We start from the raw sequence: 121993 nt of genomic DNA on the forward strand, positions 1-121993 counted from the left end.
GGGGAGTTGAACACCCGGTCAGCCTATCCCTTGGACAATAAGTTAATGCGCACTTGTTATCGGTGTGCGACTCAAGTCTCCATTTGTCACGAGTCTTAACTTTATCACAAACTCTTAGCTTAGTGCAGTACACCTTCTTGAGGTCCTTGACTCTGCAAGTGACTCGAAATATTAAGAAAAAAAATAAAATAAAACTTTCAGTGATACTTCATCTGCTTGAGCAATAACTGAACTCTTAATTGATCAGAGCTTTTGCTTCTGCAAATCTCAACTTAAGGCTGATTGCGAGTACTACTCGGAATCTGTGCAGGACTGACGAATGTGAAGTTTGTACATGGTACCTGTTATGTAGGAATTTCTACCTTGCTTCATTAATTCTCTTAGATGCATCAAAAGCTCAAAGCTCCTGCCACTTTCACGCCTCCTGAGGATTCATGGGGCCAGCCTTGGGTCATCTTTGCTTCTGGCTCCACGGACCTCCTGGCGTTTAATGTCATCAACCCCCCCCCCCCCCCCCGCTAGTATTCTCCCTCCGGAGGTCGTCCCAAAAAACTTGTGTAGATACAGGGCCACTGAATTGCCCCTTGGAATGTTTTTCAACTCATTAGAGCGAGCCCCCGGATGTGGTGTGTTTGTGTATGATGTCACAAAGCAGTCCTTATAAGGGCCTCAATGCACGTTGGTGTATGACGTCACAAAGCAGTCCTTACAAGGGCCTCAATGCACGTTGGTGTATGACGTCACAAAGCAGTCCTTACAAGGGCCTCAATGCACGTTGGTGTATGACGTCACAAAGCAGTCCTTACAAGGGCCTCAATGCACGTTGGTGTATGACGTCACAAAGCAGTCCTTACAAGGGCCTCAATGCACGTTGGTGTATGACGTCACAAAGCAGTCCTTACAAGGGCCTCAATGCACGTTGGTGTATGACATCACAAAGCAGTCACGAGGCCATCCCCCGGCGCAACAAACGAGGTTTCCTCCTCCTCCACCCCCCACCGAAATCTTTGGCCTTTTCGCGGTGAGAGCGTGGAGCGGTTTGCAATTTTTGCAAAATTTGGGCACAAAGCGGCGGTAATACGACAAATCTGCAAACGTCACCCACCGACGTGGGGGTTGGCCATGTTGCGCACGCACGCAGTTTTGTTGGGGTCCGTGGCTATCCCCGGACTCGCTGACGACGCGCCCCAAGTAGCGAACCGATGTCTGCAGGAGGTGACACTTGACTGTGGTTTAAACGTAAGATTGGCCGCCCGAACTTTGAACAAACACCGATCGCGGCCGCTGCAGCTGCTCCTGGAACGTGCGTCCGAAGACAATCACGTCGTCCAAATAAACGAGGCGCGAGTCCCATTGGAGGCCTGCTAGGACCAGCTGCGTGAGTCGCTGGAACGTGACAGGAGCCGAGTGGAGTCCCATCGGGAGACAATTAAACTGGAACAGAGCCCGAGGTGTTCTTAGCTCTTTCGGAAAAGTCACCACGTTGAAGGGAAACAATAAAATAATAAAATATATATAAAACAATAAAAATTCTCACGGCGTTTCGACCATAACACAAACTGATGATGACCGTTTGCGTTATGGTCGAAACGTCGTGAGAATTTTAATTTTTTATATATATTTTATTTTTTTTTTGTTTCCCTTCAACGTGACTTTACCGAAAGAGCTAAGAATATGAATCACTGCAGTCACAAAAGCTTTAAATCAAAATTTAGAGCCCGAGGTGTTCAGAACACAGGATTTGGTTTAGAGCTCTCATCAAGAGGCAATTGCCAACACCCCGACGACAAGTCAAGTGTGGTAGAAAACCCACACGGCCGACAGGGCATCCAATGAATCGTCCATCCGTGGGAGCGGGTGTGCATCTGCCACGGAGACCTTGTTCAATTGGTGGAAATCCGCGCGAAGCCGCAGACTCCCATCGTGTTTCTTAACGGGAACAACGAGAGCTCCCCTCGTCGACCGCAGTGGCGAACGTGGTCCTCCTCCTGACGACTGAGCCCGTGTGAATTCTGGCGTACGGAAGCGGCGTTGCCGGTGTCAATGCGGTGCTGCCATCAGGGACGTACGGCAAAAGTGTCATATTTACCCTGACTGAAAATGTTTTGAAAATTCGCCCCGCCGCTCGCCGGATAAAATCGGAATTCTTGCAGCGCAGCGCGCCCATCCATGATTCGTCCGGCTCGCTCCTCCGCTTCACTGTGGCCACGAGACATCTGTGGTCGCCTCGCCGGCCTCCCCACGACACGCGGCCACTGCGTGGGCCAGAACGGTGCCCGCCTGGACGACCGCAGCACCCAGGCCGACGTTGAACACTCTGAATGGCTACGTATGCATAGTCATACCGTTAGTGTCAGTAGCATAACTCTCAACCACTTATCAGTGCCCTACCTTATTACAGACCAACTCAGACCTTACTGATCACCCCGTGCCCCTTATAAATCTCAACGTTCATCCTATACATTATACTACACTATACACTAAACAGCTGTCAACCCCTTATCGGCGCTCTGCCTTATTACAGACCAATTCAGACCTTGTCAATCACCCCGTGCCCCTTATAAATCTCAACGTTCATCCTATACATTATACTACACTATACACTACACAGCTGTCAACCTCTTATCAGTGCCCTACCTTATTACAGACCAATTCAGACCTTACTGATCACCCCGTGCCCCTTATAAATCTCAACGTTAATCCTACAAAGTCCCATCACAAGGAAGAAACACAAACAAATCCACACGGATTTGTATTGTTGTTTGCCCGTATTGAAACGGCTGTACGCCCGTATGGACCTGAGAACTCAATTTGCCTGCGCAAAGACCACGACGGGGTAAAACCGTGATGGGCTTCTACAGCTCCGCAATAGTCGAGTGTGAATAGTCGCCTAATAGTCGCTATTGGTTATCAGAGGTTCTCCCCAACAACCAAACAACGTGTGGGCGGTCATCTTGGGTAGGGGGGGTGTGGTGGCTTCTCCCTTACCAAGATGGCAACCCCCCCCCCCCCGCACGAGTCACGTGGTGTTGATATTTTGTGGGTGTTTTTTAATTGGTCAGCTCCATTGTACGCGCGACATTGAACTTTATTTCATAGCCCGGATTAAGGCCCATGGTAAATAGCATAGACTAGATAAGGCGCTGCTGCGTTTCAGACTATACCAAGCATAGCCCGGAGAGGGGGAGGGGGATGAAAAGCATCAAAACTCAAGACGCGCTGAATAAATGTAGCGAATTTGTTTGATGTTTAATTATTTCATCCATAGCGACCAGAAGCAAGAGGGGCTCGCTGGCGTTAGTGAACGGTGGCGTTTGCTGTGTACCCCCCTAAATTAAAATAATTTAAGTTCGCCAGTTACATTCACCCCTTCCTCGCCCGCTGCTCGCGTTGGTTTCGCCCACACGACCCTCTCCCTCCACCACCAAAGTGTCGCGTTTTGGCGGGAGAAGGCGGCTGTGTGTTCTGAGGAGACTAACAACCACCACCATCACAACATCTATAATCATAAGTATAACTACTACTATAATAACAACAACATCTACAATCATAACTATAACACTAATAATAACATCAACAACTTACAACAGCAATAATATAAACAATAATACCATCAACAACTTACAACAGCAATAATATAAACAATTACACTAGTAATAAAAACATGAACTGCTATAATAACTAAAACTGTAATAACAACAACTACTACGACTATAATAAAACAAAAACGTGAACGAGAGCGAGCGACACAACAAGGAGGGCGGTGAGTGAGAGAGTGGAGCTGACCTCTCGCCCTCACAGCCTGAGGCCCACAAAGACGCGCGGGCTCTGTCAGCCTCACGCAGCCCGTCAGGGAGACTACACGGGGAGACATTTGTGTTGTGTCTGTGTGTGTCTCTGTGTGTGTGTCTCTGTCTGTGTGTGTCTCTGTGTGTGTATCTGTGTGTGTATCTGTGTGTGTATCTGTGTGAGTCTCTGTGTGTGTGTCTGTGTGTGTGTAAGCCTCAGGCAGCCCGTCAGGGAGACTACACGGGGAGACATTTGTGTTGTGTCTCTGTGTGTGTGTCTGTCTCTGTGTGTCTGTGTGTGTCTCTGTGTGTGTCTCTGTGTGTGTGTCTCTGTGTGTGTGTCTCTGCGTTGTGTGTGTGTCTGTGTGTGTGTCTCTGTGTGTATCTGTGTGTGTGTATCTGTGTGTGTGTCTCTGTGTGTGTCTCTGTGTGTGTGTCTGTCTGTGTGTGTGTGTCTCTGTGTGTGTGTCTCTGTGTGCGTCTGTGTGTAAGCCTCACGCAGCCCGTCAGGGAGACTACACGGGGTGACATTTGTGTTGTGTGTGTGTGTCTGTGTGTGTGTGTCTGTGTGTCTCTCTGTGTGTGTGTCTCTGTGTGTGTCTGTGTGTGTCTCTGTGTGTGTGTCTCTGTGTGTGTCTGTGTCGCTGTGTGTGTGTCTCTGTGTGTGTGTCTCTGTGTGTCTCTGTGTATGTCTGTGTGTGTGTCTGTGTGTGTCTCTGTGTGTGTGTCTCTGTGTGTGTGTCTGTGTGTGTCTCTGTGTGTGTCTCTGTGTGTGTCTGTGTCTCTGTGTGTGTGTCTCTGTGTGTCTCTGTGTATGTCTGTGTGTGTGTCTGTGTGTGTGTCTCTGTGTGTGTGTCTCTGTGTGTGTCTCTGTGTGTGTCTGTGTGTGTGTGTCTTTGTGTGTGTCTCTGTGTGTATGTCTGTCTCTGTGTGTGTGTCTGTCTCTGTGTGTGTGTGTCTCTGTCAGCCTCACGCAGCCCGTCAGGGAGACTACACGGGGAGACATTTGTGTTGTGTCTCTGTGTGTGTGTCTCTGTGTGTGTGTCTCTGTGTGTGTGTCTCTGTGTGTCTCTGTGTATGTCTGTGTGTGTCTCTGTGTGTGTCTCTGTGTGTGTGTCTCTGTGTGTGTGTCTCTGTGTGTGTGTCTCTGTGTGTCTCTGTGTGTCTCTGTGTGTGTCTCTGTGTGTGTGTCTCTGTGTGTGTGTCTCTGTGTGTCTCTGTAAGCCTCACGCAGCCCGTCAGGGAGACTACATGGGGAGATATTTGTGTTGTGTCTGTGTGTGTATGTCTCTGTGTCTGTGTGTGTGTCTGTGTGTATCTGTGTGAGTCTCTGTGTGTGTGTGTCTCTGTGTGTGTGTGTCTCTGTGTGTGTGTCTCTGTGTGTGTGTCTCTGTGTGTGGGTGTGTCTCTGTGTGTGTCTCTGTGTGTGTGTCTCTGTGTGTGTAAGCCTCACGCAGCCCGTCAGGGAGACTACACGGGGAGACATTTGTGTTGTGTCTGTCTGTGTGTGTCTGTGTGTGTGTCTGTGTGTATCTGTGTGAGTCTCTGTGTGTGTGTGTCTCTGTGTGTGTGTGTCTCTGTGTGTGTCTCTGTGTGTGTGTCTCTGTGTGTGTAAGCCTCACGCAGCCCGTCAGGGAGACTACACGGGGAGACATTTGTGTTGTGTCTGTCTGTGTGTGTGTCTGTGTGTTGTGTCTGTGTGTGTGTCTCTGTGTGTGTGTGTCTGTGTGTGTGTGTCTGTAAGCCTCGCGCAGCCCGTCAGGGAGACTACACGGGGAGACATTTGTGTTGTGTCTGTCTCTGTGTGCGTGTCTCAGTGTGTGTGTGTCTGTGTGTGTTGTGTGTCTCTGTGTGTGTCTCTGTGTGTGTCTCTGTGTGTGTTGTGTCTGTTGTGTCTGTGACTTTAATGCCCGAGTTGGTCATGATACTGGCACCTGGTCTGGAGTGATTGGAGGGCATGGGCCAGATCAGCTCAATAACAACGGTAGGAGGCTGCTAGATTTTTGTGCAGCCCATGGGCTTGTAATTACCAACACGCTGTTCCGGCATCGGCGCATCCACACAACATCATGGATGCATGCCAGGTCCAAGCAAGAACATCTGCTGGACTACATAGTGACGGACCAGCGGATGCGAGCCCATGTCCTTGACACCAGGACCTACCGTGGAGCTGATCTGCCCTCTGACCATCGACTAGTCATCTGTAAGATGCGCCTGCCATTCTTCCACTCCGGTGGTGGGTGTACACCCAGGACCCCATTCCGACCTGAAGTGGCCTGGTCTCAGTTATCTGATGAAAGTTGCAAGCGAGAATTTCATCATCGCTTGCGGCTGGGATTGGCATCGTCCCCGACTCCTCCTGATGTCGAGGGTAAATGGGCGAGGTTTAGGACTGTGACTCATGCAGCTGTAATGGCTGCTTTGGGTACGCGGTCCAGACCTCCCCAGAGACCCTGGCTGACAGAGGAGGTGTTCAGGATGGTTGAGAAAAAGCGACAGGCCCACTGCCATCGGCTACAGAATCCCACGTCAGAGAATGAGGAGGCTTACCGCAGCCTTCGCTCGGAGGTTCGGAGAGCCGTGAGGCGCTGCAAGGATGGGTGGTGGTCGCGGGTTGCTGAGGAGATAGAGTCTGCCTCAGTGGCCCGTGATCACAAATCTCTATTTAACTCCATCAAAAAAGTAACCTGCAGCGCCACACCTATTACCATCATTAGGGGAAAAAACGGTGATCCAATCTCCGACCCCCAGGAACAGGTTTGCAGATTTGCTGAGCATTTCTGTGAGGTCCTGGGGGAGGGAAAATCCCTCAGCCAGGAAAACATCGTGGCACAAAGTGAGGATGACCCTGCTGAGGCTGCGGTGCCTCATATTGGAAGAAGTCACCCCCTGTGAGTGGCTGGCTGAGGTGCCATCTGTTGAGGAAGTACTGAAGGCGATCCGGAGTCTGAGACCAGGAAAGGCAGCGGGCAGAGATGATCTCCCAAGCGAAATGCTGAGGGAGGGTGGCGTTTGTGCACAGACTGCCCTATATGACATCATAACAACAGTCTGGACCACTGGACGGGTTCCGCAGGATTGGAAGGATGCCCTGGTGGTCCCCCTTTTTAAGAAGGGGGACCGCAGAGACTGTAACAACTACAGGGGCATCTCAATCCTCAGTGTGCCGGGAAAGGTCCTGGCAAGGATTATTCAGCATCGCCTTGCCAGGCACGCTGAGGAGAGGCTTGCGGAGCCCCAATGCGGTTTCAGGAAAGGGCGGTCCTGCACAGATGGCATATTTTCTGTCCGTCTGCTACAGCAGAGGTGTAGGGAATTCCAACAAGACCTACATCTCTGCTTTATTGACCTGGTCAAGGCCTATGATACCATCAGTACGCCTGGGCTCTGGGTCGTTCTTCTTGCTTTTGGAGTACCTGACCCTCTGCTCACGATCATTAAGGACCTTCATGATGGTGAGCGGGCCCGGGTAAAACTACGTGGCCGGGAGTCAGAGCCATTCCCTGTACACCTTGGGGTGCGACAGGGATGTCCTCTGGCTCCCACATTATTTAACATCTATTTTGACCATGTAGTTTGTGAAGCCTTCAATAGCTGTACCGGGGGAATCTCCATATGGTACAGATATATTGGGAGGCTGATCGATGCCCGGGTGCGGTCAAGGGATGGCTCCCTATTGCTCAACTACGTTATGTATGCTGATGATTTGGTAATAGCTGCTCAGTCAGAGGAGGAGTTGGAGACGCTGCTGCTGAGACTGGAGCGTGCCACTAAGAGGTGGGGCCTTACCATCAGCCCCACCAAAACTAAGCACCTGCCTGGGTATTTTGTACCATCGGACACTCGACCCCCATAACTCCCAATTGGTGATAGGGCAGTTGTGGAGAGAGTGGAGAGTTTCCCATACTTTGGCAGTGTGCTCATGACCGGTTCTGGTTTAACAGCAGAGGTCTCACTCCGAATCAGTCGAGCGGCAATATCTTTTCATCGGTTGCGTAACGCTGTGTGGAAGCTACCTGGTCTGTCGCTCCGCACTAAGCTTCAGGTCTTCTCGGCCACGGTCATTCCCTCCCTTCTCTACGCTTGCGAAACGTGGACCCTCTTAATGAAGCATCTTCGCCGGTTAGAAACATTTAGGCTGGCCTGCCTACGATCCATCCTGGGTTTAACCAGACTGGATTGTGTGAGGAGCTCACAAATCCTTGAAAGATCTGGGCAGGGTCCCATCGGTGAGCTCCTCCGGCGGGCAAGGCTGCGATGGCTGGGTCATGTAGCCCGCATGCCCAGCCACCGCATGCCGAAACAGCTTTTGTTCGGCCGGATTGAGGGGGCTAAGCGGGCGCGGCACGGGCTAGAGAAGAGATGGAGTGATGTGGTACAGGAGGACGTGGAGCTGAGTGGACTTGCCGATGACTGGTACAAGCGGTGTCAAGATCTGCCTCTGTGGAGGAGGCTCGTGAAGGACGCTATTGGGCAGTTGGAGGTAGTCGCCCTCCAACAACAACGGAGGGCGGAGGAGCGACGCTCAGAACAACGAGCGGAGCGCCGGGTGGCTAAAGCACAGCAGGTTGGCACAGTAGGGGGCACAGGTGGTGCATCAGCCAGTCATCTCAGTCAGTCGACCCGTGGCACCTGGGTCTGCCCCGTGACCTCCTGCCAGCGGGCGTTCGACACTTCACGTGGCCTCAGGGTGCACATAGCCTGGCACAAGCGTCATGGTGACGTCACCGCCACTTAGTGGCGAATGGCGGTTGTTGTGTGCGTGCGTGTGTACTGTGCGTGTGTGTGTACTGTGTGTGCACTGTGCGTGTGTGTGTGTACTGTGCGTGTGTGTGTGTAACGTGTGTGGCGGTAGTCTAGCGGTTAGTGCGCTGCTCTACGAACATAACGACCCGAGTTTGATTCCCGCCCACAGCCAACACCCAGTGACGATTATTTGAACCGGTTCTGGGCCTCCCCTAGGTCGACTCAGCCTCAAGTGAGTACCCGGTGCGGTGTGCAAGCATCGCTACTGGGGAGACAAAGGCGGTCGGGCACGGTGCTGGCCACCCATTCCCTTCGCGTGCCGCGCCGGCCTTCATAGGTGGAGCTGATACTTGCTAACAGCACTTGCCCCAACAGTCTGTTAAGGCTACACGGGGGATCTTTGTCTTTGTATCACCACCCAGGAGTCACGGAGCTTTTGAGGCTCCGAGCCACGTGGGGATCCACAACAGCGTGAGGCGGTGCCACTCACAGGTGAGACTCGGGGATATGTGATTTCTAATCGATAGCCATCCGTCGGTTAACCCATCGCAACTGCTGAGTCTGTCACGCGACTTCCTCCTTCCAGCGAGCCTTTGATGCTTCACGTGGCCTCAAAGTGTACACAGTGTGTACGTATACACAATAATGTCCACGTTGTTGTTGCTGAGTTCACGCACTCATGGGAGGGGGCAATGGAAAATGAATCTGAATCAACTTAAACTCCATCCCCATGACCTCATGAAGTGCCAGCGGGAGGTGTACCTCGCTAGTGACGCCATGTCACCAAGGTATTCACACTCCCCCAACCCCCGTCCACTGCGCCCTTGAGCGTGACGTCACCTCCGCTTGGGTCACTGCCGATATCAATCCAGTGCCAATCCTTATTTGGGCAAAGCTACGCCCAGTGACTGGCGGTACATTAACATAATGTATTCGTTTAAACCGTCGAGAGTTTATTGCGACGGGTTCAGCAGCCACGCCCCATCCCTCGACATATGGGCCGGACTCATTAACATAATTTATTCAGTTACAGCCGCTCATTGTGGGAGGGGCGTGTTTCTTAACCCGGAAGTGACGTCATGTCACCAGCTTACCCACGTGACGTCGCGAGGTAACAGGAGGCTGCTGATCCGCGCTTGCACTGAAATCCGAGGTGAGAAATTCTCATGGTTGTGGTGGTTGTTGTTGTTGTTTACCAAGGTAGAGCCTCTCTCTCTCTTGTAGGGATGTCAGTTGAGTAGCAGCGAGCATGGGAATCGATGTCCAGGTTGGAACTTTACAACGCGGGGCCTAGCCACGCGGGGCCTTGCCTCCTGCCCTCGCCTGATTGCGTTTACTTTAATTATCTCGCTTAAGTTTAATTTGTCTTCACCCGGCTCGCCACTTTGTAACTTTGTTTTATTGTAAATATTCACGCAGTTTTTATTTTCGTTCTTTTGTTAGCAGGCCAAGCCCGCTTAAGCTGCTATACCGCTCTTGTCATCAGAAGCAACCTGCCCACAACAACACAAGGTGAGGCTTTGTCAACGTGTGTGAATGTTTTTACTTAAAACTTTGGTGACTGCAGGAATTCATATTCTTGGTTCTTTCGGTAAAGTCACGTAGATAGAAAATTAAATAAAAATAACAATGAAAATGAATGTAAATAAAGCAAAAAAACTCACGTCGTTTTGATCGCAACACAAGTGGTCTTTATTTAATGTAATTGTATTATCAATTATTGTTATTTTCTATCTACGTAACTTTACTGAAAAAAACAAGAATACGTGTGTCAATGTCTATCGGTCAAAGACGCTAAACGGAGAGACGCGCAAACTCCAAATATACAGCAGGCGTCAGGGTCGGGATTGAACCCACGACTTCCTGTGTACCAGGTGAGGTAGTTAACATCTCGCCACGGAGAGAGACACGCAAACTCCAGTTAGCCTCGGCTATGTTCGTTGATCCTCGATTAATTACTTGGTGGAGTGAGAAAGCATTCATGCCGAGCAGATGAAGGTGGCCAGGCGTGATTCTAGACACGCCACCGCCTGTTTACCCATTGACAGTGTACAGTTTGTGTTTGCAGTAACGTCTATTAACTCTGTTGAACACGGAGGTTATATCACAACAGTAGTTTAATTTTGTTTTCGTCTGGAACTATTTATAAGAATGGAAACAGGAAGTTAACATAGCACACACATGCAGCTGAAGTCGGAGCTGTTCATCCCAGCGTTTAAGGACATCTGAGCCTGGATTCACACCTCTAAGTTGCGATTGAACATTAATTTATGCATAACACAAATGGTATTGTTTTCAACACCCTTTGCTATGTCAGCTGAATTTAGCTCTCATAAATATTCCTTTTGTAGCCAGACAGCCGATATTGTGTGCTCGGAGTTTTGAGTTAACATTCATTTTGAAGATGCAAGGGCTTCCAAGCATATTTATAACCATTTGCCCTCTCATTGTGTGCCATAACAGCCCTGTGATGAATTTGGGAAACTTTTTCACTACTTCATGAATATATTAATAAGTATAGACGTGTAAGTCACATGTGACTGTATATATGCATTCCTCTGTGCCTCGATACTGACGTGTAGATGGTGTGGATATTCTTATTTTCTGTCTGCAGCTGACGCTGGTCTGATGGAGCAAAGGCAGTCAGCACAGCAGCTCGGTACGACAAGTCAACATTGCGACCAGCGTGCATACAGCACGGATCGGACTGGAAATTTGACACAGCACCAGATAACTCGCACAGGAGAGAAACCCTTCAAGTGCAGTGTGTGTGTGAAGACATTTTCAAATTCATCTGCTCTTAAAACACACCAGAGAACACACACGGGAGAGAAACCCTTCAAATGCAGTGTGTGTGGGAAGGCATTTTCAGATTCATCGACTCTTAAAAAACACCAGAGAACACACACGGGAGAGAAACCCTTCGAGTACAGTGTGTGGGGGAAGGCATTTTCAGATTCATTTGTTCTTAAAACACAACAGAGAATACACACGGGAGAGAAACCTTTCAAGTGCACTGTGTGTGACAAGGCATTTTCATGGCCATCAGTTCTTGAGGCCCACCAGAGAACACACACAGGAGAGAAACCCTTCAAGTGCACTGTGTGTGGGAAGGCATTTTCACAGTCATCTGCTCTTAAAATACACCAGAGAACACACACGGGAGAGAAACCCTTCAAGTGCAGTGTGTGTGTGAAGGCATTTTCACAGTCATCTACTCTTGTAGCACACCAGAGAACTCACACGGGAGAGAAACCCTTCAAGTGCAGTGTGTGTGGGAAGGCATTTGCAGGGTCATCTGCTCTTGTAGAACACCAGAGAACACACACGGGAGAGAAACCCTTCAAGTGCAGTGTGTGTGGGAAGGCATTTGCGCAGTCATCTGCTCTTGTAGCACACCAGAGAACTCACACGGGAGAGAAACCCTTCAAGTGCAGTGTGTGTGTGAAGGCATTTTCACAGTCGGTTGCTCTTGTAACACACCAGAGAACACACACGGGAGAGAAACCCTTCAAGTGTACTCTGTGCAGGCAGATGTTTGCAAATTCATCAAACCTTCAAGTACACCAGAGAACACAGAAGCATCAGAAGATCCACAAGGAGTGGAGTCTGAAATCAGCTTGTGAAAGTCAAAGTGCCGCAATGAGCCCATCCCTCATGAAACAAGAACCGGAGGAAAATCCCAGCTTGGACAGTTTTAAAGGTATCTAGGTGAAATGTGAAGAAGTGATGGTGAAGAGCGAAGAAGTGAAGGTGAAATGTGAAGATGAAGATTCAACTCCAAAATGGGACCTTCACATCGATGGAGGCAACGTGAAGCAGGAGGAGAATTCTGACTGTGAGGCAGAGCGAGGCAACTCCCAGCAGTTTGTGGAAGTGGAGGTGTGGGTGGACTTACTAGACAATACAAAGTTAAATGGAGACCCGGTAGATGTGTAAGCATGAGACAATGTTGTTACAATAGATGCACCTTTGTCACCGGCCTTTAACGAAAAGAATGCGACGTTGAACACTCAGGTCCTAGGTTCAACCTGCAGAGTAAGAGCGAGCGGCTAGTCTTTGTGGACCTGTGGGTTGGGGAGATCTCTGACCAGGAGCAAGAGACAATAAGCTCCCAAGCATTCACGATGTTCTCATGATAATTGCTTTTACACGGTGCTTGCTTAATCGCCTCGGCAACTCCGAGTTTTGTATCGTACCTCATCTGAAACACTCGAAGAGCATCCCCAAGTAGCAGTTGCCCCTGTGTGGCACAGGGTGGTGGCCCTGCACCGGCCTGCATTTATTATTTTTTTCCGCCTGAGGACGACCGCTTGTGTTACGATCGAAACGTCGTGATATATTATTATTTGTTCTACCTACGTGACTTTACTGAAAGAACCAAAGAGTATGTGAACAAGAGGCTGTCAGTAGGGGGCGATGGTTGATGTTTCATCTCAGTTATGTAATTTGTCGCTAATGTTTAGAATTCGCCAGCATGCAATGGCCTACTCGTTTTGAATGACACAATAGTATGTTTTACATCCACTGTTAAGCAGACGGTGCATATTCTTTTTTTTTCAATAGCTTCTTAATCAGATGTTATCTGATGCAGTATATTTCACTGCAGTAATTAAAGTTTGTTAAAATTCCTGTTAATTTCGATTGAACGCTTATCTGATTTTGTGTGTACATGCAACATTTTATTTATAAGGGTCAAACATTGAATAAGTGATGTTAGGACAAAGTGTGTGTGTGTGTTTTGGAAGCAACCTGTACAGATAACTCAGGTGAGACCCGTTGTTCTTGTGATACAGGTCAAACGGTACTTTTGTGTTTAATGAAGTATCTGGAGCAACTCATTGTCTTTACATAGGAAGCACACTCGGATCATTCATCAGTCACAAGACATACCACCTTAAAGTTACACGTAGAGGAGATACATTCTCTGCAACACGAATTATAATTTTGTCTTACGTGTTGACGTAGATTTTGTCGAACTCGGACTATAAATGCTCCTAGCTGATTAACGTCTGGATGTTCTCAACCATGGCTTGAAGCAAGCCCCACTGCTGTTGAGACATTGTCCACCAAAACCGGTCCACAGTTGGCTTGCACACACAGTGTACACACACACAGTGTACACACACAGTGTACACACAGTGTACACACACAGTACACACACAATGTACACACAGTACACACACAGTGTACACACACAGTGTACACATACAGTGTACACACAGACATAGTGTACACACACAGTGTACACACACACATAGTGTACACACACAGTGTACACACACACACAGTATACACAGTGTACACACAGACACGCAGTGTATACACAATAATGTCCACGTTGTTGTAGCTGAGCCCACGCACCCAAGGGAGGGAGCAATGAAAAAAAATCTAAATCAACTTAAACTCCAACCCCGCTCTGTGACGTCACCACTCAGCATTGCTTCATCGGCGTGATACGCCAGGGGAGGTGTACCTCGCTAGTGACGTCATGTCACCAAGGTATTCACCCCTCCGCTGTCCACCGCGCTCTTGAACATGGCGTCACTTCCGCTTGGGTCTGCCGATATCGTTCAAGTACAATCCTTATTTGGGCAAAGCTACGCCCAGTGACTGGTGGCTCATTAACATAATGTTTCCGTTAAAGCCGTGGCGAGTTTATTACGACGGGTTCAGCACTCACGACATATGGGCGCAACATTAACATAATTTATTCATTCGATAATTTAGTTACGGAGCTGCTCATTGTGGGAGGAGTGTGTCTCGTACCCCGGATGTGACGTAATGTCACCTGCTGCCGCGTGACGTCACGAGGTAACAGGAAGCTATCGCTTCCTGCACTGAAATCCGAGGTGAGATTCGCATTGTGGTGGTGGTGGTGGTTGTTGTTGTTGTTTACCAAGGTAGAGCCTCTCTCTCTCGTAGGGATGTCAGTTGAGTAGCAGCGAGCATGGGAATCGATGTCCAGGTTGGAACTTTACAACGCCGGGCCTAGCCACGCGGGGCCTTGCCTCCTGCCCTCGCCTGATTGCGTTCACTTTAATTATCTCGCTTAAGTTTAATTTGTCTTCACCCGGCTCGCCACTTTGTAACTTTGTTTTATTGTCAATATTCACGCAGTTTTTTTATTGTCGTTATTTTGTTAGCAGGCCAAGCCCGCTTGAGCTGCTATACCGCTCTTGTTATCAGAAGCGACCTGCCCACAACAACACAAGGTGAGGCTTTGTCAACGTGTGTGAATGTTTTGACTTAAAACTTTGGTGACTGCAGGAATTAATATTCTTGGTTCTTTCGGTAAAGTCACGTAGATAGAAAATAAAATAAAAATAACAATAATTTTTCTTTTTTTACAATGAAGCAAAAACCCCACAACGTTGCGATGGCAACATTAATGTTGAAGATGCGAGGGCTTACAGGAATGTTTATGACATTTGCCCTCTCATTGCGTGCCATGACAGTGCTGTTTGCACAGTCACACATAGTCACTGTAAGATGATTTTCCTGGTCGTGTTTTTTTTGTTGCTTGTTGTGGTTGCACCCGATTCAAGAGCCGAATGGCTCACGGGACTATAACCAAAATAAATAAAACTGAAAATCAAAAAACTGAAACCGCGTGATGAATTTTGGGAAAGTTTTTCACTGCATCTCCAAATATATATAAAAGGCAAAGTTGTGATTGTGTGTTGTCTGTTCAAAATGTTTAGCGTACTTCCCGACATGCAACAAACTGGAAATTTGCCATGTGGGTACTTTCCAGACTGTACACCGTGCAAACATTATACAAATACACTTTTGTGTTTTTGTTGGGGGGGGGCAGGGGAGCTCAATAATGTATAGATTTTTTGGACGGCAAGTGAGCTGTGACGTCAAATCTGTCACGTGACCCTCGCATGTGGAAGCGTCACGCATTGTAGTGTAGCGGTTAGCGTTGTCTGTGTATGTGTGTGTGTGTCTGTGTGTGTGTGTCTGTGTGTGTGTGTCTGTGTGTGTGTCTCTGTGTGTATCTGTGTGTGTGTCTGTGTGGGGAAGCGTAACTCATTGTAGTGTAGCGGTTAGCGCTACACCACGCTACGAACCCGGCGACCCGAGTTCGATTCCCGCTCACGGCCACCACCGGTGACGATTATTTGAACTGCTTCTGGGCCTCCCCTAGGTCGACTCAGCCTCAAACGAGTAACTGCTGTGGTGGTGTGAACATCGCCACTGGGGAGACAAAGGCGGCCGGACGTGGTGGATCCAAGTCCCGGGCGAAGCCGGGTAGTACAGCTAGTCATGAATACATGAATGAATATAGACGTGTCAGTCATGTGTGACTGTATATATGCATTCCTCCATGGCTCGATACTGACGTGTAGATGGTGTGGATATTCTTATTTTCTGTCTGCAGCTGACGCTGGTCTGATGGAGCAAAGGCCCTCAGCACACCAGCGCGGTACGACAATTCAACAATGCGACCAGCGTGCATACAGCACGGATCGGACTGGAAATTTGACACAGCACCAGAGAACTCGCACAGGAGAGAAACCCTTCAAGTGCACTGTGTGTGACAAGGCATTTGCATGGCCATCAGTTCTTGAGGCCCACCAGAGAACACACACAGGAGAGAAACCCTTCAAGTGCACTGTGTGTGGGAAGGCATTTTCACAGTCATCTACTCTTAAAAAACACCAGAGAACACACACGGGAGAGAAACCCTTCAAGTGCAGTGTGTGTGGGACGGCATTTTCATGGTCATCTGCTCTTAAAACACACCAGAGAACACACACGGGAGAGAAACCCTTCAAGTGCACTGTGTGTGGGAAGAAATGTTCAGATTTATCTACTCTTAAAACACACCAGAGAACACACACGGGAGAGAAACCCTTCAAGTGCAGTGTGTGTGTGAAGGAATTTTCACAGTCATCTGCTCTTAAAACACACCAGAGAACACACACAGGAGAGAAACCCTTCAGGTGCTGTGTGTGTGGGAAGACATTTTCACAGTCATCTTCTCTTAAAAAACACCAGAGAACACACACGGGAGAGAAACCCTTCAAGTGCACTGTGTGTGGGAAGGCATTTCCAGATTCATCTAATCTTCAAGGACACCAGAGAACACACACGGGAGAGAAACCCTTCAGGTGCACTGTGTGTGTGAAGGCATTTTCACGGTCATCTGGTCTTAAATCAGACCAGAGAACACACGGGAGAGAAACCCTTCAAGTGCAGTGTATGCGGGAAGGCATTTGCAGTCATCAAATCTTCAAGTACACCAGAGAACACAGAAGCATCAGAAGATCCACAAGGAGTGCAGTCTGAAATCAGCTTGTGAAAGTCAAAGTGCCGCAATGAGTCCATCCCTCATGAAACACGAACCGGAAGAAAATCCCAGCTTGGACACTTTTAAAGGTATCGAGGTGAAATGTGAAAAAGTGATGGTGAAGAGTGAAGAAGTGATGATGAAGAGTGAAGAAGTGAAGGTGAAATGTGAAGATGATGCAACTCCAAAATGGGACCACATCAATGGAGGCAACGTGAAGCAGGAGGAGATTTCTGACTGAGGCAGAGTGAGGCAACTCCCAGCAGTTTGTGCAAGTGGAGGTGTGGGTGGACTTGCTCCTTGACAATACAAAGTCAAGTGGAGACCCGGTAGATGTGTAAGCCAGAGACGATGTCGCTACAATAGATGCACCTTTGTCACAGGCCTTTAATGACTAGAATGTGAAGTTGGACACTCAATTCCTAGGTTTAACCTGCAGAGTAAGAGCGGCCAGTCTTTGTGGGCCCATGGGTTGGGTAGATCTTTAACCAGGAGCGAGAGACAATAAGCCCCCAAGCATTCACTATGTTATAATAATAATTACATTTACACGGTGCTTGCTTAACCGCCTCAGCAACTCGGAGTTTTGTATCTCGTCTGACGCACTCGAAGAGCATCCCCAAGTAGCAGCTGCCCCTGTGTGGCACAAGGTGGTGGCCCTGCACCGGCCTGCATGTGGACAAGAGCCTGTCAGTAGGGGGCGATGATTGATGCGTCATCTCAGTTGTGTAGTTTGTTGGCAATCTTGATTCCAAGCTTTCGTGACTGCAGGAATCCACACTCTTGAGTTCTTTCGGTAAAGTTACCACGTGGGTAGAAACATAACAGATCACGGCGTTTAGATCACAACACAAGCAATCGTCATCAGGTGGGACAACCACAGCAAGAGAAACTGCTGAAGTAGTAGGCGCCTACTCCAGCAGTTTTTTCTTCTTGCTGCTTGCTTGTCCCACCTGATGACGATTGCTTGTGTTGCCATAGAAACGCCGTGATCTATTTGTAGCGTAATGGTTTAAATTTGCTACATTTTGACCCAGACGCCAGCATGCAACGGCCTACTCGTTTTGAATGACGCAACAATAGTACGGTGTACATACACTGTTAAGCAGATGGTGCGTATTTGTAAAATAACTTCTTGTTAATACGATGTAACGTGATGCAGTCAATTTCGCTGCAGTAATTCAATGTTGATATGCCCGTCAATATGCCCGTCAATAATTTAGAATTGATACTTGTCTGATTGTGCGCATACATGTAACATTTTGTCTGAGGGTCAAACATTGAATAAGTGATGTTAGATTTCGATTTAAAGCTTTCGTGACTGCAATGATTCATCTTCTTTGGTTCTTTCGGTAGTCACGTAGAATGAGAATAAAATAATAAATTGATAAAATAAAATAACACAATAATATTCTCACGACGTTTTGGCCACAACACAAGCGGCCTTCAGGTGAAGGGACGAGACTGTCTGGTAGGACAGCGCTGGAGTGAAAGAGCCACGTTCAGATCACGGCCTTTAAGCTGTGTGAGAGGAATAAAGCGCCTTGACAAAGGAATTAGCATATAATTTAGCATTAAAATGGCTGAATGATTAGCTTGTGACTGGTCACAGAAATAGCTATGTTAAAAGCTAAAGCATACACATCTGCAGAGGCACCCCTTGATAAAGGAATTAGCATAGAATTTAGCATTGAAATAGCTAAGTTAAAGCATACACATCCGCAGAGGCACCCCTTGACAAAGGAATTAGCATAGAATTTAGCATTGAAATAGCTGAGTGAATAGCTTGTAACTGGTCACAGAAATAGCTACGTTAAAGTCAGAGCATACACATTCACCGAGGCACTTAGTACAAATCAAACAGGAGAATTTAGCATTGAAATAACTAGGCGAATTTAGCATTGAAATAACTGAGTGATTAGCTAGTGACTGGTCACAGAAATGACTATGTTGAAGTCAAGGCCTACACATCTGAGCTATTCACAGTACTATATATTCACAGTACTATAAAGTGATCCAATAAAAAAACTTAAATATAAATTACCTTAATGTTATCAATAAACTCTATATTCTCCAATCAGCTAAGCTACCAACAATAAGTCGTTATATATCACAATGCTATACGTGACTTCACCGAAAGAACGAAAGAAGAAGTGATGTTAGGACAAAGTGCGTGTGTGTTTTGGAAGTAACCTGTACAGAGAACTCGGGTGAGATCCGTTGTTCTTGTGATACAGGTCAAAGGGTACTTTTGTGTTTCACGAAGCGTCTGCCTCTGGAGCAACTCATTGTCTTTGAAATAGGGAGCACGCTCGGATCATTCATCAGTTACAAGGCATACCACTTGAAATTTACACGTATAGGAGGAGGTACATTCTCTACAACACGAATTGTAGTTTTGTCTTACGTGTTGACGTAGATTTTGTCTAACTAGGACTAGAAATGCTCCTTGCTGATTAACGTCTGGATGTTCGTTACCTATCGGTTGAAGCAAACCCCACTGCTGTTGTTGAGACGCTGTGCACCATTTAATGGTCCAACACATTGACGGCCTTCAGGCCAGGAAAGTCACATTTGCACACGAAGGACGCATTCACGCAAGTACCCCGTGCTCCGTTTTGAAGTTTTAAAATGAAACATCTTTGAATTGTGTTGTGCTTTTAATTAGATTATTTTATTTCCTCATTAAAAGCTTGTATCAATTTACATCTGGAAGACTTCATTGAAAAGTAAATTTCGTGTGAATTTTCTCTCGTCATTAAGTAGATGGCCTTGCCGGGGGTTCGGTTCAATGCGGACACAAACAGTGTACACACACAGTGTACACACACACACTGTACACACACACAGTGTACACACACAGTATACACACAGTGCACACACACACAGTGTACACACAGTGACACAGTGACGCACACACACAGTGACAGTGTACACACACAGTGACACACACAGTGACACAACAACAACTGCCATTTGCTACTAAGTGGCGGTGACGTCACCACGACGCTTGTGCCAAGCACAGTGACACACACAGTGACACACAGCGACACACAGTGTATACACACAGTGTATACACACAGTGTACACACACAATGTACACACAGTGTACACACAGTGTACACATACACAGTGTACACATACACAGTGTATACACAGTGTACACACACAGTGTACACACACACAGGGTATACACAGTATACACACACAGTGTACACACAGTGTACATACAGTGTACACAGGGTACACACTGTATATATACACACACACAGTGTACACACAGTGACACACAGGGTATACACAGTGTACACACACAGTGTATACAGTGTACACACACACAGTGTACACACACAGTGTACACACACAATGTACACACACAATGTACACACACACAGTGTACACACACACAGTGTACACATACGCAGTGTACACACAGTGTACACACACTGTACACACACAGTGTACACATACGCAGTGTACACACACACAGTGTATACACATAGTGTACACACACACAGCGTACACACGGTGTACACACACAGTGTATACACATAGTGTACACACACAGTGTACACACACAGTGTATACACAACGTACACAATGTACACAAACAGTGTGCACACACAGTGTACACACACACAGTGTACACACACAATTTATACACACAGTGTACACATACGCAGTGTACACACATAGTGTACACACACACAGCGTACACACATAGGGTACACACACAGTGTACACACACAGTGTACACACACACAGGGTATACACAGTGTACACACGGTGTACATACAGTGTATACACCCAGTGTACACAGGGTACACACTGTATATATACACACAGTGTACACACAGTGACACACAGGGTATACACAGTGTACACACACAGTGTATACAGTGTACACACACAGTGTACACACACAGTGTACACACACAATGTACACACACAATGTACACACACACAGTGTACACACACACAGTGTACACATACGCAGTGTACATACACACAGTGTACACACACTGTACACACACAGTGTACACATACGCAGTGTACACACACAGTGTATACACATAGTGTACACACACACAGCGTACACACGGTGTACACACACACAGTGTATACACATAGTGTACACACACAGTGTATACACAATGTACACAATGTACACACACAGTGTGCACACACAGTGTACACACACACAGTGTACGCACACAATTTATGCACACAGTGTACACATACGCAGTGTACACACACACAGTGTATACACATAGTGTACACACACACAGCGTACACACAGTGTACACACACAGTCTACACACAGTGACACACACACAGTGTATACACACAGTGTACACAAACAGTGTACACACACACAGTGTACACATAGACACCTGGGAGCCAGAAATCTTTCTGATGGGTCAAATACTCATTTCACTCATTAAAAAGCAAATCAATTTATAACATTTTTGACATGCGTTTCTCTGGATTTTTGTTGTTATTCTGTCTCTCACTGTTCAAATAAATCTACCATTAAAATTATAGACTGATCATTTCTTTGTCAGTGGGCAAACGTACAAAATCAGCAGGGGATCAAAATATGTTTTATTTTTTATTTTATTGTTTCCATTCTACGTGGTGACTTTACTGAAATAACCAAGAAGATGAATCCCTGCAGTCACGAAAGCTTTAAATAGAAATTTGAATTGCAAGTGCTTTGAGTGTGTGCACGTGCCGTGTGGAAACAAATTGTACGATACGCTTATGTTGGATATGATTAGGTAATATCGTAGTGTCGCCATATCGCGATAACTTTCGGAGTTAAATGTTGTACAATTCTGCAAGAGCGTTCCGAACTTTGATCGCGTTGTGTGAACGTCATCATTTGGAACGAACCAACTTACCGCTTTAAATAGGGGGGGGGGGTCGCAGACGCGGTAATATTTTTTAAAATATATACATCTTCAACAGCAATACAATGACGGAGCGACCGTGACCATCATAGTAGATCATTCAGCATATATTGTTCGAGTAAATACGATTCAAATTATGTGATGGAAGTGAAAGTATAAGATTGATAGTTTGAGCGTCAACCCTTGGCTGGGAGTGGTAGCTCCCAAGTGCCAATGGCTGACGCCTCAAGCGCGGCTCCCAGGACGCTTCTAAACTGTTCGGAACATAACGACTCCCCACCCCCACCCCACCCCTAAACTCTAAACTTGCACGAACAATTCCTCTCGCCCCTTAAAACTCTGAGCAGGATTGAACTCACGCGAACCGGTAAGTGGGTGTTTTGGTTTTAACATTTTTACGAAAAAAAAAATCCGGTGTTGTGTGACCCCCGTTGCGGCGGTGACACCGCAGGGTGTGGTTGCTCCCCGCCGGGGAAGGCGTCTCCTTCTCGGTAGGCAATCCAGGCCATTCAGGCCCTCCCTGGCGTCTCGGGCCTAGTCTGTCACAAAGAAAATAAAGAATTAGACATGCTTTGTGGAACTGTTTTCACAGTAAGATACACAGGCAGCAGTCGTAAGAAGAAAGGCTGAAATACAATCGTCAGTAACAGAGGCGTTATGAAAAAGGGCCATTGCCCGATTATGCACCACAGAATTTACACTTAAGGACAGTGTTATTGGTAAATATGTAGGGGTTTTTTTCTCTCGTGATATACCCGTCTTTGTATTTGTCCTCATGCTTTGGGTTTCGGGCTGTTCCACGCGAGTTTGAAGCCTTTGGTTAAACGAGGTAACACAACCACGGGTCAAGTTATCTTTTGATGCATCACAGCTGTCATAACCCGTACGGTTTACCCCGTATTCTTGTACAGAGACATTGAGTTTTCACGCCCATACGGGGTACAGCCGTTTCAATACGGACAAAAAAACATGCTTTGGTAACAATATTGTCTATTTGTGTTTCTACATTGTGATGGGACTTCGTAGGACGAACGTTGATATTTATAAAGACACTTGGTGGCCGATACGGTCTGAATTGATCTGTAATAAGGTAGGGGCACTGATAGAGGTTGACAGCTACGTGGTGGTGAGTGTACTCGAAGTGAATTTCTATTTGTGTGTTTCTCCCTTGTGATGGGACTTTGTTGTTGTTGTTTTAGGCGGCTGCGGGACTGTGCAACGTTGGTGAGTGGCATAGGAGCGGTGGGGGCAACATCCATTGTAGAGTACAATGTCACTACGCTCCCACGTCTGCGCTACCCTCCTCCACCAAGCCGCCACACGACGAGCGTGGTGAAGTATGGTTAAATCACGACCCGGGGCGGTGTGGGGAGATCCTCGTCCGGCAATGGATTAACAAATTGGCTCCTACTGTTTACCTCCATATATATAAAAATATGCAAAGTTGTGATTGTGTGTGTTGTCCAAAATGTTTAGCGTACTTCCCGACATGCAACAAACTGGAAATTTGCCATGTGGGTACTTTCCAGACTGTACACCGTGCAAACATTATACAAATACACTTTTGTGTTTTTGGGGGGGAGAGCTCAATAATGTATAGATTTTTTGCACGGCAAGAGAGCTGTGACGTCAAATCTGTCACGTGACCCTCGCACGTGGAAGCGTAACGCGTTGTAGTGTAGTGGTTAGCGTTGTCTGTGTGTGTGTCTTTGTGTGTGTCTGTGTGTGTGTCTGTGTGTGTCTGTGTGTGTGCCTGTGTGTGTCTGTCTGTGTGTGTGTGTCTGTGTGTTTTTTTTGTGTGTTGTGGGGAGCGATAGTGTAGCGGTTAGCGCGCTGCGCTATGAACCCGGCGACACGGGTTCGATTCCCGCTCATGGCCAACACCAGTGACGATTATTTGAACTGGTCCCGGGCCTCCCCTAGGTCGACTCAGCTTCAAATGAGTATCTGGTGCGGTGTGTAAACGTCGCCACTAGGGAGACAAAGGCGGTCGGGCGTGGTGCTGGCCACCCACCCCCTCGTGTACCGTTCCGGCCTTCATAGGTGCTCGCTAACAGCACTTGCCCCTACAGTCTGTTAAGGCTACATGGGGGATCTTTGTTTTATCTTTTGTGTGTCTGTGTGTGTGTCTGTGTGTGTGTGTCTGTGTGTCTGTGTGTGCGTGTAAGCGTAACGCATTGTAGTGTAGTGGTCAGCGCTACGCCGCGCTACGAACCCGGTGACCCCAGTTCGATTCCCGCTCACGGCCACCACCGGCGACGATTATTTGAACCGCTTCTGGGCCTCTCCTAGGTCGACTCAGCCTCAAACGAGTAACTGTTGTGGTGTGAACATTGCCACTGGGGAGACAAAGGCGGCCGGACGTGGTGGATCCAAGTCCCGGGCAAAACCGGGTAGTACAGCTAGTCATGAATATATGAATGAATATAGACGCGTAAGGCACGTGTGACTGTATATATTCATTCCTCCATGGCTTGTTACTGACGTGTAGATGGTGTGGATATTCTTATTTTCTGTCTGCAGCTGACGCTAGTCTGATGGAGCAAAGGCAGTCAGCGCAGCAGCTCGGTACGACAAGTCAACAATGTGACCAGCGTGCATACAGCATGGATCGGACTGGAAATTTGACACAGCACCAGAGAACTTGCAGAGAAGAGAAATCCTTCAAGTGCACTGTGTGTGACAAGGCATTTGCAAGGTCATCAGTTCTTGAGACCCACCAGAGAACACACACAGAAGAGAAATGCTTTAAGTGCAGTGTGTGTGGGAAGACATTTTCACAGTCATCTGCTCTTAAAACACACCAGAGAACACACACGGGAGAGAAACCCTTCAGGTGCAGTGTGTGTGGGAAGACATTTTCACAGTCATCTGATCTTGTAAAACACCAGAGAACACACACGGGAGAGAAACCCTTCAGGTGCAGTGTGTGTGGGAAGACATTTTCACAGTCATCTACTCTTAAAACACACCAGAGAACACACACGGGAGAGAAACCCTTCAGGTGCAGTGTGTGTAGGAAGACATTTTCCGATTCATCTACTCTTAAAACACACCAGAGAACACACACGGGAGAGAAACCCTTCAGGTGCACTCTATGCGGGAAGGCGTTTGCAGTTTCATCAAATCTTCAAGTACACCAGAGAACACAGAAGTATCAGAAGATCCACAAGGAGTGCAGTCTGAAATCAGCTTGTAAAAGTCCAAGTGCCGCAATGAGCCCATCCCTCATTAAACACGAACCGGAAGAAAATCCAAGCTTGGACACTTTTAAAGGTATCGAGGTGAAATGTGAAGAGGTGAAGGTGAAATGTGAAGAGGTGATGGTGAAGAGCGAAGAAGTGAAGGTAAAATGTGAAGATGAAGATTCAACTCCAAAATGGGACCTTCACATCGTGAAGCAGGAGGAGAATTCTGACTGTGAGGCAGAGCGAGGCAACTCCCAGCAGTTTGTGGAAGTGGAGGTGTGGGTGGACTTCCTAGACAATACAAAGTCAAGTGGAGACCCGGTAGATGTGTAAGCCAGAGACGATGTCGCTCCAATAGATAAACCTTTGTGACAGGCCTTTAATGACAAGAATGTGAAGTTGGACACTCCTTCCTAGGTTCATCCTGCAGAGTAAGGGCGGCCAGTCTTTGTGGACCTGTGGGTTGGGTAGATCTTTAACCAGGAGCGAGAGACAATAAGCTCCCAAGCATTCACTATTTTATTATAATTGCATTTACACGGTGCTTGCTTAACTGCCTCAGCAACTCGGAGTTTTGTGTCTCGTCTGAAGCACTCGAAGAGCATCCCCAAGTAGCAGCTGCCCCTGTGTGGCACAAGGTGGTGGCCCTGCACCGGCCTGCATGTGGACAAGAGCCTGTCAGTAGGGGGCGATGATTGATGCGTCATCTCAGTTGTGTAGTTTGTAGGCAATCTTGATTCGAAGCTTTCGTGTCTGCAGGAATCCACACTGTTGAGTTCTTTTGGTAAAGTCACCACGTGGGTAGAAACATAACAGATCACGGCGTTTAGATCACAACACAAGCAATCGTCATCAGGTGGGACAACCACAGCAAGAGAAACTGCTGAAGTAGTAGGCGCCTACTCCAGCAGTTTCTTATTGCTGCTGTGCTTGTCCCACCTGATGATGATTGCTTGTGTTGCCATTCGAAACGCCGTGATCTATTATTTGTAGCGTAATGTTTAGAATTTGCTACATTTTGACCCAGACGCCAGCATGCAACGGCCTACTCGTTTTGAATGACGCAACAATAGTTTGTTGTACATACACTGTTAAGCAGACGGTGCATATTTGTAAAATAGCTTCTTGTTAATACGATGTAACGTGATGCAGTCAATTTCGCTGCAGTAATTCAATGTTAATATGCCCGTCAATGATTTAGAATGAATACTTGTCTGTGCGCGTACATGTATCATTTTGTCTGAGGTCACACATTGAATAAGTGATGTTAGGACAAAGTGTGTGTGTGTGTTTTGGAAGTAACCTGTACAGGGAAGTCAGGTGAGACCCGTTGTTCTTGTGATACAGGTCAAAGGGTACTTTTGTGTTTCACGAAGCGTTTGCCTCTGGAGCAACTCATTTTCCTTGAAATAGGGAGCACGCTTGGATCATTCATCAGTTACAAGGCATACCACTTGAAGGTTACACGTATAGGAGGAGGTACATTCTCTACAACACAAATTGTAGTTTTGTCTTACGTGTTGACGTTGATTTTGTCTAACTGGGACTAGATATGGTCCTTGCTGATTCACGTCTGGATGTTCGTAACCATCGGTTGAAGCAAACCCCACTGCTGTTGTTGAGACGCTGTGCACCAATAAAGGTCCAACACGTTGACGGCCTTCAGGCCAGGAAAGTCACAACATTTGCACACGAAGGACACATTCAACATTTGCACACGAAGGACGCATTCACGCAAGTACCCCATGCTCCGTTTTGAAGTTTTAGAATGAAACATCTTTGAATTGTGTTGTGTTTTGAGTTAGATGATTTTATTTCTTCAATAAAAGCTTGTATCAATTTACATCTGGAAGACTTCATTGCAAAGGACATTTCGTGTGAATTTTCTCTCGTCATTAAGTAGATGGCCTTGCCGGGGGTTCGGTTCAATGCGGACACACACTGTGTACACACACACAGTATACACAGTGTACACACACACAGTGTACACACAAACAGTGACACACAGTGTACACACACACAGTGTACACACACAGTGTATACACAATAATGTCCACGTTGTTGTTGCTGAGCTCACACACCCAAGGGAGGGAGCAGTAGAAAATGAATCTAAATCAACTTAAACTCCAACTCTGTGACGTCACCACTCTGCCATACCTCATCGGCGTGAAACGCAAGGGGGAGGTGTAACTTGCTAGTGACGTCATGTCACCAAGGTATTCACCCCTCCCCCGTCCACCGAGCTCTTGAGCGTGACGTCACCTCCGCCTGGGTCACTGCCGATATCGGTCCAGTGGCAATCCTTATTTGGGCAAAGCTACGCCCAGTGACTGGCGGCTCATTAACATAATGTATCCGTTAAAGCCGTCGCGAATTTATTGCGACGGGTTCAGCGCCAACGCCCCCATCCCTCGACGTATGGTCTGGTCTCATTAACATAATTTATTCACTTAGAGAGCCGCTCGTGGGAGGGAAGTGACGTCATACTACTTCCTGCTGTCGCGAGGCAACAGGAAGCTGCCGTGTGCGCGCTTGCACTGAAATCCGAGGTGAGAAATTCTCATCGTTGTGGTGGTGGTGGTCGCGGTGGTGGTTGTTGTTGTTGTTTACCAAGGTAGAGCCTCTCTCTCTCGTAGGGATGTCAGTTGAGTAGCAGCGAGCATGGGAATCGATGTCCAGGTTGGAACTTTACAACGCGGGGCCTAGCCACGCGGGGCCTTGCCTCCTGCCCTCGCCTGATTGCGTTCACTTTAATTATCTCGCTTAAGTTTAATTTGTCTTCACCCGGCTCGCCACTTTGTAACTTTGTTTTATTGTAAATATTCACGCAGTTTTTATTTTCTTTTGTTACCAGGCCAAGCCCGCTTGAGCTGCTATACCGCTCTTGTTATCAGAAGCGACCTGCCCACAACAACACAAGGTGAGGCTTTGTCAACGTGTGTGAATGTTTTGACTTAAAACTTTGGTGACTGCAGGAATTAATATTCTTGGTTCTTTCGGTAAAGTCACGTAGATAGAAAATAAAATGAAAATAAATGAAAAAAATGTAGATAAAGCAAAAAACTCACGTCCTTTCGATCGCAACACAAGTGGTCTTTATTTAATGTAATTGTATTATCTGTTGTTGTTATTTTCTATCTACGTAACTTTACCGAAATCAACAAGAATACGTGTGTCAATGTCTATCGGTCAAAGACGCTAAACGGAGAGACGCAAACTCCAAATATACAGCAGGCATCAGGGTCGGGATCGAACCCACGACTTCCTGTATACCAGGTGAGGTAGTTAACATCTCACCACGGAGAGAGACACGCAAACTCCAGTTAGCCTTGGCTATGTTCGTTGATCCTCAATTAATTACTTGGTGGAGTGAGGAAGCATTCATGCCAAGCAGATGAAGGTGGCCAGGCGTGATTCTAGACACGCCACCGCCTGTTTACCCAGTGACAGTGTACAGTTTGTGTTTGCAGTAACGTCTATTAACTCTGTTGAACACGGAGGTTATATCATAACAGTAGTTTCGTTTTGTTTTCCTCTGCAACTCTTTATAAGAATGGAGTCAGGAAGTTAACACAGCACACACGTGCAGCTGAAGTCGGATCTGTTCATCCCAGCATTCAAGGACTTCTGTGCCTGGCTTCACATCTCTTAAGTTGCGATTGAACATTAATTTATGCATTTCTGCCGAACACAAATAGTATTTTTTAAACACCCTTTGCTATGTCAGCTGAATTTAGCTTTCATAAATATTCATTTTTTTCGTTATTTTATTTTCACCTACGTGACTTTACCCAATAGAACCAAAGAGTATGGATCCTAGCAGTCACGAAAGCTTTAAATCTATAATTATTCATTTTGAAGCCAGACAGCTGAAATTGTGTGCTCGGAGTTTTGGGTGAACATTCATTTTGAAGATACGAATGCTTCCAGGCATGTTTATAACCATTTGCCCTCTCATTGTGTGCCATAACAGCCTGTGTGATGAATTTGGGACACTTTTCACTATATCATGAATATATGAATAAGTATAGATGTGTAAGTCACGTGTTACTGTGTATATATGCTTTCCTCTGTGCATCGATACTGACGTGTAGATGGTGTGGATATTATTTTTTTCTGTCTGCAGCTGACGCTTCCTCTGATGCTTCCTCTGCAGAATTGGTCTGATGGAGCAAAGGCGCTCGGCGCAGCTCGGTATGACGAGTCAACAATGCGACCGGTGTGCATACAGCACGGATTGTACTGGAGATTTCACACGGCACCAGAGAACTCACACAAGAGAGAAACCCTTCAAGTGCAGTGTGTGTGGGAAGGCGTTTGCACATTCATCTGCTCTTGTAGCACACCAGAGAACACACACGGGAGAGAAACCCTTCAGGTGCAGTGTGTGTGGGAAGGCGTTTGCACGTTCATCAAATCTTGAAGTACATCACAGAACGCACACGGGAGAGAAACCCTTCAAGTGCAGTGTGTGTGGAAAGGCATTTGCACAGTCATCTGCTCTTGTAATACACCAGAGGACACACACAGGAGAGAAACCCTTCAAGTGCAGTGTTTGCGTGAAGGCGTTTGCACATTCATCTGATCTTGTAAAACACCAGAGAACACACACGGGAGAGAAACCCTTCTGGTGCACTCCGTGCGGGAAGGCGTTTTCACAGCAACAACATCTTCAAGTACACCAAAGAACACAGAAGCATCAGAAGATCCACAAGGAGTGGAGTCTGAAATCGGCTTGTGAAAGTCAAAGTGCCACAATGAGCCCATCCCTCATGAAACAAGCACCGGAAGAAAATCCCAGCTTGGACACTTTTAAAGGTATCGAGGTGAAATGTGAAGAGGTGATGGTGAAGAGGGAAGAGGTGAAGGTGAAATGTGAAGAAGTGATGGTGAAGAGCGAAGAAGTGAAGGTGAAATGTGAAGATGTTTTCCTCTGCAACTCTTTGTAAGAATGGAGTCAGGAAGTTAACACAGCACACACGTGCAGCTGAAGTCGGATCTGTTCATTCCAGCATTCAAGGACTTCTGTGCCTGGCTTCACATCTCTTAAGTTGCGATTGAACATTAATTTATGCATTTCTGCCGAACACAAATAGTATTGTTTTAAACACCCTTTGCTATGTCAGCTGAATTTAGCTTTCATAAATATTCATTTTTTTTGTTATTTTATTTTCACCTACGTGACTTTACTCAATAGAACCAAAGAGTATGAATCCTAGCAGTCACGAAAGCTTTAAATCTATAATTATTCATTTTGAAGCCAGACAGCTGAAATTGTGTGCTCGGAGTTTTGGGTGAACATTCATTTTGAAGATACGAATGCTTCCAGGCATGTTTATAACCATTTGCCCTCTCATTGTGTGCCATAACAGCCTGTGTGATGAATTTGGGACACTTTTCACTATATCATGAATATATAAATAAGTATAGATGTGTAAGTCACGTGTTACTGTGTATATATGCTTTCCTCTGTGCATCGATACTGACGTGTAGATGGTGTGGATATTATTTTTTTCTGTCTGCAGCTGACGCTTCCTCTGATGCTTCCTCTGCAGAATTGGTCTGATGGAGCAAAGGCGCTCGGCGCAGCTCGGTATGACGAGTCAACAATGCGACCGGTGTGCATACAGCACGGATCGTACTGGAGATTTCACACGGCACCAGAGAACTCACACGGGAGAGAACCCCTTCAAGTGCAGTGTGTGTGGGAAGGCGTTTGCACATTCATCTGCTCTTGTAGCACACCAGAGAACACACACGGGAGAGAAACCCTTCAGGTGCAGTGTGTGTGGGAAGGCGTTTGCACGTTCATCAAATCTTGAAGTACACCACAGAACGCACACGGGAGAGAAACCCTTCAAGTGCAGTGTGTGTGGAAAGGCATTTGCACAGTCATCTGCTCTTGTAATACACCAGAGGACACACACAGGAGAGAAACCCTTCAAGTGCAGTGTTTGCGTGAAGGCGTTTGCACATTCATCTGATCTTGTAAAACACCAGAGAATACACACGGGAGAGAAACCCTTCTGGTGCACTCCGTGCGGGAAGGCGTTTTCACAGCAACAACATCTTCAAGTACACCAAAGAACACAGAAGCATCAGAAGATCCACAAGGAGTGGAGTCTGAAATCGGCTTGTGAAAGTCAAAGTGCCACAATGAGCCCATCCCTCATGAAACAAGAACCGGAAGAAAATCCCAGCTTGGACACTTTTAAAGGTATCGAGGTGAAATGTGAAGAAGTGATGGTGAAGAGGGAAGAGGTGAAGGTGAAATGTGAAGAAGTGATGGTGAAGAGCGAAGAAGTGAAGGTGAAATGTGAAGATGGATATTCAACTCCAAAATGGGCAAACCTTCACATTGATGGAGGCAACGTGAAGCAGGAGGAGAATTCTGACTGTGAGGCAGAGCGAGGCAACTCCCAGCAGTTTGTGGAAGTGGAGGTGTGGGTGGACTTCCTCCGAGACAATACAAAGTCAAATGGAGACCCGGTAGATGTGTAAACTTCGCGTTTTAATAATTGTGTTATTTTATTTTGGGCACCTTTATAATATATGCCACAGGACCCGCACGAGCTTAATCCGGCACTGTCCGGGATACCGTTCCAGTGCCCAACCAGGCTGTTGAAAACACCGTGAGTGGATATTCTTAGCTCTTTCGGTAAAGTCACGTTGAAGGGAAACAATAAAATAATAAAATATATATAAAACAATAAAAATTCTCACGACGTTTCGACCATAACACAAACGGTCGTCATCAGGTGTGTCGAAACGTCGTGAGAATTTTTATTGTTTTATATATATTTTATTGTTTCCCTTCAACGTGACTTTACCGAAAGAGCTGCAGTCACAAAAGTTTTAAATCAAAATTTAACCGCGAGTGGAATTGAGGGTGACGGTGGAGGGCGCGAAGGGGGCGAGTGATGCCGATGGGCGGCGAGGGGGTCATCCGAGAGGATGCCCAGTGGGGAGATTAAGCAATGAAATCGCTCCACGTGTTAGGCGCTGGGTGGATCACCGCACAGCGGCATCGTGGGAGGTGGCGACGGCTCAGGGAGGTCTCTACCCGCCAGTGGATTGACGGTGGCTGATGGTGACGACGACGACGATGGATGTTGCTCACTCAACTCTGCGACGTACGAAACGCCGGAGACGCACGGCGATGTGCGGGGTGTCCAGCGGCACGGTAGAGCCGATGGCCTCCTTGCTGCCGCTGTACAGCTGACGCACGACGTGGAGCAGGGCAGGGAGCACGCTGTCCACTATGTCCTGGCAGCCACTGCACAGCTGACCCATAGCCTGCGGTAGGGCAGGGAGCACGCTGTCCACTATGTCCTCACTGTGGCTACTGCACAGCTGACCCATAGCCTGCACTAGGGCAGGGAGCACGCTGTCCACTATGTCCTCACTGTGGCTACTGCACAGCTGACCCATAGCCTGCACTAGGGCAGGGAGCACGCTGTCCACTATGTCCTCACTGTGGCTACTGCACAGCTGACCCATAGCCTGCAGTAGGGCAGGGAGCTAGCTGTCCACAATGTCCTCACTGTGGCTACTGCACAGCTGACCCATAGCCTGCACTAGGGCAGGGAGCACGCTGTCCACTATGTCCTCACTGTGGCTACTGCACAGCTGACCCGCAGGCTGCAGGAGAGGAGTCGGCGCGCTGTCCATGAGCCAGGACATCCCAGGGGGCCAGGCTGGGCCGTCCCTCTCCTGTCCGTCTGCGTGGCCGCTGGTGAACATCGGTCCCCAGGTGGCGACCGCTGCCGGTGGAGAGACGTTCTTCACGAGTCCCGAGTAGTTGTTGATCGTGGTGGTGGTGGTGATGGCGTTGGAGCCGTTGATGTTCGAACCCCCACGCCGAGATCCTCCGAGGAGTTCCACCATCGGCTGCGTGAGCAGCAGAACCACAGTGAGCACAGCCGTGAAGATCGCCACGCTGGTGGTGGTGGTGGCGAAGTTCTCCGCAGACCTCGAAGTGGAGGAGCGGCGTGGGGCGAGGTGGTTGCCTCTCCCGGAGCCGACTCCACTCTGGTCGCTCCAATGGATACACCTTAGTCACAGGCCTTTAATGACAAGAATGTGAAGTTGAACACTCAGTTCCTAGGTTAAACCTGCATGGTGAGAGTGGCCAGTCTTTGTGGACCTGTGGGTTGGGTAGATCTCTAACCAGGAGCGAGAGCCAATAAGCTCCCAAGCATTCACTCGGTTTTAATAATTCCATTCTAGATTTGAAGCTTTCGTGACTGCAAGGATCCATACTCTTTGGTTCTATTCGGTAAAGTCACGTAGGTAAAAAGATAAAATAACAAAAATCACGACGTTTCAGCCACAACACAAGTGGCCTTCATCATGACAGCACGGTCCCTTCACCTGATGAAGGCCACTTGTGTTGTGGCCGAAACGTCGTGATTTTTGTTATTTAATTATTCCACTTATATGGTGCTTGCTTAATCGCCTCTGGCAATTCGGACTTTTGTATCTCGTCTCAGACACACGAAGAGCATCCCCAAGTAGCAGCTGCCCCTGTGTGGCACAAGGTGGTGGCCCTGCACCGGCCTGCATGTGGACAAGAGCCTGTCAGTAGGGGGCGATGGTTGATGTGGCATCTTAGCTGTGGAGTTTGTAGGCAATGTTTAGAATTTGATAAATTTTGACCCACACGCCAGCATGCAATGGCCTACTCGTTTTGAATGACACTACAATAGTTTGTTGTACATACACTGTTAAGCAGACGGTGCATATTTTTAAAAATAGCTTTTTGTTAATACGATGTAACCTGATGCAGTCTATTTCACTGCAGTAATTCAATTTTGTTAAAATGCCTGTCAATAATTTAGAATGAATACTTGTCTGATTGTGCGTGTGCATGTAACATTTTGTCTGAGGGTCAAACATTGAATAAGTGATGTTAGGACAAAGTGTGTGTGTGTTTGGAAGTAACCTGTACAGAGAACTCGGGTGAGACCCGTTGTTCTTGTGATACAGGTCAAAGGGTACTTTTGTGTTTCACGAAGCGTCTGCCTCTGGAGCAACTCATCGTCTTTGAAATAGGGAGCACGCTCGGATCATTCATCAGTTACAAGGCATACCACTTGAAAGTTACACGTATAGGAGGAGGTACATTCTCTACAACACGAATTGTAGTTTTGTCTTACATGTTGACGTAGATTTTGTCTAACTGGGACTAGAAATGGTCCTTGCTGATTGACGTGTGGATGTTCGTACCTATCGGTTGAAGCAAACCCCACTGCTGTTGTTGAGACGCTGTGCACCAATAATAGTCCAACACATTGACGGCCTTCAGGCCAGGAAAGTCACAACATTTGCACACGAAGGACGCATTCACGCAAGCACCCGGTGCTCCGTTTTGAAGTTTTAAAATGAAACATCTTTGAATCGTGTTGTGTTTTGAATTAGATGATTGTTATTTCTTCATTAAAAGCTTATTTCATTTTACATCCGGAAGGCTTCATTGAAAAGGACATTTCGTGTGAATTTTCTCTCGTCGTTAAGTAGACGGCCTTGCCGGGGGTTCGGTTCGATGCGGACTTTCACCTGGTAGGGGATCGCGGGATCGAGATGAGGCGACACGGAGCGGCTGGCCGTCTGCAGATCGATTCCAACGTAATCGAGCGTCTGTCCCTGCGCCTCCGTAGTTGGTACAGGGGGTGCTGGATAATGTTTGGAATTACCCCAATTTTGACCGTGACACCAACATGCGTTGTGAATGACGCAACGTTATGTTTTACATCCGCCGTTTAGCAGACTGCGCATATTGTGGTGAATGTTACTGGGGTAGCCAGGTGTGCCTGTCCGTCGTTCGCATGTAGGGGGTGCGTGTAGGTTTACAGCGCCCCCTGCGTGAAAACGACGGAAAGGGCAGCGTTCATCACGGATAAAGTTGTGCGCTTTTATTTTAAATGTTATTCTTTTATAAGGTGATGTTGATATCGAAAACTGACACATAGCTGGCATGCCATAAATTGGAAATTAACTCTGCTTATTCGAATCAATGTATTCATATATGTTGATGAACTGTTTTCAAGCAGGTTTTGTGTCTTTAACGGCGACTACAGGGACCACGTGATTGTTTAAAAATATCTTTGATTATAACTATAATTGCCTACAATTCGTCATGTGTAGCTTATTTAGACTATAATGTATTCACTACCCAAAATGTATTTACTTGAAAACATAGAGCTGATATTTATTCTTGGTTCTTTCGGTAAAGTCACGTAGAAGGGAAACAATAAAATAACACAAATATAAAACAATTACATTCTCACGACATTCCGACTGCAACACAAGCAATCATCATCAGGTGTCACACAGGCACACACACAGAGACTCAGGCACACACAGAGATACAGACACACACAGTGTGTACACACACACAGTGTACACACACAGTGTACATACATAGTGTACACACACACAGTGTAGACACTGTATACACACACAGTGTACACACAGTGTACACACACACAGTGTATACACAGTGTACACACACACAGTGTGTACACACAGAAACAGTGTGTACACACAGTAATGTCCACGTTGTAGTTGCTGAGCTCACGCATCCAAGGGGTCTCTGTTCAAGAGATGGAGCAATGGAAAATGAATCTAAATCAACTTAAAATCCATTCCCGCTCTGTGACGTCACTACTCAGCATGACCTCATCGGTGTGAAACGCCAGGGGGAGGTGTGCCTCGCTAGTGACGTTATGTCACCAAGGTATTCACCCCACCCCCGTCCACCGCTCTCTTGAGCGTGACGTCACCTCTGCTTGGTCACTACCGATATCTGTTCCGGTACAATCCTTATTTGGGCAAAGCTACGCCCAGTGACTGGTGGCTCATTAACATAATGTGTCCGTTAAAGCCGTCGCGAGTTTATTGCGACGGGTTCAGCGCCCACGCCCCCATCCCTCCACATATGGGCCGGCCTCATTAACATAATTTATTCAGTTACAGAGCCGCTCGGGGGAGGGAAGTGACGTTTTACTACTTCCTGCTGTCGCTAGGTAACAGGAAGCTGCCGTGTGCGCGCTTGCACTGAAATCCGAGGTGAGAAATTCTCATCGTTGTGGTGGTGGTGGTCGTGGTGGTGGTTGTTGTTGTTGTTGTGGTGGTTGTTGTTGTTTACCAAGGTAGAGCCTCGCTCTCTCTCGTGGGGATGTCAGTTGAGTAGCAGCGAGCATGGGAATCGATGTCCAGGTTGGAACTTTACAACGCGGGGCCTAGCCACGCGGGGCCTTGCCTCCTGCCCTCACCTGATTGCATTCACTTTAATAATCTCGCTTAAGTTTAATTTGTCTTCACCCGGCTCGCCACTTTGTAACTTTGTTTTATTGTAAATATTCACACAGTTTTTATTTTATTTTGTTACCAGGCCAAGCCCGCTTGAGCTGCTATACCGCTCTTGTTATCAGAAGCGACCTGCCCACAACAACGCAAGGTGAGGCTTTGTCAACGTGTGTGAATGTTTTGACTTAAAACTTTGGTGACTGCAGGAATTAATATTCTTGGTTCTTTCGGTAAAGTCACGTAGATAGAAAATAAAATAAAAATAACAATAAAATTAAATGAAAAATTGAAAATAAAGCAAAAAACCCACGAGGTTTCGATCGGAACACAAGTGGTCTTTATCTTATTAAATGTAATCTGTTATTTTTATTTTCTATCTACGTGACTTTACTGAAAGAACCAACAATACGTGTGTCAATGTATCTATCGGTCAAAGACGCTAAGCGCGTGCCGCTGTTGACTCTGAATGTGTGGAGGGGAACACCTTCACCACGGGGAGAGAGAGACAGACACACGGATAGCCTCGGCTATGTTGATTGATCCTCGATTCATTACTTGGTGGAGTGAGGAAGAATTAATGTTGAGCAGATGAAGGTGGCCAGGCATGGTGCTGGTCACACCGCCACCTGTTTACTCATGGCAGTGTGTGACAGTGTCAAGTTTGTGTTTGCAGTAAAGTCTATTAACTCTATTGAACACGGAGGTTATATCAAAACAATAGTTTATTTTTGTTTTCCGCTGGAACTCTTTATAAGAATGGAAACAGGAGGTGAATACAGCACACACATGCAGCTGAAGTCGGAACTGTTCATCCCCAGCATTCAAGGACATATGAGCCTGAATTCACACCTGAGTTGCAATTGAACGTTAATTAATGCATTTCTGCACAACAGAAATAGTATTTTTTTCAACACCCTTTGCTATGTCAGCCGAATTTAGCTTTCATAAATATTCCTTTGTAGTCAGACAGCCGAAATTGTGTGCTCGGAGTTTTGGGTTAACATTCATTTTGCAGATATGAGGACTTCCAGGCATATTAATGACATTTGCCCTCTCATTGTGTGCCATAGCAGCCCGTGGAGAGAAACCCTTCAGGTGCACTCTGTGCGTGAAGGCGTTTGCAGATTCATCAAATCTGATGAATTTGGGAAACTTTTTCACTACATCATGAATATATTAATAAGTATAGACGTGTAAGTCACGTGTGCATTCCTCTGTGCCTGACGTGTAGATGGTGTGGATATTCTTTTTTTCTGTCTGCAGCTGACGCTTCTTCTGCAGAATTGGTCTGATGGAGCAAAGGCACTCAGCGCAGCTCGGTACGACAAGTCAACAATGCGACCAGCGTGCATACAGCACGGACCGGACTGGAAATTTGACACGGCACCAGAGAACTCGCACAGGAGAGAAACCCTTCAAATGTACTGTGTGTAACAAGGCATTTGCATGGCCATCAGTTTTTAAGAACCACCAGAGAACACACACGGGAGAGAAACCCTTCAAGTGCAGTGTTTGTGGGAAGGCATTTTCAGATTTATCTACTCTTAGAAAACACCAGAGAATACACACGGGAGAGAAACCCTTCAAGTGCAGTGTGTGCGGGATGGCGGTTACACGGTCATTTGCTCTTAAAAAACACCAGAGAACACACACAGGAGAGAAACCCTTCAAGTGCAGTGTGTGCGTGAAGGCATTTGCACAGTCATCTGATCTTGTAAAACACCAGAGAACACACACGGGAGAGAAACCCTTCAGGTGCACGATGTGCGGGATGGCGTTTACACAGTCATATAATCTCGTATTACACCAGAGAACACACACGGGAGAGAAACCCTTCAAGTGCAGTGTTTGTGGGAAGGCATTTTCACGGTCATCTGCTCTTAAAAAACACCAGAGAACACACACAGAAGAGAAACCCTTCAAGTGCAGTGTGTGTGGGAAGACAGTTTCAGATTCATCTGCTTTTAAAACACCAGAGAACACATACAGAAGAGAAACCCTTCAAGTGCAGTGTGTGTGGGAAGGCATTTGCACGTTCATCAAATCTTCAAGTACACCAGAGAACACAGAAGCATCAGAAGATCCACAAGGAGTGGAGTCTGAAATCAGCTTGTGAAAGTCAAAGTGCCGCAATGAACCCATCCCTCGTGAATCACGAACCGGACGAATATCCCAGCTTGGACACTTTTAAAGGTATCGAGGTGAAATATGAAGAGGTGAAGGTGAAATGTGAAGAAGTGATGGTGAAGAGGGAAGAAGTGATGAGCGAAGAAGTGAAGGTAAAATGTGAAGATGAAGATTCAACTCCAAAATGGGACCTTCACATCGTAAAGCAGGAGGAGAATTCTGACTGAGGCAGAGCGAGGCAAGTCCCAGCAGTTTGTGGAAGTGGAGGTGTGGGTGGACTTCCTAGACAATACAAAGTCAAGTGGAGACCCGGTAGATGTGTAAGCCAGAGACGATGTCGCTACAATAGATGCACCTTTGTCACAGGCCTTTAATGACAAGAACGTGAAGTTGGACACTCAGTTCCTAGGTTCAACCTGCAGAGTAAGAGCGGCCAGTCTTTGTGGGCCCGTGGGTTGGGTAGATCTCTAACCAGGAGCGAGAGACAATAAGCCCCCAAGCATTCACTATGTTATAATAATTGCAGTTACACGGTGCTTGCTTAACCGCCTCAGCAACTCGGAGTTTTGTATCTCGTCTGAAGCACTCGAAGAGCATCCCCAAGTAGCAGCTGCACCTGTGTGGCACAAGGTGGTGGTCCTACACCAGCCTGCATGTGGACAAGAGCCTGTCAGGGGGCGATGATTGATGCGTAATTTCAGTTGTGTAGTTTGTAGGTAATCTTGATTCATAGCTTTCGTGACTGCAGGAATCCACACTCTTGAGTTATTTCGGTAAAGTCACCACGTGGGTAGAAACATAACAGATGACGGCGTTTAGATCACAACACAAGCAATCGTCATCAGGTGGGACAACCACAGCAAGAGAAACTGCTGAAGTAGTAGGCGCCTACTCCAGCAGTTTGTTATTGCTGCTGTGCTTGTCCCACCTGATGATGATTGCTTGTGTTGCCATTCGAAACGCCGTGATCTATTATTTGTAGCGTAATGTTTAGAATTTGCTACATTTTGACCCAGACGCCAGCATGCAACGGCCTACTCGTTTTGAATGACGCAACAATAGTTTGTTGTACATACACTGTTAAGCAGACGGTGCATATTTGTAAAATAGCTTCTTGTAACGTGATGCAGTCAATTTCGCTGCAGTAATTCAATGTTGTTAATATGCCCGTCAATGATTTATAATGAATACTTGTCTGTGCGCGTACATGTATCATTTTGTCTGAGGTCACACATTGAATAAGTGATGTTAGGACAAAGTGTGTGTGTGTGTTTTGGAAGTAACCTGTACAGGGAAGTCAGGTGAGACCCGTTGTTCTTGTGATACAGGTCAAAGGGTACTTTTGTGTTTCACGAAGCGTTTGCCTCTGGAGCAACTCATTTTCCTTGAAATAGGGAGCACGCTTGGATCATTCATCAGTTACAAGGCATACCACTTGAAGGTTACACGTATAGGAGGAGGTACATTCTCTACAACACAAATTGTAGTTTTGTCTTACGTGTTGACGTTGATTTTGTCTAACTGGGACTAGATATGGTCCTTGCTGATTCACGTCTGGATGTTCGTAACCATCGGTTGAAGCAAACCCCACTGCTGTTGTTGAGACGCTGTGCACCAATAAAGGTCCAACACGTTGACGGCCTTCAGGCCAGGAAAGTCACAACATTTGCACACGAAGGACGCATTCACGCAAGTACCCCATGCTCCGTTTTGAAGTTTTAGAATGAAACATCTTTGAATTGTGTTGTGTTTTGAGTTAGATGATTTTATTTCTTCAATAAAAGCTTGTATCAATTTACATCTGGAAGACTTCATTGCAAAGGACATTTCGTGTGAATTTTCTCTCGTCATTAAGTAGATGGCCTTGCCGGGGGTTCGGTTCAATGCGGACACACACTGTGTACACACACAGTATACACAGTGTACACACACACAGTGTACACACACAGTGTACACACAAACAGTGACACACAGTGTACACACACACAGTGTACACACACAGTGTATACACAATAATGTCCACGTTGTTGTTGCTGAGCTCACACACCCAAGGGAGGGAGCAGTAGAAAATGAATCTAAATCAACTTAAACTCCAACTCTGTGACGTCACCACTCTGCCATACCTCATCGGCGTGAAACGCAAGGGGGAGGTGTAACTTGCTAGTGACGTCATGTCACCAAGGTATTCACCCCTCCCCCGTCCACCGAGCTCTTGAGCGTGACGTCACCTCCGCCTGGGTCACTGCCGATATCGGTCCAGTGGCAATCCTTATTTGGGCAAAGCTACGCCCAGTGACTGGCGGCTCATTAACATAATGTATCCGTTAAAGCCGTCGCGAATTTATTGCGACGGGTTCAGCGCCAACGCCCCCATCCCTCGACGTATGGTCTGGTCTCATTAACATAATTTATTCACTTAGAGAGCCGCTCGTGGGAGGGAAGTGACGTCATACTACTTCCTGCTGTCGCGAGGCAACAGGAAGCTGCCGTGTGCGCGCTTGCACTGAAATCCGAGGTGAGAAATTCTCATCGTTGTGGTGGTGGTGGTCGCGGTGGTGGTTGTTGTTGTTGTTTACCAAGGTAGAGCCTCTCTCTCTCGTAGGGATGTCAGTTGAGTAGCAGCGAGCATGGGAATCGATGTCCAGGTTGGAACTTTACAACGCGGGGCCTAGCCACGCGGGGCCTTGCCTCCTGCCCTCGCCTGATTGCGTTCACTTTAATTATCTCGCTTAAGTTTAATTTGTCTTCACCCGGCTCGCCACTTTGTAACTTTGTTTTATTGTAAATATTCACGCAGTTTTTATTTTCTTTTGTTACCAGGCCAAGCCCGCTTGAGCTGCTATACCGCTCTTGTTATCAGAAGCGACCTGCCCACAACAACACAAGGTGAGGCTTTGTCAACGTGTGTGAATGTTTTGACTTAAAACTTTGGTGACTGCAGGAATTAATATTCTTGGTTCTTTCGGTAAAGTCACGTAGATGGAAAATAAAATTAAAATAACAGATAATAATTTTTCTTTCTTTAAATGAAGCAAAACACCCCACAACGTTTCTATGGCAACATTAATGTTGAAGATGCGAGGGCTTACAGGAATATTTATGACATTTGCCCTCTCATTGCGTGCCATGACAGTGCTGTTTGCACAGTCACACATAGTCACTGTAAGATGTTTTTCTTGGTCGTGTTTTTGTTTTTTTGCTTGTTGTGGTTGCACCCGATTCAAGAGCCGAATGGCTCACGGGACTATTCCAAAATAAATAAAACTGAAAATCTAACAACTGAAACCGCGTGATGAATTTGGGAAAGCTTTTTCACTGCATCTCCAAATATATATAAAAGGCAAAGTTGTGATTGTGTCTCTTCAAAATGTTTAGCGTACTTCCCGACATGCAACAAACTGGAAATTTGCCATGTGGGTACTTTGCAGACTGTACACTGTGCAAACATTATACAAATACACTTTTGTGTTTTTTTAAGGGGGGAGAGGAGCTCAATAAATGTATAGATTTTTTGCACGGCAAGTGAGCTGTGACGTCAAATCTGTCACGTGACCCTCGCATGTGGAAGGATCACGCATTGTAGTGTAGCGGTTAGCGTTGTCTGTCTGTGTCTGTGTGTGTCTGTGTGTGTGTGTCTGTGTGTGTCTGTGTGTGTGTGTCTGTGTGTGTCTGTGTATTTGTGTGTGTGTCTGTGTGTGTGTGTCTGTATGTGTGTCTGTGTGTGTGTGTCTCTGTGTGTGTGTCTGTGTGTGTCTGTGTGTGTGTCTGTGTGTCTGTGTGTGTGGAAGCGTAACGCATTGTAGTGTAGCGGTTAGCGCTACGCTACGCTACAAACCCGGCGACCCGAGTTCGATTCCCACTCATGGCCACCACCGGCGACGATTATTTGAACCGCTTCTGGGCCTCCCCTAGGTCGACTCAGCCTCAAACGATTAACTGCTGTGGTGTGAACATCGCCACTGGGGAGACAAAGGCGACCCGACGTGGTGGATCCAAGTCCCGGCCGAAGCCGGGTAGTACAGCTAGTCGTGAATATATGAATGAATATAGACGTGTAAGTCACGTGTGACTGTATATATTCATTCCTCCATGGCTCGATACTGACGTGTAGATGGTGTGGATATTCTTATTTTCTGTCTGCAGCTGACGCTGGTCTGATGGAGCAAAGGCAGTCAGCACAGCAGCTCGGTACGACAAGTCAACAATGCGACCAGCGTGCATACAGCACGGATCGGACTGGAAATTTGACACAGCACCAGAGAACTCGCACAGGAGAGAAACCCTTCAAGTGCAGTGTGTGTGGGAAGGCATTTTCACGGTCATCTGCTCTTACAATACACCAGAGAACACACACAGGAGAGAAACCCTTCAAGTGCACTGTGTGTAGGAAGGCATTTTCACGGTCATCTGCTCTTAAAACACACCAGAGAACACACACGGGAGAGAAACCCTTCTTGTGCAGTGTGTGTGGGAAGACATTTTCTGATTCATCTGCTCTTAAACCACACCAGAGAACACACACGGGAGAGAAACCCTTCGGGTGCAGTGTGTGTGGGAAGACATTTTCAGATTCATCTACTCTTAAAAAACACCAGAGAACACACACGGGAGAGAAACCCTTCAGGTGCAGTGTGTGTGGGAAGGCATTTTCACAGTCATCAAATCTTCAAGTACACCAGAGAACACAAAAGCATCAGAAGATCCACAAGGAGCGGAGTCAGAGTCTGAAATCAGCTTGTGAAAGTCAAAGTGCCGCAATGAGCCCATCCCTCATGAAACACGAACCGGAAGAAAATCCCAGCTTGGACACTTTTAAAGGTATCGAGGTGAAATGTGAAGAGGTGATGGTGAAATGTGAAGAAGTGATGGTGAAGAGGGAAGAAGTGATGGTGAAGAGCGAAGAAGTGATGGTGAAGAGCGAAGAAGTGAAGGTAAAATGTGAAGATGAAGATTCAACTCCAAAATGGGACCTTCACATCGATGGAGGCAACGTAAAGCAGGAGGAGAATTCTGACTGTGAGGCAGAGCGAGGCAACTCCCAGCAGTTTGTGGAAGTGGAGGTGTGGGTGGACTTCCTCCGAGACAATACAAAGTCAAGTGGAGACCCGGTAGATGTGTAAGCCAGAGACGATGTCGCTACAATAGATACACCTTTGTCACAGGCCTTTAATGACAAGAACGTGAAGTTGAACACTCAGCTCCTAGGTTCAACCTGCAGAGTAAGGGTGGCCAGTCTTTGTGGACCTGTGGGTTGGGTAGATCTCTAACCAGGAGCGAGAGACAAGCCCCCAAGCATTCACTATGTTATAATAATTGCTTTTACATGGTGCTTGCTCTATCGCCTCGGCAACTCGGAGTTTTGTGTCGTACCTCGTCTGAAACACTCGAAGAGCATCCCCAAGTAGCAGCTGCCCCTGTGTGGCACAAGGTGGTGGCCCTGCACCGGCCTGCATGTGGACAAGAGCCTGTCAGTAGGGGGCGAAGATTGATCCGTCATCTCAGTTGTGTAGTTTGTAGGCAATCTTGATTCGAAGCTTTCGTGACTGCAGGAATCCACACTCTTGAGTTCTTTCGGTAAAGTCACCAAGTGGGTAGAAACATAACAGATCACGGCATTTAGATCACAACACAAGCAATCGTCATCAGGTGGGACAACCACAGCAAGAGAAACTGCTGAAGTAGTAGGCGCCTACTCCAGCAGTTTCTTCTTCTTGCTGCTGTGCTTGTCCCACCTGATGACGATTGCTTGTGTTGCCATCGAAACGCCGTGATCTATTATTTGTAGCGTAATGTTTGGAATTTGCTTCATTTTGACCCAGACGCCAGCATGCAACGGCCTACTCGTTTTGAATGACGCAACAATTGTACGTTGTACATACACTGTTAAGCAGACGGTGCGTATTTGTAAAATAACTTCTAGTTAATACGATGTAACGTGATGCCGTCAATTTCGCTGCAGTAATTCAATTTTGTTAATATGCCCGTCAATAACTTAGAATGAATACTTGTCTGACTGTGCGCGTACATGTAACATTTTGTCTGAGGGTCACACATTGAATATGTGATGTTAGGACAAAGTGTGTGTGTGTGTTTTGGAAGTAACCTGTACATTTCGTGTGAATTTTCTCTCGTCATTAAGTAGATGGCCTTGCCGGGGGTTCGGTTCAATGCGGACACAAACAGTGTACGCACACAGTGTACACACACAGTGTACATACACAGTGTACACACACACAGTACACACACACAGTGTACACACACAGTGTACAGATACACAGTGTATACACAGTGTACACACACACCGTGTACACACAATGTACACACAATGTACACACATTGTACACACACACACAGTGTACACACACAGTGTACACACACAGTTTATACACAGTGTACACACAGTGTACACACACATTGTGTGTATACACACAGTGTATACACACAGTGTACACACGCACAGTGTACACACACCGTTTATACACAGTGTACACACAATGTACACACACAGTGTACACACACTGTACACACACAGTGTACACACACAGTGTACACACACAGTGTACACACACACTATACACATAGTGTACACACACGCAGTGTACACACACAGTGTGTGTACACACACTGTACACACACAGTGTACACACACAGTGTACACACACAGTGTACACACACACTATACACATAGTGTACACACACGCAGTGTACACACACAGTGTGTGTACACACAGTGTACACACACACACACACAGTGTACACACACACAGTGTACACACACAGTGTACACAGTGTACACACACACTATACACGTAGTGTACACACACACACAGTGTACACACATAGTGTACACACACAGTGTACACACATACAGTGTACACACAGTGTACACACACAATGTACACACACAGTGTACACACACAGTTTACACACATAGTGTGCACGCGCAGTGTACGCACAGTAACACAGTAACACACACACACAGTGACACACACAGTGTACACACACAGTGTACACACACAGTTTACACACATAGTGTGCACGCGCAGTGTACGCACAGTAACACAGTGACACACACACAGTGACACACACACACAGTGACACACATAGTGTACACACACAGTGTACACACACAGTGATACAGTGTACACACACTGTACACACACTGTACACACATACTGTATACACAGTGAATACACAGTGTACACACACGGTGTACACACACACAGTGTACACACACAGTGTACAAACACAGTGAATACACAGTGTACACACACAGGGTATACACACAGTGTACACACACAGTGTACACACTTACAGTGTACATACAGTGTACACAGTGTACACACAGTGACACACACAGTGAAACACACAGTGACCCACACAGCGACACACAGTGACATACAGTGTATACACACACAGTGACACACACACAGTGACATACAGTGTATACACAGTATACACATAGTGTATACACACAAACAGTGTACACACAGTGTACACACACAGTATACACACACACAGTGTACACACAGTGTATATACAGTGTACACACACAATGTACACACACAGTGTACACACACAGTGTACACACACATTGTATACACATAGTGTACACAAACAGTGTACACACAGGGTATACACAGTGTACACACACACATTGTACACACAGTGTACATACAGAATATATACACTGTACAACAACAACAACCGCCATTCGCCACTAAGTGGCGGTGACGTCACCACGACGCTTGTGCCAGGCTATGTACACCCTGAGGCCACGTGAAGTGTCGAACGCCCGCTGGCAGGAGGTCACGGGGCAGACCCAGGTGCCACGGGTCGACTGGCTGATGCACCACCTGTGCCCCCTACTGTGCCAACCCGCTGTGCTTCAGCCACCCGGCGCTCCGCTCGTTGTTCTGAGCGTCGCTCCTCTGCCCTCCGTTGTTGTTGGAGGGCGACTACCTCCAACTGGCCAGTAGCGTCCTTCACGAGCCTCCTCCACAGAGGCCGATCTTGACACCGCTGGTACCAGTCATCGGCAAGTCCACTCAGCTCCACGTCCTCCTGTACCACATCACTCCATCTCTTCTCTAGCCCGTGCCGCGCCCGCTTAGCCCCCTCAATCCGGCCGAACAAAAGCTGTTTCGGCATGCGGTGGCTGGGCATGCGGGCTACATGACCCAGCCATCGCAGCCTTCCCCGCCGGAGGAGCTCACCGATGGGACCTTGCCCAGATCTTTCAAGGATTTGTGAGCTCCTCACACAATCGAGTCTGGTTAAACCCAGGATGGATCGTAGGCAGGCCAGCCTAAATGTTTCTAACCGGCGAAGATGTTCCATTAGGGGGGTCCACGTTTCGCAAGCGTAGAAAAGGGAGGGAATGACCGTGGCCGAGAAGACCTGAAGCTTAGTGCGGAGCGACAGACCAGGTAGCTTCCAGATAGCGTTACGCAACCGATGAAAAGATATTGCCGCTCGACTGATTCGGAGTGAGACCTCTGCAGTTAAACTGGAGCCGGTGATAAGCACACTGCCCAGGTATGGGAAACTCTCCACTCTCTCCACAACTGCCCCATCACCGATTGGGAGTTGTGGAGGTGGAGTGTCCGATGGTACAAAATACCCAGGCAGGTGCTTAGTTTTGGTGGGGCTGATGGTAAGGCCCCACCTCTTAGTGGCACGCTCCAGTCTCAGCAGCAGCGTCTCCAACTCCTCCTCTGAATGAGCAGCTATTACCAAATCATTAGCATATATAACGTGGTTGAGCAATAGGGAGCCATCCCTTGACTGCACCCGGGCATCGATCAGCCTCCCATTATATCTGTACCATATGGAGATTCCCCCGGTACAGCTATTGAAGGCTTCACAAACTACGTCGTCAAAATAGATGTTAAATAATGTGGGAGCTAGAGGACATCCCTGTCGCACCCCAAGGTGTACAGGGAATGTCTCTGACTCCCGGCCACATAGTTTTACCCGGGCCCACTCACCATCATGAAGGTCCTTAATGATCGTGAGCAGAGGGTCAGGTAGTCCAAAAGCACGAAGAACAACCTAGAGCCCATGCCTACTGATGGTATCATAGGCCTTGACCTGGTCAATAAAGCAGAGATGTAGGTCTTGTTGGAATTCCCTACACCTCTGCTGTAGCAGACGGACAGAAAACATGGCATCTGTGCAGGACCGCCCTTTCCTGAAACCGCATTGGGGCTCCGCAAGCCTCTCCTCAGCGTGCCTGGCAAGGCGATGCTGAATAATCCTTGCCAGGACCTTTCCCGGCACACTGGGGAGTGAGATGCCCCTGTAGTTGTTACAGTGTGTGCCAGGGCATCCTTCCAATTCTGCGGAACCCGTCCAGTGGTCCAGACTGTTGTTATGATGTCATATAGGGCAGTCTGTGCACAAACGCCGCCCTCCCTCAGCATTTTGCTTGGGAGATCATCTCTGCCCGCTGCCTTTCCTGGTCTCAGACTCCGGATCGCCTTCAGTACTTCCTCAACAGATGGCACCTCAGCCAGCCACCACAGGGGGTGACTTCTTCCAATATTTGAGGCACCGCAGCCTCAGCAGGGTCATCCCCACTTTGTGCCACGTTGTTTTCCTGGCTTAAACGGTTCTTGTTTTGGGGGGGCATTCAGGGAGGATATCTGGGCTCGTATAATCCAGAGTTGAAACGTGTTTGTGTTTTGAATGCCCATGCTGACATCTCTTAGCATGTTAATTAGACATCGCCCATTCCCTTTATAACGTCCTCGTCGTCGTTATAAAGCGACCCTCGGCAACAACGGCGTGAGATAGAGGAGCCGTCGTATCCGTGGGCGGCAGGGGTTGGTGGGTGAGGAAAGGAGGCGTGGGAGGGGCGAGTTGAGAGCAGGGGCCAGGGAAAGGTCTCAGGAGGTGCGGGGAGAGAGAGCGGAGGAGTTGGTGGTGGTGGTGGAGGAGGGGGTGCGGGGAGAGAGAGAGTAGGAGGTGGTGGTGGTGGAGGAGGAGGTGCGCCTCTCTCATTTGACTCGTCGCCCCGCACGCGTCCTTGTTCGCTCCTTCTCACTGGACCACGCGCCGCTACCTCGCTCGCTACGCACGTCTCACCAAATGACTCTCCACGTTACGTCTCGTGACTGTGCCGGCCCTTCTTGGCCACGATTCCGGCTGGCAGTGTGACGACGACGGAGAGAGATGTCGGCGAACGGCGACACGCCAGGACCCGGGACCCCACACACGAGCCCCGAGCTCCGGGTCTGCTCCCCCTTATATCCCCCCAGGCGTGGCTAGGCCTCGCCTCCGGCCACGCCCTCTCGTGGAACCTTGGAGCAGATTACACGAGAGGGCGTAGCCAGAGGCGTGGCTAGGCCCCGCCTCCGGCCATGCCCTCTCGTGGAACCTTCCAGCAGGTTACACGAGAGGGCGTGGCCGGAGGCGTGGCTAGGCCCCGCCTCCGGCCACGCCCTCTCGTGGAACCTTTCGAGCAGGTGACCGGAGTAGCTCGGCTAGCCCCACCTGTTTCCTTTGCCCCAGATGCGCCTCCTTCCCTGATTGGTTGTTACCTCTGTGGCCGTACCCGTGAAGCCCTTCCCAGGCCAGCGGGTGTCACCCTGTCATGTCAGCAGGTGTCACCCTGTGATGTCAGCAGGTGTCACCCTGTGATGTCACCAGGTGTCACCCTGTCATGCAGCAGGTGTCACCCTGTCATGTCAGCAGGTGTCACCCTGTCATGTCAGCAGGTGTCACCCTGTGATGTCAGCAGTTGTCACCCTGTGATGTCAGCAGGTGTCACCCTGTGATGTCAGCAGGTGTCACCCTGTCAGCAGGTGTCACCCTGTGATGTCAGCAGGTGTCACCCTGTCATTGCACTTTAATGAAAACCGACAACAGAATCCTTGAAGAAAAAACGAATTCAGGTGTTTGACATGTCAACGCCATTTCGTTTTGAAAATGTAGCAGAGAAAAATATATTTTGTTCACATCGCATTCTGTTTTGTCAATAATCTCTGTAACGTGCGCCTGCTCCGCAAGCCATGCATTAACCCCTTTCTGTCTCAATTTTATTCCCAGCATGCAATTCTCCAAGCCTCAGATTTTATAACATATTTCGCACAACTTTAATCCTGGTAAATATATTATTTTCTTTGAAAACACGAGCATTATATTTAGTCTATTGCATGGCTAAAGTATTCTAAGTAAAAATATAAATTGTATTAAACCAATATTAGATCATCGCTATGATAAATATATTTCTACCCTACAATATACAAATCTACATTGTGCTAACGTTTCAATGCTACTTTGATTAACTTACAAATATAGTGTCTAGGACACATTTTCAAAGAAATATTTTCACGTACCCAGACAATATTTGCACGTCCCCACGTAAAAAAAACTTGCAGACTGCATACGTAGCTACGACAACAGAATCCTTGAAGAAAAAACGAATTCAGGTGTTTGACATGTCAACGCCATTTCGTTTTGAAAATGTAGGGGAGAAAAATATATTTTGTGCCAGTTAAAAGGGTAAAACCTATTCTCATATCTTGTTTCTGGCAAAGGAGGTCTCATAATGTTAATGCTCACCCCGAGCCCTCAATACTCTGATAGTGCGCTGTTTTTGAGTTGTACGCCTTTTGGCGTCTTCTGGTCCAACACCAATGGAGACTAGGCTCTAAGAAAAGCTGTCTCGGGTGTGGACCAATCAAATTCAAGGACAGTGCATATTATTATCAGAGTTGTCTTTTTTGTTTGCATTTTGACTGCTTGTGTTGTGGTTATTGCAAACATGATGCCTTGAATAAAGGTGTCAGTTTTGTGCCAGTTAAAAGGGTAAAACCTATTCTCATATCTTGTTTCTGGCAAAGGAGGTCTCATAATGTTAATGCTCACCCCGAGCCCTCAATACTCTGATAGTGCGCTGTTTTTGAGTTGTACGCCTTTTGGCGTCTTCTGGTCCAACACCAATGGAGACTAGGCTCTAAGAAAAGCTGTCTCGGGTGTGGACCAATCAAATTCAAGGACAGTGCATATTATTATCAGAGTTGTCTTTTTTGTTTGCATTTTGACTGCTTGTGTTGTGGTTATTGCAAACATGATGCCTTGAATAAAGGTGTCAGTTTTGTGCCAGTTAAAAGGGTAAAACCTATTCTCATATCTTGTTTCTGGCAAAGGAGGTCTCATAATGTTAATGCTCACCCCGAGCCCTCAATACTCTGATAGTGCGCTGTTTTTGAGTTGTACGCCTTTTGGCGTCTTCTGGTCCAACACCAATGGAGACTAGGCTCTAAGAAAAGCTGTCTCGGGTGTGGACCAATCAAATTCAAGGACAGTGCATATTATTATCAGAGTTGTCTTTTTTGTTTACATTTTGACTGCTTGTGTTGTGGTTATTGCAAACATGATGCCTTGAATAAAGGTGTCAGTTTTGTGCCAGTTAAAAGGGTAAAACCTATTCTCACGAGAAAAATATATTTTGTTCACATCGCATTCTGATGTCAAAACATTTGATTCTTTATAAAATTTAAAAACCCTTGAATAACTTTCCTGGTGCCATTTGTATTTCATGCACATACCGCTGTTAAGAGTTTGATGTTTTATTGATTTTCAATTTAGGTGTTTTTTTCCTGGAATGTTTTTTTGTAAATTTTTTAGTGGAAATAAAGTCCTGAAAAGTCTCTTCCTCTCTCTCTCCACTTTCTCGGCCGAGTCTCTGCCACTTTTGGTTCTGAGTGTCGCATGCTTGGGATCCTTCTTTCCCTCCTCTGTGGATTAAATTTGATTTGCTGATTTACACGTCAACATATTTCAGACTTTTTCCTGATCATTACCAACGTTCCCATGGCCAGGCACTTTAAAGTAACTTATTACCTTTTACCACAGCATCATAATATAATTTTCCTGGATCATCGCCTTCATTGCATTGATCAATCACCAATGGTATACTGGTTCGTTTTTGTATTTACTTACGCCACCGTCTTTCCCCGTGGGACCATGTGGCGTGAAGTTGTGTCGCACATAAACAGAATCGGTGCACATCACGATTTTCCGTACTCGACTGTAAGTTGCCATCCCCGGGGCAATATGCACATTCGTCGACTCGGCGAATCGACGTTATTTCGGGTCCCGATGCGTCGCCCCTTTTGTGCTTTTGCGTGAGCCGGATTTCAACGCAATTCCCGATCCGTTGTGGTGCCACGGTCTCGGACCAACTCTGCCATCGCCTCGACTCCCCCCGTGGCCCCCCACACCGAGCACGCACCTGCAGCGCGCACACGTAGCGTCCTGGCGGGGGATTGCCCGTCACGACGGGTTTTCATCCGAAGGGTCTCTGGGATGAAAGTCCCACGGTTTCCCGGCGCCAGGAGAATGGCCGACCCTCGCGGAGCGAGTCACATTGCGGCGCCCCTGAGTTGGCTTCAAATTGTTTTGGCGCGCGAAGTTTCGCCGGGTCGGCGGCGACGAGTCGCACGCGACGCTCCCCGCCGTCTCGAGCCGCTCGCGGAATCCGTGCGACGCCGGCGAGCGCCGCTACGAGGCGGCGATAGGCAAAGTTCCCTTTCGTCTTCGTCCCTCCGACTCTCACGGCGTCCGCGCGACGCCGTGAGCACGGCCGCGAGGTACGTGATGGGGCGTGCGAGCATTTGCGGACTTGGGTAGCGGTAGGCCTAGGGTCGGCTCGTAGAATATTCCCTCCGGGCGGTGCGGGGTTTGCGCCACGAATAAAAGTTAGCAGAGAGCATCGGTGTGGTGCGCGTGTGATTCCCGTGCGGAGCGGCTCCGTGGGCGGATGCGCGGCGAGCGCGAGGGCGGAGCCGCGGCCGGAGCTCGCACGTTGAGATCATCGCCCGTCGGCGTGGACGCGAGTGGGCCGCCGCGTGCTGCGTCAGCCTCAGCCGTAGTGGGCGCGCGGCGTGCACGGACGCGCGTTGAGATAATCGCCCGCAGGTGCGAGACCGTTCGGGCCCCGTGTTAACGACGGCTGCGGTGCGCGCGGATGCTCGTGGAGGTAATCGCTCGCCGGTGCAGGCGCTAGCGTGCCGCTGTCTGCTGCGTTAGCGATAGCCGCGGTGCGCGCGGGGGTGCGTGGGTTTACTCCGTGCGGTCGTGAGCCAGCAGCACGAGTCTGTCCCTCGGAGAGGGCGCTAGCGCGGGGGGCCCCGATCGCTCGGTCGGCGGGGGCCCGGCGGGAGCCGACCGACGCGGTGGAGGAGGCGGCGGAAGGGGCGGACGTCGCGCCCCACCTGCCCAGCGAGGGCGGTGGGGTGGACGTCGGCCCCCACACCGCCATGGCCCTGTACACGTTAAAGTATTGAGCACAAACTCAAGGAGCAGGGAAAATGGTAATGTTGCTTGGATTTAATTTTAATATCATTGCAACTGTATAGTTTTGATATGTTTTGTTGAAAAAACATTCACGTGCATTGGCATGTCCCTCTGTCTCAAACATTAATAATGTATCATCTGCAAATGTCCTTTAGCAATGTAAATGTTTGTTCAACATTGGTATGCAGCTTAAAGAATGACGGAGTCTTATAACTGAAGACACTTCGGATTTTCAATCAAAATTTACAAATAATCCACTCTACCATAAACATGCTACATTCCAGCTAAAGTATAGTAGTATATTACTGTAAAGTAGTATGGTGTATAGCACAGATATTTTGTACAAACCCAGTGAGATGGGAGTGCTGCTTTGATGCATTACGCTTGGATCAGATCTCATGGGTTCAATTCAGGCTAACCCCTAAGGGTACAATTTTATTTTTACAGTTTCAAACGGACCAAGTACCTGGGGAGGTTTATTCCAAGTCAACATGGCTTAAAATCTGCCATGCTGAAATAAAATAGCTGGACGTTATTGCATCTGACGTGAGTGCAGGACTCGCTATCCATGCCAAGGTGCGGAGGCTCATTTGGGGGACCAAAGGAATTCCGAATGCATGTTACAATCACGTTAATTTCAGATGACTGGATTCATTGGTAGAGTGCTCCAACTTGGGCAGAGATATCTGGCTGGAAAGTGATGTGGTTAAAACGTTTGTCTCGCAGTTTTAAAGGTTGCAATTTCAAAATACAGTTTGGGCATCAGAGCTCAATAAATTGAGTACTACTCTGTGTGAGGTTAACAGGAGTCATCCAATGGAGAGACTGGGCTACGCCACGTGACGTCACCTTGCGCTTGGGTCACTGCCGATTGCGTTCCAGTGCCAATCCTTATTTGGGCAAAGCTACGCCCAGTCACTGGCGGCTCATTAACATAATGTACTCGTTAAAGCCCTCGCGAGTTTATTGCGACGAGTTCATTGCCCACGACACATGGGACGAGTAACATTAACATAATTTATTCATTCTCTAATTTAGTTACGGAGCCGCTCATTGTGGGAGGAGCGTATCTCGTACTCCGGACGTGACGTCACGTCACCTGCTACCGCGTGACGTCACGATCTAAACAGGAAGCTATCGCTTCCTGCACTGAAATCCGAGGTGAGAAATTCTCATTGTGGTTGTTGTGGTGGTGGTTGTTGTTGTTTACCAAAGTAGAGCCTCTCTCTCGTAGGGATGTCAGTTGAGTAGCAGCGAGCATGGGAATCGATGTCCAGGTTGGAACTTTACAACGTGGGGCCTAGCCACGCGGGGCCTTGCCTCCTGCCCTCGCCTGATTGCATTCACTTTAATTATCTCGCTTAAGTTTAATTTGTCTTCACCCGGCTCGCCACTTTGTAGCTTTGTTTTATTGTAAATATTCACGCAGTTTTTATTTTTTTCACAAGGCCAAGCCCGCTTGAGCTGCTATACCGCTCTTGTTATCAGAAGCGACCTGCCCACAACAACACAAGGTGAGGCTTTGTCAACGTGTGTGAATGTTTTGACTTAAAACTTTGGTGACTGCAGGAATTAATATTCTTGGTTCTTTCGGTAAAGTCACATAGATAGAAAATGTAATGAAAATAACAGATAATAAAAATAATTAAAAAATTGTAAATAAAGCTAAAAAAACTGACGTCGTTTTGATCGCAACACAAGTGGTCTTTATTTAATGTAATTGTATTATCTGTTATTGTTATTTTCTGTCTACGTAACTTTGCTGAAAGAAACAAGAATACGTGTGTCAATGTCTATCGGTCAAAGACGCTATACGGAGAGACGTGCAAACTCCAAATATACAGCAGGCGTCACGGTAGGGATCAAACCCACGACTTCCTGTACACCAGGTGAGGTAGTTAACATCTCACCACGGAGAGAGACACGCAAACTCCAGTTAGCCTCGGCTATGTTCGTTGATCCTCGATTAATTACTTGGTGTAGTGAGGAAGCATTAATGCTGAGCAGATGAAGGTGGCCAGGCATGATTCTGGACACGCCACCGCCAGTGTGTGACAGTGTCAAGTTTGTGTTTGCAGTAAAGTCTATCAACTCTATTGAACACGGAGGTTATATCAAAACAATAGTTTACTTTTGTTTTCCTCTGGAACTCTTTGTAAGAATGGAAACAGGAGGTGAACACAGCACGCACATGCAGCTGAAGTCGGAACTGTTCATCCCAGCATTCAAGGACATCTGAGCCTGGATTCACACCTCTAAGTTGTGATTGAACATTAATTTATGAATTTCTGCCTAGCACAAATAGTATTGTTTTCAACACCCTTTGCTATGTCAGCTGAATTTAGCTCTCATAAATATTCCTTTTGTAGCCAGACAGCTGAAATTGTGTGCTCGGAGTTTTTGGTGAACATTCATTTTGAAGATTCGAGGGCTTCCAGGCATGTTTATAACCATTTGCCCTCTCATTGTGTGCCATAACAGCCCGTGTGATGAATTTGGGACACTTTTCCACTATATCATGAATATATGAATAAGTATAGACACACGTGTTACTGTGTATGTATGCTTTCCTCTGTGCATCGATACTGACGTGTAGATGGTGTGGATATTATTTTTTTCTGTCTGCAGCTGACGCTTCCTCTGACGCTTCCTCTGCAGAATTGGTCTGATGGAGCAAATGCACTCAGCGCAGCTCGGTACGACAAGGCAACAATGCGACCGGTGTGCATACAGCACGGATCGGACTGGAGATTTGACACGGCACGAGAGAACTCACACAGGAGAGAAACCCTTCAAGTGCAGTGTGTGTGGGAAGGCGTTTGCAGATTCATCTACTCTTGTAGCACACCAGAGAACACACACGGGAGAGAAACCCTTCAAGTGCAGTGTGTGTGGGAAGGCATTTTCACGGTCATCTGCTCTTGTAACACACCAGAGAACACACACGGGAGAGAAACCCTTCAAGTGCAGTGTGTGTATGAAGGCGTTTGCACATTCATGTACTCTTGTAGCACACCAGAGAACACACACAGGAGAGAAACCCTTCAAGTGCAGTGTGTGTGGAAAGGTGTTTGCATATTCATCTGCTCTTGTAATACACCAGAGGACACACACAGGAGAGAAACCCTTCAAGTGCAGTGTGTGCTTGAAGGCGTTTCCACGTTCATTTCTTCTTGTAGAACACCAGAGAACACACACGGGAGAGAAACCCTTCAAGTGCAGTGTGTGTATGAAGGCGTTTGCACATTCATGTACTCTTGTAGCACACCAGAGAACACACACAGGAGAGAAACCCTTCAAGTGCAGTGTGTGTGGAAAGGCGTTTGCATATTCATCTGCTCTTGTAATACACCAGAGGACACACACAGGAGAGAAACCCTTCAAGTGCAGTGTGTGCTTGAAGGCGTTTCCACGTTCATCTCTTCTTGTAGAACACCAGAGAACACACACAGGAGAGAAACCCTTCAAGTGCAGTGTGTGCGTGAAGGCATTTGCACGTTCATCTCTTCTTGTAGTACACCAGAGAACACACACGGCAGAGAAACCCTTCAAGTGCAGTGTGTGTGGGAAGGCGTTTGCAGATTCATCAAATCTTCAAGTACACCAGAGAACACAGAAGCATCAGAAGATCTGCAAGGAGTGGAGTCTGAAATCCACTTGTGAAAGTCAAAGTGCCACCATGAGCCCATCCCTCATTAAACAAGAACCGGAAGAAAATCCCAGATTGGACACTTTTAAAGGTATCGAGGTGAAATATGAAGAGGTGATGGTGAAGAGGGAAGAAGTGATGGTGAAGAGCGAAGAAGTGAAGGTGAAATGTGAAGAAGTGATGGTGAAATGTGAAAAAGTGAAGGTGAAATGTGAAGATGAAGATTCAACTCCAAAATGGGACCTTCACATCGATGGAGGCAACGTGAAGCAGGAGGAGAATTCTGACTGTGAGGCAGAGCGAGGCAACTCTCAGCAGTTTGTGGAAGTGGAGGTGTGGGTGGACTTCCTAGACAATACAAAGTCAAGTGGAGACCCGGTAGATGTGTAAGCCAGAGACGATGTCGCTACAATAGATGCACCTTTGTCACAGGCCTTTAATGACAAGAATGTGAAGTTGAACACTCAATTCTGAGGTTTAACCTGCAGAGTAAGAGCGAGCGGCCAGTCTTTGTGGACCTGTGGGTTGGGTCAATCTCTGACCAGGAGCGAGAGCCAATACGCTCCCAAGCATTCACGATGTTCTAATGATAATTGCTTTTACATGGTGCTTGCTTAATCGCCTCGGCAACTCGGAGTTTCGTATCTCGTCTGAGATGCTCGAAGAGCATGCCCAGGTAGCAGCTGCCCCTGTGTGGCACAAGGTGGTGGCCCTGCACCGGCCTGCATGTGGACAAGAGCCTGTCAGTAGGGGGCGATGATTCATGCATCATCTCAGTTGCGTAGTTTGTCGGCAATCTTGATTAGAAGCTTTTGTGACTGCAGGAATCCACACTCTCTAGTTATTTCGGTAAAGTCACCACGTGGGTAGAAACATAACAGATCACGGCGTTTATTTCACAACACAAGCAATCGTCATCAGGTGGGACAACCACAGCAAGAAGAAGACGCTGAAGTAGGCGCCTACTTCAGCAGTTTTGTCTTCTTGCTGCTGTGGTTGTCCCACCTGATGACGATTGTTTGTGTTGCGATCTAAACTCCGTGATCTATTATTTGTTGGCAATGTTTAGAATTTGCTACATTTTGACCCAGATGCAAGCATGCAATGGCCTCCTCGTTTTGAATGACACTACAATAGTTTGTTGTACATACACTGTTAAGCAGGCGGTGCGTATTTTTAAAATAGCTTCTTGTTAATACGATGTAACCTGATGCAGTATATTTCACTGCAGTAATTCAATTTTGTTAATATGCCTGTCAATAATTACGAATGAATACTTGTCTGTGCGTATTTTAAATGTTATTCTTTTATAAGGTGATGTTGATATCGAAAACTGACACATAACTGGCATGCCATAAATAGGAAATTAACTCTGCTTATTCGAATCAATGTATTCGTATATATGTTGATAAACTGTTTCAAGCAGATTGTCTCTAACGGCGACTACAGGGACCACGTGATTGTTTAAAAATGTCTTTGATTATAACTATAATTGCCTACAATTCGTCATGTGTAGCTTATTTAGACTATAATTTATTCACTACCCAAAATGTATTTACTTGAAAACATAGAGCTGATATTTGTAAGCAATGTCTTTGTTATTTTTACGTTTGAAAACAAATATTTGCACAAATTTAACTTGTTCAGATACAAGGTGAATTCACAAGGCTTGGTAAAAAATCCAATATTTCAGAATTTTGCCTTAACGAAGAATATTTTTTTTAAATGTTGGTAAAAATAAAGATTCAGAAGTATATATTGTGCCGTGTCTACAATTTTACTGTAAAGTGGAATTGGTAAAAAAATGATGGTTCAATGAGCCACTCTGTCTACGGGAAAGCTACCCATACGGATGCTTACCTGAAACCGGATTCCCACCACCATCCATCCCAGAAGAATTCCCTCATCAAGACTCTGCACCATAGAGCCCAATGCATATCCGACCAGGAACACATAGCCAGTGAACTCAAGCACGTACACCAAGCTCTTAAGGCTAATGGTTACTCCGACTACACAATCCGCAAAGCTATCACTCCAACCATGAAGAAGGACCCTCTTGAGGAGACTTTCAAAACCATCACTTTACCCTACATTGCGGGGATCACAAAAGAGATCTCCAAAATCTTGACTAAAGACAAGATCCAGGTCCGTTTCAACACATTACATAAAATCCGTGATCTGGTTCCGTCTGTAAAAGATGTGATTCCGGACATACAGTACCCTGGCGTCTACAAACTAAGTTGCCTCTGTGGTAGTAGTTACATTGGAGAAACTAAATGACATGTCTCGGACCTCATTCGTGAACAGAATGCAGACCTAAAAAACGGTAGGACCAACACCTCGGCCGTGGCAGATCACTGTTATAATTCAGTAGGCTCACATGACATTGACTTCTCCAAGACGGAGGTTCTTTGCAATCCATCTGGCTACCATGAGAGATTCGTTCATGAGGCTATCCACATATACACAGAGACAATTTCAACCGAGAGGAAGGAATTCTGGCTTAGCAATCATTGGAAGGATTTGATAAACCATTTCGGGTCTTAAATGATTGTTCACACTTATGGTGGCTTTCAGACCGCATCCATTATTTTCGTCTCCCCCCTCCTCTATCCCGAACATAGATAGGCTCGTCCATCTGAATGACTGTCAAATCGCTCTCCGTGGTGCTAACGTTAAAAAAACGCCACTTTTTTCAAATTTTCTTGCTGTGGTTTTCACACCTGATGATGATTGCTTGTGTTGCAGTCGAAACGTGAGAATTTTTATTTTATATTTTTATTATTTTTCTTGTGGTTTTCACACCTGACGACGATTGCTTGTGTTGCAGTTGAAACGTCGTGAGAATTGTATTGTTTTATATTTTTATTATTTTATTGTTTCCCTTCTACGTGGTGACTTTACCGAAAGAACCAAGAACATGAATTCCTAGCAGTCACGAAAGCTTAAAATAAAAATTTATTTGTACTTCGTTAACACCTTTCACGTTCGCACGCCGCTAATTTTTTGCGACAAGAGGTTTCATTACCACAGGTTACACGTGCAGTGGGTCCAAGATGAGGCGAGACGGTTCGCTGGAGGCAACACGTTTATTCAACAAGGGAACCACAACACAGAGGGGTGACGACCCCTCACAGCCGATAACCTCAGGAGGTAGTCCCTCCACACTAAGGTGCCCTTACTCTGGTTCTAGCGCTAACCCTACACTGGTTATGTCTGAACCCGACCCTAGCCAGGGTCACTGGGCTCTTCGCTTCAGGGTCTTCAGGGTAGCGCTCAGAGTCTTCTTCAGAGCTTCAGGTGGACGAGGACCGCCAAACCCGTTCAGGGGTCCGGCTTTTATCCCCGTTCCAGGGTCTCTCCGCCCCTGGCCAAGCCTTCTGGGACTCTCTAGGGGGCCCTGGAACATCCCCCAGCCCCCCCCCCCCTCTTGGGGTCTGGGGGCCCTGTTCGTCCCACCTGGTCTGTACACCACCCCCTGTTGACGCATGTCCGCTATTACAGGTCAGCTCCCGTGGTAATACGCATACAGCCCAACAATGGCGCTACATCATCCCCCCCCCCCTTGTAACATCTAGGCGTCTGCTACGTTCACAGGAAGCCCTAGACGCATGCACGAATATGCTCAAGGTGCCATGTCATACGTTTGAGCGTATGGATGTCCCCGACTTATTTATTACCTTTACATGTAATCCAACTTGGCCTGAGATAAAACTAAAATAATAAAAACTTTCATTCGGCCAGACACCCAGCCGTCGATACGACTTCACAGCCAGGGTGTTCAGACAAAAGCAAGTTAAATTCATCAAGAGCATTCACTGAGAGTCGTGTTTTTTGGAGAATCAAGATGCTGCATGTACTCAACTGAGTGGCAGAAACGAGGACTTCCACATCATAGGGGCTTCCCCTTTTTGTCTGGCAACAAAACTGAAACCTTTTGGCGTCCTCTGCTCGAGGACCAATTGAGTCGAGGCTCTAAAGAAAGCCGTCCCTTGGTGTGGACCAATCGGTTTCAAGGACAATGCATCATATATTATCATAGTGCGTGTGTTTTGTTTGCATTTTGACTGCAGGTATTGTGGTTAATGCAGCGACATGAATCCTTGTAAAAAGGTTTCAGTTTTGTTGCCAGAAAAATGGGGAAAAACCCCTATTATTATATTTTGGTACCGGCAAAGGAGGTCTAATGATGTAGATGACTTCCCCACACTCATATTTTAATCTGGCTGAAAGAAAAAAAATCATCCAATCCAAATCGATGTTATATCTGCCGAGTTTCCAAATCCAGAGGAAGACCCAAAATCGTTTTGCAGTAGTGACCGCAAAAATGATTCATGGGCCATGCGGAAACCTTAATGTCAATGCAGCAGCATGTATGAAGGACATAGAGGGCAGCAAGAAATATCCGAGACAATTTATTAAAGACACACAAACTGGAAATGATTGATATCCTCGCTATAGAAGGTGAGCTCCAGCAGACGGTGGATACACAGCAAGACTGAAGATTAGAGGCAACGCGGAAATCGAAATGGACAACAGGTGGGTTGTTCCGTATTCTCCGCTTCTTTCTAAAATGTTTCAGGCGTAGATGTGTTGACCACGCTCCACCTCCTCCAGTTAGTGTATGTATCATGGTGTGTGTCAGTGTGTGTGTCAGTGTGTGTAGGTGCTCGCTAACAGCACTTGCCCCTACAGTCTGCTAAGGCTATATGGGGGATCTTTGTTTTTTGCTTTGTCAGTGTGTGTGTGTGTCAGTGTCTGTCTGAGTGTGTGTGTGTCAGTGTCCGGCAAAACAACCCCCTACCTCCTCGCGGTGCCGGACGGGCAACTCTGTCGTGGACAGTGCTGTGGGGGGAGATCCAATTTTGATTGGCTCCTCCCCTCATGGCATATGTGTCCATCACAGGGGCTAAACGGGGGCTCTGGACGGGTGAGAGGGGCTGGTAACCCCTCCACCTTCAATTAATTACCACGAAACCACGAGTTAAACTGAAATATGTAACTAATAAGCTTGTGCCGGAGGCCCCGGGGGGCCAGACGTCTATGACGTCTCCTGGCCAAACCCCAATTGGCGGAGCCAGGAGATTGAATACCTACCCTCGGGGCAACTCCAGAAACAACGAAAAGCCACTACGAGTGGCCACGTGGAATGTTCGAACGCTCACTGCGGAGGAGAGGCTGCCACTCCTCTGTCGGGAGCTGGACCGGTACAGCCTGGATCTATGCGGCATTCAGGAGGTCCGGTGGACCGGCTCTGGCTCCTGCCACCATGAGGGGTGGACAGTCCTCTACTCGGGGCAGCAGACTGCCAAACAACAGGGAGTGGCTCTTCTTTTGAACAAAAGAATGAAGGGGGCGTGGGAGCGTGGCGGTGAGGTGTGGGAAGCTGTAAGCCCCAGGCTACTTTGGGCTCGCCTTCCCATCAACCGGAGGCGAGGAATGGTGGTCGTGGTTACTTATGCCCCCACCGAAGATGAACATCCGTGGAGGGATGCAGGCAAAGCCGATGAGTCAGATGCCTTCTATGACCTCCTGTCACAGGTGCTGGCTGAAGTGGCCCCTCGGGATAGAGTCATCATGTTGGGTGACTTCAATGCCCGAGTTGGTCATGATACTGGCACCTGGTCTGGAGTGATTGGAGGGCATGGGCCAGATCAGCTCAATAACAACGGTAGGAGGCTGCTAGATTTTTGTGCAGCCCATGGGCTTGTAATTACCAACATGCTGTTCCGGCATCGGCGCATCCACACAACATCATGGATGCATGCCAGGTCCAAGCAAGAACATCTGCCGGACTACATAGTGACAGACCAGCGGATGCGAGCCCATGTCCTTGACACCAGGACCTACCGTGGAGCTGATCTGCCCTCTGACCATCGACTAGTCATCTGTAAGATGCGCCTGCCATTCTTCCACTCCGGTGGTGGGTGTATGCCCAGGACCCCATTCCGACCTAAAGTGGCCTGGTCTCAGTTATCTGATGAAAGTTGCAAGCGAGAATTTCATCATCGCTTGCGGCTGAGATTGGCATCGTCCCCGACTCCTCCTGATGTCGAGGGTAAATGGGCGAGGTTTAGGACTGTGACTCATGCAGCTGCAATGGCTGCTTTGGGTACACGGCAGGCCCACTGCCATCGGCTACAGAATCCCACGTCAGAGAATGAGGAGGCTTACCGCAGCCTTCGCTCGGAGGTTCGGAGAGCCGTGAGGCGCTGCAAGGATGGGTGGTGGTCGCGGGTTGCTGAGGAGATGGAGTCTGCCTCAGTGGCCCGTGATCACAAATCTCTATTTAACTCCATCAAAAAAGTAACCTGCAGCGCCACACCTATTACCATCATTAGGGGAAAAAACGGTGATCCAATCTCCGACCCCAGGAACAGGTTTGCAGATTTGCTGAGCATTTCTGTGAGGTCCTGGGGGAGGGAAAATCCCACAGCCAGGAAAACATCGTGGCACAAAGTGAGGATGACCCTGCTGAGGCTGCGGTGCCTCAAATATTGGAAGAAGTCACCCCCTGTGAGTGGCTGGCTGAGGTGCCATCTGTTGAGGAAGTACTGAAGGCGATCCGGAGTCTGAGACCAGGAAAGGCAGCGGGCAGAGATTATCTCCCAAGCGAAATGCTGAGGGAGGGTGGCGTTTGTGCACAGACTGCCCTATATGACATCATAACAACAGTCTGGACCACTGGACGGGTTCCACAGGATTGGAAGGATGCCCTGGTGGTCCCCCTTTTTAAGAAGGGGGACTGCACAGACTGTAACAACTACAGGGGCATCTCACTCCTCAGTGTGCCGGGAAAGGTCCTGGCAAGGATTATTCAGCATCGCCTTGCCAGGCACGCTGAGGAGAGGCTTGCGGAGCCCCAATGCGGTTTCAGGATAGGGCGGTCCTGCACAGATGCCATATTTTCTGCCCGTCTGCTACAGCAGAGATGTAGGGAATTCCAACAAGACCTACATCTCTGCTTTATTGACCTGGTCAAGGCCTATGATACCATCAGTAGGCCTGGGCTCTGGGTCGTTCTTCGTGCTTTTGGAGTACCTTACCCTCTGCTCACGATCATTAAGGACCTTCATGATGGTGAGCGGGCCCGGGTAAAACTACGTGGCCGGGAGTCAGAACCATTCCCTGTACACCTTGGGGTGCGACAGGGATGTCCTCTGGCTCCCACATTATTTAACATCTATTTTGACCACGTAGTTCGTGAAGCCTTCAATAGCTGTACCGGGGGAATCTCCATATGGTACAGATATAATGGGAGGCTGATCGATGCCCGGGTGCGGTCAAGGGATGGCTCCCTATTGCTCAACCACGTTATGTATGCTGATGATTTGGTAATAGCTGCTCAGTCAGAGGAGGAGTTGGAGACGCTGCTGCTGAGACTGTAGCGTGCCACTAAGAGGTGGGGCCTTATCATCAGCCCCACCAAAACTAAGCACCTGCCTGGGTATTTTGTACCATCGGACACTCCACCCCCACAACTCCCGATCGGTGATGGGGCAGTTGTGGAGAGATGGAGAGTTTCCCATACCTGGGCAGTGTGCTTATGACTGGCTCCAGTTTAACAGCAGAGGTCTCACTCCGAATCAGTCGAGCGGCAATATCTTTTCATCGGTTGCGTAACGCTGTGTGGAAGCTACCTGGTCTGTCGCTCCGCACTAAGCTTCAGGTCTTCTCGGCCACGGTCATTCCCTCCCTTCTCTACGCTTGCGAAACGTGGACCCCCCTAATGGAACATCTTCGCCGGTTAGAAACATTTAGGCTGGCCTGCCTACGATCCATCCTGGGTTTAACCAGACTGGATTGTGTGAGGAGCTCACAAATCCTTGAAAGATCTGGGCAGGGTCCCATCGGTGAGCTCCTCCGGCAGGCAAGGCTGCGATGGCTGGGTCATGTAGCCCGCATGCCCAGCCACCGCATGCCGAAACAGCTTTTGTTTGGCCGGATTGAGGGGGCTAAGCGGGCGCGGCACGGGCTAGAGAAGAGATGGAGTGATGTGGTACAGGAGGACGTGGAGCTGAGTGGACTTGCCGATGACTGGTACCAGCGGTGTCAAGATCGGCCTCTGTGGAGGAGGCTCGTGAAGGATGCTACTGGGCAGTTGGAGGCAGGCGCCCTCCAACAACAACGGAGGGCGGAGGAGTGACGCTCACAACAACGAGCGGAGCGCCGGGTGGCTAAAGCACAGCAGGTTGGCACAGTAGGGGGCACAGGTGGTGCATCAGCCAGTCATCTCAGTCAGTCGACCCGTGGCACCTGGGTCTGCCCAGTGACCTCCTGCCAGCGGGCGTTCGACACTTCACGTGGCCTCACGGTGCACATAGCCTGGCACAAGCGTCGTGGTGACGTCACCGCCACTTAGTGGCGAATGGCGGTTGTTGTTGTGTCTGTATGTGTGATGTGTGTGTGTCTCTGTGTGTCTCTCTGTGTGTGATGTGTGTGTCTCTGTGTGTGATGTGTGTTGTGTCTCTGTGTGTGTGTCTCTGTGTGTCTCTGTGTGTGTGTCTGTGTGTGATGTGTGTCTCTGTGTGTGATGTGTGTGTGTCTGTGTGTGTATGTGGGGAGCGGTAGTGTAGTGGTTAGCGCTACGCCGTGCTACGAACCGGGCGGTCTGAGTTCTATTCCCTCCCACAGCCACCGCCGGCGACGATTCTCTGAACCGGTCCTGGGCCTCCCCTAGGTCGACTCAGCCTCAAATGAGTACCTGGTGTAGTGGTGTGTAGTAAACATCACCACTGGGGGAGACAAAGGCGGTCGGGCGTGGTGTTGGCCACCCACCCCCTCGTGTGCCGTGCCGGCCCTTATAGGTGCTGCTACTCGCTAACAGCACTCGCCCCTACAGTCTGTACGGGGGGTCGTTGTGTGTGTGTGATGTCTGTGTGTGTCTTGTGTGTGTGTGATGTCTGTGTGTGTGTCATGTGTGTGTGATGTCTGTGTGTGATGTCTGTGTGTGTGTCATGTGTGTGTGTGTGATGTCTGTGTGTGTGTCTTGTGTGTGTGATGTGTGTGATGTCTGTGTGTGTGTCATGTGTGTGTGTGTGATGTCTGTGTGTGTCTTGTGTTTGTGTGTGATGTCTGTGTGTGCTGTCTTGTGTGTGTGTGTGATGTCTGTGTGTGTGTGTGTGATGTCTGTGTGTGTGTCTTGTGTGTGTGTGATGTGTGTGTGTGTGATGTCTGTGTGTGTGTGATGTCTGTGTGTGTCTTGTGTGTGGTGTCTTGTGTGTGTGTGATGTCTGTGTGTGTGTGATGTCTGTGTGTGTGTCTTGTGTGTGGTGTCTTGTGTGTGTGTGATGTCTGTGTGTGTGTGTGATGTCTGTGTGTGTGTGTGATGTCTGTGTGTGTGTCTTGTGTGTGTGTGATGTCTGTGTGTGTGTCTTGTGTGTGGTGTCTTGTGTGTGTGATGTCTGTGTGTGTGTGTGTGATGTCTGTGTGTGTCTTGTGTGTGTGTGATGTCTGTGTGTGTCTTGTGTGTGTGTGATGTCTGTGTGTGTGTGATGTCTGTGTGTGATGTCTGTGTGTGTCTTGTGTGGTGTGTGATGTCTGTGTGTGTGATGTCTGTGTGTGATGTCTGTGTGTCTTGTGTGTGTGTGTGATGTCTGTGTGTATCTTGTGTGTGTGTGTGATGTCTGCGTGTGTCTTGTGTGTGTGTGATGTCTGTGTGTGTCTTGTGTGTGATGTCTGTGTGTGATGTCTGTGTGTGATGTCTGTGTGTCTTGTGTGTGTGTGATGTCTGTGTGTGATGTCTGTGTGTGATGTCTGTGTGTGTCTTGTGTGTGTGTCTTGTGTGTGTGTGTTCTTTGCAATCCATCTGGCTACCATGAGAGATTCGTTCATGAGGCTATCCACATATACACAGAGACAATTTCAACCGAGAGGAAGGAATTCTGGCTTAGCAATCATTGGAAGGATTTGATAAACCATTTCGGGTCTTAAATGATTGTTCACACTTATGGTGGCTTTCAGACCGCATCCATTATTTTCGTCTCCCCCCTCCTCTATCCCGAACATAGATAGGCTCGTCCATCTGAATGACTGTCAAATCGCTCTCCGTGGTGCTAACGTTAAAAAAACGCCACTTTTTTCAAATTTTCTTGCTGTGGTTTTCACACCTGATGATGATTGCTTGTGTTGCAGTCGAAACGTGAGAATTTTTATTTTATATTTTTATTATTTTTCTTGTTGTGGTTTTCACACCTGACGACGATTGCTTGTGTTGCAGTTGAAACATCGTGAGAATTGTATTGTTTTATATTTTTATTATTTATTGTTTCCCTTCTACGTGGTGACTTTACCGAAAGAACCAAGAACATGAATTCCTAGCAGTCACGAAAGCTTAAAATCAAAATTTATTTGTACTTCGTTAACACCTTTCACGTTCGCACGCCGCTAATTTTTTGCGACAAGAGGTTTCATTACCACAGGTTACACGTGCAGTGGGTCCAAGATGAGGCGAGACGGTTCGCTGGAGGCAACACGTTTATTCAACAAGGGAACCACAACACAGAGGGGTGACGACCCCTCACAGCCGATAACCTCAGGAGGTAGTCCCTCCACACTAAGGTGCCCTTACTCTGGTTCTAGCGCTAACCCTACACTGGTTATGTCTGAACCCGACCCTAGCCAGGGTCACTGGGCTCTTCGCTTCAGGGTCTTCAGGGTAGCGCTCAGAGTCTTCTTCAGAGCTTCAGGTGGACGAGGACCGCCAAACCCGTTCAGGGGTCCGGCTTTTATCCCCGTTCCAGGGTCTCTCCGCCCCTGGCCAAGCCTTCTGGGACTCTCTAGGGGGCCCTGGAACATCCCCCAGCCCCCCCCCCCCCCCCTCTTGGGGTCTGGGGGCCCTGTTCGTCCCACCTGGTCTGTACACCACCCCCTGTTGACGCATGTCCGCTATTACAGGTCAGCTCCCGTGGTAATACGCATACAGCCCAACAATGGCGCTACATCATCCCCCCCCCTTGTAACATCTAGGCGTCTGCTACGTTCACAGGAAGCCCTAGACCAGTGGTTCTTAACCTGGGTTCGATCGAACCCCAGGGGTTCGGTGAGTCGATCTCAGGGGTTCGGCAGAGCCCCCGCCACGGAGGTCCGGACACACTTGAATTATTGTGTAAATTTGTGATGACACACACGGCCCGCTTGGCCATCACTGGCTGCAGATGATCATGCTACACTGCTTGGCCAATCAGCGCTGCGGGGAATTTAGTGCGTACTCAGTAGTCAACGTGTGACTGTTGTCGTACGTCGTGTGATTTTATCCATACTAACTATCCATACTAACACAACACTTGCTGAATTCAGGGTGAAGAGAGCCAGATTCGATGAAAGGGCCACTCTGCCTGCTCTTGGATTTGTACCTGTTAACAAACCGATCCTGACAGCATCGTACGAAGTTGCTTACCTGATCGCAAAGCAGGGCAAGCCACACACCATTGGTGAAACACTTGTGAAACCAGCTGCATTAAAGATGGCGAATCTGATACTCGGAACAGCGGCCGAAGGTAAATTATCCCAAATTCCCCTTTCAAATGACACCGTCAGTGACAGAATAGAAGACATGAGTAAAGACATCTTGGCTCAAGTAGTCGCGGATCTGATTTCAAGCCCGGCAAAATTCAGCCTTCAACTCGACGAAACCACAGACGTTTCTGATCTAAGCCAGCTTGCTGTTTTTGTACGCTATGTGAAAGACGACATGATAAAAGAAGAGTTTTTATTTTGTAAGTCTCTTACAACAACAACGAAGGCAGCCGATGTGAAGAAGCTTGTGGATGACTTCTTCAGAGACAACAATCTTTCATGGGATATGGTTTCTGCAGTTTGTACGGACGGAGCTCCAGTCATGCTGGGAAGAAAGTCTGGTTTTGGTGCGCTAGTAAAGGCCGATGCACCACACATCATTGTGACGCATTGTATTCTGCACAGGCATGCGTTGGCAACAAAAACCTTACCTCCAAAAATGGCAGAAGTATTAAAAACTGTGGTGGAATGTGTGAACTATGTGCGAAAAAGTGCTCTGAGGCACCGCATCTTCAGTGAGCTGTGTAAAGAAATGGGCTCTGAATTTGAGGTACTTCTGCTCCATTCTAATATTCGGTGGTTATCCCGGGGACAGGTGCTGAATCGTGTTTTTGCCATGCGTGTGGAATTAGCCCTGTTTTTGCAAGAGCACCAACACTGCCATACAGATTGCTTCAAAAACCCTGAGTTCATTCTCATTTTAGCGTACATGGCTGATATATTCGCAGCTCTCAATCATCTCAATCAGCAGATGCAGGGTGGTGGAGTCAATATCATGGAAGCGGAAGAACACCTGAAGGCTTTTCAAAAAAAGCTACCGTTATGGAAACGACGAACAGAGAACAATAACTTCGCAAACTTCCCGCTTCTGGACGACTGTGCAAGTAAGATCGAAGATGTGTCTGGAATCGGAGATATTTCTGTATCCACGGAACTGAAGCAAACAATTGCCACGCACTTAGATGAGCTTGCAAAGTCTCTCGACAGATATTTCCCTACAAGAGAGTCATATCCAGCATGGGTGAGACAGCCGTTCACGTTTGCTGTTGAAACAGCAGATGTCAATGATGAATTCCTCGACGAAATCATTGAAATTCAGCAGAGCCAGGTTCAACAGCAACTCTTCAGAACAACAACGCTCTCAACGTTTTGGTGTCGACAAATGAACAAGTATCCAGTTATTGCTAAGAAAGCCCTGGATTTTTGTTATACCATTTGTTACAACATATCTTTGTGAGCAATCCTTTTCGAGGATGCTGGACATAAAAACGAAGAAAAGGAACAGACTTTGCTGTGAAAATGACATGAGAGTGGCACTTGCCAAGGTGAAGCCACGCATATCTGAACTGATCTCTCAAAGGCAACAGCAGAAGTCACATTGATTTCCAGGTATGTAATTTGTTGTGAGTTTATGCATTGTGTTGGTTTTATTCTTTGAACAAGGTAATGTTCATGCACGGCTCATTTTGTGTACCAGTAAAAAACATATCTATGTCTTGAATTTGAAAAAAATCACATTTTATTTTTCACTAAAGAGGGGTTCGGTGAATGCGCATATGAAACTGGTGGGGTTCGGTACCTCCAACAAGGTTAAGAACCACTGCCCTAGACGCATGCACGAATATGCTCAAGGTGCCATGTCATACGTTTGAGCGTATGGATGTCCCCGACTTATTTATTACCTTTACATGTAATCCAACTTGGCCTGAGATAAAACAAAAATAATAAAAACTTTCATTCGGCCAGACACCCAGCCGTCGATACGACTTCACAGCCAGGGTGTTCAGACAAAAGCAAGTTAAATTCATCGAGAGCATTCACTGAGAGTCGTGTTTTTTGGAGAATCAAGATGCTGGATGTACTCAACTGAGTGGCAGAAACGAGGACTTCCACATCATAGGGGCTTCCCCTTTTTGTCTGGCAACAAAACTGAAACCTTTTGGCGTCCTCTGCTCGAGGACCAATTGAGTCGAGGCTCTAAAGAAAGCCGTCCCTTGGTGTGGACCAATCGGTTTCAAGGACAATGCATCATATATTATCATAGTGCGTGTGTTTTGTTTGCATTTTGACTGCAGGTATTGTGGTTAATGCAGCGACATGAATCCTTGTAAAAAGGTTTCAGTTTTGTTGCCAGAAAAAAGGGGAAAAACCCCTATTATTATATTTTGGTACCGGCAAAGGAGGTCTAATGATGTAGATGACTTCCCCACGCTCATATTTTAATCTGGCTGAAAGAAAAAAATATCATCCAATCCAAATCGATGTTATATCTGCCGAGTTTCCAAATCCAGAGGAAGACCCAAAATCTGTTTGCAGTAGTGACCGCAAAAATGATTCATGGGCCATGCGGAAACCTTAATGTCAATGCAGCAGCATGTATGAAGGACATAGAGGGCAGCAAGAAATATCCGAGACAATTTATTAAAGACACACAAACTGGAGATGATTGATATCCTCGCTATAGAAGGTGAGCTCCAGCAGACGGTGGATACACAGCAAGACTGAAGATTAGAGGCAACGCGGAAATCGAAATGGACAACAGGTGGGTTGTTCCGTATTCTCCGCTTCTTTCTAAAATGTTTCAGGCGTAGATGTGTTGACCACGCTCCACCTCCTCCAGTAAGTGTATGTATCATGGTGTGTGTCAGTGTGTGTGTCAGTGTGTGTAGGTGCTCGCTAACAGCACTTGCCGCTACAGTCTGCTAAGGCTATACGGGGGATCTTTGTTTTTTGCTTTGTCAGTGTGTGTGTGTGTCAGTGTCTGTCTGAGTGTGTGTGTGTCAGTGTCCGGCAAAACAACCCCCTACCTCCTCGCGGTGCCGGACGGGCAACTCTGTCGTGGACAGTGCTGTGGGGGGAGATCCAATTTTGATTGGCTCCTCCCCTCATGGCATATGTGTCCACCACAGGGGCTAAACGGGGCTCTGGACGGGTGCGAGGGGCTGGTAACCCCTCCACCTTCAATTAATTACCACGAAACCACGAGTTAAACTGAAATATGTAACTAATAAGCTTGTACCGGAGGCCCCGGGGGGCCAGGCGTCTATGACGTCTCCTGGCCAAACCCCAATTGGCGGAGCCAGGAGATTGAATACCTACCCTCGGGGCAACTCCAGAAACAACGAAAAGCCACTACGAGTGGCCACGTGGAATGTTCGAACGCTCACTGCGGAGGAGAGGCTGCCACTCCTCTGTCGGGACCTGGACCGGTACAGCCTGGATCTATGCGGCATTCAGGAGGTCCGGTGGACCGGCTCTGGCTCCTGCCACCATGAGGGGTGGACAGTCCTCTACTCGGGGCAGCAGACTGCCAAACAACAGGGAGTGGCTCTTCTTTTGAACAAAAGAATGAAGGGGGCGTGGGAGCGTGGCGGTGAGGTGTGGGAAGCTGTAAGCCCCAGGCTACTTTGGGCTCGCCTTCCCATCAACCGGAGGCGAGGAATGGTGGTCGTGGTTACTTATGCCCCCACCGAAGATGAACATCCGTGGAGGGATGCAGGCAAAGCCGATGAGTCAGATGCCTTCTATGACCGCCTGTCACAGGTGCTGGCTGAAGTGGCCCCTCGGGATAGAGTCATCATGTTGGGTGACTTCAATGCCCGAGTTGGTCATGATACTGGCACCTGGTCTGGAGTGATTGGAGGGCATGGGCCAGATCAGCTCAATAACAACGGTAGGAGGCTGCTAGATTTTTGTGCAGCCCATGGGCTTGTAATTACCAACACGCTGTTCCGGCATCGGCGCATCCACACAACATCATGGATGCATGCCGGGTCCAAGCAAGAACATCTGCTGGACTACATAGTGACGAACCAGCGGATGCGAGCCCATGTCCTTGACACCAGGACCTACCGTGGAGCTGATCTGCCCTCTGACCATCGACTAGTCATCTGTAAGATGCGCCTGCCATTCTTCCACTCCGATGGTGGGTGTATGCCCAGGACCCCATTCCGACCTAAAGTGGCCTGGTCTCAGTTATCTGATGAAAGTTGCAAGCGAGAATTTCATCATCGCTTGCGGCTGGGATTGGCATCATCCCCGACTCCTCCTGATGTCGAGGGTAAATGGGCGAGGTTTAGGACTGTGACTCATGCAGCTGCAATGGCTGCTTTGGGTACGCGGCAGGCCCACTGCCATCGGCTACAGAATCCCACGTCAGAGAATGAGGAGGCTTACCGCAGCCTTCGCTCGGAGGTTCGGAGAGCCGTGAGGCGCTGCAAGGATGGGTGGTGGTCGCGGGTTGCTGAGGAGATGGAGTCTGCCTCAGTGGCCCGTGATCACAAATCTCTATTTAACTCCATCAAAAAAGTAACCTGCAGCGCCACACCTATTACCATCATTAGGGGAAAAAACGGTGATCCAATCTCCGACCCCAGGAACAGCTTTGCAGATTTGCTGAGCATTTCTGTGAGGTCCTGGGGGAGGGAAAATCCCACAGCCAGGAAAACACCGTGGCACAAAGTGAGGATGACCCTGCTGAGGCTGCAGTGCCTCAAATATTGGAAGAAGTCACCCCCTGTGAGTGGCTGGCTGAGGTGCCATCTGTTGAGGAAGTACTGAAGGCGATCCGGAGTCTGAGACCAGGAAAGGCAGCGGGCAGAGATTATCTCCCAAGCGAAATGCTGAGGGAGGGTGGCGTTTGTGCACAGACTGCCCTATATGACATCATAAAAACAGTCTGGACCACTGGACGGGTTCCGCAGGATTGGAAGGATGCCCTGGTGGTCCCCCTTTTTAAGAAGGGGGACTGCACAGACTGTAACAACTACAGGGGCATCTCACTCCTCAGTGTGCCGGGAAAGGTCCTGGCAAGGATTATTCAGCATCGCCTTGCCAGGCACGCTGAGGAGAGGCTTGCGGAGCCCCAATGCGGTTTCAGGATAGGGCGGTCCTGCACAGATGCCATATTTTCTGCCCGTCTGCTACAGCAGAGATGTAGGGAATTCCAACAAGACCTACATCTCTGCTTTATTGACCTGGTCAAGGCCTATGATACCATCAGTAGGCCTGGGCTCTGGGTCGTTCTTCGTGCTTTTGGAGTACCTTACCCTCTGCTCACGATCATTAAGGACCTTCATGATGGTGAGCGGGCCCGGGTAAAACTACGTGGCCGGGAGTCAGAACCATTCCCTGTACACCTTGGGGTGCGACAGGGATGTCCTCTGGCTCCCACATTATTTAACATCTATTTTGACCACGTAGTTCGTGAAGCCTTCAATAGCTGTACCGGGGGAATCTCCATATGGTACAGATATAATGGGAGGCTGATCGATGCCCGGGTGCGGTCAAGGGATGGCTCCCTATTGCTCAACCACGTTATGTATGCTGATGATTTGGTAATAGCTGCTCAGTCAGAGGAGGAGTTGGAGACGCTGCTGCTGAGACTGTAGCGTGCCACTAAGAGGTGGGGCCTTACCATCAGCCCCACCAAAACTAAGCACCTGCCTGGGTATTTTGTACCATCGGACACTCCACCCCCACAACTCCCGATCGGTGATGGGGCAGTTGTGGAGAGATGGAGAGTTTCCCATACCTGGGCAGTGTGCTTATGACTGGCTCCAGTTTAACAGCAGAGGTCTCACTCCGAATCAGTCGAGCGGCAATATCTTTTCATCGGTTGCGTAACGCTGTGTGGAAGCTACCTGGTCTGTCGCTCCGCACTAAGCTTCAGGTCTTCTCGGCCATGGTCATTCCCTCCCTTCTCTACGCTTGCGAAACGTGGACCCCCCTAATGGAACATCTTCGCCGGTTAGAAACATTTAGGCTGGCCTGCCTACGATCCATCCTGGGTTTAACCAGACTGGATTGTGTGAGGAGCTCACAAATCCTTGAAAGATCTGGGCAGGGTCCCATCGGTGAGCTCCTCCGGCAGGCAAGGCTGCGATGGCTGGGTCATGTAGCCCGCATGCCCAGCCACCGCATGCCGAAACAGCTTTTGTTTGGCCGGATTGAGGGGGCTAAGCGGGCGCGGCACGGGCTAGAGAAGAGATGGAGTGATGTGGTACAGGAGGACGTGGAGCTGAGTGGACTTGCCGATGACTGGTACCAGCGGTGTCAAGATCGGCCTCTGTGGAGGAGGCTCGTGAAGGATGCTACTGGGCAGTTGGAGGCAGGCGCCCTCCAACAACAACGGAGGGCGGAGGAGTGACGCTCACAACAACGAGCGGAGCGCCGGGTGGCTAAAGCACAGCAGGTTGGCACAGTAGGGGGCACAGGTGGTGCATCAGCCAGTCATCTCAGTCAGTCGACCCGTGGCACCTGGGTCTGCCCAGTGACCTCCTGCCAGCGGGCGTTCGACACTTCACGTGGCCTCACGGTGCACATAGCCTGGCACAAGCGTCGTGGTGACGTCACCGCCACTTAGTGGCGAATGGCGGTTGTTGTTGTGTCTGTATGTGTGATGTGTGTGTGTCTCTGTGTGTCTCTCTGTGTGTGATGTGTGTGTCTCTGTGTGTGATGTGTGTTGTGTCTTTGTGTGTGTGTCTCTGTGTGTGTCTGTGTGTGATGTGTGTCTCTGTGTGTGATGTGTGTGTGTCTGTGTGTGTATGTGGGGAGCGGTAGTGTAGTGGTTAGCGCTACGCCGTGCTACGAACCGGGCGGTCTGAGTTCTATTCCCTCCCACAGCCACCGCCGGCGACGATTCTCTGAACCGGTCCTGGGCCTCCCCTAGGTCGACTCAGCCTCAAATGAGTACCTGGTGTAGTGGTGTGTAGTAAACATCACCACTGGGGGAGACAAAGGCGGTCTCCCCCTACAGTCTGTATGGGGGGTCGTTGTGTGTGTGTGATGTCTGTGTGTGTGTCATGTGTGTGTGATGTCTGTGTGTGTGTCATGTGTGTGTGTGTGATGTCTGTGTGTGTGTCTTGTGTGTGTGATGTGTGTGATGTCTGTGTGTGTGTCATGTGTGTGTGTGTGATGTCTGTGTGTGTCTTGTGTGTCTGTGTGATGTCTGTGTGTGATGTCTGTGTGTGTGTCAAGTGTGTCTTGTGTGTGTGATGTCTGTGTGTGTGTCTTGTGTGTGTGTGTGATGTCTGTGTGTGTGTGTGATGTCTGTGTGTGTGTCTTGTGTGTGTGATGTGTGTGTGTGTGATGTCTGTGTGTGTGTGATGTGTGTGTGTGTCTTGTGTGTGGTGTCTTGTGTGTGTGTGATGTCTGTGTGTGTGTGATGTCTGTGTGTGTGTCTTGTGTGTGGTGTCTTGTGTGTGTGTGATGTCTGTGTGTGTGTGTGTGATGTCTGTGTGTGTGTGTGATGTCTGTGTGTGTGTCTTGTGTGTGTGTGATGTCTGTGTGTGTGTGATGTCTGTGTGTCTTGTGTGTGGTGTCTTGTGTGTGTGTGTGATGTCTGTGTGATGTCTGTGTGTGTCTTGTGTGTTTGTGATGTCTGTGTGTGTGTGATGTCTGTGTGTGATGTCTGTGTGTGTCTTGTGTGATGTCTGTGTGTGATGTCTGTGTGTCTTGTGTGTGTGTGTGATGTCTGTGTGTATCTTGTGTGTGTGTGTGATGTCTGCGTGTGTCTTGTGTGTGTGTGTGTGATGTCTGTGTGTGTCTTGTGTGTGATGTCTGTGTGTGATGTCTGTGTGTCTTGTGTGTGTGTGATGTCTGTGTGTGATGTCTGTGTGTGATATCTGTGTGTGTCTTGTGTGTGTCTTGTGTGTGTGTGTTGTCTGTGTGTGTGTCTTGTGTGTGTGTGTGCGATGTCTGTGTGTGTAATGTGTGTGTGATGTCTGTGTGTGTGTCTTGTGTGTGTGTGTGTGATGTCTGTGTGTGATGTCTGTGTGTCTAGACCACTACTCAACAACGGAGGGCGGAGGAGCGACGCTCACAACAACGAGCGGAGCGCCGGGTGGCTAAAGCACAGCAGGTTGCCACAGTAGGGGGCACAGGTGGTGCATCAGCCAATCATCTCAGTCATCTCAGTCAGTCGACCTGTGGCACCTGGGTCTGCCCCGTGACCTCCTGCCAGCGGGCGTTCGACACTTCACGTGGCCTCAGGGTGCACATTGCCTGGCACAAGCGTCGTGGTGACGTCAAAGCCACTTAGTGGCCAATGGCGGTTGTTGTTGTCTGTCTCGGCGTGTGTGTGTGTGTGTGTCTGTATCGGTGTGTCTGTGTCTCTGCATGTGTGTCTGTCTCTGCGTGTGTGTATGTCTCTGCGTGTGTCTGTCTCTGCGTGTGTGTCTATGTGTCTCTGTGTGTGTCTGTCTCTGCATGTGTGTCTGTGGTTGCGTGTGTGTCTATGTCTCTACGTGTGTGTCTATGTGTCTCTGTGTCTATGTGTCTCTGTGTGTGTCTATGTGTCTCTGCGTGTGTGTCTGTGTGTCTGTCTCTGCGTGTGTGTCTATGTCTCTGCGTGTGTGTCTGTGTCTCTGCGTGTGTGTCTGTGTCTCTGCATGTGTGTCACTGTGTCTGTGTGACTGCCAAGTTGTCCTTATTTTCGTTGCCTTCTGATACGCCCAGCAGAGACACTCGCTGCACACACTCACCGTGCCGCGCACAGACAAAGATCCCTCAGTGTAGCCTTAACAGACTGTAGGGGCAAGTGCTGTTAGCGAGCTCCTATAAGGCCGGCACGGTACACGAAGGGGGTGGGTGGCCAACACCACGCCCAGCCGCCTTTGTCTCCCTAGTGGCGATGTTTACACACCGCACCAGGTACTCATTTGAGGCGGAGTGGACCTAGGGGAGGCCCTGGACCGGTTCAGATAATCGTCACCGGTGTTGGACGTGAGTGGGAATCGAACTTGGGTCGCCAGGATCGTGGTGCAGCGTAGCGCTAACCGCTACCCTTCAGCTCTCCACACACGTCGTCGGTCACACACAGAACCGCAGAGGAGGGCAAGAAGGATCCCAAGCGTGTGACACTCAGAACCACAAGTGGCACAGACTCGGCCGAGAGAGTGGAGAGAGAGAGAGTGGAGAGAGAGTGGAGAGAGAGTGTGGAGAGAGAGAGTGGAGAGAGAGTGGAGAGAGAGAGTGGAGAGAGAGTGGAGAGAGAGTGGAGAGAGAGAGTGGAGAGAGAGTGTGGAGAGAGAGAGTGGAGAGAGAGTGGAGAGAGAGAGTGGAGAGAGAGTGGAGAGAGAGAGAGTGGAGAGAGAGTGGAGAGAGAGAGTGGAGAGAGAGTGGAGAGAGAGTGGAGAGAGAGAGAGTGGAGAGAGAGTGGAGAGAGAGAGTGGAGAGAGAGAGAGTGGAGAGAGAGAGTGGAGAGAGAGAGTGGAGAGAGACTTGACTTTTGACTGCCTTTATTCAGGCTTCCACCTGCTATTGCAGTGGAGCCACAGTGCATCGGACCATAGTCCAGGCAGCAACGGTGATGGGAAAAAAAACAAAAAAACGACACTGGGCGGCGGCACACACGCCGTCACCTACAGCATCCCGTACACGGGAAAAAAACCCCTTCTCAAACGACGCGCGCGACCGGGCGTCATCCGCGCCAGGCTTATGGGGGGGGGGGGGGGGGTAATCCCAGCTAAAAACAGCAAAAATGACAACGACACCGGTCAAGCGCGTCAACGCGCGCACGACCGATGGCACAACTGGTGCACACAAGCACAGGCTTCATAGCGCGGATGAGGCGAGAGTTGCACCGGAACCTCCGCTCATCCCCGCGTACGCAACAGAAAATAAAAAAAACAAAATCCTCAAAAAAAACGCCTCGCAAGTCCACGCTCGCCCCACGCCGCTAGAAGGAGCCTCGGCTCGCACGACGTGCGGGCGGGCACCAGGAGCGTTCAAAAAGTAAAAGTCAGCGTGCCGTCCGTGACGGTACACAGGGCCTGGCCAGCCCCCCACCGCTCGAGGAAGCCGGCCAGCGCGCCCTCGGCGGAGGCGTCGTGATATTCATACTCCAACCGAATGCGCGCTTTAAGAAGTCCACGCAGCACCGCCACCGCGGAGCAGCTGCCGTCGGCGACACCCTGCAATTTCTTTTTGCGTGTCTTGTAGATAGCCATTTTCGCCTGCGCGATGGCAAAGCTCGCCAAGTGGTGCCGCCTGCTTGTCAGGTAAGGCACCCCGCAGACAAAACGGCTCCTGTAGAAGGGGACCCCCAGTTTCACAAAAAACGTTCCCAGGAGCTGAAACAGCGGGCCGAGCCGTGGGCATTTCAGATATTGGTGAGCCAGGTCCTCGACCGCGCCGCAGAACTCACACAGGTCCGACGCCCCGGGGGTGACCTTGCTGAGCCACGTGGCAGAGGGCAGCGTCCAGTGCGCGAGCCTCCATTGGAGGTCTCCGCAGCGCTTCGTTACGGGGGACTTGTAAAAACACTCCCACTGGGGGTGGGCCTCGGTCATGGGGGGGAAATGAGCCCTCCATTTGATGTCCGGCGCATCCGCCAGCTCCGTGCAGTGGAGCGCTTTCACACAGCATTCATAGAGCACCTTCTTCGAGCGCTCTCGAGGGCCACGTCCTTGCATTGATCGAGCCGCAGCAGCTTTCCGGCATCGCAGCGCCTGGGGGGCTGCGCGCAGGAGAGGAGGAGCCCCGGGAAGGGCGGGGGGGGGAGGGTGGGGGGGGTAGAGGTGGGTGGGGGGGGTGGGTGGGGGGGGTCGGGGTGGGGGGTCCCTCGGTGCCACGGTCTTCCGGCGCATCCAGCGCTAAGCACAGCCCCCGCATTACTTTGAGCGCCTCCCGCAGCAACTTCTCCCCCGCGAGCACGGTGCGGAGTCCCGCGGCACCGCTCACCTCCGCCGCGGTTTTCCACGCCGGGCGGCGGTCGCGGCACTTCACGAGGTCGCCCACCCTCCGCACCCCCGCCCCGGTGAAGCAGAGGGCGAGCGTCTTCTCCTCCCTAATCCCTGCAAAAAGTCGATTAAAGAACAGAGGCTCCCGCAGGAACTATGCGAGGCCATCCCGCGGCTTCGCCCTGTCCCACGCAAGACTCCGGCACGCGTCCAGTAAGCTCCGATGGTACTCGGGCAGCACGCCCGGCTTCATCCAGTGCTTACCGCACCAGATGAAGTGGACGAGCGAGCGGCCCGTCCCCCGGAGCAACCAGTCAGGGGGCTGAAGGACTTTAGCCCGGTGCCATAAAACAGACGCCGCCAGGTTGTTTCCCACCAGCACCCGCCCCCTGAAGGACAGTAGTGGGGTCAGCTTCGTCCATGCCGACAGCTTGGCCTCAAATGCTTCTTTCAACTCAGTCCAGTTTCGTTCAACTGCCCGCGGTCTGCCCAGGTGAACCCCCAGGTACCGCACACCCTCGTCCTGCCACGTGACTCCCCCTGGGAGGAGCACAGAGCGCACGACGCCCCGCGCTCCCAGGCAGAGGGCCTCGCTTTTCTCCCAGTTGACTTTGGCGCCGGACGCTCGTTCGAATGTCGCCACAGCCCTGCAGAGCGTTGAGAGGTCTCGTGCGTCGCTGACCACCACGCACACGTCATCTGCATAGGCCGACACCTTTATAGCGACGTTCCCCGGGCCTGGAACCTCGAGCCCAGGCAAAACTTCCTTCAGCCTGCGCACCAGCGGCTCAACGCTCAGGGCGTAGAGGAGCCCTGAGAGCGGGCACCCCTGCCTGATCCCTCTCGTCACAGGGAAGGGGGGACCGAGCCACTGATTTGTCTTTACCAGACTATACGTGCCCTCATACAGGAGCTTCACATATGCGCAAAAAAATTGTCCGAAACCCAGAGAGGTGAGCAGCTTCCCCAGGTACGTGCGGTCAACTCTATCAAAGGCCTTTTCTAAGTCCATAAAGAGGAGGCCTGATTCCTTGCCATGAAAATCAGCGAGAGATATTACATCCCTGACCGTGCTGATGTTGTCGTAAATGCACCGGCCAGGGATGCAATACGTCTGTTCAGGGCCAACCAGTTTCCCCACAACCGCTTTGAGCCAATTCGCCGCGACCTTGGCAAAGATCTTGTAGTCTACGCACAAAAGGGAGATGGGCCGCCAGTTCTCAATGCGCCTCAAGTCCCCCTTCTTGGGCAGCAGCGTGATCACGGCCCTCCTACAGCTCAGCGGGAATTCTCCCTCTCGCAGGCTCTCTTCCAGCATCTCGAGCAGGTGGGGGGCAATCTCATTCCAGAAGACTTTATAAAACTCTACCGGCAAACCATCCAACCCCGGGGCCCTGCCAGTCGCAAGGCCATTCTCTGCGTTGGTGAGCTCGGTCAGAGCGACGGGGCTGTCTAGACGCTCGCTATCCGAGACCTCCAGAGCGGGGCCTCCTTCCAGTAGATCCCGCACAGCCTCGTTATCTACCACGCCCTCGCTAAAAAGCCCAGCATAGTAATCCCTCGCCACCCTGGCAATCTCACCCTCCTCCGTGGCCTCCTCCCCTGTCGCGGTCCACATCGACCCACGCACACACACATCATCTTGCGCGCACACGGTCCGTACCGGTGCGGTGGTCATCCGCCGTCTCCCGGCACGAAGGGGCTCGTTTAGTCATACAGGCGTGGTGTGCGTGGCATGATGTGCGTTAGTTTAACGCGTTGGAGGCTTTCATGACCAATATCATCCATAGCACAGGTGTTTTTGTTGTTTGGGTTAGTTCGCGTAAATATAAATGTGGTGTCGTTAAACCGGCCGCCACCCGATACGGCCAATTATAAGGTTTGTCACGTAAACAGAACGTGCCAATTTTATCTAAGTTAAAAAACCTGTATTGTAGATAATGTGTGTTGATTACCCTATGAATAACTCAATCGGTAATGGATACCCATTGTAATTTATATGCACGCATTAACCCTCCACCACGCCCCCCTTATGACCTTCGCACGTGATTGGCTCGCAAGTGACTCCATCAGATTTATCCCCTTTATTTAAGACCGAGGCGGGAGGATTTCTCCACAACTCTGACCGTTGCCTTATGATGCTGATATAATTACCGATGAAACGTCACGGTACTCAAATTTGTAAACGTCGTTGCGGATTTACTCTCCAACACACTGGGTGTGCTGAACCAGTAACTAATTGGCACGTTTTGTTTACGTGACAACAGAGAGTTGTTGGTGGAATCCTCCTCCTGTTTCGGTCTTAAATAGAGGTGGGGATAGATGTGATGTCATCACTTGTGAGCCAATCAGGTGCAATGACGAGAGGGAGGGGGGGTTAATGCTACCCTGGCAGACTTTTTATTAATTGTAGTTTTTTTTTAATGTAAATTGGTACATTGTCCTTTAAATTTTTGCCATTTGTAAAAAAATATAAATTTCCTAATTTTCATAAAAGTATCAAATCAGTATTTGTTTATTGCAGCCTTGCATCATTAAAATCAAATTTCATGTCATAATATTGTCCATAAGTGACACAAACATCCGTTGACACATTTGAGGGATCTGTCTGACAGCAATTTGACACTTTGCAGATGAGCAAGTGGTTCACATGGACTCTGTTCATATACACAGGATTCTTCTTTCATTTCGCGTTAGAATAAAGCAACAGGACAACAAATGTATGTTTAGCGTTGTAAGCCATGGCATTCCATCCGAGGTGGTAGCTGTGTGGAGTCTGCTTGTTCCACCAGAATACAATTGTTGTATTGGGGCAGTCATCAGTGATATTGTTTGCACCTCACTACATTCACAGTTTGTTAAGTCCTTGATCTTCTAATCATGGGCAGAAATGGGCAGCTCGATGGGTTGCATTTAGACTAAAATGGATAAGATATTTTTTTCATAATTAGATTTTGTAGTCATTGGTAACAGAACTGAAATAACAAACTCGCGAGCCTTGGCAACTTACTTTAATCTCATCTGGCCAGTCAGAGTCAAACCCAAGATGTCAAGTTAGTAGCCGATCCGGTGCTTGGGCAAATGCAAAGCAATGTCCCAATGAAACAACCTGCTGCCACCACCACCACTTTTTCTGTTAATCACGGATTGACTTTATCATCGCACGGTGAAAGGTCAGTGTTGTAAAAAATATTCAAGCATTTTTTTTCGCATTTCACATCATTAATGGTTCTCCATCGTTATATATCAATAGTGGACACCTTGTTCACATTTTGAATGTAAATGACTATAATCTTAATTTTCATCTTATTGAGATGGAGATTTTAGTTTTTATCTAAGTGTTATAACAAGAAAATGCCACATCTACTTCGAGAAAGAGACTGATTTTCTGCTAAAGGCAACCTCCTTTCTACGCAAACACGATTTACAATTAAGCGTAATGGTTGGTATGGACTGTGTCATATAATCAGAGGCCACAAACAATAAACCAGTCATCAATAAGAGACACGGTGAAGCCGATACATTATTAATGAAAAAATAATGTACACCCCTTTGTCAATCGACTGTTGGATGACAGTCTTCCCACATTGTTTTACGATTTTTTAAAATTTGATTCTCATTCGGCCCGATGGTGTCAAGTGTAGTCTCCAACCCTGATTCACTCTCTCTCTGTGTGGCCTCTCTGTTTACGTATTATAAAGAATGGACATTGCCCAAAAACATCACCAATTATATACTTTTTATTTCAAAAGCAATGTTAATGACAAATATGTTGAGGTTTGATTACGTTTTTTTTTACTTTTAGATAAGAATCACGATCACTGGCGCACCGCTGCAGAATGCATCTGTGAATCAGCTGTTTTCAAGGCATTTAATATGTCCTGGCCATACAAACGTCAGGTCGCATTATAGGACACGCCATAATTCACGGGCTGTCATAACACTGGGATTCCCCCAGGATATTGCACAGGTTAGCAGTCCCAGCACACATGAACGCAGGCCCTGTCTCAATCCTCATTAATTCTCATTACCGTGCCTTCGCATGGCTGGGCAAAAGGCATTTCTGCTAAACCCAAAACATTCAAGCAATGGAGGAGTTGTATGGCGGGATCCACGGAGTAGGAGCCAGCCGCATCAATGTTCTGCACCCACTGGAATAAAAAAAACTCGGTAAAACTAGGCCTAAATTAAGCACCGAGTAAGGGCAGCCTCCTCAGGTTAACATAGCTCTGTGGTCAGGTTGAACAGTCAGTTTGCTCACCACCGGAACAGTTTTGCGTGGAGTTGACCGATCAATTTTACAAACCACCCAGTAATTTCTTTAGGAAATTTGCAACTGGCATTAAAGTCTTTGTAACATAAATTTACAAGGGCGGGCCATTGTGCACGCCAGTGTCATTTGCCGTATTCGATGTTTTGCTTGTAAAATAGGCAAAAAAGCGACAATTAAGGTTGTCCCTTCATTTGTCAAATCGTCGGATGTAGCCAGCAAAGTAGATAGATCATATTTCCCAAAGGGCAGGAGGCTGTTTAAAAGACCTCGGAATTGACACCGCTGTGTAGGTTTTCGCTGTATCGTTGAGTTTGTGCTGAAAATGTTTCACGTACATTTCCTGAAGAAGACCTCAGCACCTGGGGGCGAAACGTCGCGCGCGTTGCTGAAAAACACGCAGTGCGACTCAACTCACTCAACAGAAGAAAAAGCTTGGCCAGCCGCCAACAAAGTGTCAGCAGCTCCACAGAAAGAGCGCGCGCCGGTGCAGCTCATCCAGCAGTGGAGAGAACGGCTGTCAGCGAACCAGCACGGGCGCGTTCGCGCATCTTCAAGGAGAGAGAGCGCGCGCCATCAGCACCAGCGCTGAGATGGCAGCGGGCCCGCACTCGACACCCATCATCGTGCGACGACGGCGAGCGTCGTGCTGACTCATCCAGCCAGCGGTGGACAGAAACTGTGACAAAGCCGTTCGTATGCCCCCCCCTCCCCCACACTCTCCCCCTCACTCCCGCGCCGCAACACACAGGAAACACATTTTGGACACAAGAGATGCTAACCTCGGCATTTACGCAAAGATTTGAACCAGTGATAAAGAAGACATACGATACGCATATCGGGATAATCAAGAAGGATTGCCACTCCAAGGTGGTGCATTAAAAATCAATTCATAACGAAAAATACTGCTGTCATTGAGTTGCTTAATAACCAATCGTCCTACTGTTAACAATGTGATAAGAATTGACTTGAAGGTCGATGAATGGATGTGGTACTGTGTGGGCAATGTTTAAACACGAATTTACATATTATACGGTTAAGGTTTTGATAGAATAGTTTGCATGTTTTAATCTCTCTCTCAACAACCGATTGATTGTGTTACGCGTCGGGAATTAACCACAGGTGCCGTTATCGAAGTGAAACAACGCAATCGTGATGTGTACCATGTTAATGCTGTGTTGAAATCCCGATATTTGAGAGTTCTCATATTATTAAAAAATTAAAGTTTAGCTAGAAAATATAATTGATTAAAGCATAAAAGTTGTGTGTGATTCTTCCTGAAATTCTGCATAAAATTGTTCTGCGAATGAGATTATGAACCTTGAGGGGACCTATCACTGCACATAATCCATAACACATAATTCATAATGTTCAATCGAGAGTAATCGTATCCTTATCGATAATACGGAATTAAATAGCAGAGTCGAACCGACTCTCTCATTCATGCTCACAACACCTACGGAACTGCATGCGATTAATTGCGTTATTCCAATTCATAACACAATCCTCGTCACGGAGGCTGGACCTAATTATCATAACGACCTGCATTATAACCACACCCACTCGCATAAAGTAATACGATTATCTCTCGAATCAGCATAATTGATGCACATAATTACACGAATTAACATAATTTCGGATAAATTACGCAAATTTCATTAAATTTTCATTATTTTCATCAATTTTCATAACACCCCCATATACAACACTGAACAGGCACGCTCACCATCATGAAGGTCCTTAATGATCGTGAGCAGAGGGCCAGGGAATTCGAAAGCACAAAGAACAACCCAGAGCCCAGGCCTACTGATGGTATCATAGGCCTTGACCAGGTCAATAAAGCAGAGATGTAGATCTTCTTTGAATTCCCTACACCTCTGCTGTAGCAGACGGATAGAAAATATGGCATCTGTGCAGGACCGCCCTTTCCTGAAACTACATTGGGGCTCCGCAAACCTCTCCTCAGCGTGCCTGGCAAGGCGATGTTGAATAATCCTTGCTAGGACCTTTCCCGGCACACTGAGGAGGTTTTAAACCTGGGTGAGTGATGGTGTTATTGTGGGCCTATCCGATGCGAAGACCAGAGGGGGGTTGATGTAGGCATTAACGCTTCAATGAGATTTGGTTAATCTCAGAAAATGCACCACCTATTATTGGTGGGTTTAACGACCCATTTATATTTACGCGATCGAACCCAAAAAAGCCTCATGGGTATCGGTCGCGAAAGCCTACGTGTTCAACATTATATGACTGTATCATTAGACCTCCTTTGCCAGTACCAAAATGTAATAATAGGGTTTTTCCCCTTATTTTCTGGCAACAAAACTGAAACGTTTTTGCAAGGATTCATGTCTGCATTAACCACAATACTTGCAGTCAAAATGCAAACAAAACACATACTATGATAATATGATGCATTGTCCTTGAAACTGATTGGTCCACACCAAGGGACGGCTTTCTTTTGAGCCTCGACCCAATTGGTGCTCGACCAGATGACATCAAAAGGCTCAAAAGAAAGCCGTCCCTTGGTGTGGACCAATCAGTTTCAAGGACAATGCATATATTATCATAGTATGTTTTTTGTTTGCATTTTGACTGCAGGTATTGTGGTTAATGCAGACATGAATCCTTGCAAAAAGGTTTCAGTTTTGTTGCCAGAAAAAAAGGGGAAAAACCCTATTATTACATTATATGACTGCTCAGCCCGAGCCATGTTAACGATCTGATATTTGCATTGCCCTTGGACTGCTCGCCCTTGTAAAGGTGTTGTTTTCTGGTCTCCTAACACCGGTGCAGAGACAGGGCAATGAAGGATTGCCGTGTCTGGGTGTCGGATAATCAGCTGTCTAAGGACAACGCCGCACATTGTTTTCAAAGCATCTTTGTTTCCACGTTTTTTTGCCGCAAGCGTGACACACGTAGTTATAACGTGGACGCTCCATGATGCCCTGCACGAGGTGTGTGTCTGTTGGGTGTGTGAATATCTCAACACCTCCAGTATTACTGCCGGAGAGGGTAATAAAGGCTTTTTATTCATAACAGGCATCGTTTTTAAAGCGCGGGAAACCAAAGCTTGCTCACTTACGAGCTTGACCAGTAAGAAATTATTATCCTGACTCAATGTTAATGTGAACAAAACAACTCAATAGGAACATGCGTGTGTGTGTGGGGGGGTATAAGATATACAGGGTGTCCGACATGAATATACAAAGAAGTTTAATAGTTTAGTTTAACACGTAGGCTTTCGTGACCAATATCATCCACAATACAGGTTTTTTAAGGGTTAGATCATGTATAAATCTAACCCAAAACACCCGTATTATAGTTGAATAGTTTAATTGTTATTCGTGATGCTGACATACATTTTATCTCTAAATACATTAGACTTACGAGTTTTAGTTTGTGAATATATCAATTGGCACTTGTTTCAGGTTAAAATCCCCGGTTTCTGATATAGCGGAAAGTCCGCCCGTTCGCCCGACTTAATGCCATTCGATGTTTTAGCTCTGGCGGTGTTAAAGGTAAAGTCTTACGCGAACAAACTACGGGGACCTTGAAGAGCAGTGTCGATGCAGTGCCATCATCACCCACACCTACAGCTGTGTTGGGAAATGTTTCCTTAGAATTAGATTGATTGCAGTGAATGTCAGGACAGCGTGTTTATTAATCATAAAGTATTTTGGGTTAGATCGCATTAAGTATAAATGTGTTGTAACCCTCCACCACCCGACACAGCCAGTAAGGTTTGTCACGTAAACAACGTGCCAATTAGTCACTAGTATAATTCATATACTAATAGTGTATAGCAGTGTGTGGTGTAGTGTATAGTGTAGTCTATAGTGTCGTGTATAGTGTAGTGTAAAGTAGTGTATAGTAGTGTAGTGTATAGGAGTGTATAGTGTAGTGTATAGTAGTGTAGTCTATAGTAGTGTAGTGTATAGTGTAGAATACACTGCACTTTCGCGGTGTATTTCGAAACGTCTCATTTCCTTAAGACTCCTCGAGATACTCCCCATCGTAGTCTCCGTGCACACGGAGAGTTTTTTCTTGATATAATTCCCGACGCCCCCCGAGCCCACGGCCGCTCACGGCCGCGTACGTGCATCCCAGCGTGCACCACAAAACGGTGTTCGGAAAAAAGACCCCCTCCCTAGACTCCTCATACGGCTGGCCCCTCCCTGTGAGTCACCGAATGCCGCAGAAGGTGGCGACGAAAAGCAAACCTCTTGCCGCACACGGCGCACACGTACGGCCTCTCGCTCATGTGCGCACTTGCGTGCGTGTGCAAGCTGTGCGCCTGCGTGAACCCCTGCCCGCACTCATCACACACGTACGGCTTCTCGCCCGTGTGCGTCCTGGCGTGCTGCTTCATGTTGGAGCACCTGGGAAAACTCTTCCCGCACTCCATGCACACGTACGGCCTCTCGCCCGTGTGCGTCCTCACTTGCAAGTTCAAGTTGCAGGCCTGCGCGAAGCCCTTGCCGCACTCAAGGCACACGTACGACGTCTCGCCCGTGAAGCACTTGCCGCACTGCCCGCACGCGTGCCGCTTGTCGCCGGGGGCGCTCGCAGTCTTCTTGTCTCCTGCAAAGGTACGGACGGGCAGAGTGAGCGGTGTGGTGGGAGCGTTGTCTGGGCGCATTGTGCCCGTACGTGGCTTCCCGTCAGCGTTGGGCTTAAGGTTTGGGCTTAAGGTTCGGGTTAGATCACGTCGTTAAACCCGCCACCACCCAACACAGTAGTAAGTGCACCTCAATGTGTGCACTTACTACTATAGTCCTTAGATACAACTACTGTAGAGCGGGCGGGGGGGATGGTGGGGGAGGGGTAGCAGCCCAGCCCCAGCCTGCAAAGGTGCCACCTTGGCCGGCTGGGCAATCTAGGCGAGGCCGGCAGCTCTCCACGGGACTAGGCCTCACCACGGCACTTTGTATAGTTAGTAGATACTGCTAGAGTCGATATATACTTTTATAGAGTCGGTATATACGATTATTGAGTCGGTAGATACTACTATAGAGTCGGTAGATACTAATATAGAGTTGGTATATACTGCTATAGAGTCGGTAGATACTACTATAGAGTTAGATACTACTATAGTCAGTATATACTACTGTAGTGATAGCAGATACTGCTATAGAGTCGATGGATTATATTACAGAGTCAGAAGATACTACTACAGTCAGTAGATACTAGTATAGTCAGTTTCTACTGCTATCAAGTCGGTAGATACGCCTATAGAGTTAGTAGATACTACTATAGTCAGTATATACTACTGTACAGTTATTAGATACTACTATAGAGTCAGTAGACATACTACAGTCAGTAGATACCACTACAGTCAAAATATACTGCTGCAGAGTCAGTAGATACGTCTATAGAGTTTGCATATACTGCTATAGAGTCAGCAGATACTACTGTAGAGTCAGCAGATAATACTATAGTTAGTAGTTACCATAATCAGTAGATACTATGCTATTATTTAATTTATTTTTCTTTCTATGTGAATTTACCGAAAGAACCAAAGAGTAATTCCTGCAGTCATGAAAGATCCAAATCAAGTTTCTACTCCTATAGAGTTGGTATATACGACTCTAGAGTCAGTAAATACTATTACGGTCAGTTGATACTACTACAGTCAGTAGATACTACTACAGTCAATAGATACTACAATACAGTCAGTAGATGCTACTATACTCAGTAGATACTACTGTACAGTCAATAGATACTACTAAAGAGTTTCGAGATACAACTATAGAGTCAATAGATGCTACTATAGAGTCAATAGATACTACTCACTTTATTGTATATAGGGTGTGTAGGTATATTTGCCTATGGTGGGTAAAAACATTATTTTAGGGGGGGTCGACAATTTTTGGAAACCTTTTAGATCAACTATTTACCCCCCACTTTGTTACTTTTTGATTCAGGACTTCTGCAAGCCTCTAATAATTTTGTTGACGGACAAATGGACAGACAAATGGAACACCGGGCTTCCACAACAGCTTAGTATTTGTGTATGTTATGTTTTTAAGAGAAGACAAGTTTCAAAATATATTTCCCCCCCAGGCAATGCCGGGTACTTCCCATTAGTACACTATACACTGGTGCTTCCTGATTTGCTATGTCGGGTGGTGGCAGGTTTAACGACACATTTATATTTACGCAATCCAATTAACAAAAATATATAAATTATGGATGATGTCGGTTGCGAAAGCCGGCTAGGTGTTAAACTAAAGGTTTGATTACAGTAAACCCACACTACGCACCAACGCTGGATTCGTTGAGTTTTGCAAATTTGCAAGTTACAAGATGCGTGCCAATTCCCCCAACGGCAAGTCCACTCAGCTCCACGTCCTCCTGTACCACATCACTCCATCTCTTCTCTAGCTTATGCCGTGCCCGTTTAGCCCCCGAACAAGCTGTTTAGGCATGCGGTGGCTGGACAGGTGGCCTACATGGCCCAGCCATCACCACCTCCATCGTCTTCAAATCGTCATCATCATCATCAAAGGTAATTAAAGAACACAGTTATTTTTAATGGATTATTTATTTATTGCAGTAATTGATATTGAACAAACTTGATTTGGCGCTTTTGTGACTGCAGGAATTACTCTTTGGTTCTTTCGGTAAAGTCACCGAAAGAACCAAGAAGATGAATCCCTGCAGTCACGAAAGCTTTAAATCAAAATGTACTCTTTGGTTCTTTCGGTAAAGTCACGTATAAAGAGGAAATAATTAATTAAATAATACCATGCGACGTTTCGATTGCAACACAAGCAATAATCATCAGGTACAAATGAAAGAGAAAACAAACCTAGTAAACTTAGAAATATAATGCAATACAACACAGATAGTCGGCCAACATAACAGTCAACACCCTACCTGGTTGATCACGTTCTTCCAAAGACTGCCAAATTTAAGAGAGAGATAAAACACAGAACCAGAGACACATAGACAGACAAGCAGAGAGAGATGACACAGAGACACACAGAGAGAGAGACACACAGGCACAGAGAGGTGTGTGTGTGTCGGGATCGAACCCACGACCTCCTGTATACCAGGCGAGGTAGTCAACATCTCCTAGCCACCGTGATGCTGATGAGAGAGGTACACGCAAACTCCAAATATACAGCAGGCAGTGTCAGGGTCGGGATCGAACCCACGACCTCCTGTATACCAGGCGAGGTAGTCAACGTCTGCTATCCACCGTGGTGCCACCGTGCTCACCAGCATCAATGTCTTGCAGTCTCTCCATGAAATCTAGCCACGTCCCAAGCCCTGCATTCTCATCTATTTCTTGCTTGACTAACGCCAATTGAATGTCAGAAGCCATCTGGCAGGGGGAAAGCAAAGAAAAACAACGACAATGAACGTAGACAACCAAACAGATCCATAATAGAGGTTTGTTTGTTTGGGTTAGATGGCGTAAATATATAAATGTTGCGCCGTCGTTAAACCCGCCACCACCCGACACAGCCATTTAGTAAGGTTTAGTGCCACGTGAACAGAACGTGCTAATTCATTACAAAGTACAGCACTAGTGTGGAGTGTATGGTGTAGTGTATAGTTTATAGTGTAGTGTATAGTGTAGTTTATAGTAGTGTAGTGTATTGTAGCGGAGTGTATATTGGCATGTATAGTGTAGTGTATAGTGTAGTGCATAGCAGTGTATAGTGTGGCATATAGTGTAGTGTATAGTGTCGTGCATGGGGGAGTGGTAGTGTTGTGGTTAGCACGCTGCGCTATGCACCCGGCGACCCCGGTACGATTCCCGCTCATAGCCAACACCAGTGAGGATGATCTGAACCAGTCCTGGGCCTCCCCTAGGTCGATTCAGCCTCAAATGAGTACCTGGTGCGGTGTGTAGTAGTGGCACTCTGAGTGACCCCGGCTGGACACGTGACCAGATCCAGGTGGGGGCCAGGGGCCCTGGGGGACCCTGAGGGTCACGTGGTCGGGGAGTGGAGCCTTCTTGTGGGTTCGAGGAGGGCGTGGCTAGGGTGTGGCCAGCCACGCCAGGGGGGCTTATAAGCCGGCTCAGCACAGAGAGCTGAGCTGTTCGTGCCTGGGATGAAGACGTCTCATGAAGAATCTGAAGGAAGAATCCTCCAGTCATCGTGGCCAAGCAGAAGCCCTCCTGCCTTGGCCACGCCAAGTAGAACCCGAGTGTTAGCGAGAGTAGGCGGTGGTCACCACCTCATGTGTAGGGTGTGTTGCAGTTGTGTTGCAGTTGTGTTAAATAAATAAGTGTTGCCTCCACACGAGTGTGCGCGCCTCTGTCGAACCATTACAGCAGTATCTGGCTCTCCAGTAGTAAATGACTCTATAGTAGTAACTACTAACTCTAAGGCAGTATCTACTGACTCTAAAGCAGTATCTACTGACTCTGCAGCAGTATATACTGACTGTAGTGGCATCTACTGACTGTAGTATTATCTACTGACTCTATAGTAGTATCTACCGAATCTACGGTAGTATCTACCGACTATAGTAGTATCTACTGACTCTGCAGGAGTATCAAATGACTCTATAGTAGTATCCACAGACTATAGTAGTATCTACTGACTCTGCAGTAGCATCAACTGACTGTATTATAGTATCTACTGACTGTAGAAGTATTTACTGACCGTAGTAGTATCTACTACCTTTACAGTAGTATCTGTCTCAATAGTACTATCAACCAACTCTATGGTAGTAAATAGTGACTGTACAGTAGTATCTAATGATTATAGTAGTATCTACTGAATCTATAGTATATATTGACTGTAGAGGTATTTACTGACTGTAGGAGGATCTACTAACTCAACAGTGATATCTACTGACTCAATAGTAGTAACTACTGACGGTAGGAGTATTCACTGACTATAGTAGTAACTACTAATGCTACAGTAGTATCTACTCTATAGTAGTATCTACTGAAGTATTAAAGCTTTCGTGACTGCATAAAATTACTCATACATGACTTTACCGAAAAAACCAATGAGTAATTTTATGCAGTCACGAAAGCTTTAATACTTTATCACACTTCTACGGGGAAGTTACCGTTGTAATTATGTATAAGATGTGCCTTTTTTGAGCTGCCGTTTTGTATTTACAAGAGGTGGTCATTTTTTGAGCTGCCGTTTTGTATTTACAAGAGGTGGTCCTTTTTTGAGCTGCCGTTTTGTATGTGTAAGAGGTGCGTGTTTGAGCTGCCGCTCTCGCTCTGGCCCCTCCCCCCCTCCAACCATATTTCCTATTTAAGCTTCTGTTCATCCCTCTGCCCCCCCCCCCTCTCTCTTCCTCCCTGTCCGTCTTTCCTCCCTCCTTACCTCTTGGTGGACTTGTATATGTATTTCTACTGAACGTGTACCTCGTATTTTTCATTCAATCTATGTTGGTATGTGCAATCCAAAGGTTGAACACGAAATTGAACACTTCTGAAATTCGTGGTCCGCCAGGAAGTGTCTGTGTTGTTGGCCTGACTGGATGTGCTTCACATGTTTTTTCAGGTTTGTTGAATTCTCGTCTCTCATCTTTTTGTTGTATTTACCTCCGTGATTTGTTCTTGACACCTGATGAAGATCGCTTGCGTTGTGATCGAAACGTCGTGATTGTTTTTTGTTTTAATATAATTTTATTGTATTTCTACATACGTGACTTTACCGAAAAAAACAATGAGTAATTTTATGCAGTCACGAAAGCTTTAATACTTTATCACACTTCTACGCGGAAGTTACCATTGTAATTGTGTAAGATGTGCCCTTTTTTGAGCTGCCGTTTTGTATTTACAAGAGGTGGTCATTTTTTGAGCTGCCGTTTTGTATTTACAAGAGGTGGTCCTTTTTTGAGCTGCCGTTTTGTATGTGTAAGATGTGCGTGTTTGAGCTGCCGCTCTCACTCTGGCCCCTCCCCCCCCTCCAATCGTATTTCCTATTTAAGCTTTTGTTCATCCCCCCTCTCTCTCTGCCTCCCTGTCCGTCTTTCCTCCCTCCTTACCTCTTGCTGGACTTGTATATGTATTTATACTGACCGTGTACCTCGTATTTTTCATTCTATCTATGCTGGTATGTGCAATCCAAAGGTTGAACACGAAATTTAACACTCTTCTGAAATTCGTGGTCTGCCAGGAAGTGTCTAACTGTGTTGTTGGCCTGACTGGATGTGCTTCACATAATGTTTTTTCAGGTTTTTGGAATTCTCGTCTCTCATCTTTTTGTTGTATTTACCGCCGTGATTTGTTCTTGACACCTGATGAAGATCGCTTGCGTTGTGATCGAAACGTCGTGATTTTTTGTTTTAATATAATTTTATTGTATTTCTACATACGTGACTTTACCGAAAAAACCAATGAGTATCTACTGACTCTATAGTAGTATCCACTGACCATAGTAGTATCTACTGACTGTATAGTAGTATATACTGACTATAGCAGTCTTTACTGACCGTAGTGGTACCTACTGACGACAGTAGTTTCTACTGACTCAATAGTATCTGCTGACTATAGTAGTATCAACCAACTCTATAGTATATACTAACTCTACAGTAGTTTCTAATGACTATAGTAGAATCTACTGAATCTATAGTCGTATCTATTGACTCTAAAGTAGTATCAACTGACTATAGCAGTAACTGCTGACTCTATAGCAATATCTAATGAGAAGATTGGCATGTTAGAGAACAGGGCACGAGGTGGCTTTTGTGCCCGGTTCTCTGACACTGACTTGCCAATCTTCTCATTAACACAGCCGCTACTGGGGGAGCCATCTCACATTGACATGCTAATCTATAATTTCTAGTAATACAATAGCCGCCTCTTCAGTACCCTATTCGTGGGGTTACATTAACAGATTGACATGCTAATCTTCTGCAATACAATGGGCGCCTCTTTAGCACCGTAGTCGTGAGGTATATCAGGCTCTCCGATCTTACATTTACATGCAAATTCCATCTCTAGCCCTGCCCACTTACCCTTGAGTTGCACCCATCTCAAACCTATATAACCTATTGCAGCAGCTCTCCCGCTATATTTCTCCTGCTCGCCTGCTGTATTTTTTTCACCTGAAGACGTTTGCGCGTGTTGCGATCGAAACGTCGTGGTTTTTATTATTTTTCTATCTACGTGACTTTACCAAAAGACCCAAAGAGTATAGTATCTGCACACTCGATAGCAGTATCTACTGACTCTACAGTAGCATCTACCGACTCTGCAGTAGTATCTCCCGACTTTACAGTAGTATCTACCGACTCTACAGTAGTATCTACTGACTCTATAATCGTATCTACCGACTCTATAATAGTATCTAGTAAGTATACAAAGTGTCGTTGTGAGGCCTAGTCCCGTGGAGAGCCCCCGGCCTTGCCTAGATTGCCCAGCTGGCCGAGGTGGTGCCTTAGCAGGCTGCGGCTGGGTTGCTATACCCCCCCCCCCCCCCCCCCCACTGCCCGCTCTATAGTAGAAGTAACTAAAAATTCTGCAGTAGTATCTACCTACTCTACAGTAGTATCTCTTTATAGTCGTATATACCGACTCTATAATAGTGTAGTTGGCGCCTTGGCAGGCTGGGGCTTGGCTGCTATAATGTAGCGGCATCGTTGAGCGCTGTACGTGATTGCCACTACTTGTAGCGTGTAATAACGGCCTCGAGTCAACAGGGAGCAGAAGGGAGTCTAAGGGTGATGAGTCAGGCCGTTGGGCTAAGGTAATCCTAAGGCAGCTCGGGACCACAAGTACAAACCCCCAGACCCCCAGGAAGACGGTTCCAGAAGGGAGGAGTAGCCAGGGGCGGGTGAGGCAGAATCCGGTATAAAAGACAGTCCGCTGAACGGGTCCGGCAGGCGTCATTCACCTAAAGACTCAAGAGCCATACTCTTTGGTTATTTCTGTAAAGTCATGTAGGTGAAAAAAAATAGAAATAAATCACGACGTTAAGATTGCAACACAAGCAATCATCATCAGGTGTGACAACCACAGCAAGGATTTATATGGTAGTGTGATGTGTGATGGTTTTGTGATGGTTTTGACCGGAGTATCAAGTGGTTGTTTCTGTATGGAGGGAGAAACAGCTTGGCGGATGGTACGGTCAGAGTATCCGTTTCTCTTGAGGGCCAGGTGTACATGTTTTAATTCACTGGTCAGGTGGTGTTGGTCCGAAATGCAATGTGCCCTGTGGTATAACGTTTTGATGAGAGAATTCTTTTGAGCTGGGTGGTGGTGGGATTCAGGTTTCAAGTAGGAATCTGTGTGGGTGGGTTTCCTGTAGACAGAATGCCCCAGTGAGCCATCAGGTCTCCTCTCAAACAGAACATCCAAGAATGGTAGCTTGCCATCTTTCTCCACTTCCATGGTGAATTTGATGGCGGGATGTCTGGAATTGATGTGGTGTAGGAAAAGGTTCAAAGCTGGGAGGCCATGTGGCCAAATGACGAAAGTGTCATCCACATATCTCTTCCACAGGGAAGGTCTGAGAGTGGAAGTCTGGATGGCGTCCGATTCAAATTTCTCCATGAAAACATTGGCTATCACTGGTGATAAGGGAGAACCCATGGGGGTACCCTCATTATTGTTTGTAGGTGAGGCAGTGCTAGAGCATAGCCAATGTTAGGTAGGCTAGCCGGAGGAATCTCTCCATAATTATCGGAAGGGGCCGTACCCCTTTGTGTTATTGTTACGTGCTGCCTCCAGAAGAGAGAAGTCTCCGCATGTTTTATATCCACTACAATAGTATATATCGACTCTATAATAGTACTAATTTCACAGAGTGTAGTGGTGAGGCCCAGTCCTGGTGCAGTGTCCCCGGTTTCTCCTAGATTGCCCAGCCGGCCGACGTGGCACCTTTGCAGGTTGGGGCTGGGCTGCTACCCCCCCCCCCCACCATCCCCCTGCCCGCTCAACAATAATATTTTCCAAGGACTATAACAGTAGTATCTACCGACCCTATAGTAGTAAGTGCACAATTGGGGAGAAGACATCACACTGAAGAATTGACCTCAGCGTTGGGTATTTTTGTTGCATTTTTAACACGAACGAGAATTCCGCCAACCCGATGGCGTGTGTGCGTTGCTAGGGGTAATCACCACCGCGGAGCCGACTTTCTCGCACATGCGCAGATGCGTGCACTGGCACCACGCCGTGCTTATAAAACAAAATAAATTGTTCACTTAACTACTTTAAACTTGACAGACGTGAAATACGATGAGCGATTTTTTGTCCCAAGGCATACGGCGTGGTATCTGTGTAATTTTTCGATGCGTAAACCCCACAGTTTGTAAGTGAAAAACGTCACAAGGTACCCACGCAGACAGACACGCAGATGCACAGACAAAAAATTACTTTTATAGGTAAGGTATCGTGTAGTGTATAGTGTAGTGCAAGGCCGTAGCCATGGAGTCAACATTGGGGGGGACCAGATCTTCCAGGGGGTCTGGGGGTCCCTCCCCCCCGCCCCCCAGAAAAATATCTAAATTTGAAAAATTATTTCCTGCCATTTTCTGCCTAAAATATAAAAAATTCACCAACCCATGGGATAGACTTTTTATTTACAATAATGTCTAATAGTTTATTACATTGCTCTGTTTTTACTTTTTTACCATTTCTTGCTTCATTGTATGTAATGTTTGAGATTAGGGATTAATAAAGTACAACCATAACCACAATCATATAAACAGAAATCTATGCATTGATTTATATGAAGACAAGTCCAGATGTTGTGGCCAAGATTTAGCAAATTGCATAGCAATTATTACTTTTAAAACATTTTTTATAGCAATATATTGGGGGGGACATTTTGAGCACATTTGAATATCGGGGGGGGATGTGTGCCCCCCAATATATTATAACTAGCTGTACTACCCAGCTTCGCCTGGGACTTGGATTCACCACGCCCGGCCGTCTTTGTCTCCCCAGTGGCGATGTTCACACCACAACAGTTACTCGTTTGAGGCTGAGTCGACCTAGAAGAGGCCCAGGACCGGTTCAAATAATCGTCAACGGGGTTGGCCGTGAGCGGGAATCGAACTCGGGTCGCCGGGTTCGTAGTGCTAACCGCTACACTACCGCTCCCCCCACACACGTCCATAGGTATACACACACACGCTTGCAGCAGACACACGCAACTTTCAGGGTGCGTACGGCAGTAAACGACTCAAATAATAAAGCAATGCTGCGCGAAGAACGCCTTAGACCTGCAACACATTTGTATTTCACTTTACCCGCGGAGGGTGTGGGGGGACATCAGCAGACATACTGTGTTATGCTTCCGCATAGGGTCACATCTGTCACATGACAGCTCACCGTGCAAAATATATGCATTATTTGCATGGTGTACAGTCTGGAAAGTACCCACATGGCAAATTTAAAGTTTGGTGCATGTCGGGAAGTACGCTAAACATTTTGAACAGACACAATAAAAAAAATTCCCTTTTATATACTGTATATAGAGGAAGATTACAGCCTTGGTGTAGTGTATAGTGTAGTGTACTAGTACAGCACACCGGTTTGTTGGAGAGCAAAGCCACACCACATCGGTGTGCTGTACTAGTCACGAATTGGCACGTTCTGTTGACGTGACAACCCTTGCTGATTGGCTGTAGTGATGTAGCAGTGGAGCTGGTGCCAGGCGCAGTGCAGCTACTGTAGTAATGTACCAGAGGAGCTGGTGCCAGGCGCAGTGCAGCTACTGTAGTAATGTAGCAGTGGAGCTGGTGCCAGGCGCAGTGCAGCTACTGTAGCGATGTAGCAGTGGAGCTGGTACCAGGCGCAGTGCAGCTACTGTAGTGATGTAGCAGTGGAGCTGGTGCCAGGCGCAGTGCAGCTACTGTAGTGATGTAGCAGTGGAGCTGGTACCAGGCGCAGTGCAGCTACTGTAGTGATGTAGCAGTGGAGCTGGTGCCAGGCGCAGTGCAGCTACTGTAGTGATGTAGCAGTGGAGCTGGTGCCAGGCTCAGTGCACCTAGAGCCGCAGTCGCGACGAGACCGAGTAAGGGGGAGCATCTTGAAGCTCACCAATTGGTCCAAGCAGCAGAGCTGGTGCCATGCTAGGTGCACCTGGAGCCACCATCGCCTCCTCCGATTAGACGGCGCCTTCCAGCAGCGTGCGCTTCTATTGGCTCAGCCACGCAGACCACGTTGTAGCCGATTCGATTCTTAATCATAGCTCAACACGATTCAACCGCTGTAAATCAAAGGGGTGTTGAAAATCGATGCTCGAATCGATAAATCGTTTGTTATTGGATACCCAGACTGGAGAGAATCGATTTGGTGATCAAGCCGTTTGATCGATTCTGGAGTCGGGAAGGATTCGAAACTACGGAATCACGTTTGAGTAAATTTTGTATTGAAATTTACTTCTGATATTTCCGCGTTTATTTAATGTACTTCAACAATAAAGCATTTTTTTTTAAATTTACATCTCCGCGAATGCCAACGGGAGTTTTATTGTTGAGTTTTTTTCTGCAATTCGGTGCTTTAAAATATTTCCTCAAAGTCGCCTCTGCCTTGGACTCACACTGGTTGGGTGTCTCCCCTCCCACGTGACGCGAAGTTTTTTTTCCCGCCAAAACTTTTCGGCACCTCCCCCTCGCCCGCCGCCATTTTAGGGGGGCCGGGGGTGAAGGCGGTGGCCATGGAGTTGTGTTGATAAGTTGATAAGTTGACGACGATCGGCCCGGAGTGCGAGGTCTCTCCACTTGTGAGGTAAATAATGCCCTCCAACGTCCAGTCCGTGATTTTCAGATGATTTGTAGGTGCAGTGTTGAGTCTATGGGTGGCAGTGTTGAGTCTATGGTGCAGTGTTGAGTCTATGGTGCAGTGTTGAGTCTATGGGTGGCAGTGTTGAGTCTATGGTGCAGTGTTGAGTCTATGATGCAGTGTTGAGTCTATGGTGCAGTGCTGAGTCTATGGTGCAGTGCTGAGTCTATGGTGCAGTGTTGAGTCTATGATGCAGTGTTGAGTCTATGGTGCAGTGCTGAGTCTATGGTGCAGTGCTGAGTCTATGGTGCAGTGTTGAGTCTATGGTGTAGTTCATAGTTTATTTATTTGGTATAGCCCTGTGAGCCATTCGGCTCTTGAATTGGGTGCAACCTCAACAAACAAAAACATGAACAAGAAAACATCTTAAAGTGATTATGTGACTGTGCAAACAGAAAATCCAGGAAAAAACAATCAAAATATTCCTGAAATAGCACCATACACCAACGCTGTGTGCAAAAATCCCAGTGGGATGCAAGTCAAACAATAACAACAACCACAAGACAACTAAGATTAAGGTCATCAGTCTAACTCCGTACTACAATAAACAAAAAAATGGCCAAAACAAAAAAACGTTTTCGAAATCACCAAAATAAAAGCCATAAATGCAATGTAACAGTGATCATAGGGACTGTGACCGAATTTTTTACAATAAACTACGTAAATAAATTATAACACCAAAATCTAGAGCCATATTTTAGGCCACTGAATAGCAGTGGCAGCTAGGGTTGTACAACTCCTCTAGAGCAGTTTTGAGTGAAGATCTCATAGGTAGTGATTCAAGTTGCAGTTTATTGGCAATAGCATTCCAGACCCTGGGGGCATCAATAGCAAAGGCCCTTCCTCCGGTTTTTGTACGGCAATAGGGAATGTGAAGCTGGTAGCTGAGCGAAGACCTGAGGTCAAATTTGTTCTTTGAAACAAGAGAGGAGATCCAGTAGGTAGTCTGCGGATTTTTTTTGTAAGTACATCGTGAATAAATAAGATCTGGTGCTGAGTCTATAGTGCATAGTTTTCATTTCATAGTTTCATTTATTTGGTATAGCTGTGGTGCCGCCACAGCGGAGCCGTACCCACCAGCGCGACACCGTCACCGATGCCTCGGATTTCCCGCCACTCTCCCGGGGCCGGTGCCTTCTCAGACGTCCGCGTTTTGCCCACTGCACAGTCGCGAGGCCGCCGCAGCAGAGCCGCTCTGCCGAGGCCGTGCCCGCCGCCGTGAAGCCGCCACCGGGGGATGCCGACGCGGCGCACCCTCGCCACCCCCCCCCCTTTCCCCCCCCCCCACACGAACGCACACACGCCCCACGTAGAGCCGAGAGGAGAGGTCACCCGGCCGATAGGTTTTTTTCCAGAAGTCCCTAATGGGATCGAACTTCATGGTTTCCTTCGGCCGGGAAATTGGGCGATCTTCCCCCTGTAGCTGACATGCACTGCGGCGCCGCGACCTAATATTAAAGTTGCATGGTCACGGCAAGGGCCATAGAGCCACCGCGAGTGGAGCCACACACGCACAAGCACGGGTCAGTGGACTGGTAGCGGGAGAACAGAGAGCGGACGTCGGAGAGATCACTGCGGTGACGTCACCCGAGCTGGGATCCGGGTATCGAAAGGGCGGGAAAATCCGAGCCCCTGATTGGACGGGAGGCCAAGGGAGCGAAACGGCGGAATTCCTTTGTTGTAGGTGGGATAAAGGAAGGGGGATTCAGGTAGCAAGGTGAGTTCTTCAAAATCTTCGCGGTCTACGGAGCAACAGAGTCAGCCGTTCGGGACGTCCGTGTGACAAACTCCAACGCAGCCAGGCTCCACTCTCGACGAGGCCGACCTACCATCTCCTTCTACAACGTTCAGCGCAGCTTAAGGGAAGTAAGCGTGTGTAAGAGAAGTGAGTCCGGAGTCAGTTAATCGGGAGTAGAGAGCGGAGCGATAGACAGTAGGTTCAGCCTAGAATCCCCGGGAGGGTAGGCTGGCAGCCACTGACGTACACACACACGCGTAGTTAAACGAGTTGCTCAGGTAAATCAAATTCGCTAGTGGGGGGATTAAACTGTGTTGTGTGGTCTTTTGGGAGCGTGAAGTGGAGGGCAGAGTGTGCTGGGTGTCTACGTGTATGCGCGGCTGTTCACCTCGGGACGAAGTGTGTGGTGTTTACGTACCCGCACGATTGTTTACAATAGCGCGTAGCGCTCACATACCAGTGTGACTGCGTTGCGATCGCGCACCCGTGCAACTGTGTACAGTACTGTGCGGCGTGTACGGGCATACGTGGCGATTTTCGATGGTGGCCAGTGCTCGCGTACCGTGATATCGCTCAGAGAGAGGAACACGCAAACTCCAAATATACAGCAGCAGTAGCAACAGCAGGCAGTGTCAGGGTCGTGGATCGAACCCACGACCTCCTTGTAGACCGGGCGAGGTCGTCAACATCTCCTAGCCACCGTGGGTGCTGACCAGAATGGATGTCTTGCAAGTCTCTCGGTGGAGTCTGGCCACGTCCCTGCTGCATTCTTGTCAATTTCTCGTTTGACGCGTGCCAACTAAATGTGAGAAGCCATCTGACAACCAAATATAACCATGATAGAGGTTTGTTTGAATCTTGACTTAAAAGCTGTCGTGACTGCAGGAATTCATTTTCTTTGAGTCTTTCGGTAAAGTCAACGGGGGGTTTCAAAATTAATAAATTAAAAATAATGAATAAAAAACCTCGACGTGCCAGTCTCAACACAAAGCAGTCATCTTCAGGTGTGGGGGCATCAACGGGAGATCAGATTCAGACACTGTTCAGCTAAAGGTGTGCTGGAATCGACGATAGAATCTAAGAATCGTTTGTTAATGCATTGAAAGAATGGAGAGAATCGATTTGAGGATTAAGCCGCAGATCGATTCTGATGGATCGAGTCGGGAAAGAATCTTAACTACAGAATATTATTTGGGTCATTTTTTTGTAACTCAAGATAAGATTTCTGATATTACCGCGTTTTGTAAATATTTACATAACCAATAAAAATTTGTGTTTATTTATTCAGACCGCGCCAATGCCAACGCGAGTGTTTATTGTTGATGGTGAGTTTTGTAAATTCATCGTACGGTTAAAAAGAATAAAGTTTTCCCGTAAAAAAAATAAAAATCTCTCCGCCTTGGAGCCAATCAGGTTTCAGTTTCTCCCCTCCCACGTGACGCGAAGTTTTCTGGCTCCTCCCCCTCCTCGCTCGCCGCCATTTTGAGAGTCGTGAGGGAGGTGAAGCCTGCGGCCTTGATAACGACGAAGATTCACCAGGGTCAGTGACAACCTCACACACACACACTGTGACAACCTCACACACTCACATACTGACAACCTCACACTCACACACACTGTGACAACCTCACACTCACACACACTGTGACAACCTCACACACACACACTGTGACAACCTCACACACAGTGACAACCTCACACTCACACACTGACAACCTCACACTCACACACACTGACAATCTCACACTCACACACTGACAACCTCACACTCACATACTGACAACCTCACACTCACACACTGACAACCTCACACTCACACACACTGACAATCTCACACACACACAGGCAGACAATCACACACACACACACTGACAATCTCACACACACACAGACTGACAATCTCACACACACAGGCTGACAATCTCACACACACACACTGACAATCTCTCACACACACACACAGGCAGACAATCTCACACAAACACACAGACTGACAATCTCACACACACAGGCAGACAATCTCACACACACACACTGACAATCTCACACACACACACAGGCAGACAATCTCACCCACACACACAGGCTGACAATCTCACACACACACACAGACTGACAAACTCACACAGACTGACAATCTCACACACACACACTGACAATCTCAAACACACACACAGGCAGACAATCTCACCCACACACACAGGCAGACAATCTCACACACACAGGCAGACAATCTCACACACACAGACTGATAATCTCACACACACAGACTGACAATCTCACACACACAGGCAGACAATCTCACACACACAGACTGATAATCTCACACACACAGGCAGACAATCTCACACACACAGACTGACAATCTCACACACACACTGACAATCTCACACACACACACATGCTGACAATCTCACACACACACACAGACTGACAATCTCACACACACACAGGCAGACAATCTCACCCACACACAGGCTGACAATCTCACACTCACACAGGCTGACAATCTCACACACACTGACAATCTCTCACACACACATAGGCAGACAACCTCACACACACACAGGCAGACAATCTCACCCACACACACAGGCTGACAATCTCACACACACACACAGACTGACAAACTCACACAGACTGACAATCTCACACACACACACACACTGACAATCTCAAACACACACACAGGCAGACAATCTCACCCACACACACAGGCAGACAATCTCACACACACAGGCAGACAATCTCACACACACAGACTGATAATCTCACACACACAGACTGACAATCTCACACACACAGGCAGACAATCTCACCCACACACAGGCTGACAATCTCACACTCACACAGGCTGACAATCTCACACACACTGACAATCTCTCACACACACATAGGCAGACAACCTCACACACACACAGGCAGACAATCTCACACACACACACTGACAACCTCACACACACACAGGCAGACAATCTCACACAAACACACAGACTGACAATCTCACACACACAGGCAGACAATCTCACACACACACACTGACAATCTCACACACACACACAGGCAGACAATCTCACCCACACACACAGGCTGACAATCTCACACACACACACAGACTGACAAACTCACACAGACTGACAATCTCACACACACACACACACTGACAATCTCAAACACACACACAGGCAGACAATCTCACCCACACACACAGGCAGACAATCTCACACACACAGGCAGACAATCTCACACACACAGACTGATAATCTCACACACACAGACTGACAATCTCACACACACAGGCAGACAATCTCACACACACAGACTGATAATCTCACACACACAGGCAGACAATCTCACACACACAGACTGACAATCTCACACACACACTGACAATCTCACACACACACACATGCTGACAATCTCACACACACACACAGACTGACAATCTCACACACACACAGGCAGACAATCTCACCCACACACAGGCTGACAATCTCACACTCACACAGGCTGACAATCTCACACACACTGACAATCTCTCACACACACATAGGCAGACAACCTCACACACACACAGGCAGACAATCTCACCCACACACACAGGCTGACAATCTCACACACACACACAGACTGACAAACTCACACAGACTGACAATCTCACACACACACACACACTGACAATCTCAAACACACACACAGGCAGACAATCTCACCCACACACACAGGCAGACAATCTCACACACACAGGCAGACAATCTCACACACACAGACTGATAATCTCACACACACAGACTGACAATCTCACACACACAGGCAGACAATCTCACCCACACACAGGCTGACAATCTCACACTCACACAGGCTGACAATCTCACACACACTGACAATCTCTCACACACACATAGGCAGACAACCTCACACACACACAGGCAGACAATCTCACACACACACACTGACAACCTCACACACACACAGGCAGACAATCTCACACAAACACACAGACTGACAATCTCACACACACAGGCAGACAATCTCACACACACACACTGACAATCTCACACACACACACACTGACAATCTCAAACACACACACAGGCAGACAATCTCACCCACACACACAGGCTGACAATCTCACACACACACACAGACTGACAAACTCACACAGACTGACAATCTCACACACACACACACTGACAATCTCAAACACACACACAGGCAGACAATCTCACCCACACACACAGGCAGACAATCTCACACACACAGGCAGACAATCTCACACACACAGGCAGACAATCTCACACACACAGACTGATAATCTCACACACACAGACTGACAATCTCACACACACAGGCAGACAATCTCACACACACAGACTGATAATCTCACACACACAGGCAGACAATCTCACACACACAGACTGACAATCTCACACACACACTGACAATCTCACACACACACATGCTGACAATCTCACACACACACACACAGACTGACAATCTCACACACACACAGGCAGACAATCTCACACACACACACACTGACAATCTCACACACACACACACAGGCAGACAATCTCACCCACACACAGGCTGACAATCTAACACACACACACAGACTGACAATCTCACACACACAGACAGATAATCTCACACACACACACACTGACAATCTCAAACACACACACAGGCAGACAATCTCACCCACACACACAGGCTGACAATCTCACACACACACAGACTGACAATCTCACCCTCACACAGACTGACAATCTCTCACACACACAGACTGACAATCTCTCACACACATAGACTGACAATCTCTCACACACACAGGCTGACAATCTCACACTCACACAGACTGACAATCTCACACACACAGGCAGACAATCTCACACACACACAGTCTGACAATCTCACACTCACACAGACTGACAATCTCTCACACACACAGGCTTGATAAAATAAAATAACACAATAAATTTCTCACGACGTTTCGGCCACAACACAAGCGGCCTTCATCAGGTGAAGGGACGAGACTGTCTGGAGGACAGCGCTGGAGCAAACACAGCCACGCTCAGATCACGACCTTTAAGCTGTGTGAGAAGAAACAAAGCGCCTTGACAAAGAAATTAGCATATAATTTAGCATTTAAATAGCTGAGTGATTAGCTTGTGACTGGTCACAGAAATGGCTATGTTAAAGTTAAAGCATACACATCCGCAGAGGCACCCCTTGACAAAGGAATTAGCATTGAATTTAGCTAATCACTCAGCTATTTCAATGCTAAATTCTATGCTAATTCCTTTGTCAAGGCGCTCTGTTTCTTCTCACACAGCTTAAAGGTCGCGGTCTGAGCTTGGCTGTGTTCGCTCCAGCGCTGTCCTCCAGACAGTCTTGTCCCTTCACCTGATGAAGGCCGCTTGTGTTGTGGCCGAAACGTCGTGAGTATTTTATTGTGTTATTTTATAAATGTATTATTTTATTCTCATTCTACGTGGTGGTGACTTTACCGAAAGAACCAAAGAAGATCAATCCTTGCAGTCACGAAAGCTTTAAATCGAAACAACTGCCTTGTTCAGGTCACGAGCGCGAGGGGTGACGTCACGCGGAAGGGGAGGGGTGCGGGGGGGGTCCGTGACGTCACACGGTTGCCCTCAACCACTCTCCCGCACCATGACGTCACGCGTGCCTCATCCCCCCCCACCGTGACGTCACGAGCGCAGCTGCAGGGTGACGTCACCGAGCGTGTGGATTGCTGTGAGGTAAAAACAACACAAAACTATATATTTTTTTCTATATCTCACATTAAACACTTCGGGGTTCATATCAAGCAGAGGGCTGTTATTTTACGTTGCCGAGTAGTTTGATTATAAATACAATTTTACACGTCTTTTTTTTTAAGACTTTGGAGTTGCTACGTCTGAGGGGGGTTTTTTGTTCTTAATTTTTTTTCTCACCCCTTGAAGGTCACGAAACAAGCGATAAAAAGTGCGGGAATCCGAGTGTTTATAAACTACAAAAACAATATTACACGCTGGGGGGGAGGGGTTAACAGGTCCCTGCAGGGTGGGCTGGTAGGAACATTGGAATTTTGTCAAGTCTCTGCGCTGTCTATTGCTGATTTTACACCCCAACAGCACGAGATTTCACTTCGTTAAAGTATTGAAAGGGGACGGACGGACGGACACATTAATCTATTGCAGGCTGGTACACTCAGTTTACAATCTTCGCTACTACCAGTATAAAGGATGTCAGTGACAAGAGAGTGACTCTCAATGACATCACTCACGTGGTTAAACAAAGGATGACAGTGACAAGAGAGTGACTCTCAATGACGTCACTCACGTGGTTAAATAAAGGATGACAGTCACACGAGATTTCACTTCGTTAGAGTATTGAAAGGGGACGGACGGACACATTAATCTATTGCAGGCTGGTACACTCAGTTTACAATCTTCCTACCAGTAAAAGTCGCCTCATAGTAGTGATGAGACACCACGTCTGAGGGTTACCCTCAGACGTGGTGTCTCACTAAACACAAACAATAAAAAAAGCGCGGGAAACCCTCAAAAAGTTGTGAGGCGATGGATTTAATTCATTTATTTTATTTTTTATTTGGTATCGCCCTGTGAGCCACGACCCAGCGTCGCTTTCGTGAGGGCGAAACTTTCATCAGCCTCATGGGGTCCACAACATTTTACTTTGCTTGGAAATACGACGTTTTACACCCCCCCCTCCCATCCCCAGCGATTCGATTGCTGTGCAGGGTTTGGAATGTGCTAGGAGATGTTAACTACCTCGCTTGTTATCATCACGGTGACTAGGAGATGTTAACTACCTCGCCTGTCATCATCACGGTGACTAGGAGATGTTAACTACCTCGCCTGTCATCATCACGGTGACTAGGAGATGTTAACTACCTCGCCTGTCATCATCACAGTGACTAGGAGATGTTAACTACCTCGCCTGTCATCATCACGGTGACTAGGAGATGTTAACTACCTCGCCTGTTGTCATCACGGTGACTTGGAGATGTTAACTACCTCGCCCGTTATCATCACGGTGACTAAGATATGTTAACTACCACACCTGTTATCATCACGGTGACTAGGAGATGTTAACTACCTCGCCTGTCATCACGGTGACTAGGAGATGTTAACTACCTCGCCTGTCATAATCACGGTGACTAGGAGATGTTAACTACCTCACCTGTCATAATCACGGTGACTAGGAGATGTTAACTACCTCGCCTGTCATCACGGTGACTAGGAGATGTTAACTACCTTGCCTGTCATAATCACGGTGACTAGGAGATGTTAACTACCTCACCTGTTGTCATCAAGGTGACTAGGAGATGTTAACTACCTCGCCTGTCATCACGGTGACTAGGAGATGTTAACTACCTCGCCTGTTGTCATCACGGTGACTTGGAGATGTTAACTACCTCGCCCGTTATCATCACGGTGACTAAGATATGTTAACTACCACACCTGTTATCATCACGGTGACTAGAAGATGTTAACTACCTCGCCTGTCATCACGGTGACTAGGAGATGTTAACTACCTCGCCTGTCATAATCACGGTGACTAAGAGATGTTAACTACCTCGCCTGTCATCATCACGGTGACTAGGAGATGTTAACTACCTCACCTGTCATAATCACGGTGACTAGGAGATGTTAACTACCTCGCCTGTTATCATCACGGTAACTAGGAGATGTTAACTACCTCACCTGTTGTCATCAAGGTGACTAGGAGATGTTAACTACCTCGCCTGTCATCACGGTGACTAGGAGATGTTAACTACCTCGCCTGTTATCACGGTGACTAGGAGATGTTAACTACCTCGCCTGTTGTCATCAAGGTGACTAGGAGATGTTAACTACCTCGCCTGTTGTCATCACGGTGACTAGGAGATGTTAACTACCTCGCCTGTTATCATCATGGTGACTAGGAGATGTTATCTACCTTGCCTGTTGTCATCACGGTGACTAGGAGATGTTAACTACCTCGCCTGTTATCATCACGGTGACTAGGAGATGTTAACTACCTCGCCTGTTGTCATCAAGGTGACTAGGAGATGTTAACTACCTCACCTGTTATCATCACGGTGACTAGGAGATGTTACCTACCTCGCCTGTTATCATCACGGTGACTAGATGTTAACATCCTCGCCTGGCCTACAGGAGATCGTCGGTTCGCGCCCAGGCCCTGACCACGCTTGCTCCTGCTGCTGTATATTTGGAGTCTGCGTCTCTCTCCCCATGTTGATTGCGTGGATTTGTCTCAGGGTCCTCCGATTTTTCCCGATACGGGGCCATCCATTTAGTTCGTTGTCATGGAGGGGGATACCCAAAATGCGTACGCTTGCATATGGTGGGGTCTACTCACAATGTACGCATAGGAAATGGGGGGGGGGGGGGGGGGTTGAAGCCGCGATAATAATGCAGCCGGCGGTGGACTATCTGTTTGCTTAAACACGTTAATATTAATAATTGATCGTTTCTGCATGGATTACATATCGGCCGTTCTACAGGATTCTAGGGGGTGGGGGGGTGATGCGTCAGGCGAATGTACGTAGGCAGGTGGGGGGGGTGTTTAAAAAGTCCGCGTGCGTACGGGGTCAGGTTTTGACAGATTTTTGCGTACGCACAAAAGGGATGGCCCCTACACATTTAGATACTGTACAGCACTGTACACGGAGTGATCCCAGCTGTCCGGCAATGGTTTGTGTGATCACTCTCTGTACTACAGAGTGGCATGTGTGTGATCTCCATTGGTTTCCTCCGAGTTTCCCTCCCATAGCTAAACCCACAAACACAGTGGAACTGGTACTTGCCAGAACCACATCTCAAAGCTAACAGATTACCTGGAAATGACTCAGTGGGGGGATCACAGCAACATCGCCCCCTCTTGTGCAAACTTGGCAGGACCCCTCCTGAAGAAGAGTTGAGACTCAGTGGGGCTTTCCTGAGCAACAGGCGTATTCATACATTAACAATACGGATGAATACAGACGGCACATTGAGTGTGGCATGCAGTCATTATCCTCTGCCATTGTCAATCGACTTCTGGAACGAAAGCCTCCCCAATTCGTCCCAATCTCAAGTGGTGAGGACTCAACACAGCCAGTCAGCCACTGACAAGCTCACTCACCCATTAACTCACTCACCCACCACACTGCAGGTCACAGCAGCACATTCGCGCAGCTAGTCAGCCACTGGCAAGCTCCCTCACCCACTAACTCACTCATCCAACCACCCACTCATCACATTGAAGGTTACGACAGCACGCTAAGCCAGCCAGCCACTGACAGGCTCACTCACCCACTAATTCACTTGCACCCACTCACCAAACTGCAAGCACAACAAGACACTCACTGAGCCAACCAGCCACTGACAAGTTCACTCACTCACCCACGCACGCATCCACTTACCCACTCACCACATTGCAGGTCACGACAGCACTCTAAAGCCGGTCGGCCACTCACAGGCTCACTCACCCACTAACTCACCCACCCACTCACCAAACTGCAGGCACAACAAGACACTCACTGAACCAGTCAGCCACTGACAAGTTCACTCACCCAGAAACCCATCCACTCACCCCACCACCCTGCAGGTCACAACACACTCACCCTCGCAGAGGTTTTTGGGCAAGCGTTGCGCACTTTCAGATGCGCTTCTGCGTCCGTCTGGAACCATTTTCCTTCCGCTATTAGGAATCCACTGAAACTGTGCATTTTAAAATCATCTAGATTGAAAACTAATTTCTTTTGCACTGGTCTTTGTGTTTAGTTTCTTGTCCTCTACCCGTACCTCCGATTAGCACGGTTCGCTCTGTACGGTGTGAAATAAGTTCAACGTGCATACACCCAGCCCATCAGCCACTTACAAGTTCGCTCACTCACCCACAAACTCATCCACCCACTCACCAAACCGCAGGTCAGAACACTCCCCCTGCTCAGCAATTTAGCCTCTAAAACCGTCGCTCTCCCAACTGATTTCTGTTTGCTTCGCCATTGTACTTTACCTCACTTGCTTCCGTCATTACGCTGACCAAGATCTCTCGCCGCCCTTAACGAACGAGCACGCACCCCGGCGCTCTCTCTGGAGCTCTCAGCCGGTCAGTAAACGGCAGGAGCTCGCAAAAAAAAAAACGCGAACGCATTTCGCGCGCTCCATGCGAAAACGTGTTTCACCCGCGATTCGTTTCCCTCAACCAGAACGGCGGCGACTGGGAACAGAAGAACTGGCGGCCCCCCCGGGGCCAGTGGTCAGGCGGGGAGGAAATGTCGGCGCACGAAGAAATTCTGCTGTGCAACTTGAGGAAGTGCCGGCGCATTGTTGGCGACTTCGCCTGGGTCACCTCCTGCTCGCACCTCTTTTGCGACGAGGACGGCGAACGCGAGTTCAAGATGGGGGCGGCCGCCTGCCCGGCGTGCGGCGCCTTGCCGCGCGGCATCCTGGACGTGGTGCGGGTCTGCTTGAACCCCCCCGAGGAGCACAAGTCCATGGTGCTGGCGGGCCTAGGGCCGGACGTCATCCAGGAGATATGTTCGCGGGCGCTTTCATTCTGGATCTTTCAGGTATCGGCGACGGATCGGTGACTTTTTAAAAATAAAAATTATTTTTAAAAAGTAACAAACTGAAATGTTTTATATTTTAGCGGATAAAGTCCCACTGAGCTACGTAACCTCTTTTTTTTGCAGAAGCGACCTGGCCATCACGAATGATAGCCAAACCCAAGCGGCTGTTATCATCACGTGGAAATTTACAGCAGTCAAATACTCTAAAACGCGTTAGATGTCGTTTCTAAACATTGGGAGGGAAAAACCAGAGGACCTGGAGAAAATCCACACGGCCACTGGGAGAACGTGCAAACTCCAAACATAAGTAGTGACTAACTCGGAGACAAAAAGACTTGGAGCCACTTCTTTATTTAGCGAGCACCATTGGAATGACGCAGTTAATATTTAGTCCGTCTATTATCGGTGGCACTACTTAGAACATGTACAGCGTTTAAGATGTCACTCTTGAATTAATTTGCGTGATTTATGAATATTTTTCTCCTGCTGGGTTCTTTCGGTAAAGTCACGTAGAATGGAGATAAAATAATAAAAATAATAACAGAATTTATTATGTTATTATTATTTAAATTTTTATTACAGAATAAATTCTGTTATTTTTTTATCTCAATTCTACGTGGTGACTTTACCGAAAGAACCCAGAACATGAATCCCTGCAGTCACGAAAGCTTTAAATTGAAAATTATGAATATTTGTTTTTCATTCTTTCGATTTTTTTTTGGAGCTTCGTCATTCCCAGAGGCTTCGCTAACCGAGTTATTCTTCTACATGTAAGTCCCCTTACGCGTATGGCTCTTTAACCGATTAAAAATACGTTTAATCAAATTTTCCATCTCGCAGGTGCACCAGGAGAGACTGTATCAGGAACACTTGGCCGCGAAATCAAAGAGGCTCAGGGTGCAGTCTGAGGACCGCTTCAAGCAGGAGATCCAGAACAAGGTCACGGAGGTTGCCACTCTGAAGCGGCAGTTCTCGCTTGCCAAGAGCGAGCTGGCCAAGTTCAAGAAGAGGTACAACGAGGCTGCCGAGAAACTGCTGGAGAGGGACCGGGAGCAGAAGAAACTGCAGGTCTCGTACGATCGCCTCCGCCTGCGATCCTCCGCTATCGACGAGGGGAGACGCGCTGAGGAGGAGGAGGCTCCGAACGGCGCGGCGTCCTCGCCATTCATAGTGAGATTCGGTAGGGCCGTTTGAACTTTAGTAATAGGTTTTTACCCTTTTAGCTGGCACAAAAACTGACACCTTTATTCAAGGCATCATGTTTGCAATAACCACAACACAAGCAGTCAAAATGCAAACAAAAGAGACAACTCTGATAATAATATGCACTGTCCTTGAATTTGATTGGTCCACACCCGAGATGGCTTTTCTTAGAGCCTAGTCTCCACTGGTGTTGGACCAGAAGACGCCAAAAGGCGTACAACTCAAAAACAGCGCACCATCAGGGAGTATTGAGGGCACGGGGTAAGCCTTTACATTATGAGACCTCCTTTGCCCAGTAACAAGATATAGGAATAGGTTTTTACCCTTTTGGCTGGCACAACAAAAACTGACACCTTTATACATGGGATCATGTTTGCAATAACCACAACACAAGCAGTCAAAAATGCAAACGAAAAGAAACAACTCTGATAATGATATGTTTGAACTTTGTTAGGAACCGACCAAGCAGGGAAAATGGGGATAGGTTCATACGGTGACGTTTTGTACGTAATGTAATTTTTTCCCCCACCCCCCCCCCCCCCCCCTGGTAGCAGCGACGTCGACCCCGCGAACGTCGCAAGGCGCGGAGGGAAACGCGTGGAGCTGGATGATGAAAACGCCTCCGCGTTGCCGCCCCGAGGAGGCGGAGTTTGCGCCGAGGCCGTTGTTTTTCAACGGCAGCCCCCCGGGCAGGTCGCCGCACTCCGACGGCTTCCTCCGCTTCCCCTTCCCCGCCAAAGCCGCGGTGACCGGAGCCAGGAAGTGACCTCCCCCCGGTAACAACGCGAGAGTCCTTCCCTTCGCGCCCGCCTCCCCGCCCTCCAATGCGGTCGCAAGGGGTTCCCCAAAAAAAAAACTCGTGGGGAAAAAAAACGACGCAGAAAGGACCTCGCCCACTGGCCTCACCGCGCATCAGATTCCTGTGGTCTTAACGCTGCCCGCAGGTCATCTGCCTACTCCCTGTGGCGCTTGGCAGGAGCCTCTCGTCGTTACCGCCAGTCGATTGCCTCCTCTGAGCGCAAACGGAATCCGAATCGGAAATATTTATTTACGCTGGAGGTAGGAATCCGACAAGCTGTGAAGCTCTTTTCCCACAGACTTGTGGTCGAGGGCACCGGGGTAAAAACGTTACAGCGACAAACAAATGCAAAAAAACCGCGTCGTGCACAAGCGTCACGGGGTCCACGCGTGCGAGCGCGTGGCTCATCGCCCCCGTCAGTTGTGTTCGGAGAGCCGCTCGCTGGAGATTTTCACGCACGACGACAACGCCGCGTCATTGAGCCATCGTTTGTGACGGCCGGTTCGCTTGTGAAAATAGCTGCGTAGGTCGGTGGGTCCTCGCCTGGTAAAATGAAAAATAAATTTGTTGAGTTTAATAGTTTCAATTCGTTACTACTTTAGCGCACACCAATTGTGTTCTGGGAGAGCAAACCCACAACGTTGACAGTGGAGTTTGACGTCCCGCTTGGTGATCACCACCAGCGGCAGTAACTAAACGACCGCACTCCGTTCAAGTGACAAACGTCTCCCATTGGCCGTGCCGGGTGGGGCTCACAGGGTTACGTCACTTTCACATCCATCAGAAACTTTTGTCTGTACTGGAGGAATCCGTGCAGCCCTACAGGAGGTTGTAGGTGCGATCCCAATTCTGACAGCTGCTGCCGTATATTTGGAGCTTGCGTCTCTCTCACTCTCTCATCATCATCATCACCACAGTGGCTATGAGATGTTAACTACCTCGCCTGGTCTACAGGAGGTCGTGGGTTCGATCCTGACTCTGACAGCTGCTGCTATAAACCGTGGCCGATGAGCGACCGCTTTCGACCCCGCCGCTTTGCGTGCTGGAGAGTAAACCCACGACATTTACCGCTTGAGCACCGTGAATTTTTTTCCGGCGGGTAGGTTGCCGGGTGTCGTCGTTGGCGTTCGGGGGAGGGGGGACAGGCCGGTGGTGGCGGCGCTCGTGACGGCACAGAGGGGTTTGCCGTTTAGAATCTCGCTGCGGCCGACCCGGGAGTTACCGTGGTGCGCGTTTTTTCTCGATGCTGTGTTGGAGTAAGTGCTGTTCACAAGAGGGAACCTGTTCCATTTGTTTTTCATTAAAAAGTTTAGGACTTTGCGGCCGCCAACAACCCTTCCTTTACATTACACAGACCACCCATACAGGTCGACACAACAACCGCCATTCGCCACTAAGTGGCAGTGACCTCACCACGTCGCTTGTGCCAGGCTATGTGCATGTTGAGGCCACGTGAAGTGTCGAAGGCCCGCTGGTAGGAGGTTATGGGGCAGACCCAGGTGCCAGGGGTCCACTGACTGAAATGAATGGCCGATGCACCACCTGTGCCCCGTACTGTGCCAACTTGCTGTGCTTCAGCCACCCAACTGCCCAGCAGCAGCATTCACGAGCCTCCTCCAATTAGGCCGATCTAGACACCACTGGTACCAGTCCACTCAGCTCCACATCCTCTTGTACCCCATCACTCCATCTCTTCTCTAGCTCGTGCCGCGCTCGTTTAGCCCCCTCTATCTGGCCGAACAAAAGCTGTTTAGGCATGTGGGCTACATGACCCAACTAATGCAACCTTGCCTGCCAGAGGAGCTCACCGATGGGATTTTGTCCAGATCTTTCAAAGATCTGTGAGCTCCTCACACAATCCAGCCTGGTTAAACCCAGGATGGATCTTAGGCAGGCCAGCCTAAATGTTTCTAACCAGGGAAGATTTACCATTCGGGGGGTTTACATTTTGCAAGCGTAGAGAAGGGAGGGCATGACTGTGGCCGAGAAGACCCGAAGCTTCATGTGGAATGACAGACCAGGTAGCTTTACGCAACTGATGAAAAGTTAATGCCGCTTGACTGATTCGGAATGAGACCTCTGTTGTCAAACCGGAGCTGGTCATGAGCACACTGCCCAGGTATGGAAAACTCTTCACTCTCTCCACAAACACAAAGATCCCCATATAGCCTTAACAGGCCGGCATGGCACATGAAGGGGTGAGTGGCATACACAATGCCACGTCAGAATTGGGTATTACAGATAGATAGCCTGCCGCCAACAAAAGAATAGCTCCAGCAGAATTGCTTCATTATTTAGTTCTATCCATGGCTGGGTGAGCACGTCCTTAAATGAAATTTGCATAATTTATCCGAAATTATGTTAATCAGTGTAATTATGCCCATAAATTATGCTGATTTGAGAAATAATTGTATTAATTTATGCGAGTGGGCGTGGTTATGATAATGCAGGTCGTTATGGATTATCAGGTCGAGCCTCGGTGACGAGGATTGTGTTATGAATTGGAATGACGCAATTAATCGTATGCAGTGATGCAGGCGTTGTGAGCGTGAATGAGAGAGAGTCGATTCGACTCTGCTCTTTAATTCCGTATTATCGATAAGGATACGATTACTCTCGATTGAACATTATGAATTATGTGTGTTATGGATTATGTGTGGTGATAGTGTGCTTATGATAGGTCCCCAGGATTCAGATCTCATACGCAGAACAATATTACGCAGAATTTCAGGAAGAATCACACACAAACCTTCTGCTTTGATCAATTTTATTTTCTAGCTAACTTTAATTTTTGGATAATATGAAAACTCAATCTCGGGATGTTGGAATTTCAACACAGCGTTAACATGATACCATCACGATTGCGTTGTTTCACCCCGATAGCGGCACCTGTGGTTAATCCCCGACGCGTAACGCAATCGATCGGTTGTTGAGAGAGGGATTAAAAACAAGCGAACTATTCTATCAAAACCTTAACCTTATAATATGCAAACTCGTATTCTTGAATGATTACACAACACGGCACTCGGTCTTTGATTCGTATCCAATCCTTAACACATTCTGATATGCGAAATTATTATGCTTGAAATCGTCAGCACAGTACCACGGCGATGTTCGTTCATTGATTCATCAACGATTATGCAATTAAAGCGTTCGACTGAAATAATTCTGATTGCCTCATCAACGTAACTCAATGGGTGGCGATGTTTTCGTTATCAGCTAATAGTTGACGCAGTTATCATGAGTCTTGTATGTTTAATGGGAGGGTTGTTGATTTCTTGCGTTGAGCAAAAGCCTAGGTTGATTTCATTGTCAAAAAAAATGTTTGTTCGTTGTGTAGCGGTGGGGGAGTGAGGAGGTAGTGTGGGGGAGGGGCATACGAACGACTGCCAGTTTCTGTCCACTGCTGGCTGGAAGAGTCAGCACGACGCTCGCCGTCGTCGCGCCGATGGGTGTTGAGTGCGGGGCCGCTTCCCTCTCAGCCCTGGTGACGCGAAGTTGTGCGCTGTAGCACGCTGGTGGCACGCTGTTGGCACGCGCTGGTGCTGGTGGCACGCTGGTGGCGCGCTGTTGGCACGCGCTGGTGCTGATGCTGGTGCTGATGGCACGCTGGTGGCGCGCGCTCCCTCTCCTTGAAGATGCGCGAACGCGCCCGTGCTGGTTCGCTGATAGCAGTTTCTCTCTACTGCTGGCTGAGCTGCTGCACGCTCTTGCTTGGCGTTGCTGGCCACGCTCTTTCTCCTTGAAGATGCGCGAACGCGCCCGTGCTGGTTCGCTGACAGCAGGTTTCCTCCACTGCTGTATGACTCACTTTTGTTGATACATCGCGACTCGGCGATCCTCGCTACTCAGCGAGGCTCGGAGCCAGCCGCTCCATGCGACTGCTCGTCCTGTGGACGTCTTGACTCGCTGATCTGTCTTGACTCGCTGCTTCACTTCACTGACTTTTGAAAATGCGGCTGACCGTTATATTCAAAGACAATTCTCTCTGCGCAGTGGAAAAGGGGGGGGGGGGGGGGCGGGGTCTGTGTGTGTGAGTTCGTGTGTGTACAGATGGCTCCTGCGATAACGATCTGTTTGCCCTGGCGTGAAATTCCTCTCTCGCGCTCTTCGGGAGAGACAAAGGTGGTCGGGAGTACCTATCTCTTTATACTTTCAACTTTATATTTCTCAAATACAATTTGGTCCCATGTTCGCCAAGACTCGTGTTTGTAACTACGTCCTCCCGACACCCCTCTCGGGTTACCGAGGTTCGCATTGATATGATGGAGTTATTAGAAAGAAAAATAATTTTCATCCTGAGTTTAAGAGGTCCGTTTCCAGATTGTTGGAATCCATATCCCTTGGTTCTGTAAGGTTCTATAATGGAATATCGTTTAAGGTTAACACGTTATTATTAATGTTATATTGCAATTTTCTTTAAAACTTTGTTTGCCTGGTTGCCGTGTGTGGGGTGGGGTGTGTCTCCTCATCAAACCCGGCTGGCTTTTCCAGATGGCCCCTTGTGATAAGGTGTAATTCCTGCTTCTCCGCGCTGTGAGAGAGACAAAGGTGGTCGGGGTTGCTTGGGATATTGTTTAAACTCTTTCGTAAGTTTGCCTGTTCGCCTCATTCCTTCTCGATAACCTTTGATGTGACTCGGTATTTTGTCTCCAAGCTTTGTTTTAACAGTAAAAGTATTAAAGGTGAAAATCATTTGATAGCGAATTAATTTCGATTTAAAGCTTTCGTGACTGCAATGATTCATCTTCTTTGGTTCTTTCGGTAAAGTCACGTAGAATGAGAATAAAATAATAAATTGATCAAATAAAATAACACAGTAATATTCTCACGACGTTTCGGCCACAACACAAGCGGCCTTCATCAGGTGAAGGGACGAGACTGTCTGGTAGGACAGCGCTGGAGTGAAAGAGCCACGTTCAGATCACGGCCTTTAAACTGTGTGAGAGGAACAAAGCGCCTTGACAAAGGAATTAGCATATAATTTAGCATTGAAATGGCTGAATGATTAGTTTGTGACTGGTCACAGAAATAGCTATGTTAAAAGTTAAAGCATACACATCCGCAGAGGCACCCCTTGTTAAAGGAATTAGCATAGAATTTAGCATTGAAATAGCTAAGTTAAAGCATACACATCCGCAGAGGCACCCCTTGACAATGGAATTAGCATAGAATTTAGCATTGAAATAGCTGAGTGATTAGCTTGTAACTGCTCACAGAAATAGCTACGTTAAAGTCAGAGCATACACATTCACCGAGGCACTTAGTACAAATCAAACAGGAGAATTTAGCATTGAAATAACGAGGCAAATTTAGCATTGAAATAACTGAGTGATTAGCTAGTGACTGGTCACAGAAATGACTATGTTGAAGTCAAGGCCTACACATCTGAGCTATTCACAGTACTATATAGTGAACCAATAAAAAACTAAAATATAAATTACCTTAATGTTATCAATAAACTCTATATTCTCCAATCAGCTAAGCTACCAACAATAAGTCGTTATATATCACAATGCTATATGGCGAAAAAATGGGTGGATTCTTACCCTCAACTTTAGCACCACGGATAGCTACGGGCCCCGTTCAGACGGACGAGTTCATCCATGGTCGGAACAGAGGAGAGGGAGAGAGACAGCTTAGAGTCGCGGCATCTCTTCAGAAAGGTAAGAGACTCGATTAGTTGAGCCTTCTTATCCCGGAGTCTGTTGAATGATCTTAAGGATGTGTGGAATCCCTCCCCGTAGAGGCGGTTAAATTTCGATTTAAAGCTTTCGTGACTGCAATGATTCATCTTCTTTGGTTCTTTCGGTAAAGTCACGTAGAATGAGAAAATAATAAATTGATAAAATAACACAAGCTAATCATTCAGCCATTTCAATGCTAAATTATATGCTAATTCCTTTGTCAAGGCGCTTTGTTCCTCTCACACAGCTTAAAGGCCGTGATCTGAACGTGGCTCTTTCACTCCAGCGCTGTCCTACCAGACAGTCTCATCCCTTCACCTGATGAAGGCCGCTTGTGTTGTGGCCGAAACGTCGTGAGAATATTATTGTGTTATTTTATTTTATCAATTTATTATTTTATTCTCATTCTACGTGACTTTACCGAAAGAACCAAAGAAAGCGAATTAATTATTGGATAATAATTCACTGATGTATCTGGTGGCCTGGTCTTGATTGGAGTGAGCGCGAGGACCGCTAACTTTAGCTTATTCTTGTTATTGCATTTTAAATTTGAACCGTTGTTTTAATGACAAAGGAAAAAATATATATGGTTTAACCCGTGGGTGTCCTCGTTTCTGGCTTGCGGAGGGCTTCCCTCTGCGTGACCTCCCTTAGGGCACATCAAACTCTTGTTCATCTGGAGATCTTCGCAGATAGCTGCTAACATCCTCGCCTCGAGAGTTTTATTATTTCTTTATTTTTTAATGGTCTGTTTATGATCGACATCTGGTTTTTCGTGTGCCTGGCTTACGAGTTTTATTGATTATTTTTTTTGTTTGTTAAAAAAAAAATATATAATGCAAATATATTTTTTATTTAAAGCTTTCGTGACTGCAGTAATTCATATTCTTAGTTTTTTCGGTAAAGTCACGTTGAAGAGAAACAACAAAATAATAAAATATATATAAAACAATAAAAAATTCTCACGACGTTTCGACCATAACTCAAACGGTCATCTTCAGGTGTGTTGGTTTGCAACTAAGAATATGCAAATATTATTGTTAATATCAATTTTTGAAAAGGCTCAACACCAGGCAGCGCTCACAAGCAATGCAAAGTTACATTGTTTCCTCATAGGTTCATGTCATAAAGTTTATAATAAAAACAACAATGATAATTATTACATAATGCATTGGATTGATCCTAACTCTTAACAGAGTTAGTCTGTTGGCAGCAGTCAGTGTCCAGTGCAGTCCTGGCATCTGCTGCTCAGTTTCCTTCCCCGGCTGCGGTCCCAGTGGCACCTCCATCACCCCAACTGTGCGGTCGACCGGCCGCAACCAAACAGCATCATGCTGCGGAAGAGCGCACGGATCGCGTTCGCCACACGAGCCAGGCCCTTTCGTTCCTGCACTACCACCGCCTCCTGCCACTCTGTCTCCTCCTCTGTCTCATCCTCTGTCTCCTTCCCCGTCGCCTCCTCTGTCTCCTCCGTCTTCTCTTTCTCCGTCTTTTCGACCTCCTGCATCACCATCTCTTCCACCAACACCACCACCATCTTCTCCTTTTCCTCCTCCACAGCCATCTTCTCCTCCATCTCCTTGTCGTCCTCTTCGTCCTCCACCGCTATCTCCTCATGTCTTCTCCAACTCCCTCTCCACCTTCTCCATTTCCTCTTTCACCTCCTCCTTCACTTCCTCTTTCATCTTCTTCTCCACAACCTCTCTCTCCTCTTCAACGGCCTGCGAGGATTGCTGCGCTGGCTCCGCTTTGTGAAGAGACGCGCATGACACCGTTCAACCTTCCTGCTACGGCAGACATCGCAGTCGTCTCCTTACAATCTGTAGGTGGACTGTGTGGCGGATTAATTCGAATTTAATAACCACACAAAACATCACAATCAGTGAGTACGCTTGGCATTGCAGCTGTCATTCTCTCAATGCAAGGCTAGCACGAAGAAAGGTGCTGCTGAATCTAACACAGACTGTTGTAGTTTCACAGTAGTGGCTGGCATTGCTGTGTAAATCCAATCGAATAACTTGCAGTGACATTTGTATATGTGTATTATAATTGATCCCTGGCACACAATGGCATACTCATTTCCAATGACATCAGGGGAGATTTTTAACGTCTGCTACGAAGGAGAGGGTGTGCGTGTCTTTGTGGTTTACGCAGCAGCAGTAATACCCAGGGCAGGACACCAGAGCTGAACTGTAAGCAGTGAGTGATGAACCCGCTATCGCTGGCCCGCTTCACTCATGCACGATTGTGGAAAAAATATCTATGGTGATTCGTGGTCGACTAAGTTGCCCCCTTTGACTTTGATGTCATCTCAGAGCGCTTTACACGTGATGAGCCACTCACATCTTGCATTTCTCGTCTCAATGCATTTGAAAGGGGGCACCCCCCTCCTCCCAATGGCAGCTATCCTTGTGCAGTAAAAATACACTTGGTAGTTGGCCAGGAAGCGGGCATTAGTCTGGCAACAATATAGTGGATGTAGGGTTACATGGTGAATGTATGACCGCATTGTTACGTGGTCTCACCCAGAAACCAATTATGGAGAACATTTCTATCGCCGAATGTACATGTGGGGTTTGCATTGTCTGTGTGTTTGTGCGGGTGGCAGAGCTGGAACATCTTTGCCTCATAACTAGAGGGATCTGGGTTCGATTCCCAACTTGGGCCACTTTCTCTGTGCGGAGTTTGTTCTCTCCCCCTAGTTCTGGGTGGGCTCTGCAGCTTTCTCCCCATAACTGAACCCACATAAGCAATGCAAATCACTCAATTGGGATCGCAAACAACAGTCATTTTTATATTCTTAGTCCTTTCGGTAAAGTCACGTTGAAGGGAAACAACAACAAAATAATAAAATATATATAAAACAATAAAAATTCTCACGACGTTTCGACCATAACACAAACGGTCGTCTTCAGGTGTGTTGGTTTGCATAAATGTATTTTTAAACGGTGCATTTATTTATTTATAAAAAAAACCGTTAGCGCCACGCGCAGCGATTTGGCAGTTTATTTAGGACTAGTCCATCTATGTTCTGAAAAGAGGAGGGGGGAGACGATTTTTTTATTGTTTTATATATATTTTATTATTTTTTGTTGTTTCCCTTCAACGTGACTTTACGGAAAGAACTAAGAATATGAATTACTGCAGTCACGAAAGCTTTAAATCAAAACAGTCATTTTGTTCCCGATTACTAACAAAACTTGGCAGGACCCTGCTGAAAAAAGGTCTTGAGACTCAGTGATGCTTATCCTGCGTAAACAATAATAATAAAAATAAATACACACAGGACACACGCAGCTGGTGGTGGTGCTGGTGGTGGTGCTGGCGGTGGTGCTGGCGGTGGTGCTGGCGGTGGTGCTGGCGGTGGTGCTGGCGGTGGTGCTGGTGGTGGTGCTGGTGGCGGTGCTGGTGGTGGTGCTGGTGGTGGTGCTGGTGGCCGTGGTCCAGAGGCAGTG

General features: G+C 47.8%; 5 protein-coding genes and 1 pseudogene across 6 annotated transcripts; all 6 read left to right on the top strand.

Annotated features, from left to right (window-relative positions):
* Positions 1-3391: 3391 nt before the first annotated feature.
* On the top strand, positions 3392-13539 carry LOC142917265 (uncharacterized). 2 transcript variants are annotated; one of them, XM_076061892.1, is made up of 4 exons: positions 3392-3763; positions 8957-9026; positions 9978-10046; positions 11149-13539. In XM_076061892.1, exon 4 carries the CDS (start codon positions 11163-11165, stop codon positions 12243-12245), a length of 1083 nt encoding a protein of 360 aa, XP_075918007.1. In that variant the 5' UTR covers positions 3392-3763; positions 8957-9026; positions 9978-10046; positions 11149-11162; the 3' UTR covers positions 12246-13539. The 2 variants fall into 2 exon arrangements, with proteins under 2 accessions (XP_075918007.1, XP_075918008.1); XM_076061893.1 differs by having other exon boundaries at positions 9981-10046.
* A 2396-nt stretch (positions 13540-15935) lies between these two features.
* On the top strand, positions 15936-17526 carry LOC142917253 (uncharacterized; annotated as a pseudogene).
* A 4421-nt stretch (positions 17527-21947) lies between these two features.
* On the top strand, positions 21948-26117 carry LOC142917269 (uncharacterized). Its single transcript, XM_076061895.1, has 3 exons — positions 21948-22113; positions 22946-22970; positions 24270-26117. Exon 3 carries the CDS (start codon positions 24284-24286, stop codon positions 25265-25267), a length of 984 nt encoding a protein of 327 aa, XP_075918010.1. The 5' UTR covers positions 21948-22113; positions 22946-22970; positions 24270-24283; the 3' UTR covers positions 25268-26117.
* Positions 26118-29094: 2977 nt separating this feature from the next.
* LOC142917268 (uncharacterized) lies at positions 29095-31764 on the top strand. Its single transcript, XM_076061894.1, has 2 exons — positions 29095-29879; positions 30490-31764. Exons 1-2 carry the CDS (start codon positions 29101-29103, stop codon positions 31433-31435), a joined length of 1725 nt encoding a protein of 574 aa, XP_075918009.1. The 5' UTR covers positions 29095-29100; the 3' UTR covers positions 31436-31764.
* Positions 31765-55340: 23576 nt separating this feature from the next.
* LOC142917254 (uncharacterized) lies at positions 55341-77137 on the top strand. The gene is made up of 2 exons (XM_076061870.1): positions 55341-56694; positions 77112-77137. The coding sequence occupies exons 1-2, from the start codon at positions 55347-55349 to the stop codon at positions 77135-77137; spliced, it is 1374 nt and encodes a 457-aa protein (XP_075917985.1). The 5' UTR covers positions 55341-55346.
* A 28639-nt stretch (positions 77138-105776) lies between these two features.
* LOC142917270 (E3 ubiquitin-protein ligase CCNB1IP1-like) lies at positions 105777-114171 on the top strand. The gene is made up of 4 exons (XM_076061896.1): positions 105777-106023; positions 110487-110849; positions 111690-112029; positions 112604-114171. The coding sequence occupies exons 2-4, from the start codon at positions 110553-110555 to the stop codon at positions 112816-112818; spliced, it is 852 nt and encodes a 283-aa protein (XP_075918011.1). The 5' UTR covers positions 105777-106023; positions 110487-110552; the 3' UTR covers positions 112819-114171.
* The last annotated feature ends 7822 nt before the right edge of the window (positions 114172-121993 follow it).

This window comes from Petromyzon marinus, unplaced genomic scaffold, assembly GCF_048934315.1.
Source record: "Petromyzon marinus isolate PM22_M1 ecotype Great Lakes invasive population unplaced genomic scaffold, UKy_Petmar_22M1.pri1.0 PM_G_Scaffold_44, whole genome shotgun sequence".
In the NCBI taxonomy this organism is placed as follows: Eukaryota; Metazoa; Chordata; class Hyperoartia; order Petromyzontiformes; family Petromyzontidae; genus Petromyzon; species Petromyzon marinus.

Excerpts from the sequence above, each read along its gene's own strand:
- LOC142917269 (XM_076061895.1), top strand. The coding sequence starts at position 24,284 with ATGGAGCAAAGGCAGTCAGCGCAGCAGCTCGGTACGACAAGTCAACAA.
- LOC142917268 (XM_076061894.1), top strand. The coding sequence starts at position 29,101 with ATGGAGCAAAGGCGCTCGGCGCAGCTCGGTATGACGAGTCAACAATGC. Across the intron at positions 29,880-30,489 it reads GTTTTCCTCTGCAACTCTTT|AATTGGTCTGATGGAGCAAA; the intron begins GTAAGAATGGAG and ends CTTCCTCTGCAG.
- LOC142917265 (XM_076061892.1), top strand. The coding sequence starts at position 11,163 with ATGGAGCAAAGGCAGTCAGCACAGCAGCTCGGTACGACAAGTCAACAT.
- LOC142917270 (XM_076061896.1), top strand. The coding sequence starts at position 110,553 with ATGTCGGCGCACGAAGAAATTCTGCTGTGCAACTTGAGGAAGTGCCGG. Across the intron at positions 110,850-111,689 it reads TTTCATTCTGGATCTTTCAG|GTGCACCAGGAGAGACTGTA; the intron begins GTATCGGCGACG and ends TCCATCTCGCAG. Across the intron at positions 112,030-112,603 it reads GCCATTCATAGTGAGATTCG|CAGCGACGTCGACCCCGCGA; the intron begins GTAGGGCCGTTT and ends CCCCCCTGGTAG.
- LOC142917254 (XM_076061870.1), top strand. The coding sequence starts at position 55,347 with ATGGAGCAAATGCACTCAGCGCAGCTCGGTACGACAAGGCAACAATGC. Across the intron at positions 56,695-77,111 it reads CCTAGACAATACAAAGTCAA|TGGAGCCACAGTGCATCGGA; the intron begins GTGGAGACCCGG and ends CTGCTATTGCAG.